This window comes from Leucoraja erinacea, chromosome 7 (assembly GCF_028641065.1).
Source record: "Leucoraja erinacea ecotype New England chromosome 7, Leri_hhj_1, whole genome shotgun sequence".
NCBI classification, from domain to species: domain Eukaryota; kingdom Metazoa; phylum Chordata; class Chondrichthyes; order Rajiformes; family Rajidae; genus Leucoraja; species Leucoraja erinaceus.
Genome location: NC_073383.1, coordinates 32337146 through 32481324, shown reverse-complemented (window position 1 = coordinate 32481324; position 144179 = coordinate 32337146). Strand labels below are relative to the sequence as shown.

The 144179-nt window shown below is 44.9% G+C and overlaps 1 protein-coding gene across 1 annotated transcript; it reads left to right on the top strand.

Moving 5' to 3' along the window:
• Nucleotides 1-25245: 25245 nt before the first annotated feature.
• Nucleotides 25246-127262, top strand: LOC129698840 (cordon-bleu protein-like 1). The gene is made up of 13 exons (XM_055638159.1): nt 25246-25832; nt 96161-96349; nt 97032-97236; nt 97909-98137; nt 100689-100730; nt 101649-101740; nt 102850-103092; nt 106262-106400; nt 111926-112003; nt 112997-113225; nt 114641-114720; nt 115171-116735; nt 126373-127262. The coding sequence occupies exons 1-13, from the start codon at nt 25786-25788 to the stop codon at nt 126598-126600; spliced, it is 3366 nt and encodes a 1121-aa protein (XP_055494134.1). The 5' UTR covers nt 25246-25785; the 3' UTR covers nt 126601-127262.
• The last annotated feature ends 16917 nt before the right edge of the window (nt 127263-144179 follow it).

Below are 144179 nucleotides of genomic sequence, written 5' to 3'. Positions count from 1 at the left end.
TTTCAATGACATTTATCAGACAATTTAAGTGAACATCTCCTGGGATGTATATTTATCCTAGAATTATGTTGGGGCTAAGATGAAACAAAATTTGTCTTTGGGGAATCTAAGCGGCCATCATGCCAGTCGGAATTTCTCTGAATTTATTAGGACGTACGCATCAATTGTCCTTTATTATCACATGTACCTAGGAGCAGGGACATTCCATTTTCTCGTGCAGTTCAGTAAAAATATTATTATAGACAGCACCTTCATACTTAAGTACAAGAACATAAAAATAGTAAATTACATTGGGACAGTACACAAGAGTCGCCATCGTTCAAGTTGCCCCATCTACACAAGTCCCATCTACTTGTGCTTGGACCATATCTCTCCAAACCAACCTTATCCATGTACCTGTCCAAATGACTTTATATGTTGTGATAGTACCTGCTACAACTACTTCCTCTGGCAACTCGTTCCATGTACCGATCACCCTTCATGTGAAAACGTTGCCCCTCAGGTTCCTATGACAATAAAGGATCTATCTATCTATCTATCTATCTATCTATCTATCTATCTATCTATCTATCTATCTATCTATCTATCTATCTATCTATCTATCTATCTATCTATCTATCTATCTATCTATCTATCTATCTATCTATCTATCTATCTATCTCTCTATCTAATCTGAAATGTAATATTTTGATTCCCCAATTTAGAGTGAAATACTCTGTATCTAATCTCATCATGATCTTATAGACTTCCAAAAGATCACCCTTGATCCTCCTGCGCTTCAACGAATAAAGTCTGCCCAACCTCTTCCTATAGCGCAGACCCATCGAGTCTTGGCAACATTCTTGTAAATCTTCTCTGCACCCTTTCTAGCTTAATGGCATCCTTCCTGGAGCAGGTTGCCCAGAACTGAACACAACACTGCAAATGTGGCCTCATGCATGCCTGTCATAACTGCAACTCGACCTCCCAACTTCTATACAACACGCTGACTGATGAAAGCCAATGTGCCAAAAGGCTTTGTGACACTTTCAACGAACTATGTACCTGCATTCCGAGATCCTGATTGCTCTGATTCTACACGTAATCTTGAAATAATTCACAGATCAATTCAATGCAATTTTAAATCCAAATCTGGTCATTTTCCACTTTAGAGAGCATTATTCATCAATGAGAATGATTTGTTAATTGCAGTTGCATAACAATGCAATAATCTGGCACAATATTGCAAATGTAATGTTACAGTAAATATATATAATAACAGACACCAGGGAGTGCGATTACAATTGTGATCTAATCAAGGGGTTCACTTGATAAGTTTACGCATGTCAACAGAATCCCGGGATGAGATTACAGTCTTGAAATCACTCCCTTTTTTATCTGTTATGATTTATGAAGCATATTCCATACCACTGTTTATATCATTAACTTTGAAAGTCTTACTGTTTCTGGCTGTCTATGTTCAGATGTAAAAGATTTATGAGGATGTTGCCCAGACCCGAGGGCTTGAGCTATAGGGAGAGGTTGAGCAGGCTAAGACTTTTATTCCTTAGAGCGCAGGAGCACAATTGTGATCTTATAGAGGTGTATATGAGGGGAATAGATAGGATAAATGCACATGAGTCTTTTGCCCAGGGGATTTCGAAGGCTATAGATTTAAGGTGAGAGGGCGGAAGATTTAATAAGTACCTGAAGGGTGATTTTTTTTCACAAAGGGTGGTGGGTATCTGGAACGAGCTGCTGGAGGAGGTAGTTAAGGCAGGTACTATCATAACATTTAAGAAACATTTGGACAGGTACATGGATAGGAAAGCTTTAGAGGGATATGGGCCAAGCATGGGCAGGTGGGACTAGTGTAGATAGGGCATGTTCGGCGGAGTGGGCAAGTTGGGCTGCATGGCCTGTTTCTGCGCTGTATGGCCCTATGGCCCTAGGACTCTATGACTAAAAGGAGGAAATTAACGTCATTAATTGCTTTAAATTATTACCAGTAGCTTTAGCATTTTTACTTTCCTTCTTTAGGGTCCCAATCCAAAATGTCACCCGTCCATTTCTTCCACAGATGCGGCATGGCCCGCTGAGTTCCCCCAGTACTTGGTGTTCAAGATTCCAGCATCTGCAGTTCCTTGTTTATATAAACCTGTGAACATGATCTGGCCAGGCGTTGAGAAGAAAATTAATTTTTCAATGGTCTCTAAACCTGATAAGAAGATGTTCCATATCCACCGATCCTTTGAAGACCAATTTATGGCCAGCCTTGATTGGTCCTGGTTTTTTCTCGCATCCAACTCTTTACCCCCCCCCCCCCCCCCCCCCCCCCTTCCCCATTCCCTAATTTCAGCCAGAAGAAAGGTCCCGATCCAAAATGTCGCCCATCCTTCTTTTCCAGATATGCTGCCTGACCCGTTGAGTTACTCCAGCACTTTGTGTCTATCTTTGGAATAAATTAGCACCTGCATTTCCTTGTTTCTACATTCTCTATAGATACAGCATTGAACACTGGCGGCTCAGGTAAAGGAATGCACCTTTTAAAGTCCATCATGAATTCTCAATCAAGTAAGATTTTGTACCAGAAAACAGGATGCTTTAAATGTAGCAAAAATGAACTGCAGATGCTGGTTTATACTAAAGATAGACACAAATGCTGGAGTAACTCAGCGGGTCAGGCAGCATCTCAGGAGAAAATGGAAAGGTGACGTTTAAGGTTGAGGCCCTTCTTCAGACCTAGGATCGTGAATCTTTTTTCAAATTTTCTTTGTCAGTGTTGAACATGATGCCAAGACTAACTCTTATCTGCCTGCACACAATCCATGTCCCTCCATTCATAGCAAATCCACGTGCCTATCTAAAATTGCTTAAACACCACTATCGTATCCGCCTCCACCACCACCAACCCTGGCAGCGCGTTTCAGCCACTTACTATCTTCTGTGTAAAATAACTGCCCTGCACATCTCCTTTAAACGTTGCCCCTTTCACCTTAAAGATATGCCCTCTTGTGTTTGATATTTCCATTCAGGGAAGAGGATTCTGACTATCTGATCTATGCCTCTCATAATTTTATATACTTCTATCAGGTCTTCTTTCAACCTCTGGCGTTCTAGAGAAAACAATCTATACAAATCTGCACAACCTTTCCCTGTAGCTAAATACCCTCTAATCCAGGCATCATTCTGGTAAACACCTCCACATCCTTTGTAAAACCTCCACATCCTTCCTGTATTGGGGCAACCAGAATTGCACTCCAAATGCGGCCTTTTCCTTTTCCTTCGCTCCACCAAGGCCTGCTGGATATCCCGGTTGCTAACCATTTTAACGTTCCATTCCCACACTGACCCTTCTGTCATGGGCCTCCTCCCTGCCACACGCAAACTGTGGGAACAGCGCCTCATATCCCGATCTGGTAGCTTACAGCCCAATGGCATATCCCTTCTTCTACTGTGCTGCTATTTTCAGGGAGTACTGATGTCTTCAATGGCGTTAAGATTTTTAACATTACATTTGAAACAAGTTATTCACTTTACAATAAAGGCAGACACTCAGAGTGATGATATCACAACATATGCCTCATTCTATCGCTGGTACTCAGGGCTGTATGCTCCTCCTTTGGTTAACGTAAATAGAATTATCAGTGGCCCAGGAAGAAAAATCAAACCAGGAGATCAGCAGTTTCCATGCCATTATTGGCAGTGACGTTCTTCAAATGAAACCATGGCAAACAGCTGATGAGCAGTATTCTGTGAGAATAATATGGTGTGGGCACTTTGCACAGTTTTATATAGCAGTTACACTTACATGCAGTTAAAATATTCAGGGGCTTACAGACAAACATGAAAGCATGCTCTCATCTGGTGCTGACTTATTTAACAAGTGATGATTAAAACTGTGATCATGTCGTGACAAAGTGAGCTAAAAGGTCTGAGACAAAATATTGCCAGGGTAAGTGATTACCAGCAACAGTCATCACTACCGAAGCCATCAGGTTCACAAACTCCTCGTGACCAAGCTACTCCTGACAGAGATGTGTCTTGTACTTCTCCAGGAACTTGTCTTTGAAACCAACGTCAACTGAAATCAGATAGTTTGGCGAGACGAGTCCATTGAATAAAATAGAATTCGTTATTTGAAATGGCAAACAAAGTGTATAACTCAACCGGGTTCTGGGTCAGCCAAATATCAGAAAGCTCCTTCTACACGGGTGGAGTTTGAATAACTCATGATACAAAAACACGCAAAAACACACCCGCGATCACGTGACGGCACCAGCCAATAGCAAGGGTTCGTTCACAGGCAATACGAAGGTGCCGCTGCAGGACCCCCCCCCCCCCCCCCCCCCCCAGAACCGGAGGTACGGAACCGAGCGGGAGGCCAGATGAGGCAACCGGACCGAGTGGAAACAAGGGGCACGAAGGACGGTACAAGTGGGACTGGCGGAACAGAGCCAGCAAACGTTAAAGGTGTAGGGGAGACAGGCACAACAGGTGTAGAGGAGTCAGGCACAACAGATGCAACTGGAACGACCAGCGGACGACCTCTACGCCGAGGTTGAGCCACCACCACCGGGCTATTGACATCCAGGTGGGTGGGCTTGAGGCGAGCGACCGAATCGATCTCCTCTCTGCCCCTGACATCCAACAGAAAACTCGTGACGCCAGGGCACAATACCCGGAAAGGACCTTCACAAATCCGCTGCAGCAGTGTCTTAATTTCTTAAGCAGCTTCTTAAACAGTTCTTAAGCTCCGGCGGCAGGTCTGAACAAATCTTTTGGTGTTTTATTGGAACATCTGGACTAGAAGACACTTGTACAGGTACACGGACAGGAAAGGTTTAGAGGGATATGGGCCAAACGCGGGCAGGTGGGACTAGCTTAGATGGGGCATATTGGTCAGCATGGACGAGTTGTGCTGAAGGGCTTGTTTCCACGCAGTAAGGATATGAATACTGGTTAAATGGGTTTCTGTTTAATCTCATGTTATTTATTGTAATTGTTTCTTGCCTCCTCAAACCAGTTATTTTAAAGCAAGGGGTTTCAATCCGTGTGTAATAATATAATGTAGTCAGGATTACCACATTAAATTAGCTACAGCTGTAACACTTTGCTGAAAACTTCAAGTCTCAAATGGTTAACAGAATTCTCAATGTTACCAACAGCAGCACCACCCAGTGGTCTGAAACGTTTGCACAATGCTTCCATTATTCAAGTAACAAGTAACAACAACAACAAGTAGCAAGTGGCCTTTATTGTCATTCAGACCTTGCGGTCTGAACAAAATTTAGTTGCCTTGCAGTCCTACATATAGTAAAAATGACAAAACACACAATAAACACAAATTAACATCCACCACAGTGAGTTCACCAGGCACCTCCTCACTGTGGTGGAAGTCAAAAGTCTTAAGTCTTTGTCTCATCCCTTCTTATTTTCCCTCTGCGCCGAGGCCACTGCCGCTGTCCCAGCCGCTGATGTCGTTCCACTGGGCCCGCGGTCGGGTCGAGTGGCCGCTGCCGCCGGAACGTGCCCCAGCTCCGAGTTCTGGTCGCCACTGTCCCAGCTCCGAGGCCAGGCTGCCGCTGCCCCCACTCCGATGCCTTGTGGCCGGTGCTGCTGCCCCCGCTCCGATGCCGTGTGGCCGCTGCCGCTGCCCCCCCTCCGAGGCCAGGTCGCCGCTGTCGTTATGGAGCAAGCCCACAGCTGACATGTGGGAGTTATTTAAAGACCCACAGATTACAGCTCAGGACTGACATGTTCCAGTCAGGACGAGGTCCGGGAGCATGGGTGACCAAAGAGGTTGTAAATTTGGTCAACAATAAAAAGGAAACATATGAAAGCTTTAGGAACTATGGGTGCTGACTGTGTGGAGTTTGCATGTTCTCCCTGTGACTGGCTGAGTTTTCTTCTTGCTCCGGTTCCCTTCCACGCTCCAAAGACATGCAGGTTTGTTGGTCAATTGTCCCTAGTGTGTAGGATAGTGCTAGTGCACATGGAACGCTGGATGACGTGTACTCGGTGGGCTGAAGGGTCTGTTTCCGTGCTGTATTTCTAAACTAAACTAAACTAAACTAAATATAAAGCAACGAGGATAGAACTCAAGTAGGCAATTAGAAGGGCCAAAAGGACCCATTCAATATCATTGGTAAATTGGATGAAAGAAAATCCCAGAGCATTTGTAGGTACATTAAAAACAACATGATCAGACAGAAGGTAGGAATGTTCAAGGAGGAAATTTATGACTTTCCTTCAGCCCGCTGATCCCATTCTGACCAGCAATCGCCCCATACACAAGCACTATGCTACATGCGAGGGACAATTTACAATTTTACCAAAGCCAATTAACCTACAAATCTGAACATCTTCGGAGGAAACTGGAGCACCAGAGAAACCCCACATGGTCACAGGGAGAACGTATGAACTCTGTACAGACAGCACCCATAATCTGGATCGAACCTGGGTCTCTGGAACTGTAAGGCAGCAACTCTAACAGCTTCATCACTGTGCTGCCCCCAGTTGTTGATTATTGTATATTTAGTTGTGTGCTGTGATGTTTAGGTGCCTATAGAGCGGCAGCAAATAGGAATTTCATTGTTCCGCTATATATGACAATTAACTCTTGACTTGTATCCTGGGCCTCCACCCTTACATGTAATTGCTGCATCAGCAATGTTCTATCACTAAATAACTCCTTCCCACTGCTTCCCCGCCCAAGTCATCCGACCCTTTCCATGCTGACCAGGTATTGATGAACTTACATTACATCCTGAGTTTCCACACACCATTGCCTGCCTCTCCTTCAATATCCCTTCTGATATCTTCCTTTTTTGGATCATCTTTTACATACATCTAATGAATAACTTTGCTGAAAACTTTTCTAATGAGCATCTAATGAAAACTTTTAGTTTTATTCCCACTTAAAGTTGGTGTGCACCAGCAAATTGCTGAGCTGTCAAATAATTGCAAGAAATTGCACAGGGTTGTGGACGTAGCCCAGCACATCACACAAACCAACCTCCCTTCTATTGACTCCATCTACATTTCACCCTGCCTCGGCAAGGCCACCATCATAATCAAGGACCTGACTCATCCTGGTCACTTGCTTTTCTCTCCTCTCCCATCAGGCAAGAGGTACAGAAGTGTGAAAATACATTCCTCTAGATTCAGGACAGTTTCTTCCCAGCAGTTATCAGGCAACTAAACCGTCCTCTCATCAGCTAGAGAGCAGTTCTGTGTACGAAGGAACTGCAGATGCTGGGTTACACCGAAGATAGATACAAAATGCTGGAATAACTCAGCGGGTTAGGCAGTATCTCTGGAGAAAAGGGACAGGTGACGTTTTGGGTCAAGGCCCTTCATCAGAGTCTGAAGAAGGGTCTCAACCCGAAATGTCACCTATTCCTTTTATCCAGGAATGCTGCCTAACCCACTGAGTTACTCCAGCATTTGTGTCTCTCTCCCAACTATCTCATTGGAGACGTTAGAACTATCTTTGTTGGACTTTATTTGACCTCAATATTGTATCTTGCACTAAATGTTATTCGCATTATCTTATATCTGTGCACTGTAGATGGCTTGATTGTATTCATGGATAGTCTTTTTTTTAACTGGATAATATGTAACTCGGTATACGTCACAATAATAAACTATAACTATGTCCAAAACTAAAAACAGGTTGCCAAAATTTTATTATGACTTAAAAATGGCCGGTAATAGCTATTTTTGTTTTTTGGACATCTGCGTTTATTGAAGAAGTTAAATAGTTAAATCCCAAAATGGGATCCAGTTTAATATTTTGTTCAAGAGGAACTGCAGATGCTGGAAAATCGAAGGTAGACAAAAGTGCTGGAGAAACTCAGTGGGTGAGGCAGCATCTATGGAGCGAAGGAAGTAGGCAACATTTTGGGCCGAAACGTTGCCTATTTCCTTCGCTCCATAGAAGCTGCCTCACCCGCTGAGTTTCTCCAGCACTTTTGTCCAGTTTAAATATTACACTGCCATCTACTGAATGCAAGTGGTATACTTGAAAAAATACACGAGGTTAAAAACAAATTCTCTGTTGATTAAGTTTAAGTTTAGTTTAGTTTAGTTTATTGTCACATGTACGGAGGTCTGTATAGTGAAAAGTTTTTGTTGCATGCTAACCAGTCAGCAGAAAGACAATACATGATTACAATTGAGCTGTCCACAGTGTACAGATTTATTATTGCCATGCATACCAACATACAGTGATTGTCTCCTAGCCACAGATCAGATAATAATGTGTAGGAAAGAACTGCAGATGCTGGTTTAAATCAAAGGTAGAATTCAGAATTCAGACTAAAGAAGGGTCTCGACCCAAAATGTCACCCATTCCTTCTCTCCAGAGATGCTGCCTGTCCCGCTGAGTTACTCCAACATTTTGTGTCTCCCTTAGGTCAGATAATAATATACATAAATACAATCAAGTCAAACTCAAGTACAATAGATAGGGCAAAAGGGAAGAACAAAATGCAGAATATAATTCTCAGTATTATAGCGCATCAGTTCCATCGTACAAAGTCCAATGTCCGCAATGGGGTAGAGGCAGTGGCGGACTGGGTCTAAAAATATTGGTTGCCAGGAGACAAAGGGGGCCCACCCACAACTACAATGCTATCAGGAGCCCACTTGCCATCACTTGCTATCACTTCATCAGGGGCCCACTTGCCATCGGGCAAGCTGACACCCTGGCCAGTCCGCTACTGGATAGAGGTGAATTCGACAGTACCCTAGCTTATGGAAGGACCATTCACAAGCCTGATAACAGAGGGGAAGAAGCTGCTCCTGAGTCTGCGCACTTTCAAGTTTCTGTACATTCTGCCAGATTGGATTGGGGAGAAGAAAGAATGACCAAAAACTAATCCCAGCTTAAATCAACAGAGGGAGCTATTTTTTTACAAAAAGCAGCAAATGAAAGAACGGTCATAATTTACAGATATTAAGAAAAAAAGTCCTGATTTGTAATACTGAAGATTATGAAATGATCATAAGATTTTAATGAAGATTTTAAAAGACAGCTAATTACAGGGATATTACAGGAATTGGATCAAAGGCAGGCCAATAGCATTAGGTCATTATGCCAATTTGATTTAAATCTTTTTATTTGAATTTCACAGCAATTTGCATACATACAATGATAACAGACAGTGACAGTCAAGGCATAAGGGGGTCACTAATAACAGTAAATAAGTAAGTAATTAAATAAATAAGTGTGGGGAGGGGGGGGGTTAAGGGGAGAGTAGCTGCAGTAGAGCAGAACAATGGTGGAGAGCACTCAGTCCCCTTCCGAGTCTGGGGACAAGCTGAGAGAGTTAACAAGTTCCAAGAAAGGAATGTCTTGGTAGAGCCTTTGAGAGAGAACCTACATTTTTCAAGCTTTAAATTGTAAAGCACCTCCTTAATCCAGCAGGTGTGTGTCGGGGGACAGGTGAGCCTCCAGTTAAGCAAGATCAGTCTCCGGGCTAACAAGATTGTAAAAGCTAGAACCCGTTTCATCGCAACAGTCTGGCCGTAGGCTCTGCTTATCAAGTCGAAAGCGCTCCTCCAAAACGCTGCTAACTTAGGGCAAGACCAATACATATGGCTATGGTTGGCAGGAGATTGATTACATCTGTTGCAGGTGTCCCTAACAGCGGGGTAAATTCTAGATAATCTTGCGTTTGTGTAGTGGACTTTGTGAAGGACTTTGCATTGGATTAGGCCATGACGGGCACATATGGAGGAAGAATGGGTCAAATCCAAGGCAGAGTCCCATTGCTGGTCTGTTAGTTTCGTATTCAGCTCACCCTCCCACACAGCTTTTAATGAGGTATGAGGTTTCAATATAACTGACCCTAACTAATTATACAAAACAGAGATGCATTTCTTCCGGTTGGGATCAAGAGCTAAGATGGTGTCGGTCAGGTTTTCAGGGGGGCAATTTGGGAAATGGGGGAATGTCTTCTTCTCAAAATCCCTAATCTGGAAAAAACGAGAAAGGTGGGAGTTTGGGAGGCTATAGTTGGACGAGAGCTCCACAAAAGACGAAAAGATGCCATCCTTGTATAGGTTTTTGATACTACTGATACCGTTGCTATGCCAGGTTTTGAATGCGTGGTCTGTACTTGAAGGTTTAAAGATGTGGTTTTTAAGCAGTGGGGTCAAGATGGAAGGGCCTTGTAAACTGAAGTTTTTCCTGAGTTGACTCCATATCTTGAGCGAGAGGGACGCAATTGGGCCAGCACCCACAGATGTTATAGAAAGGGGGAGTTGAGAGCATAGGACAGACCGCAACGGGAGATGTGAACTCGCCTTTTCCATGTGTACCCAGGTCGGTAGGTGGTCGCAATCATCATTCATTCAATACAGGAGTTTTTGCAAGTTAGCTGCCCAATAGTATCGCCTAAAGTCAGGAAGTGCCAAACCTCTGTCACTCTTAGGAGACTGCAGTATCGCCTTTCGGATTCTAGCCGGTTTGCTACCCCATAAAAATTTAGATATTGTGGCACCACAATATTGTCCTTTCTAATTTATCAAAAAAAGATTTAGTGATAAGTATAGGGACGTGCTGGAAAAGATACAGGAATTTGGGTAGGACGACCATCTTGACCAGATTTATCCGGCCCACGAGAGATAGCGGTAAAACTGACCAGCTGGACAGCTCTGACTTATGACTAAGTAACGCCATCCTGTTAGTAGTGAAGCCTTTAATCTTCTGACTGGTAACTCCCCTGAACTCGATGTTAAAAGGGAGCACGGGTCCCTATCACTTAATCACATCTTCTGTAGATCCAGACAGTGTCTGCAAGGACGTTTGTTTTTCTTTAGGTGGACAGGAAGCCTATTTTTTTACCTTCAAATTATCCGGTGGTGCTGTCATTTAAATTGACTACCGCAATCTGCAACATGCGGGTTCCCTGCAATTATGGAATGAATTATCCTTTGAACATCATCGCTACGGAATGTTTAAAGCAACTGTTAATTCAGTTGAGGTTGCTTCTTGTACTCCTGAGATTCACATGATGTGTTGTTGAGCCACCACCTTAAGGGTCTGTCCCACTGTACGAGGTAATTCAAGAGTTCTCCCGAGGTTTCCCCTGATTTTAACTCGGAGAATGTCCGTAGCAGGTCCTTAGGAGTTCGTTGATGTCTCGTAGCGGCTCGTACGAGTAACGGTAGGTACTCAGGAAATCCGGTAAGCTCGTGACTTTTTTCAACACTGAAAAATGTCCACGAGTAAATAAATACTCCTGACGAAACAAATTGGTACTTTTTACTCGTACGAGCCGCTACGAGACATCCACAAACTCCTAAGGACTCCCCTCCCTCCCCATAACCCCCCCCCCCCCCCCGCCCGCCCACACCCCCCTCTCCCCCAAAACCCCCCCCCTTCTCCAAAAACCCCCTCTCCCCCACAACACACCCTCTCGCCCACAACCCCCCCCGTCCCCCCCCACCCCCTCCCCCACCCACAATCCCCTCCTCCACAACAGCCCCTGCCCACAACCCCTCCCCGCTGCCCACAACCCCCCCTGCCCAAAAACCTCCACCCCCCACAACTCCCCTGCCCACACACACACCCCACCCCACCCTCCACACACCCCTGCCCACACACACCCCTCCCCCTAAACCACCCCCTCCCCATCCACATCCTCCCCCCCCCCACCCCCCCCCCCCCGCCCCAGCCCCTCCTCCCCCCCCCACCCCCCCCCTTCCCCACCCCCCCCCCCCCCCCCCACCACCCCCCCCCAACCCCCCCCCTCCCCCCCCCCCCCCCCCCCCCACCCCCCCCCCCCCCCCCCCCCTACCCCCCCCCCACCTCCCCCCCCCCCCCCCCCCCCCCCCCCCCCCCCCCCCCCCCCCCCCCCCCCCACTCCCCCCCCCCCCCCCACCACACATACCTCCCGTAGTGACTGGGACCCAAAGGGTCTCACTTTGTCTAGTGACTTTTAAAAGACATTTGGACAAATATATGGACAGGAAGGATTAAGATGGATATGGGGCAAACGTAGGCAAATGGGACTAGCCCAGTGTCCCAACTTGGATAGTATGGACAAGGTGGGCTGAAAGGCTTGTTTCTGTGCTGTCCATCTCCATGACTCCATGATCAACATAATTAAATTCATGTCTTGAAGTCATTGACAGTCCTTACTTAAATATTTCCAATATAAACTACAGCATACTTCTTCAAATAATTTCAAATATCTGTACTGTAATGTATAGCTGCCCATTGGGAGGAAGTAAGAAAAGAAAGAGAAATGATCAGGGGAAATGCACTGAGAAGACAATCTATTCGACCAAATTTTCACACAAAGTGACACATTTGGAAAAACCCATTGAAAGAGAGAACAAACCATCAACTGCCCCTAAACTATCTGCTCATGTGTTCTGTATTCTGCTGAAATTCAGTCAGGACAGTTCTAAAGTTACAACACTATTTGATGAGGAGGCAAAATGATTATGTGGAACTAATCTCTCTGCCACACAGGGTAGTTGAGGCCAGTTCATTGGCTATATTTAAGAGGGAGTTAGATGTGGCCCTTGTGGCTAAGGGGATCAGAGGGTATGGAGAGAAGGCAGGTACAGGATACTGAGTTGGATGATCAGCCATGATCATATTGAATGGCGGTGCAGGCTCGAAGGGCCGAATGGCCTACTCCTGCACCTAATTTCTATGTTTCTAAATTAAAAATAGATTGAAGAAAATGTGTTGATATTTTAATGATCTAATTCTAAACAAAACAGAAAAAAATCAATTTTGACATAACAACATTTTATGAGGAGGCAAAATGGTAATGTGGAACTAAATTAAAAAGAAATGTTTTAAAATATGTCAATAATTTAAGGGCAGCATAAGGGTGCAGCAGTAGAGTTGCTGTCTTACAGCGCCAGAATTCTTTGCTTTATGGTGTGCCTTCCTGTGTCTGTTAAAAGCTCTGGAGTTACTGTATTATTTGGTTAAGAGTTTATATGGAACGAGCTGACAGAGGTAGATGAGGCGGCACAGTGGCGCAGCGGTAGTGTTGCTATCTCACAGTGCCAGAGACCTGGGTTCGATCCTAACTATGGGTGATGTCTCTACCGAGTTTGTACGCTTTCCCTGTGACCGCATGGATTTTCTCCAGCTGCTCTGGTTTCCTCCCACACTCCAAAGACGCACAGGTTTGTAGGTTGATTGGCTTCTGTAAATTATCCCTAGTGTGTAGGATAAAACCAAAGATGAATGAGTGATCGGGGGTCAGCACAGACTCGGTGAGCTGATGGGCCTGTTGCCACGCTGTATCTCTAAACTAAACTAAACTACATCTTTTTCTATATAAAGTAGATTTAAAAAAAATAGTTTAATTGCCTTGCTTTTGAGTATGATTCAACAAGCTCCATTTAACCAAAGTTTTTAATTAAGAATTGCAAGTTTATGGGCAAGGTAAAATGGCCAGAGTCCCAGCCGCAAATCCTTCCGTTCAGTCATTACTGCTTATTTATTGACTGCAGTCATAGTTTCAATCATTGCAAAGAGGAATTGTGATTTTAAAGAGACCAGTTTTATTAGCTGAAAAGCCCATCTCATTCTTGTTGGTTGTTGTTCTTTGGCAAGAATTATTTTGGTCGGTAAGGTTGAAAGAATTCATTAGAGAGAGTTAGATTTAGGTCTTATGGTTAATGGAATCAATGGATATGGGGTGAAAGCAGGAACGGGCTACTGATTTTGGATGATCAGCCATGATCATATTGAATGGAGGTGCTAGCTCGAAGAGCCAAATGACCTACTCCTGCACCTATTTTCTGTGTCTATGTTTCTATGTTATAATATCAATCATTGCACATTTCATTAAAGAATGAGTTTTTTGTGTTCCTTTTCACTAAAAGCATGTTATTCCTTTTCACTAAAAGTTGTTGTTTTAGAGTTATACAGCTCGGAATCAGATTCTTCGGCCCAACGCATCCATGTACTTGACAGGTATTATAAAAGTTTAAGATATTGTTGCAAATGGTGCTGTTAGTGAACATGACACTGCAAGGCCATGTGTCACACCATGAACAGCAAGTCAGTGGTTGGCTTGTAATCACTCTGCAGAGATCTGCTGTTGAGTTCATGTTCATAAGTTCCAGCAGCAGAATTAGGCCAATCGTTACATCAAGTCTACTCTGCCATTCAATCATGGCTGATCTATCTTTCCCTGTTAAACCCATTTTCCTGCCTTCTCCCATAACCCCTGACACATTAGAGGGCATTAGCTGCAGGGAGAGTTTGGGCAGACTTGGATTGTTTTCTCTGGAACATCGATGGTTATGGGGAGACCTGGTAGAAATATATAAATTTATGAGAGGCATAGATAGGGTAGACAGTCAGAACCTATTTTTTCAGGATGGAAATGTCACATTTTAGTGGACATAGCTTTAAGGTGAGGGGAAAGTTTAAAGGAGATGTGTGGAGAGAGTTATTTTTTACAGAGGGTGGTGGGTGTCTGGACCGTGCTGCCAGAGGTGGTGGTGGAGGCAAATGCAACATTGGAATGGAAATTCCATTCTCCTTAATATCCTGTAGAGTGTTTGGACATTTTCTATACATGACTGGTATTATAAATGTTTAATATATTGTAGCAAACATTGCTATTCTGCAAGGAATGGAGGGATTATTGATTATGTGTAGGCAGGGAAGGATTGGTCTTGGCATCATGTTCAGCACAGCGGTTGTGGCCGATGTATCTTCTCTAGTATTATATACTGTGTCCTATGTTCTATCATCAATTATCTACATTCTGATCCATGTTCGATGTTCTATGATCTATGATCTATGTTCTATGAACTATGATCTATGATCTATGTTCTATGAACTATGATCTATGATCTATGATCTGTTCTATGTTGTATGATCTATGTTCTATGATCTATGTTCTGTTCTATGTTCTATGATTTATGTTCTATGTTCTATGATCTATGATTGATCTATGTTCTATGTTCTATTTTCTATAATCTATGATATTTGCTCTAGGTTCTATGATCTATGAACTATGATCTATGAACTATGTCCCATGTTCTATGGTCTAAGAGGTGGGTGGAGACACTGTCTTGCTAGGAGCCCCAGCAGAGTGGGTGAAGGCAAAGCTCCAGGGAACAGTCACTAATTTAAACTATGCAAGGGTGATTAAGAATGTAAGATGTTAGATGTCAGTGACTCCATTGAGTGGGAGGATGAGAAATGTTAATCTGTTCAAGTTTATGAGCCTGACGATCACAATAACTTTTCAGAAGGCTCGGTAGTCTTTTTCATCTTTGCATTTTCTGAATAGTATTAACAATGCAGGACATGGAGTCGCTAGTTCTGACATTTACACATTCAGCTTTGGTTTCACTCCTAGATGAAACGTGTCCAGATTACCAGAAGCCGTTCCCACTAACAGATATTATCTTTATTACAAACAAATTATAAAATATTTTATAGAAAATAATAAAACTCCAAAATTCATCTATTAGTCAACCCAGCAAACATGCTACCCAAAAGAAAATTTGCAATATGTTTCTCCCTCTTTAATTTGAGTGAAATGCAATAAATAATTGATCTTTGCTTCACAGTGTGCCTTTCTGTGTGCATATCCCCTCGTTATCACCTCCATAGCCAAAAATGGACCATTGTGGGCTCCACTTTTTCTGATTTGTTCTGTACCATTTCATATCTCTGGTCTCCCTCTCCCCTGGCTCTCAGTCTGAAGAAGGGTCTCGACACGAAACGTCACCTATTCCTTTTCTCCAGAGATGCTGCCTGAACCGCTGAGTTACTCTGGCATTTAGTGTCTATCTTCGGTGTAAACCAGCATCTGCAGTTCCTTCCTACCCTGAAATTTACTCACTGATTTAGTTCCTATTGTACAACTCCTCCTTTTGTAACAAAGACAAGAGATGTAAGAAATGTTACGTTACTTTGACCTGAAGCAATAGCTTAACATGATTTCCTTGTCATACATCAAGGGTTAAACAATGTAAATAGCTCAAATTGTACTGGGAATAGGATCGCTAGTGAAAGTCCTATTAGTTACACCCCTTTGTGTATGTTATGTGTAGGATTTTTCTTTTGCACAAGATTACTGGAAGTTTAGACTGATAATGACCATGCTGAACAAAAGGGTAGTATGTTTCCTGGAATGATTATGAAATAAACAGAAAGAGCAGAAATGTGACTCCACTCTTCAAGAAGGGAGCGTGCAAAACAAAGCTTTTCACTGTACCTCGGTACATGTGACAATAATAAAACTGAACACAAACCTAATGCAGAAACCTACCTGTACAGATCTTGCAGACGTACAACTTCTACATAGATTTAACTGTTAACCACAAAAAAAATTTCTAAGTCACACAACGTGAAAAATATACTTCTAAATGCGCTGGGATGCATCCTCAGTGATGTAATCTGGGGTCATCGAGTGTTTCGGGTCTCACAACATCAGACATCCTCGCCCAGGCGACCCAGCCGGGGTTGATCAGGCCCCGACTTGCGTCCCAGCAGCAACCGCCCACGGATCAGCCATCATAATAACTACTCTGCAGGGGTTGGGAGATTCTAGTGCGTGGAGGGACTGGGCTCTGTGGGGTGAGTCCTGGCCGAGCTCCTCCTGCGTCTCACCAGGTTCGAGGCCTGGGCGCTGCATCACTTTCTCCTTCTCCGAGCATTTCATTTTCGCCTGATGGATTTTTAGGCCATGGTAGTTCATTAGGCCTTTCCGTAGCTTTATTGGGTGACTTTCTCAGAAGAATCTGCAGACAACTGACAATTAATAGCAGTTGTGAAAGTCTGCATTTTACATTAAACTTCTATGTAACTTTTTATGTCAGGATAAACAAATGAAAATGAAACATTTGCATATATCTCGGCGGAAATGCAAAGATGAGGACCTGTTCAACAGCATTTTAAAAATAAATGTATGGTGTGCTTTTATTTAACGTCATAGTCATGCAACACAGAAACAGGCTCTTTGTCCCAACTCGTCCATGCTGATCAAAATACTCCATCTAAGCCAGTCCCATTTCCCAGCACTGTAGCCCATATCCCCCTAAACCTTTCCTATCCCTATGTATCTGTCCAAGTGACTTATTGGGGAACACAGTGATGCAGCGGGTAGAGCTTCTGCCTCACTGCCCCAGAGACCGGGTTCCATCCTGACCTCAGGTACAGTCTGTGTGCAGTTTGCATGTCCGCCTGTGACTATCTGGCTTTTCTATGGGTGCTCCGGTTTCCTCCCACATCACAAAGACATGCGGGTTTGTCGGTTAATCGGACTCTGTAAGTTGCTCATAATTGTAGGGAGTGGATGAGCAAGTGAGGTAATATAGAACTAGTGCGAATGGGTGATTGATGGTCGGCGTGGACTCGGTGACTGTTTCCAAGCTGTATCTCCAAACTAAAATTAAACTAAACTAAACTAAATGTTGTCATTGTAGCTGCCTCAACTATTTCCTCTGGCACCTCGTTCCATTCACCCACCCACAATTGCCCCTCGAGTGCCTATTAAATAGTTTCTTGTTGTTTCCACACCATATTATTTTCGCAGCTTCTATTGTTTATCCTAAGGATTGCAAATACGTTATTTATTAAAGAGAAACAAATTGAAAGTTTTCTTCACCTCTTTCCTTATCACCAACAGAGGGAGGCAGTTGATCACTCAATCCTTTAGTCCTTTAGTTTAAATTCTTGATCACTGCATTGTTTGTATCAATGTTCAAGATGGGTTTTATAAATAAAATATTGTGTAAACATTATCGTTTGATCAAGATTTTGGGCGCGGTCAATAGATCTGCCATTCAACTTTATAAACCAAGTTTATATATTGAATATAGACACAATATGCTGGAGTACCTCAGCAGGTCAGGCATATATTGAATAATTGGCCAGACTTTGTGGATGCAATGGTTTAGGTTTAGGTTTATTATTGTCACATCTACCAAGGTGCAGTGAAAAGCTTTAGTTTGTGTGCTAACCAAGTAGATGAAATAATACTATGATGTATATGTAATAAAAATGAACTGCAGTTGCTGGTTTATACCAAAGATAGACACAAAATGCTGGAGTAGCTAAGCATTTGGCCCATATCCATCTAAACCTTTCCTAGAATCTCCCAATGCTTGGACATCCCATGCTCCTTAATCTCCTGTAGAGTGTTTGGAGATTACTGTACTTGCAATCAATCCAAATACAAATATAAAAGATAGAACAAAGAAAAAGATACAGAGAGCAGCATATAGTTCTCAGCATTGTAGCGCTGTTCATAGACAAAGTCCAATATCTGCAATGGGGTAGAGGTGAATCGGACAGAACCCTAGCTAATGGAAGGATCATTCTGAAGTCTAATAACAGAGGAGAAGAAGCAGTTCCTGCGTCTGGTGGACAGGAACAGGGAGAAGAAGTAATGATGGGGTTGGAACAAGTGTTTGGTTATGTTGGCTGCTTTCCTGAGGCAGCGTGAAGTGTAGATGGTGTCGATCGTGGGGAGTCTGGTCTATCTCGTGGACTGGGCTACATCTACAACTCCATGCAATTTCTTGCAGTCTTTGGCAGAATTGTTCGCAAACCAAGCTGTGAGGCAACCCAAGAGTATGATTCCTACGGTGATGGTGAAACTGTCATGATATCATGTAACTAAGAATCATTGGGATTTCTACACATGCAAAGTTCAATGTTGAAATCTCAAAGTTGTTCTGACTGTGTTTTTGACGTATTCACCACTGCCATTAAAACGAGTCACTGAGTGGATGGAAATGTTGTTTCAGAGCTGCTCATTTCTGACGTACTCCACCCATAAACTGCTTAATTTTACACCCTTCACCTATTTCAAATTTATGTATTTTTAAATTTATTTTTTGATATACAAAAGACAATTCAGCATTGTAACATGAAGTTGGAGAAAGACAGTGCAGCATTAAAGGAGAGAGAAATAGTTAACGTATTTGTTCAAAATAATTCAACTTAGAAGATAGTACAGCACAGGAACAGGCCCATCGACCCACAATTTCTGTGCTGAACATGATGCCAAATTAAACTAATCTCCTCTGCCGGCACATGATCCATATCCCTCCATTCTCTGCATAACCAAGGACTGTAGGGTGGCACAATGGCGCAGCGGTAGAGTTGCTGCCTTACAGCGCCAGAGGCCAGGGTTCGATCCTGACTATGGGTGCTGTCTGTATGGAGTTTGTATGTTCTCCCTGTGACCGTGTGGGCTTTCTCCGGGTGCTCCGGTTTCCTCTCACATCCCAAAGACATACAGGTTTGTAGGTTAATTGGTTTTGGTAAAACTGTAAATTATCCCTATGTGTTTAGGATAGTGCTAGTTTACGGGGTGATCTCTGGTCGGCGCGGACTCAGTGGGCCGTAGGGCTTGTTTCCACTCTGTGTCTCTAACCCAGGCACCCTTCTTTTGTCCACTGTCTAATCTTGTTTGAGTGACTTTAATTTATTTTCACGTGTACTGGGGTACAGTGAAAAGCTTTTGTTGCCATCTAACCAGTAGACAATACATGATTACAATCGAACCATCTACCGTGCATAGATACAAGATCTTTTGCCTAAATTCCAGATATTTGGTGTTCTGTAAAAATCTTAAATATTAGCTGAACATTGTGCTTGTTTGTTCTCTCGGTAATAAGGCAATAATGCGATTAAGTGATTTGGCATGTTGGCCTTCATCACTAAGCGAATTAAGTATAGATGTTAGGACATTATGTAACAGTTGTACAAGACATTGGTGAGGCCACACTTGGAGTATAGTGTTCAGTTTTGGTCACCCTGCTATAGGAAAGATGCCATTCAGCTGGAGATGGTGCAGAGAAGATAAACAAGGACGTTGCCTGGTCTTGAAGGCCCAAGATCCAGGGAAAGGTTGGGCAGGCTAGAGCTTTATTCCTAGGAGTGCAGGAGGCTGAGGGGTGATCTTATAGAGGTGTATGAAATTATGAGGGGAATAGATAGGGTGAATGCACTGAGTCTTTTACCCAGAGCACAGTTTTAATATGAGAGAGGAAAAATGTAATAGTAATCTGAGGCACAACTTTTTCACTCAGAGGGTTGTGGGTGTATGGAACGAGCTGCCAGAGGAGGTAGTTGAATATGTACAATAACAGCATTTAAAAAACATTTGAACAGGTGCATGAATAGGAAAGGTTTAGAATAATAGATGTCAAATGTGGGCAAATAGGACTTAGATGGAGCATCTTGAGTGGCATGGACGTTCTTGGCTGAGGGCCCTCTTTCCATGCTGTATAACTCTCTGACTTTGTTAGGTTTAATTTATTAACAACAATTTTACTTTTCAACATTCTGCATTTCAATATTCGATTTATATCTCTCCTGACTTTAGCTCGATAACAACATATGGAAACAAAACATTAATTAAATGATTTTGTTCAATGCAATTTGACAAGTAATTGGTTTTGCATGGGGGGGATGCCTGGATCGTGCTGCCAGGGGTGGTGGTGGAGGAGGCAAATACGAAGGTGGCATTTAAAGGACTTTTGGATCGGAACATGACCGTGGGGCGGGGAATGGAAGGATATGGATTATGTGCAGGTACATTAGAGTTGGCCTTGGCATCATGTTCGGCACAGACATTATGGGCCAAAATGCCTGATGCTGTGCTGCACTACATTCTATTTGGACATGGTTAAGTCACGTATCATCTCTATATTTGTTCAGTTTTTAAGTCAAGATTTTAGTTTTGTTTATTATTTACTGACGTACAAGAATGTGCAATAGAAATGATAAGAGAATGGAAACAAAATATAAATCTGTGATGGTTTGTTCAGCTTCAGTGGTCCCAATAAATTGAGCAGTCCTAATCTCACTGCTCCACTAACTATTTTACCCAATGCGATAATGATGTCTAATAGTATTTTGGATAGATGCATGGATATGCTGGGAATGGAGGGATATGGATCACATTCAGGCTGTTGAAATAAGTTTAATTTGGTATTATGTTTAGTACGGACATTGTGGGCCGAAGGGCCTGGTGTTCTATAAAAAAAAAGACACAAAGTGCTGGAGTAATTCAGTGGTTTGGGGGTTTGGACCCTTCTTCGGACTTGAGGGGATATTTTGTGAATCAGTCTCGACCAGAAACACCTATCCATGTTCTCCAGAGATGATGCCTGACCCACTGCCAGCACTTTGTGTCATTTTTTGAAAACCAGCATCCGCAGTTCCTTGTAATAATAATAATAATAATACATTTTATTTATGGGTGCCTTTCAAGAGTCTCAAGGACACCTTACAAAAATTTAGCAGGAAAAACATGTAAGGGGAATGAAATAAATAGTAGAGACATGTCTAGTACACAAAGTAAAGACAGAATTCAATTCAAAACACAGATTATGTCTACTCCCTGCTTTTCTATGTTCTCACAAGATGCTGCCTGGCCTGCTGAGTTCTTCCATTGAGCTGTACAGCTTTATGACTCTGTTCTAGACACAAGGAACTGCAGATACCTGTGTACACAAAAAAATACATAAAATGCTGGAGTAACACAGCGGGTCAGCCAACCTCTCTGGAGACCATGGATAGGTGATGTTTTGGGTCAGGACCATTCTTCAGACTGATTGTGGTGGTGGGTGGGGGGCACAAAGCTGGAAGAGAGAAGGGAGCAGGAAAACATAGAAACATTGAAAATATGTGCAGGAGTAGGCCATTCGGCCCTCCGAGCCTGCACTGCCATTCAATACGATCATGGCTGATCATCCAACTCAGTATCCTGTACCTGCCTTCTCTCCATACCCCCTGATCCCTTTAGCCACAAGGGCCACATCTAACTCCCTCTTAAATATAACCAATGAACTGGCCTCAACTACCTTCTCTGGCAGAGAATTCCAGAGATTCACCACTCTCTGCGTGAAAAATGTTTTTCTCATCTCGGTCCTAAAAGATTTCCCCCTTATCCTTAAAATGTGACCCCTTGTTCTGGACTTACCCAACATCGGGAACAATCTTCCTGCATCTACCCTTAAGAATTTTGTAAGTTTCTATAAGATCCCCCCTCAATCTTCTAAATTCTAGCGTGTACAAGCCGAGTCTATCCAGTCTTTCTTCATATGAAAGTCCTGACATCCCAGGAATCAGTTTGGTGAACCTTCTCTGTACTCCCTCTATGGCAAGAATGGATTTTCTCAGATTAGGAGACCCAAACTGTACGCAATACTCCAGGTGTGGTCTCACCAAGACCATGTACAACTGCAGTAGAACCTCCCTGCTCCTATACTTAAATCCTTTTGCTATGAAAACAATGCTGCCTGACCTGCTGAGTTACTCCCACACTTAGTGTCTTTTTTTGGTAAACCAGCATCTGCAGCTACTTGTGTCTAGGGGATCCTTAAGCTTTTTGATTATTGACAATTCTATTCTTTGATCAAAAATAATTCTAAGAATTTCCTCCAAAATAAAACCTTAATTAAAGACAATATTAAACCCGATAAACAAATATATATTCCTGCCACAGTTAAAATATTAATGGCTTGGATAGCAACAGACAGGTTAGTTTTCCAGCAGATAAGGGTAGTAACTCCCAAACATTCCACAATACAAGAAATGTAGTGGTAGAGTTGCTGTCTTACAGCGCCAGAGACCCGGGTTTGATCCTGACTACGGGTGCTGTCTATTCGGAGTTTATACATTCTCCCCGTGACCGCATGGCTTTTTTTCCGGGTGCTCGCTTTTCCTCCCACATTCTGAAGATGTGCAGGTTTGTAGGTTTAATTAGCTTCTGTAAATTATCCCTGGTATGCAGGATAGTGCTAGTGCAGGGGGTGATCGCTGGTCAGCGCAGACTCGGTTGGCTGAAGGGCCTGTTTCCGCGCTGTATCTCTAAAGTCTAAAGTAAAGTCTGAATAAATAATCATCAGCAGCTGATGTTTTGCAACAGCCGCATATTTTGTTGCAATAAGTTAAAGCCGGCAGAGGCAGCTGAAAAGCTGTAAACAAAGCATTAAGGTCTGATTTACAGCAAAAAGATGAATGGTTTATATCACCACTGGAATTTACAGCATTTCAGGGTCACTTTTGCATGTAAACCATTATTTTGTTTACTTTAGTTTAGAGATACAGCATGGAAACAGGCCCATTGACCCACCGAGTCCACGCCGGAGGAGATAGTCGAGGCAGGTACAATAACGACATTTTTGGGGGGAGGGCGGTAGGTCTAGCATAGAATGGGCATCATTGGCAGCATGGAAGTGTTGGGCTGAAGGACCTGTTTCCACACTGTATGACTCTATGACACCAAACAAATCCCCTCACCCCCTTCCCAGACTCTGTGTTCAATAGCTCCCCACCCTGGTCCATTCCTCATTCACCCAAACATCCCCTCTGCTTTTCCCAACAACTTCCCATCCATACGCTGGAGATGTAGAATACATGGGAATCTTAGCCGGCATTGTCAAGCTGGGCTGAAGGGACTGTTTACTTGCTGTAGGACTCTTGTGACTATGTCAATGATAGCAAATGGAAAAAATCTTGCTGCACAGTAATATCAAAGCACTTTTGTGTAATAGACGCACATTAATTAATATCTGACACTAGTTACTATGCATTAGTTTTGGAAGAATAAGCCCAACTAATCGATTTTCTGGTCTATTTGCAGAACTGGCTGGCTCTGAAAGGAGAAATGTTAGAGATATATCAGGTGATCTCTGGCACATTCTTCTGATAGGAGCGGCCCCGTTAAGAAGGCTTGTAGAGTTATTTCAAGGGTGTTTGAAAGCAAGGACGTCTTGGCATTATTACAGTAAAACAGAAAAGCGTCCCTAACTTTATACAAAGTAATACCCCTAATCTTCCCTACATTTTTCACCGTGCTGGTAAACACGGATTTAAAAGAAAAAACAAGCATTTTCACTGGAGTTAAATTAAACAAAATTCTCACTTTATCCGAGTTTAGTTTAGATTAATTTAGTTTCGAGATGCAGCGTGTATCAAACTTCTCGAGATTCAGACTATGTCTGAAGAAGGGTCCCAGCCCGAAACATCACCTGTCCGTGTTTTCCAGAGATGCAGCCAAGAACAGTGAGACCCGGTGTGGAGGGGGCCGCTGAGGACAGAGGGACCCAGTGTGGGAGGGGAGGGGGAGGCCTGAAAACAAAGAGGGACCCTGTGTGGGGGTGCCACCATGAGAACAAAGGGGGGCCATTGGGACTACATTGGACACTGTAACTTTGACAGTGCCCTATACGTGGTGATTCTTTGCATATGTTGTGTGTGGTATGCAAAACAAAGAATATCACTGTGACGTGTCACATGTGATAATAAAGTATCATTTATTTATTCAAGGCTCTGAGGGTCTTAGGGTCCTTACACCATTGGACATTGGGTGGTAGGGTGTGGTGGAGACGCCCCTCACACGGGAAGGGATATCACCCCAGGGGGCCACGTGAGTAGCAAGGGTACACAAAAATGCTGGAGAAACTCAGCGGGTGCAGGAGCGAAGGAAATAGGCAACGTTTCGGGCCGAAAGTAGCAAGGGTGTTATGTTTAATGTTGAAACAAGGAACGGCAGACGCTGGTTTACAAAACAAGACACAAAGCGCTGGAGTAACTGAGTGGGTCAGGCAGCATCTCTGGCGGACATGGATAGGTGATCGTTTTGGGTCAACATCTCTCCTCAGTCCTTGGAATGTGCGAGGAAACCGGAGCACCCAGAGAAAACCCGTGGTGAGAAAACCAACGTAGTCACAGGGAAAACGTGCAAACTCCGTACAGACAGCACCCGGAGTCAGAATTGAACCTGGGTGTCTAGTGTTGTAAAGCAGCAACTCCACTGCTGCGCCACTGTGCCACCCCTTTCTTTGACTGGATAGCTGGCAACAAAAGAGATTTTCACTGTACCTCGGTACATGTGGCAATAATAAACTAAACTAAACCAGTGTCAATATTTGATCTTTGTGCAGAAAAATGTGTCTGAATAAACAAAAGCTGGGGTACAATGTGTTTATCAAAACCTTGTCTGGTTGGGCCAGTTTTCTGTTGTCACTATCGATGCCTCTGGGCGCAAATGACTTCACAATTTGAAAAGTTGGTTATTTTAAAACTTTGCGTTGAGATTTAAATCGGATGCAAGCTGAGCGTTTCGGGAAAAAGATTGTGAGCTGTCGGTGGAGATCATTTAAATTGAAAAAAAATACAACTCCCTCTCTGTGTGCTTTCTTGTGCATTTTATCCTGACAAAGGCAAGAGGGGGTGGGTGTAAGCAAAGATCATAGAGATCTTTGGGTGTAAATGCAGGTGGAGGCGGAGAGTGGCAGAGGCAGTTTGTGATCCTAGCGGTAGGAATTGGAAAACGCAATATCCTGGCAGGAACTTGAAGCAAGAAAGTAAAGGGAGTAATAAAGAAATGTATGCAAGTGCTCTGTGTTGCTGCGGTGGTTTGCAGGCAGGCTGGCTTTGTACAGTCACTGACACTCGTTTCTTGGGCCGTCCAGCAAGTCAGGGATACAGGCAGAGTGCTAAGCAGTGGTGAGGAACGAGAGGGCAGTTTGGAAAGTCTGACTCCTTGCACATGTTATGGCTTGAAAATGTTTGCAGGGGGCGGTTGAGAGGAGTTTGTGCGGAGTGCGGAAGTGGGAGAATCTGGGGCTGGCTAGAATTCATCCAAGGTGCCTGTAGGACACACACAGCACACTCTGCCACCGCTAACACCAGTCACTTTACAATTGCAAACGTCCGAAGCCTCCTAGCCCCGAATGGTGCCCTTCCTCGCCGTGTTTCCGTTTGCAGTCGTGAACAAGAGGGAGAATCCATTCTGCTGACGACGAGTTGTGGAACTGCTGCTGAGAGCGATGGAAGTTCACAGAGCTGGCTCTGGAACTGTGCCCCTTCCCCCTGGGTAAGTCCGGTTTAACACTCCCCACTTATCCGGCATCCTTACAGTTTAAACGAGTTATGTTCTTTTTGTGTGCATTGGACGTTTAGTGTGGAGCTAACAGTGCGCCCGCAGTCTGTTCATTGTTTCGTGGCCCCTCTCGCACTCTCCCACAGCCCAGGCCAATCAATGCATGTTGCAAACTAGGGATTGCAACGCTAGCCTGTGTTAAAATGTGCTATACAATGACCACGGTTGTAAAATAAAATGTTTGCGGTGCATTAAGCAACTGCACCATCCCACCAACAACTAGTGAGCAATCCTAACCTCTCATCTACATCTTTGGAAACCCTTGGATTATTTTAATCGGACTATACTGGACTTTATCTTGCACTAAACGTTATTCCTTTTATCCTGTATCTGTACACTGTGGACGGCTTGATTGTAACCATGTATTGTCTTTCCGCGGACTGGATAGCATACAACGAAAAGTTTTTCACTGTACCTCGATACATGTGCACTGAGGTACAGTGTAAAGCTTTTTTTGTTGCCTGCTATCCAGTCATTGGAAAGACAATACACGATTACAATCAAGCCGTCCACAGTGTACAGATACAGGATAAAGGGAATAATATGTAGTGCGAGATAACATCTGATTAAAGATAGTCTGAGGGTCTCCAATGAGGTAGATGGGAGGTCAGAACTGCTCTCTAGTTGGTGATAGGGTGGTTCAGTTGTTTGATAACATCTGGGAAGAAACTGTTCCTGAATCTGTAGCCAAATTTGTAGAATTGTGAAAATATATTGGAGGTGTGATTAGATTCCACACGCATAAGTGAAATGTAGAGTCATAGAGGTCGAAACAGGCCTCTCAGCCCACCTTGTCCGTGCCGACCCAAGTCGGCATACTGGGCTAGTCCCATTTGGCCCAAATCCCTCTAAACCCTTGCTATCCCCATATCTGTTCAAATGTTTTTTAAAAGTTGTAATTGCAGCCGCTTTTGTAGCTTCCCCTGGCAGCTCGTTCCAGATACGGACTTAGGCCTGCGCTCTCTAGTTTTAGAATCCTCTACCCTGAGGAAGAAGACTAAGTGTTCACATTGCCATGCCCCTCATGATCTTGTACACCTCAGTAAGGTTACCCCTCGGCCTCCTACGCTTCAAAGAAAGCCCAGCCTATCCAATCTCTCCCGATAACTCAAACACACAAATCCCAGGTTACATATAGTGAACCTCTACTGCACTCTTTCCAAATTAATAATGATCTTAATAATGGACGATTTAAAAACTACAAAACAGAAGCCACATAGTTATAAAATACTCGTAACCTTGAAAGTGGGTTGAGATCAGAACTTTAGAAAAAGTATGACAAGGTTACTCGCATATCACATTATATTGTTATGACTGTGCTGTAAAGGTACTTCAGTGGTTGTCAAAGGCTTTTGAATGTCTAAATTTGTGAATGATATAAAACTACAGGTCTTTTAATAGAAGAGTAACCTGGTGGGATAAAATTGTTCAGAAACAAATGTAGTGCAAAGATCAAAGACCCATGCCACAGTTTTGCAAAACCTGCCTGAAAACTGAAGGCTGATTATAAAAGAGAATTTATAGCTCGACTTGCTTTATTTACTTTAAATAGTTTACTTTAGACTTTCGGGATACCGTGTGGAAACAAGCCCTTTGGTCCACCAAGTCCATGCTGACCTATGATCTCCCTGTACACTAGGGCTATCCTATACACAAGGAATAATTTGCAATTTACAGAAGCCTATAAACCTGTGGGTCCTTTACGTGTGGGAGGAAACCGGAGCACCTGAAAATACTTTTTTCTTCTCTTGAAAATGTCCTTTCCTCTTTTTGACATTTTCCTGATCTCCAATATTTTTTGTACACCAGCACCTGCAGTTCCTTGTGTCTCTTGATAAAATGCCATGGGTAGATTTGTCATCAAGAATGGGTTCCGTGGAATAAAAGGGACTGTAGCAACTTGGATTTAACACTGGCTAAATGAAAAGGAAAAGGCAGGTGATATGATCGGCTGTTTTTAGACCAGAGGGAGGTGTGCTCAACCACTCCCTCTCTTTATATAAACATTGATGACTTAGACTTGAGTGTGCTTGGCATAAATTGCAAATTTTGAGATGACATAAAACGTGGAAACGCAGTGCTTGGTGGGAAGGTTAGTCATAACCACAAAGGCATCTCGGCAGGCAGAAGGAATGGAAGCAAATGGGTCGAAAGTTTATTTATGTTGAAAAATGCCAAGTATTACAGTTTGGTGTCTGTATTGGTTTATGTTTAGTTTATTGTCACGTGTACCAAGGTACAGTGAAAAGCTTTTTGTTGTGTGCTATCCAGTCAGCGGAAAGATACATGATTACCATCAAGCCATCCACAGTGTACAGATACTGGATAAAGGGAATAATGTTTAGTGCAAGATAAAAGTCTGATTAAAGATAGTCTGAGGGTCTCCAATGAGGTAGATGGGAAGTCATGACTGCTCTCTAGCTGATGAAAGGATGGTTCAGTTGCCGGATAACAGCTTGGAAGAAACTGTCCTTGAATCTGGCGGTGTGTGTTTTCACACTTCTGTGCCTCTTGCCTGATGGGTGAGGGGAGAAGAGGGAGTGACCGGGTGAGACTAGTCCTTGACTATCTTTGTGGCCTTGCCGAGGCGGTGTGAAGTGTAGATGGAGTCGATGGAAGGGAGGTTGGTTTGTGTGATGGTCTGGGCTGTGTCCAGACCATGACTGTCATGTGTACCGAGGTTTTGTTTGTGTTCTATTCAGCCAAATCATACTGCATTGAAATTTACCGAATAGTGGAGGGCCAGGATAGAGTAGATATGGAGAGTTTGTTATCCATTTGTGGGATAGTTTAGGGCCAAATGCCATAGCCTCAGAATAAAAGGATGTACATTTTAGAAAGGAGATGAGGAGAAATTTATTTCGTCCAACTGCGGTGAATCTGGAATTAATTGCCACAGGTGGCTGTGGAGACCAAGTCAATGGATATTTTTTATGCCGGAGATTGACAGATTCGTGATTAATAAGGGTGTTGAGTTATGGGGGGGAAGTCAGGAGAAAGGGGAAAGATAAATCAGCCATGATTGAAATGGCAGAGTAGAGTTTATGGGCTGAATGGCTCAATTTTGCTACTAATGAACTTATGAACTATACAGAGAAAAAAAAAAGCACCGTAGAAAATAGGTGCAAGAGTAGGCCATTCGGTCCTTTGAGCCAGCACCACCATTCAATATGATCATAGCTGATCATCCAAAATCAGTACCCCATTCTGGCTTTGTCCCCATATCCCTTCCCTTTGCCCTAAGTCTCTCTTAAACATTCAGCGAATTGGCCTCTGCTGCTTTCTGTAGCAGAGAATTCCACAGATTCACAACTCTCTGGATGAAAAAGTTTTTCCTCATATCTGTCATAAATGGCATACCCCTTATTCTCAAACTGTGACCCCCTGGTTCTGGACTCCCCCAACATCAGGGACATTTTTTCTGCATCTACCCTTTCCAATCCTTTAAGAATTTTATACGTTTCTATAAGATTCCCTCTCATCCTTCTAAATTCCAGCAAATGCAAGTCCAGTCGACCCATTCTGTCATCATATGTCAGTCCCGCCATCCCGGGAATTAACCTGGACTAACTCCGCGGGACAGGCAGCATCTCTGGAGAGAAGAAATGGGTAATGTTTTGGGTCGAGATCCTTCTTCCCGACCCGAGATCCTTCTTCTCGCCCCGGAACGTCACCCATTTCTTCTCTCCAGAGATGCTGTCCCGCTGAGTTACTCCTGCATTTTGTGTCTACCTTCGATTTAAACTACCATCTGCAGGTCTTTTCTACACACCGGGAATTAACCTGGTGAACCTACGCTGCACTCTCTCAAATTAGGAGACCAAAATTGCAGACTATACACTAGGTGCAGTCTCACCAGGGCCCTGTACAACTGCTGTAGGACCTCCTTGCGCCAAAACTAAAATCCTCTCGCAATGAAATCCATGAGTATAATCAAACCATACACAGCAGGTAGCGTGAAGAGAAAAATACCAGAGTGCGGAATATAGTGTTACATTGTTGTAGCATATCAGTTGCAGAAAAAAGGCCAGGGTCCGTGATACGGTTTGTGGTGCAGTAAAGAGGAAGCAACATAAACTCAGGGCACAAGAATAAAGAAAGAACAGACAGAGTAGGCATTGTGTGCACAGATCATTAAAAAGGAAGTGGATAAGTAACCAAAGGGAAAAATGCTCGTGACATTGGACTAAATGACCACTGCTTGCACTGGTGTTCACCTAGCATGCACCCGATGGGCTGAATGGCCACAATTTTGTAATTTTGTTTTTTCTATGAGTCCTGCAAACAAATCTCCTCTGCTGCACATGATCCATATCCCTCCATTCCCTGCATATCTGTGTGCCTACCTAAAAGCCTCTTAAATACCACTATCGTATCTGCCTTTACCACCACCCCTGGCAGTGCGTTCCAAGCACTCACCACCTTCTGTGTATGGTGGGTGTGCCGTACATCTCCTTTACTCTTTGCCTTTCTCACCTTAAAGCAATGCCCTCTGGTATTTCCATTTACATCCTGGTTAAAAGCTTCTGACTGACCCTCATAATTTTACAAAGTTCAATCAGGTCTCCCCTCAACCTCTGATGTTCCAGTTTATTTAGCCTATTTAAATCCCTGTCGATACAGTCCTATTTATTCCATGGGCTTCAACAGTGATGGCAACTTTAACTGTGGCATTTGTCTGCGTTTGGCCCATATCCCTCTGAACCTTTCGAATCCGTGTACCTGTCCAAATGTCTTTTAACTGTTGTTATGGTACATGCCTCAACTACCTCCTTCGGCAGCTTGGTCTATGGGCCCATATACCCACTACCCTCAGAGTGAAAAGGTTGCCCTTTGGGTTCCTATTAAATGTTTACTTTCTCACCTTAAACCTATGTCCTTTTAATTCATGATTCCCCCATTCTGTGTAAAATGCTTTTCATTCACCCTATCTATACCCCGCATGATTTTACACACCTCTATAAGATCACCCCTCAGCCTCCTGCGCTCAAGTCCTAGCCTGCCCAACCGCTCCCTAGAGCCAAGGCCCTCGAGTTCTGGCAAAGCCTCGTAAATCTTCTTTGCACTGTTTCAAGCATAATGGCATCCTACCAACAGCAGGGTGACCAAAACTGAACACGATACTCTGCACTTCTCCAGTTTAAAATTGCTAAAGTAGTTCGTTTTAACAGTGACTACCTTAGCAAAAGGTGCATTTGACTGGAAATTTGCGTTGAATGCCAATTCAATGTGATTTTTACTGAAGATAGACACAAGGTACTGGAGCAGGTTTGGCAGCACTTCTGAGGCAATGGAAGGGCGATGTTCTCTGAGATGCTGCCTGACTCACTGAGTTACTCCAGCACTCTATTCTTGGTATAAACTAGCATCTGCAGTTCTTTCCTACACACTATGATTTTTACTGGACCTGTTCTTACCCAAAGATCTGCATTTAATGCTTTATACTTGTGAAATATACTTTATATTTGATATTTCCATATGAAAATGTTTTGGTGTTTCCAAATTGGAGGTAGCCTGTAAGAATTCCAGCTGTTCAACAGCTGGCTGGCAGATGTGGAATATCAAAAAATCCTGCAGATTATCTTGTTAGAAGAACATTAAAAGGACACCAGTCTTTTGATGGCAGAGTTAAAATAGAATGCATGAGCCGACACTAAAGTCATTAAAGGACCAGCACACTAGGAGCGGCACAGTGGTGTCGCTGCTAGAGCTGCTGCCTCACAGCGTCAGGGTCCTGGGTTCGATCCTGACCTCGAATGCTTTCTGTGAGGAGTTTGCACATTCTCCCCGTGACCGCATGTGTTTCCTGTGGGTGGCCCAGTTTTCTCCTACATCCTAAAGACATGCAGGTTTGTAGGTTAATTGGCCCTCTGTAAATTAACCCGAGTTTGTGGGGTGTGGATAAGAAAGTGGGATAACATAGAACTAGTGTGAATGGTGATCGATGGTCAGCATGGGCTCAGTGGGCCAAAGTGCCCGTTTCCATGCCATATCTTTCATTTCAGTTCAATTCACACAGTTTAAGACGTGGAAAAGCAGTTGAAATCCATGAAATCCAAATGGCAAATCTAAATCAGGATTGTTCTGTTATCCTATCCAAACTATAAAGGCAAAAACCATGTATAGGTGCGGGTCCACCACTGATTTTCCAACTGGTGGTCCACCACTGATTTTCCAACAACTGGTGGTCCACCACTTATTTTAATCCGGAAAAAAATTACGAGCATGTGCTTGAAATTCCCCACCCCCTCCCACCCCCTAAGGAAGTCCCCAGAAAATGTGGCGCCTAGGCTGGGTGAGGGGGTTGATGCCGACCTCATCGGGACTTTGGCAGCCAATGGGTGGGTTGAATTTGCCGGCTCTGGTACTCTAGCCCGTCCAATAGCCGACTTCCACGGCCGTCTTTATGGGCGGGTATATTGATTGGATCCCTTGAGGCCGTGACCTCTGTTGATCCGACAAAGCGGATAATACGGCAAGGATATGGATCCAAGGGTGCCGGAAAGTCGGTGGTGGACCTGTATCTTGCCTGATGGTGAATTTATAGGTGCACCTTTGTGCAGGAAGATGCAGTTGAGTTGTTTGAATTCTACCAAGTATTGTCGAATTTTATTGGAGCCTCTGAGGGCAAATGATTTAGTCGTGACCTGTCAGGTTTAACCGGATTACTGGCCGATAGGAATTAAAGAGCTGGAAATATTTTCTTGGAAAATGGTTTGCATGTCAAGGATTTGCCAACAAGTTAATGAAGTCAATGCTTAAATGTTTATTTACTTTCACATGTACATGCCTCCAGTGAAATTCATTTTTTGCATACAGTCGAGTAAAGTATTGCCATACCTAAGCACAATCCTTGATTAGTTTCCTGATAATCAGCAAGCCAGCAGAAAGACAATACATGTTTATAATCGAGCCATTCACAATGTAGGAATACTTTACTATTTTCACATGTGAAAAGTGATTAGGCACAGAAAATTCTTTACTTGCATATCCGATGTATACAAATAGCAGCCACCTATGGCTCTGATACAGGTACTGTATTAATTTCATTGTACATGTATAGTGACAATAAATGGCATATCTATATCTATCTACATGATAAAGGAATAACGTTTAGTGCAAGGTAAAGCCAGTAAAGCCCGATCAAAGATAGTCTGATAGTGGTTGAGGACTGCTCTCTCCAGGATGGTTCAGTTGCTTGATTAGTACAAAGTGTACAGCAATAGTCCACTGAGACCGCATGCAGGTCGCTAGGTTTTTTGCACCATTTTTCAGTCCAGTCCAGTCCTGTGTGCTCGGTCTCCTGCAGTGGTGCCCGATCCAGGTGAGCCCCAGGCTGCTGCCGTTGCCTCCGTCCGGATCGTCCATCGATCCGACGTCCCTTCCCTCGATCCGACGTCCCTTCCCTCGCCCGATCACCTTCAGCCTTCGTGCTCCCCAGAGTGCCAGCCGACCGCAGCCAACTGCGAGGGTGCGGAAGGGAGGTAAGACTCCGGTTCGCTCTCTTCCCGGCCTTTGCTCTCCCGTCCACCGTTGCTGGCTCCCTCCATCCTTCTCTCTGGTCCTCGGGGGGATGATCGTGGGCCGGCCTAGCTGCTCACCCAACGGGCCACGGCCCTCTGCTGCTTGTGTCCGGCCACGTGGCCCTCCGGTCCTTTATTACCTTGAGAAACCTGTTTCGTAGAGATTATGATGGAAAGGTGACGCAAGCAGGAAGTTTGTAGAGATAAAGACTGCAGCGTACGATAATTTATTTGCAGGGATCGGGTGTTACTAATTTTGTAAACATTTATTGTCGATTCCTTGTTACTGGTGATAACACTATGATTGATCATCAGCAATCATGAGTGTTTATTTGCCATATGTACCAGAACAATTCTTATTTGCTGCAGCTGCAGGCTGGCATGGTGGCACAGCGGTAGAGTTATTGCCTTACTGGGCCAGAGACCTGGGTTTGATCCTGACTACAGGTGTTATCTGTACAGAGCATTATGTTCTCCCTGTGACCGCCTGGATTTCCTGCGGATGCTTTAATGATCAGTAATACTAGGTAACCAAACTGCAATGGTGTAAAACCGAATTCAGTAGTGCAATTAAAAACAAGATCCATTGAAAATCCTGGTTGTTCAATGGTTCTTTATTTTGCATTTAGATCAGTAGATTATTGTCATACATTGCGGTAATGGTTGTGCAGTGTTCAAGAGCCTGATTATTGTTGGGTAGAAGCTGTTCTTCCCAGGACCCACACCACCCTGGCCACGCTCTTATCTCGCTGCTACCATCGGGAAGAAGGTACAGGAGCCTGAAAACCCCGTCCTCCAGGTTCAGGAACAGCTTCTTCCCAGCAAGCTGGAACACTGCACAACACTAAGCTGAGCAATTGTGATCGTCCATGGACTGTGTCTTTGGTTGCATTACGGACTTCGTTTTTTGCATTATCATGGTTGCCTAGTATCACAGTTATTAATTAATTGTATGTTTTATTATTATATATTTATTTGTGTGTTATTGGGTTTACGGGCTTGTAAAACTGCGGCGAATAGGAATTTCATTGTTCGATTATCGGTATGTGACAATTAATGATGGATCTGCCATAATTGAATGGTGGAGGAGACACGATGGGCCCTTTGGCCTAATTCTGCTCCAATGACTTATAAACACTCTAGACTCTTAGTTGTGGTGGAGTGTTAATCAAATGGGTAGTGTTGAGCTTCTATTTGGAGCTGGTCTGATCCAGACTCCAGGAGAATATTTCATCACACTGTTGACTTGCATGGATGAATCAGGATATGAGTCACTCCCTGCTTCATCCCGGCCTGCCTGAGCGATCATTCCGCTGAACACCTTTGCTCAGTCTGCCTGGGCCTATGCGATCTCCCGGTTCCTTTCCATTCCCACACTGACCTTTCTGTCCTGGGCCTCCTCCATTGTCAGTGAGGCCCAGTGCAAATTGGAGGAACTGCACATCATATTTCGCTCGGGCAGCTTACAGCACAGCTGTATGAGTTTTGATTTCTCTAACTTCAGGTAACCCTTGCATTCCCTCTCTCTCTGCCCCTCCCCCACTATAGTACTCCGACCAGTTTCCCTGTCCTGATCAATTTTAGATTGAACTTTATCTTGTACTAAATGTTATTCCCTTTATCATGCAACTGTACGCTGTGGATGGCTCCATAGTAATCATGTGTATTCTTTCCACTGCATGGAAAGCACGCAACAAAAGCTTTTCACTGTACTTCGGTACATGTAACAATAATCTAAATTCAACTAATTTAGCTCCAATGCTCATAAGACATGTTCAGTTGTGTTCCAATTTAATGGTGATCCCATCATGCTGATAGTGGAGATTCAGAAGATAGTGCTGTCATTGGATATTGCCAAGTAGTTTTTGAAAGGCTCTAGTTTTGGACTTTGCGTGGTTATTTGCAAGTGTGAATGCTGCTTGAGGAACTCAGCGGGTCAAGCAGCATCTGTGGAGGGAATGGACAGATGATGTATCAGGTCGGGACCCTTCTATAGACTGATGGAGTAGGGGTGGAGAAGGTTGGAAGAGAGAGGTGTGGGCAGGAAAAATCTTTGCAAGTGATAGGCGGATACAAGTGTGGGGGGAGGGGGGGCGGTGACTGGCAGATGGGTGGACAAAGGTCAGAGTTGAAAAGGAGCCAAAATGGTGACAGAAGAGAGACAAGGAGACTTAGAGAAAAATGGTGTTGATAAGGGGAAGGGGTTTCCATGTGCTCCAGAAATACTGACTGACCCGCTGAGTTCCTCCAGCACTTTGTGTTCTATGCACGATCCCAGCCTCTACGGTTCCTTGTCGGCCAAAGCCAAAACATTGTCCAGGACCTGCTGCTTGGTTTGCTGCATTATTGTATGTAAAATAGTGAGGCTGTCTTGTGTAAAGTCAAGGAAATTAATTCCCGCTGGTAGTGTGCATTGTCGGTTTTTCAATCACTTTTCAAAGACACGCTGTACCAGGCCATTGTAGGGACCCAACCCAAATCGTCGTCTGTCCATTCCCTCCACAGATGCTGCCTGACTGCTGAGTTCCTCACAGTGGTGCAGTGGTACAGTCTCTGCCTTAAATCCCCAGAGACCCGAGTTCGATCCTGAATACGGGTGCTGTCTGCGGAGTTTGTACGTTCTCCCCATGACCGCGTGGTTTTCTCCGTGTGCTCCGGTTTTCTCCCACACTCCAAAGACATGTGGGTGGCTTTATAGGTTAATTGGCCTCAGTCAAATTGTAAATTATCTCCAGTGTGATGGATAGTGTTGGTGTGTAGGATAGTGTTGCCGATCACTGGTCGGCATGGACTCGGTGGGCCAAAGGGACTGTTTCCGTGCTGTATCTCTAAAGTCTGAAGTAAAGTCTAAAGTCTGCAGTTGGTTTGTTTCTAGTACTTGTACAATGATAATCTAAAGTGTAAAGTCTAAAGCACTTTGTGTTTTGCTCAAGATTCCAGTACCTGCAGTTCCTTGTGTCTCCAATTCTGCAATGCACTCACCATCTGCTGAATACAAGTACAGGCCATGCAATTTTATAAAATGTCTATCCCTCTTTGTTCCTAGATTAAATTGAGAGCAAATTGAAAAAAGTTAATTATAAAGTGCACAGGTGGGTGGCAGAACCGTAAGAGCATCTCTTTCATGGTACTTATTGATGGCATGTTGTAACCGGCCAAAGAAGACACAAATACTTTGTTCGTTAGTTGTACTTGCAAGAAGAAACAATCTGGCAAACTCTCACCCTCTAAGCTCGCCAACTCCTGGCCTAATTGTAGGTCAGAGAACATTGTTTCAATGAAACCAGTAGAAGGAAAAAGCCATTGTTTGCAGTAAAGTGAACGAGATGGTGCTGAGGAAGGTGTGTGTGTGTGCGTGTGTTAGTGAGTGCGTGTGCACACACCTTTCCCGTAGTATGTGCACATATCTGTCCCGCAGAGTTACTCCAGCATTTTGTGTCTATCGTTGATTTAAACCAGCATCTGCAGTTCTTTCCTACTCATTGTGTGAGTCTGTGTCTGTGTCTGTGCGTGTGGGCGGGTATGGGGGTGGAGAGCATATACAGTTAGAAACTTTCAAAATCCTTCTTGATGTGCAAGGGCTGAGAAGAGTTGAAGCAGAACCAGTGACAGTGGGGAGCTGTCAAAGGCAGGAGCAATAACCAGCGGGGAAGCAGCGTGCTAAACCTGCTGTCTCATCTAACGAGGGATTCTTGTTTAAATGATGGTAAACCTCGCTGTCTAAACACTCAGATTGAGGACAGAACCCTCATTCTCACTGCAACAGTTGGTGCTGGTCAGTGCATATGTGTGTGAAAAATGAGGGCCTTTGCAATGAGTGCTATCTTAACAGAGCGAAGGATTCGTCTAGAAATTCAGATTCTTCTAGAAATTCATGAGATAAATAGGACAGTACAGCACGGGAACAAGGCTTTTGGCCCACAATGATTCTTCTAGAAATTCTGCTTTAATATTTGGTCTGACTCATGACTTGTGGAATTCATTGCCACAGAAGGCTGTGGATTCCAAGTCAATGGGTTTTTTTTTAAGGTGGAGATTGATAGATTCTTGATTAGTATGGGTGTCAGAGGTTACAGGGAGAAGGCAGGAGAATGGGGTTAAGATGGAAAGATAGATCAGCCTTGATTGAATGGCATAGGAGATGGGCCAAATGGCCTAATTCTACTCCTGCAACTTATGAACATATCTACTTAATCAAATAAATAGAACTTCGGCCCACTATGACTAGAAATTGTGCTTTAATATCGGGTCTGACTTATAATGACTTAATCAAATAAATAAAACATTACAGCATAGGAACAGGCCCTTCGGCGACAGAGTTCGTGCTGAACATGATTAATTATCTCCTCAAGGTTAATTAATCTCCTCTGCCTGCACGTGATTAACATTCCTCCATTCCATGCATGCCCATGAAACAAATATTTGTTTCTTATAACAAATGTTCTACAGGTAGGAGGTCACCTTGAAATAGTTTTGCTTTAGGCAGCCGTAGTAATTAGCTGAAATACAATACAGCCTTAATTCAGAGTCAGCTGATGAAATTCTTCAGAGGAGATGCATGGAACTGCAGATGCTGGTTTGAGTCTGGGCTTTGTGACGTTTCATTGGAGCCATCTCATTCTTTCTGTGCCCAGATTATACCCCAACGACGTGGAATGTGATGTGAGACATCGCACGGTATTTAAAGCAAGAGAGAGTCAGTGGTTGCGGGGGGACGTGATAGAAGTACATAAAATTAATGAAGGCATAGATAAGGTAGACAGTCTGAACCTTTTTCCCCAGGGTGTAAATGTCACAGGCTAGAGGGCATAGCTTTAAGGTGAGAGGGGCAAAGTTTACAGGAGGAAGAAACGTTTTTTTAACAGAGAAGGCGGTGAGTGCCTGGAACGCGTTGCCTGTGGTGGTGGAGACAGATATGATAGTGACGAATAAGATACATTTTTGGATAGATACATGGATATGCACGGAAGGAGGGATATGGATCATGTGTGGGTGGATAAGAGATGGTCATGGCATTATGTTTAGCACGGACTTTGTGGGCCGAAGGGCTTGTTCCTGTGCGGCACTGTGTCACTTCACTAGAGAAAGCAGCAAATAGATGAGTGAAAGACCATGGATCATCTAGTTTCTGTTCTCTTTCCTGTTTGTTGTGTTATGCAGTACAGGAGTCGGATTCAACAGTTAGTGATAACGTTTTTAAAATTTGTCTTTTTTTTCCTTCTATAATAGGCTGTTCTTTAAATAACACGTTGTTTCCTGGTTGTAATTAGTGCTGTTTCTGTGGTTTGTAACAGGAGATTTACTGTTTAAAAATGAGAAGTTGCGTATCTCGTTAAGACAAGATTGAGGTTTTCAGGGACTTCTGCCTTGGCAGTTGCAAGATGGCCAGAATGTGGTGACTCTCTGCATGCTCTTCCAGAAATGTTTTACCCTGGGTAGCGGAATCAACAACCAGAGGGCATAGATTTAAGGTGAGAAGGGAAGATTTAATAGGAACCTGAGGGGTAACGAGCTGCCAGAGGAGGTAGTTGAGGCAGGTATTATGGCAATGTTTAAGAAGCATTTGGACTGAAATATGGATAGAAAATGTGTAGAGGGATATGGGCCAAACGCAGGTAGGTGGAACTCGTGACTCGTGTAGATTTGGCATTTTGGTTGGCATGGGCAAGTTGGGCCGATTGGCCTGTTTCCATGCTATATGGCTCTATGTTTGCAATCAAATATACATCCCTTAGCATTATTTGTGAAGTCAGTTCTCTGCAGACTTGTTTTACTGAGAAGTCTGAATATATCGGGTTTATAAGCGATGCTTAGTTTTTCCAGCATGTGACTGTACTTACTGGCTTGATATGGTTTATGGTTTTGGTGCACCCGCTGGCACAGACATGCAAACTTGCGTCATATTTAAGTCTGGGTAACCGCTGTAGTTTCAGCTTTGCCAGGCAGGTTCCAGTCATTTGCTTGCAAGTTTCTACCTGCAATTTATTTTTCTTCAGTCAATAATATACATCAAATCCAACGTCTAGTTCCGGCCACAGGAGCAAGGGCAACCACCAAATATAAATAAAAAGACTTGTGGAAGCTCAAGTATTTGTGTGCTAATATTTTCCAGAGAAACGGCAAACATAGGGTGTCTGGGAGGGGTGTGTAACGTTCTAAATTCATTTCAGCAACTTTGGAAGTGTAGTTGAACATTAAACAGTGCACTCGCACACTACGAGCGGTTCCAGAAAAACGGCATCCTTGAAATAAAAATGCCTCGTCATCCTTGTGTTCCGTCTAACTAATGGTTGTTCATGTTTGTAGAGTTGTGTCGTTAGACGGTTCTGGCTGGGAAAAGATCTAGTTGTTAAAGAGGAGGTGGAACAGGCTGGAAGCCAAGACTTGTGACCACTGAAGCCTGTCACATGTCGCTCTGACTAATGCAGTCTGCCAGTGGTAACCAAGGAAATATTTGCGGACTGCTGTGAACACAATTTTCAGTTTATTACGAAAACTGAAATGCAAAGATTGAGAGTATTCTATGCAATACTCTGAGTGCGGCCTCACCAACGTCTTGTACTATCGTGGCATAATGTCCCAACGTTTGCACTCAATTCCCTGAGTATTCGTCATTGTTTCAGCATCGGAGCAGGATGGTAAAACTGAAATAAATTTTTAAAAACATGGTTTAGTTTTCCATTCCTGACTTTAATAATTAATGTTAATCGGTTTTAAAACTCTGGCTAAACAAAATGTGCAAGAGATATGTGCGGTGTGTGTGTGTGATGTATGTTTATGTATAATTATATATATGGGTATGTATATACATACATGTGTATGTGTATGTGTGTCTGACTTGTTAAGCCGGCCTCCGTTCAGATGTACTGTTGAGATGAACTACAATGTACTGTTGAAATTGATCACTCGAGGGCATGAGCTATAGGGAGAGGTTCGGCAGGCTAGGACTTTACTCCTAGGAGCGCAGGAGGATTAGAGGTGATCTTACGGGAGGAGTAACATCATGAGGGATTAAATAGGGTGCGTGACTCTTACCGAGGGTGGGGGAATCTAGAACCAGAGGACCGAGGTTTAAGGTGAGAGGGGAAAGTGTATAGGAACCTGAGGGACAACTTTTTCACGCAGAGGGTAGTTGATATATGGAACAAGCTACCAGAGGAGGTAGTTAAGGCAAGCAACATTACAATATTTAAAATAAATTTAGACAGTGTATGGATAGGAAAAATTTAGAAGGGTATAGGCTAAATGCGGGAAATGGGTTTAGCTTAGATGGACTCTTGACACCCGTTTCAATCAAGAATTTGTCTATCTCAGCCTTGAAAATATACACTGATTTGGTCTCTACAGCCCTCTGTGGCAATGGGTTCCACAGATTAACTACCCTCTGACTAAAGAAATTCATCCTCGCCTCCTTTCTAAAAGACTGTCTTTTAATTCTGAGGCTATGACCTCTGGTCCTAGACTCTCCCACCAGTGGAAACATCCTTTCCACATCCACTCTATGCATTTCATTATATTGTCAGGTTTAATTTTATTTTCCAACATTTTCAGTTCTGTGTTGGATTTATATTGTTCCTGACTGTAGTTGTTTAACATTAAAATTAAACATGACTTGAAATATTTTGCTTAACACAACATGGCATGTTGGCTCTGGGTTGTTTGCATAATTACCAAGTCACAAGTTGCTTTTTTTTTTGGAAATGTTTTTCAACAAGTCCTGACATAAAAACCTCAAAGAAAATTTGTCAAACTGTCACTTCTGAATGGTGACTTTAGAGATATAGTGCCCACTGAGTCCGCGCCAACCAGCAATCACCCCGTACACTAGCACTGTCCTACCCGCCAGGGACAATTTACAATTTACAGAAGCCAAATAACCTTCAAACTCTGTAGGTCTTTGTAGTGTGGGAGGAAACCGGAGCACTCGGAGCAATGCCACACGGTCACAGGGAGAACGTATAACCCCAGTACATGCAGCACCCGAGAACAGAATTGAACGCGGGTCTCTGTCTTTGTAAGGCAGCAACTCTACCGCTGCGCCACTGTGCAGCCCTTCTGAACTAAGTCAGATGAAACATACAGCTAAAATCATTGGCGTGAAAAAGATAAAATCATCACATATAATGCAAATTCAATGGAAATTTTCGTCTTAGAGCTATACAGCATGGAAACATGCCCTTTGGCCCAACCTACACTAGTCTCACCTCCCCACTTCTGGCCCATATCCCTCTAAACCTTTACAATCCATGTACCTGTACAAATAGCAAACATAATGGCAAACCATGTTTCATTTAGTGCCAGCTTTATTATTACACTGAACTTGTAACACAACTTTTCCCCAAAGTAGAAATGTCAGACTAGAGGGCATAGCTTTAAGGTGAGAGGGGCAACGTTTAAAGGAAACTAGACTAAGTGGGACCCTTTGGGTCCCATTCTCACATGGGAGGCCTGGTCCCCCATGCAATATTCCACCACTCACCCATAGCCCCCAACTGCGCAGGCGCGGCTGATGGGTTCCCGTTGTGAAGCTCCTGATCCCCCCTCAAACCCCACCCCTCCCACTCTTCCCCTTGCCATTTCCTCTCCACGCACCCACTCCAACCATGGGGGTGTGTGGGCGGGGTTGGTGTGCCCCACCAGCGCCTGGCCCCGCCAGCACCCGACTCCCTCAATCCCCCCCACTCTCACTCCTCACTTCCTTAGGAATTCGAGGTTGCAGCAGTCGGTCTAGCTCTGGGCCACTCTGCACTCTGGGCTGCCTCTGGGCTCCCTGCGCTCTGGGCTGCCTCTGGGCTCCCTGCACTCTGGGCTGCCTCTGGGCTCCCCGCACTCCTGGCCGCCTCCAGGCTCCCCGCACTCCGGGCCGCCTCCAGGCTCCCCGCACTCCGGACTCCCGCTTCGGGTTCATTTGCTTCGGGATGGCTTCGGGCTCACTGGCTTAGCGACTCAGAGCGGCTCACGAACTCTGCTCGGCCTCTGGGGCTTTATTCTCCTTGTCCCGGCGATTGACAGCGAGTGCCGGACGGGCGTCACCGTCCCAGTGATGACAGGAGAGAAGACCAATCTGCCGATCTTACAATTTTTAAACCTTCATAAATTTTGTAATATTCCACCGATAGGAACAGAACTTGGTGCACTTGTAGCATCGGAAAACGGTGAGTAAGGTGGCGAAATATAGTAGCGCTATCGGGTGCCGTTTTTGTGCAAATTTAAATACAATGCAAACTGGAAGAGGACAAGATGAAAGACTTAGTTAAGTATAGAAGATGTGTGGGGCAATTTTTTTTGCACAGGTGGGTGCCTTAAATATGCAGGGGTGGTGGTGGAGACAGATACTATCGTGGTATTAAAGAGGCTTTTAGACAAGGAATGGGAGGGGGGGGGGGGGATATTGATTGTGTGGATAGAAGTGATTATTTTAGAAACAAAGACCTGCAGATGCCGGTTTATAAAGACCGCAGGAGTAACTCAGCGGATCAGGCAGCATCTCTGGAGGACATGGATAGGTGACGTTTCGGATTGGGACCATTCTCCAGCCAGATTGTGGGGGTGGCAGGACACAGCCTGGTGAGTGGTAGGTGGATACAGGTGAGGGAGATTTTGACAGATGGGTGGTTGGGCAAATGCCAGAGATGATAAGGCCGAAGGTGTGAGATAAAAGGATTGGAGGAAATTAGTTTGAATTTTCATAATGTTCAGTACAGACATTGTGGACTGAAGGGCCTGTTCCTGTGCTGTACTATGTTCTAAAGACCTAAAGGAAAATGGTTAAATGTCATAAAAGATCAGAAAGGATTTCATAGCAACTTGTGACAGATATGCATTTTAGGCTGATTTGAAAAGTTATATTCTGGTGGTAATTGTGTTACTTTTACTCACTGATGTTACAAGACCTGCACAGACCATCCTGTGCTACAGTCTGATTCATCTGTGTCAAGAAAAATTACCTTTGAACTGTCAACTCTACCATTTAAAAGATTTACTTAAACATTATGACCTAATAATGTAATTAAATGTTTTATTCCCAATTAAGGGTGAGCAATCAACATAGGGGAGATATTGTACTTCCGTATCTAGTTTTAGAATGCTTGTGTATAAGTTATAGTCTGGCTGTCGATCAAATTATCTCATAACTAGTATTCCACGAGTACTAAATTCCTACTTTGGGTTGAATTCATTAATTTATTTTTTCAAAGAAGAATAAAGCGTAGATTGCATTAGGATTTCTAAATATTTCGGGCTAAAATTGAATGCCTTAATAACACTGTAGGATGGTTTAAAATTCCACATTAAAGAAAAGTAGTTTTCTCAAAATTGAAGCAAGAAACCATAGAATAAAAGTTGGACATCACAAGCTATTAAAATGCTTCTCTGCTTGTTCAATTCATCATTCATAATTTAATCGCTATGCATAATTACTACATACCAAAATGTTGAATTCGCAATGGAGTTTGAAGACTTCACACTATGCACTTTATCTACTATTAAGCGATCTCTGTTCCAAATTGTTTTGCTAAAACTATAAGCAAGAGTCCAGTTTTTTTCATTGTTAATACGTGGACACAAGGAACTGCAGATGCTGGTTTACAAAAAAGTCTGTTCTCTCTCGTGACCGTGTGGGTTTTCCACAGGTGCTCTGGTTTCCTCCTACATCCCAAACATCCCACAGCATCTTTTGAGTGGCTGGCATTGGGCAGGTGCGTGGCATGAACTGCCCAAAATGTTTTGGAAAATACACAGCCCTACCGCGGTGCCACTCAAACTTGTCCACTTTCTTATTACAACAATTTTGTCTTGAGATGTTATCCACCTCTTCCACCATGTGTTGTTATCAGTTGCCCTACCTGTTGCATTGGTGACCGCATTGAGTTACTCACCTTCTCCTTTGCTGGCTGCTTGTCCCATACTGCCTGTCCTCGCCCTACCCAACCCGACACACGCTTCCTGCTGCCTGCCCAACCTTGCCCTTGAGATTCTGCATGCCAGGTCACGTTTCCTGGACTGTGTTTCTCTCTGGTTAATTTAGTATGTGACGGAAGCAACTGCAGATGCTGGTTTATACCAAAGATAGACACAAAGTGCTGGATAACCTTGTGAGAAGGGAGCATCTGTGGAGAAAAGGATGGTGACATTTACGCCTTATGGAAATGTCACCTATCCATGTTCTCCAGAGATGTTGCGTGACCCAATGAGTTATCCAGCACTTTGCATCCTTTCCTGGAAGGCAATAGGTGGATATTGGTGAAGGAGTGGTACATAGGCAGATGGAGGACAAATGCTAGAGATGAAAAGACAGAGTGCAGTCTGAAGAAGGGTCTCGACCTGAAACATCACCCATTCCTTCTCTCCAGAGATGCTGCCTGACCCACTGACCTACTCCAGTATTTTGTGTCTTATCTTTGATTTAAACCAGCATCTGCAGTTCCTTCCTACACATGAAGACAGAAGCCTGTTTCCATGCTGTTTAATTCTACAGTGGCACAGATCGTAGAACTACTGCCCACAGTGTCAAAGACTCTGGTTCGTTCTTGTCCTCGGGTCCTGTCTGTGTGGAGTTTGTACGTTTTCACTGTGACCATGTGGGTTTCCTCTGGGAGCTCCGGTTTCTTCCCATGTCCCAAAGTCTTGTGTAAAACGCTAAGTGTGGAAGTAATTCAGTGGGTCAGGCAGCATCTGTGAAAGGACTGGACACATGACGTTTCTGGTTGGGTCCTTGAGTTCCTCCAGCACTTTGCGTTTTATGCAACGTCCCAGCATCTGCAGTTCCTCGTGTCAGCATATCACTGCTCCAATGTGAAATCTCCTCAAAGTGTGCCAACTTTGAAGAAGTTCTCCTCCTCCTCTCCTGCCAAGATCCTCCAGTACTTAGTGTTTCACGTAATTCCAGCATCTACACATACTTGTGTCTCCAAAGGAATTTGATTTGGTAGGTTTATTGTCCACTGTCAATTGCCTCTATTATAGGGGTCAGTGGTAGCATCTGGAGGAGTTGATGAGGGGTTGGAGAGAATTCAAAATTGTATTCACGTAGGATTTGGGGGGGGGGAGATAGGTTGTTGATGGTTGGCACGGACTTGGTGGGCCGAAGGGCATGGTAACGTGCTGCGTGATTCGTGCCTCTGATTCTTTGGTCTTTTGACTACTTTACTAAGTAAGTATATTATCCACCTGCAAGGAAGGAGGAATGTTAAAGAACTAGGCTAAGGATTGTGACAGAATTCCAGGAAATGTAAATTGTTTATTCCAAAAGAAATAGGTCAGAATGTGTGTTTAGGGGCAAGACAATATCACACGAATGGCTACATACACTTTGAATAACTTGGTCATGGTAGTTAGAGCAATAACTACATGTTGGAACTCGGAGACAATTTCTCCTAAAATATTTGAAATAAACATTTCAGAAGAACAAGGGCAACTGCAGTTACAAATGTATCTGCTTTTTCCATGTTATTAATATTGCATAGTGTGTACATGTTGAAAATGATTTGTCTAATTACAGAATTTATTTCCACAACAAAATGTTCTTCCAACTCGTCAAGTTTATTGTCTGACGAAGGGTCCAGACCCGAAACGTCACCTGTCCATGTCCCCTAGAGATGCTGCCTGACCTGCTGAGTTACTCCAGCACTCTGTGTCTTTCCTTGGTAAACCAGCACCTGCAGTTCCTTATTTCTACATTCTAAGATAATTGCCATGTGCATGATTATGGTGAGGTACCTTTCGAGATGTAAAAGGAATTCTTTGCCCACTGAGTCCAAGCCGACCATTGATCACCCGTTCACACTGGCCTCAACTACCTCTCTGCCACAGAATGTAGTTGAGGCCAGTTCATTGGCTATATTTAAGAGGGAGTTAGATGTGGCCCTTGTGGCGAAAGGGATCAGGGGGTATGGAGAGAAGGCAGGCACAGGATACTGAGTTGGATGATCAGCCATGATCATGTTGAATGGCGGTGCAGGCTCGAAGGGCCGAATGGCCTACTCCTGCACCTATTTTCTATGTTTCTATGCAACTTTCTCATCCACTCCCTGCACACTAGGGGAAATTTACAGAAGGTCAATTAACATACAAACCAGCACGCCATTGGGATGTGGGAGGAAACCAGAACACCTGGAGGAAACCCACGTGGTCACAGAGAGAACATACAAACTACACACACACAGACAGCACCTGAGGTCAGATTTGAACCTGGTCTTTGGCGCAATGACCTCAACTACTTGTATCTGAAGAAGGGTCCCAACCCAAAACATCGTTTGTTCATCTCCCTCCACAGATGCTGCCTGACCTGCTGAGTTCCTCCAGCACTTTGTGATTTGCTCAAGATTCCAGCATCTGCAGTTCTTTGTTTCACTCCTTGTATCTCCTTCCGTTCTTTTAACGATCATCCTGTTCAATTTTGACAGCCGTTTCTCCTTTAACATTAATGCTGTGCAGAATTCACTGACCATTAGAAACTATCATATGATTCGATCTACAAGTGAAGTTGGGCCGAAGGGCCTGTTTCCACGCTGTACGCCCCAGTGACTTTAAAATGTCACGGATAGTGCAAACCGCTGCCTCACAGTGCCAGAGACAAGGGTTCAATCCCGACCTCGGGTGCTGTCTGTCTGTGTGGAGTTTGCACGTTCTCCCTGTGAAGGCGCGGGTTCCAGCAATGCTTATTCTGAATGGACCACACAGAGCAACAGGAATGAGTAGATCTCTGTTGGCTTTGAGATCTTTATTTGGCCTTCAATTCTTGACCTGTATGGTATTCACCCTTTCACTCTCCCATGACTCATCTATCATGGCGTGTGCTTTCACAGTGCGCTGTCTGTCCGGACACAACCACACAGTTGTTTTGCTCTCTGAAACTTTCCAGAAAATAACTTTGGTTGATAGTAATGTTGAGCGTTAAGTTTGAGTTTGGGTTTATTGTAGCGGGAACAAGTACAGAGGGAAACGGGTACAATGAAAATCTTGCTAGCTGCAGCATCACCGGCACATTCCAACAAACACACAATATTGTACATATTTTACATGTAAAATTCTAAAAGGAAGAAGAGTGTACAAAAAAACAAGACATTAGTTTAGAGTTTAATAAAGACACAAAGTGCCGCAGTAACTCAGCGGGTCAGGCAGCATCTCTGGAGAACGTGGATAGGCGACATTTCAGGTCGGGACCCTTCTTCAGACCAGAAACATTGCCCTATCCCATGTTCTCCGGAGATGCTGCCTGACCCGCTGAGTTACTACAGCACTTTGTGTCCTGCTGGTTTTGTAAACCAGCATCTACAGTTCCTTGTTCAGTTTAGTTTATTGTCATGTGTATCGAGGTACAGCGAAAAGCCTTTTGTTGTGTGCTAACCAGTCAGATAAAAGACAATACATGATTACAACCAAACCATCCACAGTGTACAGATATATGATAAAGGGAATGTTTAGTGCAAGATAAAGTCCACTTAAAGATAGTCTGAGACTGTCCTCTTTTCAGACTGTCCCCGAATCTGGAGGTATGCGTTTTCACACTTCTGAGGGGAGGAGGGAGTGACTGGGGTGAGACTGGTCCTTGATTATGTTGGTGGCCTTGCCGAGGCAGCGTAAAGTGTGCAGCAAATGGGTGGAGAAAACGGGTAGATACAGAATGCAAAAATATGTTCTCAGCATTGAAAGAATCGTCTGAGAGACTGAATGGAGGGGGTTTAGTGTGCGTGGAACATGTCTCACTGTCTTTTGTTGCACTACGGACCTTCAATGGACAAGAGAATCAGCATCTTTGTTTAATTGTCATATGTACCAAAAACGGAACAATTACATTCTTAAGGGCCTGTCCCACTTGGGCGACATTTTCGGCGACAGCTTGAAAAGAGGTTTCCCTTCGTGGTTGGGTCGTGACGCGTGGTGACGCATCTAGTGGCGCGCGGTGTCTCCGTGTTGCCCCTGGGTGAGACACCCAGGGGCGACATCTGGGTGTCTCATTGTGTCGTGCGCACTGTCACACGTATGCTGTCCTGCGGGTGATGCCTGGTTAGGGTTAGGGACCACAGATGGGCTGTAAAATATTCTCCCTTCAAAGCATGGATTTTAAACATTAATATATTAAAATTAATACAATAAAATCAATTGTGTGAATGAAAAATTGTCTGAGTCATTCAGTTTTATTTACAGATGTTTTGGTCCGCTTCTAGATTCGTCTATTAACTTTTCACAGGGATGGATTCAGTGAGTGTAGACTGAACTCCCCTCTCCCTTCCACCCCCCTCTTCCCCCATCCCTCCTTCTCCATTCCCTCCCCTACCGTTCTCCCCTCCCCTTCTTCCCACCCCACCCCCCTTCTTCCTTTCCCCCCCCCCCCCCTTCTCCCCGCTCCACTTTTCTCCCCCCTTCTCCACTTCCCATCACATCCCCTTTTCCCCTCTCTCTTCTCCCATTCTCTAACCCCCCCACTTTCCCCAACAATCCCCATTTGTGCACCCGGCCTGTGATCGCTAGATCCCACTAATAGTACTGCACAAAGGCCACATCATCTGTTTTAGTAACATTGACTATGGGATAATTGCATACTTTGGGTACAACGCGCCGCCCCCCCCCCCCCCCACCCCCTCGTCTTGTTTCAAAATGGGTGGTGGGTATTTAGAGTCAGTGGCCGGAGCAGGTGGGTGGCACTGGTACATTGACAATATTGCCTGTACCCAGTTGAAAAGCCCGCTGCCTCTGCGGGGTTGGAGAGACCATTGGAAGAGAGATCTGCCTCTGGGCCAATTCGTGACCAACAGTTTAGTTCCCATGAGGAGCAGGCAGAAGATTGGGGGTTCGAGTCCAACCCCTGGGGCCCATGTGTCACATTTAGTTCAGAGATACAGTGCCCTTCGGCCCATCGAGTCCACACCGCCCAGCGGCCTTCCCCCCCACACTATCCCACACATGCTAGGGTCAATTTATACTTGTACCAAGCCTATCAACCTAGGGCGAGGGCTAGGGTTAGGACTAGGGCTAGGGTTAGGGTTTCCTTCAGCACTCCAAAGGCGCACAGGTTTGTATAAATTGTTCCTAGCGTGTGTGGGATAGTGTGCAGGGGATCGCTGGTCGCAGGCTGGGTCCACAAATGGGGGGCATCGGGGAAATTTGGGGGGGGGGGGAGGTGTTTGGAGAAGGGGAGAAAGGAGGAGGGAGGGGAGGGGAGGATGTGAGGGGAGTGAGTGGGAAAGGGAAGAAGGGGGGAGAGCGCGAGGGAAGAAGGGTGGGGGGGGGGTGGAGAAGGAGGGATGGGGGCGGGAGGGGGGAAGATGGGGGGTGGAGGGGAGAGGGGAGTTCAGTCTACACTCACTGAATCCATCCTTGTGCAAAGTTAGAGATGGTGATTGGATCTGGAAGCGGACCAATACATCTGTAAATAAAACTGAACGACTCAGACATCCTTTCATTTGCACAATTGATTTTATTGTATTAATTTAATATATTAATGTTTAAAATCCATGCATTGAAGGAAGAATATTTTACAGCCCATCTGTGGTCCCTAGCCCTAACCCTCACCCGCAGGACAGCGTACACCAGCATGTATGTCGTACAATTTGACGGTTTTACGGACGTCAGTCACTGATGCTCGCAGTCACCGATAAAAATCGCAGTGGGACAGGCCCTTTACTTGCAGCAGCACAACAGGCCTGTAAACACAATCGTCAATAGATAAACAAACAAAAAAAAGTTCAATAAATAAAATAAAACCAAAATAATGCAAAAATTAATATTTTTGTATTAGTTATTGATTTATTGTATTATTGATTATTATATATTATCTGTGTGTTGTTGTGCTTACAGGCCTGTTAAGCTGCAGCAGGTAAGAATTGAATTGTTCTGTTTGCAGAACTTATGACAGTTAAATGCTCTTGACTCCTGCCTCATTTATCTTTTACTTTTTAATTTAAGAGGATCAGTGTAATTTGAATACCAAGCCCATTTGCGCAGCAATAGAGTTGCTGCCTCACAGCACCAGAGACCTGGGTTTGAACCTGACCTTGAATGCAGTCTGTGTGGAGTTTCTACATTCTCCCTGTGACTACGTGGGTTTCCTCGGGGTACTCCGATTTCTTCCCACATCCTATAGAGACGTGCGGGTTTGTAGGTTAATTGGCCCTCTGTAATTTACCCCTAGTTTGTCGGTAGTGGATGGGAAAGTGGGTTAACAAAGAACTTGTGTGAACTGATGGTCAGTGCGGACTCGGTGGGCCGTAGGGCCTGATTCCACGCTGTTCACTAAATCTAAAGACTAAAAGCAATGAGCTGGGAACAATGGAGCATGGGCTAGTTAGCATAGCTGGTGTGCTGTAGTCTGGAATTGAGATTGAAATCGCCACCCTCCTTCCTCCATTTACCCATGCGGAGAGGATGGAGATTTGTCGAGGGGAACAGGACTGTCGTCAGGTGGAACAGAAGTTACTGAAGTGCGTAGAAAGGAACTGCAGATACTGGTTTAGACCGGAGTGAGATACAACTGGAGAAGAAGGATGGGTGATGTTTCGGGTCGGGACCCATCTTCAGATGGAGCGTTGGGTCGCTTCACACTGGGAAATCAGGAGCAGGATGTTAACGTTTATCGGCCTCAGCACAGATGTATCTGTACAGGGAAGTGGAGACAGGCAGAAGAACCACAAACTGGGGGAGATACCACGTACTGAGACCAGGATTATGTGTCGGGAGGGTGGAGGGAGTCGGTGATGGCGGCTGATGCTGGACGAAGGGCCGGTGAGACGAACCGGGGGTCTTGCCTTCCGAGCCCTCAAGGTTGGCTGCAGGAGGCGTGTCCGAGGCACGATGGCTGAAGGTGGCCGAGTGAGTAGAGGGACAACAGATCGCGGGACGATCGGATGGAGCGACGGCTGCAACAGGCTTTTATGGGACTGCGAAATGCAACCAAAATCTGGTGACTCTTGCATATGGTCTCAGTGGGCTGTTTCTATACACTTTGTACTTAATCTTGCATTGTAAAAATAATTTCCCTTGGTACATGTGATAATTGAACCTATGTAAAAAGAATTTCTCTTGGTACATGTGATAATAAAGAACCATTGAACCATAGGTGAGACAGTCAGAACCTTTTCCCCAGGATGGATATATGAAATGCAACAGGGCCTCACCATGCCGCCCAAAGTTCTCGCCTTTCATTCCATCAGCCGTCGCAAACAGCACTTCATCCTCTGACATTTTTGCCACCTCCCAACGGGATCCCACCACTAGCCACAGCTTCCCATCTCCACCACTTTCCGCTTTCCGGAGAGACTGTTCCCTCCGCAACTCTCAGGTTAACTCGTACCTTCCCCTGCAACCGCAGAAAATGCAACACCTATCCCTATACCTCCGCCAGCGACTCTGTCCAAGGACCTCGACAGTCCTTTCAGGTGAGGCAGAGGTTCACGTGCACCTCCTCCAACCTCCTCCACTGTCTCCGCTGTTCGAGGTGTGGACTCGTATATATCGGCAGGACCCTTCGCAGGCTCGGCAGTTGTTTCGCTGAACACCTCTGCTTCGTCTGCATAAACCCACCTGACCTCCCGGTTGTTAAACACTTTAACTCCCCCTCCCATTCCCATATTGTCCTTTCTGTCTGAGCCTCCTCCACTGTCAAGAGTGAGGCCCAGCACAAATTGGAGGAACAGCACCTTACATTTCGTTTGGGTAACTTACACCCCAGTGGTGTGAACATTGACTTCTCCAACTTTAAGTAACCCTTGATTTCCCTCTCCCTTTCCATCCCTCCCCCTTCCCAGTTCTCCAACCAGTCTGACTGTTCCCCTGATTAAATTTTATCTCTGTATGCTTCGTTATTAACTTCTCCTAGCTAACAATAATCTATTCTACATTTTCTTTGATATCTATCTTCTTTGATGTCTCCTTTTCACACCTTATACTTGTATATCTCTGTGTCTCCCTCTCCCTTGACTCTCAGTCTGAAGAAGGGTCTCGACCTGAAACGTCACCTATTCCTTCTATCTAGAGATGCTGTCTGTCCCGCTGAGTTACTCCAGCATTTTACGTCTATCTAGGGTGTCAAAGGTTATAGGGAATAGGTAGGAGAATGGGGTTGAGAGGGAAAGATAGAGCAGTCATGATTGAATGGCAGTGGACTCGATGGGCTAAATGGCCTAATTCTGCTCCCATCACTTATGGACATGAACTTATGACTTTAATGTGAGTTAAATGCATGCAGACTGTTTGTTCCCACTTGTACAAAGGTGACGATGTTGATCCCCAGTCACAAGTGTTACGACTTGCAGACCTCGTATCTGATCATACAAAATCCTAGATCGAAAGATGCTGAATATGCAGCGATTGAAGCATTGCAATTTGTTTTTATTTCACCCTCCCACACTCAAGTCAAGTCAAGTTTATTCTTCACATACACATACGAGATGTGCAGTGAAATGAAAAGTGGCAATGCTCGCGGACTTTGTGCAAAAAGACAAACAGACAAACAACCAAACAAACTATAAACACAATCATAAACACACACATATTCTTTTACATATTAAATATTGGAAGGAAAAACTTTCAGTAAAGTTAGTCCCTGGTGAGATTTACTCCCCACCAAGAACATTGAGTGGAGTGCTGCCAGGCAGTGTTCAGATTTAGCTTGGAATAAATAAGTAGAAGAACTGGTTGGACGAGCTCGGAGTAACCTTGAAAATGAACCCATGTCCCACTGTCCTGCCTCGTTCATCACAAACCGACAAACAGGTCACCGGAAAATCACCAGGCATTCATTGCAAAGGACAAGCTGGAAAGGGCTCAGAGAAGATTTCGCAGGATGTTGGTAGGCCTCGAGGGCCTGAGTTACAGGGAGAGGTTGAGCAGGCTAGGACTCTATTCCTTGGAGAGCAGGAGGATGTGGGGTGATCTTAAAGATGATGAGAGGAATAGATTGAGTAAATGCAGAGTTGTTCAGAGTAGGGGAATCGAAAACCAGGGGGGAAAGATTTAATAGGAACCTGAGGGGTAACCTTTTCACACAGAATGGTATGTTTATGGAACAAGCTGCTGAAGGAGGTAGTTGAGGCAGGTGATATCACAACATATAAGAAACATTTAGGTAGGTACATGGATATGATGGGTTTAGAGGGATATGGGCCAAACGCAGGCAGGTGTGATGACTGTAGATGGGACATGTTGGTCGGTGTGGGGAAGTTTGGCCAAAGGACCTGTTTCCAAGATCTATAATTCTATGAAATTTGGATTGATATACAAGGATAGGAAGGGTTTGGAGGGCTATGAGACTAGCCCAGTATGCCAACTTGGTCAGCATGGACAAGGTGGGGGCCAAAGGGCCTGTTTACATGCTGTGTACAGCTCTGTGACTAGGGTATGAAATCAACATTGGCAAGACATGGTGTACAAAAGTTAAACGACGGCACAAGAAATGTAGAGACGAAGACCTGCAGATTGCTGGATAATACACAAAAGGACACCAAGTCCTGGAGTACCTCCACAGGCGAGGCAGCATCTTTGGAGAACATGGCCAGATAACGTTTCAGGTAATAACCAAAGTTTTGTAAACGTACAATATGTTTGGTCCTCACCAACCTGATTCTGGACATATTTCTAACTCTTTATTTCCTGGTGTGCAAACTGCCAAAAGACTCTGATTGAACTAACTGTTGCCATAGCACCTGTGAAGACATCTGTCAGATTCAAGTTTGTAGCACCATATTTAATATTAGTTCTGGAGACACAGCATGAAAATAGGCCCTTTTGCCCACTGAGTTAGTGCCAACCAGCGACCACCCCGTACACTAGTTCAGTCCTACACAGTAGGGTCAATTTACAGAAGCCAATTAACCTACAAACCTGCACGACTTTGGGATGTGGGAGCACCCGGAGAAAAACCCACGCAGTCACAGGGAGAGCGTACAAACTCCTTACAGACAACACACGTAGTCAGGATTGAACCTGGGCCTCTGGCACTGTAAGACTATGGGTGCAATCTATACGGAGTTTGTATGCTCTCCCTGTGACCGCATGGGATTTTTCCTGGTGCTCTGGTTTCCTCCCACATTCCAAAGACGTACAGGTATGTAGGTTACTTGGTTTCTGTAAAATTGTAAAATGTCCCTTGTGTGCAGGATAGTGTTTGTGTGTGGGATGATCGCTGGTTGGTGCAGACTTATTTGGCCGAAATGCCTGTTTCCACGCTGTATCTCAAGTCTAAAGCAGGGTTGTAATTAAAATGGAAGCTTGCCTCTGCCTGCGGCAGGACTGCACACGAACTGGAGCTTATTTCCTTCCTGGCCTTCTGCTGTGAATATGCTCAGCTTAGGGCTGATGCCAGGAAATCTCCCAGGGCTGGCTGCACCCATGTTCAGCCGAGTCACGGAGCTGTACAGCATGGAAACAGGCCCTTTGGCCCACCTCCTTTATGCAGGTTTGCTAACTGGGCTAGTTCCATTTGGCTGCATTTGGCCCACAACCCTCTAAACCCTTCCTGCCCATTTCTCTGGCCAAATGCCTTTTCAAAACCATAATTGTATCCGTTTCTATAGCTTCCTCTGGCAGCACGTTCCAGATACCGACTACCCTCTGGGTGAAAAAGTTGCCCCCGCTTAACTCTCTTCCTTCTCACCTTAACCCTAGAATCATAGAGTGTGGAAATAGGCCCTTTGCCCCAACTTGCTCACACCGACCAGCATGTCCCATCTACCCTAGTCCCACCTGCCCGCATTTGGCCCATATCCTTCCAAACATGTCCTATGCCCTCGAGTTGTAGAATCCACTACCCTGGGAGAAAGACTAAGTGTTCAATGTATCCATGCCAATCATGATCTTATACACCTCAATAAGATCACCCCTCAGCCTCCTCCGCTCCAAAGAAAAAAGTCCCAGCCTATCCAACCTCTCCGTATAACTCAATCCTGCAAGCCCAAGTGGGTAGATGCACAGAGCCTTTTGCCCAGAGTAGATGAATCGAGCACCAGAGGACATACATTTAAGGTGAAGGGGAAAAGATTTAATAGGAATCTCAGGGGTAATTTTTTCACACAAAGGATGGTTGGTGTATGGAACAAGCTACCAGAGGAGGTAGTTGAGCCGGGGACTATCCCAACATTTAAGAAACAGACAGGTACATGGATAGGACAGGTTTGGAAGGCTATGGACCAAGCGCGGGGCAGGTGGAACTAGTGTAGCTGGGACATGTTGGCGGGTGTGGGCAAGTTGGGCGGAACAGCCTGTTTCCACACTGTATCTCTCTATGACTCTATAAAAACCTGGTGAATCGCTTCTGCACCCTTTCCAACGTAACACGTCCTTCCTGTAGCTGTGTGCCCAGTAATTCGAATATCTTTGATTCATTGTTCAGTGGGTGAATATTCTCTTGGACTTACTTACCCCAGAGTTAAAATACTTTACACAGCGAAGGTTAAGACCAACTTGTTAATAGTTAACTGTTTATTCTCGGTCAAACAGTGAAACTTCTATCAACTGAAGATAAATGCATTAATATTTAACAGGAAACAAAGTTCATGAAAGATAAGGACAAAATGATAAGCATTTTTATCTAAGCATCTCCCATTTTTTGCAAAGGGTTGGTAAGGTGACGAAGTTACTGATCATCAGTTGAATGGTGCAATATGTGCATTTTAATAGGAGCAGAGAGGTTCTACTGCAGTTGTACAGGGTCTTGGTGAGACCACACCTGGAGTATTGCGTACAGTTTTGGTCTCCAAATCTGAGGAAGGACATTATTGCCATAGAGGGAGTGCAGAGACGGTTCACCAGACTGATTCCTGGGATGTCAGGACTGTCTTATGAAGAAAGACTGGATAGACTTGGTTTATACTCTCTAGAATTTAGAAGATTGAGAGGGGATCTTATAGAAAACTTACAAAATTCTTAAGGGGTTGGACAGGCTAGATGCAGGAAGATTGTTCCCGATGTTAGGGAAGTCCAGGACAAGGGGTCACAGCTTAAGGATAAAGGGGAAATCCTTTAAAAATGAGATGAGAAGAACTTTTTTCACGCAGAGAGTGGTGAATCTCTGGAACTCTCTGCCACAGAGGGTAGTTGAGGCCAGTTCATTGGCTATATTTAAGAGGGAGTTAGATGTGGCCCTTGTGGCTAAGGGGATCAGGGGGTATGGAGAGAAGGCAGGTACGGGATACTGAGTTGGATGATCAGCCATGATCATATTGAATGGCGGTGCAGGCTCGAAGGGCCGAATGGCCTACTACTCCTGCACCTAATTTCTATGTTTCTATGTTAAGCATTGCATAAGCAAGAAATTTTAACAGGGCAGCATGATGGTGTAGTGGTAGACCTGCTGCCTTACAGCGCCAGAGACCTGGGCTCGATGCTGACCATGGGTGCTGTCTGTACAGAGTTAGTACCTTCTCCATGTGAGTCCGTGGGTTTTCTCCAGGTGCTCCGGTTTCCTCCCATCTCCAAAGACGCGCAGGCTTGTAGGTTAATTGGCTTTGATAAAATTATAAATTGTCCCTAATGTGTAGTATAGTGCTGGTGTATAGGTGTGATAGATGGTCGGCATGGACTTGTTGGGCCGAAGGGCCTGTTTCCACACTGTACAGCTAAAATTTTAAAAACTAAAAAGCATGGAAATAGGCCTTGTCCATGCAGACCATCAAACTTGTCCATGCAGACCCACATGCCCATCTATGCTCGTCCCACCCGCCCACGTTTAACCCATACCCCTCTAAACCTTTCCTATCCATGTACCTGTCCAAGTGTCTTTTAAACATTGTTATAGTACCTGCCTCAACTACCTGCTCTGGCAACCCGTTCCATATAGCAACCATCGTCTTTGTGAAAAAGTAACCCGTTAGGTTTGTTTAAAAAATTGCCTCTCTCGACCTTAAACTCATGTCCTCTATTTTTTTTATTCCCTTACTCGTAGTAATAAACTGTGATGTGTTCTTTTTCTTCTGGTAACAGACTGTCTTTGTTTTCTGCTTCTTACACTTGTTTCCCTTCATTTCCTATCCCCCCCCCCATGTTGCTGATTCAATAGAAACCTTGAAGTGCGCACCACCAGATTCAGGAACAGCTTCTTCCCCTTGGTTATCAGGCTTCTGAATGGTTCTTCCATACGCTCGGGTATAGAAAATGTAGTTCTATATCCGTGGAAATTTTGATAAATTTGTGAAGCAGGATTGTAATAAAGGGTAGAAATCTGCAAAACACCAAGTGCTGGAAGAACTCGGCGAGTCAGATTGCATCCGTGGAGGAATGGACAGGCGACGTTTCGGGTCAGGACCCTTCTTAATACGGGTTGGAGTAGGGGAGGGGGGTGGGGGGGGGTGAAAACTAAACATCTATTGCTCTCTTGCTCAAAATCTATTTATAAGAATTTGTGTATTTGGCTATTCAGACGGGTAAACAGAGTCACATTGTATCTCATCAACACTTAATCGTATCAGAAACTAATCTGCTGTTCATTTGAAATCTTGCAAGGCCATAAACTGTATCATAAGATAGGAAGAACAAGTCCCTTGGTTTAAGCTATCTGCTCCCTCTGCTGATCAAAAATAAAAGCTTTGTTAATGTTTTGCAATGTAATTGAATTTTAGGTTTGACTTCACGGGGCAAAAACATAATTCCAAGGTGCTATAGTAACTCAGCGGGTCAGACAGCATCACTGGAGAACATGGATAGGGGATGTTTCGGGTCGGGACCCTTCTGCTGTACTCGAAACGGCACCTATCCGTGTTCTCCAGTGATGCTGCCTGACCTGCTGAGTTACTCCAGCACTTTGTGTCTTTTTGCGTAAATCAGCATCTGCAGTTCTTTGCTTCCACTCTATGATTGCATCGGAAATGTTGCCAGTCCATTCCCTCCACCAATGCTGGCCCACCCGTGGAGTTCCTCCAGCATACGTTTACGTTGAGAGGGGCAGAGTTTAAAGGAGATATGCAGGGCAACCTTTTTGCACAGATGGTGGTGAGTGTCTGGAACGTGCTGCCGGAGGTGGTGGTGGAGGCAGATATGATAGTGGTGTTTAAAGTGGCTTTTGAAAAAGCACATGGATATGCAGGGAATGGAGAGATATGTATCATGTGCACGCAGTTAGGTGGCCTTGGCATCATGTTCGGCGCAGACATTGTGGGCGAAGGGCCCATTCTTGTTATGTACTGCTCTTTGTTCACATTGTGGTTTGCTCAATAAATAATCCTATCCTTGATGTTGGGTTTGATTTTTTTTAATGAATCATTTTTCAGCTTCATGGTCCTGTCCCACAGGCGATTTTTCAGGTGACTGCTGGTGACTGTCAAGTTGCCTGCAGTCGCCTGAAAAACCGGCAACTGGAACGGCGACTGTCAGAGCGACACACACAGGCGCAGACAAGCACAGACACACACAGACACACACACCCCCCTTCACCAGTCCGTTATGCTGGGGGGAGCACTGGCTGAGTGAAATTCACACGGTGCAAGGCCAAGGTGATACCGCCAACAACAGGAAGGTTGGCGCGGTAATTAAGACGTCTGAAGCACAGTGTAGGGTAAGTCCTTTCAGAGAGAGGAGGGGGGGGGAGAAGGAGTGGAGACAACTTTTAAGAAGCCAGAGATACACGGCTGTGAAGCTCGGCGGACATTTAACATTACCGGTCGATTATCCTTGGTTCTCAAAACTACTGCTTACGTTTATTTTCCCAATGAGCCAATGAAATTTGTGGCGACCATAATGAGGCCGCGACTAGTACCCGGAATGCGGGAACTCCTCACATCCATGAAGGCGACTCCCCGGCAACCACCCGCGAACATGTGGCGACCGCATAGTCTCCTGCAGTCGCCTAAAAAGTCACCTAAGTGGGACAGAGGTTTATTGATTCAGATTGTGAACTGATGCGGTGTAGTTTAGAGTTGCCGCCTCACAGTGCCACGGGCTTGAGTTCTATCATGACTAAGGGGGCTGTCTGTACGGAATTTGTACGTTCTCCCTGTGATCACGTGGGTTTTCTGCGGGTGATCCGGTTTCCTAGCACATTCCAAAGAGGTGCGGTTTTGTAGGTTAATTGGCTTTCTGCAAATTTCCCTTGTATGTGTAGGATAGTGCTAGTGTGCGGGGTGATCGCTGGTCTGAGCGGACTCAGTGGGCCTAATTCCCGCTGTATCTCTAAACTAAACTAAACTAATGCAGAAACTATGGGGCAGTGAATTAGAGGGATTGTGCAAGGCCAATAGAAAACTGATATTGGGGTTTTTCTGCTGATCCATAGTTGGATAGTTAATGTAGAAGTAAAGTAATTCAGGAACGAAAAGCAGGAGAGGAAAATGCAAAGAGCTGGAGGAACTCATCAGTCCAGGCTGCACTTGGACAGACAAAGTTTTGAGTTGGGACCCTTCTTCATCAGATCCAGTCATAAGAACTCCTTCAGCATTCCAGCATCTGCAGTTCCTTGTGTATCCCAGGAGTAGAAAGTTTGTTGGTCATATTTTAAGGTGAAGTACCTACAGTACAATGTAAATATATAGTCCAAAGCACTATGCAGCCTGATTATCTATCCTTGCCACAGTTGAAGTATCTGGGGTTCAGAGAAAGCTGAGGAAGGAAATGAAGTGGAGGAATGGAGAAATGGAGGGCAAGAGGATGAGTGGTGATGTTTTGGAGGTGAACAAAATCATGAGGGGAATAGATAGGCTGAATGCACAGAGTCTTTTACGCAGGGTAGGGGGACCAAGAACCAGAGGAAAAAGTTTAAGCTGAGGGGAACGAATTAATAGGAACCTGAGGGCAACTTTTTCAACGGAGGGTGGTGGGTATATGGAACGAGCTGTCAGAGGGGGTAGTTGAGGCAGATACTATAACAGCATTTAGAAGACCCTTGGACAGGTACATGTTTAGGAAAGGTTTAGAGGGATATGGGCTAAACACGGGCAAATGGGACTAGCTTAGATGTGGAATCCTGGTCAGCATGGACGACTTGGGCCGAAGGGCTTGTTTCCATGCTGTATGATTCTACGTACATTCAGGATATAATCTTGAGACACAAATTGTGCAATATCCAGTTTTTACGACTCGTGAGGCAGAGCAAATGACTTGTCCTCCAAGCCTCAAAGCTGACTTGTTCTCACTGCTGTTTACATTGTACATTCACAGTGAGAGAGCTGTCTGTTTGTGCAGCGGAACAGGCCCAAACATATATAGATGCGGCATGCAAATCCCTGTAAAATTCCATCCCAATTGTTTCCAGAGCCGGAGGGGCAGCTTTGGTGAGGTGATTATAGTCACATCCATTAAATCAATGTAAATCCTTAGGTTCGTCAACAGCAGGGAAGTGACAATAGACAATAGGTACAGGAGTAGGCCATTCGGCCCTTCGAGCCAGTACTGCCATTCATTGTGACCATGACTGATCATCCACAATCAATACCCCGTTCCTGCCGTTTCCCCATATTCCCTGACTCCGCTATATTTAAGAGCTCTATCTATCTTGAAAGCATCCAGAGAATCGGCCTACACTGCCTTCTGAGGCAGAGAATTCCACAGATTCACAACTCTCTGGGTGAAAAAGTTTTTCCTCATCTCGATTCTAAATGGCCTACTCCTTATTCTTACTGTGGCACCTGGTTCTGGACTCCCCCATCATCGGGAACATGTTTCCTGCCTCTTATCGTGTCCAATCCCTTAATAATCTTAAATGTTTTAATAAGATCTCCTCTCATCCGTTTAAATTCCAGTGTATACAAGCCCAGTCGCTCCATTCTTTCAACATATGACAGTCCCGTCATCCCAGGAATTAACCTCGTGACCACACTGAACTATCTGACAATGGCAGGAGTAGGGGAATCTAGAACCAGAGGGTTTAGACTTATTTTTGTTACATGCATCAAGGTACAGTGAAAAACTTTGTTTTGCATGCTAGTAAACGGATAATGCCATACGTACATACAATCAGTTCAAACTCAAGTACAAGAGGTGGAGCAAAGCAGAAGATACAGAGGGCAGAATATAGTTCTCAGCATTGTAGTGCATTAGTTCATCGACAAAGTCCAATGTCTGCAATGAGATAGAGGTGAATCGGACAGTATCCTAACTTATGGAAGGCCCCTTCAGAAACCTAAATACAGAGGGGAGAAAGCTGTTCCTGAGACTTTGGAAGTCAATTCCCTGCCCCAAATCTCACCATGACTCTTCAAATTTGTCAATAACAAATAATCCTCACTGCTACATAAGAGGTATTTGCAGAGCATTTAAAAAAAAAATCAATTCACACTATGAATACATTTACAGCAGCAAGCTGAAACAAACTGAAGATAAAACTCCCTCGGAGTAATTTGGACGGCTGAGAACTTTACTTTAGACTTTAGAGTTACAGCGCAGAAACAGGAGCTCTGGCCCACTGAGTCCACACTGACCAGCGATCACCCTACACTAACCTACACACTATGGACAATTTACAATTTACAGAAGACAATTAACCTACAAACCTGTATGTCTTTGGAGTGTGGGAAGAAACCGGAGCACCCGGAGAAAACCCACGTGGTCATAGGGAGAAGGTATAAACATCGTAAAGATAGCACCTGTAGTCAGGATTAAATTAGGGTCTGGCGTTGTAACGCAGTAACTCTACCACGATACCACTGTGCCACCTCTTATGCTCTCATCTGTAGAGGGAATGGATTGTCCCACCTCCACCTCTCCTTTCAGCTTTCTCACCCCTCCTCCATCAGTCTGAAAAAAATGACCCGACTCGAAATGTCTGTCCATTCCCTCCACAGACTCTGCCTGACCCTCTGAGTTTCTCCAGCACTTTGAGTTTTGCTCAAGATCTTATATCACCAGTTGGGATCAGATGATTCAATGCAGACTCTGATTACATAGGTCACCTTTTCACATATTAAAACCTGTTTTGTTTGAAAGATCGTTCAAGTGATAAGCTTTATTTATACTAAACCTTTTGAAGGGTAAGTGTATCGTGCATAGCACTGTAGGTGGTATAGCAAGATTCTTGATTAAGAAGACGCCTAAACATATTTTAATGCAAGTATGTACTACTTAAAGTAAACAATAAAGGCACGAAAAACACAGCAGCATTTTAGTCCTTCTTATGCAGATATTAGAGGTGCGCAAATATTACATCCCTGCCGAAAAATTTGAAACGAGTAAACATTGTTGGGAAACGTGTCGAAAGAAACTGCAGATGCTCGTTTATATCTCAGGAGAAAAGGAATAGGTAACGCTTTGGGTTGGAACCCTTCTTCAGAAGAAGGACACGAAACATTGCTTATTCCTTTTCTCCAAAGATGTTGCCTGACCTGCCGAGTTACTCCAGCTTTTTGTGCCTGTCATTGGAAACAGGCCCTTCGGCCCACTGAGACTGTGCCAACCAGTGATCACCCGCAGTCTAGCTTTGTCCTTCACGCTAGGGATAATTTACAGAAGCCAATAAACCTATAAACCCCGCATGTCTTTGGGATGTGAGAGGAAACCGGAGCACCCGGAGAAAACCCGTGCGGTTACAGGGAGAATGTACAAACTCCGTACAGACAGCACCTGAGGTCGGGATCAAATCCGGGTCTCTGGTGCTGTGAGGCAGCAACTCTACCACTGCGCCACAATGCTGTTAAAGGTAAGTTGTACAGTCAGTCAAGGTTAATGCGGATAATTCTGTTGGTTATAGGGAAAGTCATTGAAAGGACATCTTGCAATGTGCAGCATTCGAGAATTAAGCCTAAATTGTAGTGCATGGTGTCAGTGTTAACAGGGGTGACATAAGTGCCTAAGAGGATGGTGTGGGAAGACATTTCGACAGGTACATGAATGAGAAAAATGTCCTTGCACATTTCAAAGACGTGCAGGTTTGTAGGTTAATTGACTTCTTAGCGTATCTGCCTACACCACCACATGTGGCAGCGTGTTTCAGGCACCCACCACCATCTGTGCGTTAAAAACAATGACCTGCACATCTTAAAACTTTGCACTTCTTACCTTAAAGCTCTGCCCTCTTTTCTTGACATTTTCACCCTGGGAAAAATGGTCCTGACTGTCTACCCGGTCTCTACCTGTCATAATGTTTGTACTTGTATTCACCTGGACGTTGCCTGGGCTTGAGTTCTAGGGAGAGGTTGGATAGGCTAGGAAGGTGTTCTTTTATAAAACAGCTCTATGACTCTAATGTAGACACACGGAACTGCAGATGCCGGTTTACAAAAAAGAGACACACAGCGCTGGAGTAAGTCAGCGGGTTAGGCAACATCTGTGGAGAAAATAGGTAGATGACGTTTTGGTGCGGGACCCTTCTTCAAATGCCCCATCTAAGCTAGTTTTGTTTGCCTGCATTTGACCCATATCCCTCTAAATCTTTTCTATCATGCACCTGTTCAAATGTCTTTAAATGTTGTTATAGGACCCGCTTCAACTATCTCCTGTGGCAGCTCATTCCATACACCCACCACCTTCTGAGTTAAAACTGTTGCCCCTCAGGTTCCTATCAAATCTTGGACAACTCACCTTAAACGTATGTCCGTTTGTAAAAAAGGACCCAGTGTTGGAGTAACATCCAGAGATGCTGCCTGACCCGCTGAGTTACTCCAACGCTTTGCATCCTTTCATGTATTAACACTGCATCTGCACTTCTTTGTTTCTGTATGTCCTCTTGTTTTAGATTATACACATACTCTGAGTAAAGGACTCTGTGCATTCACTTTTCCATTCCCCTCATGATCTTGAAGATCATGAGAAACAATGGCTTTAAAATAACCAGGCCACGGCGTTTAATTCTGTGACCGGGATTGTGGAGGGCTTCTCCTCAGGAGATTAAACAGTTTTGGTCAAACTCCTTGAGTACAGAATTTTTAACAGTTCATAGAAAGGACACTCAACATGCACAACTAAACATGGTCAACATACTGTTTAGAGCATTCACAACTTGGTAGAATTCTTTGCTATTTCTCACAGTGCACCCCAGCCAATCCAAGCAGCAATCAACCCCGGGGTTTCAGTTCATTGTGTTTATAGTTCGTGTGAGACACAACTTTTTTTCAGTGTAACATGTGATGTTGGGTCATGTACACACACACACAGCAATGTTGCTTATTAAAACAGAGTGCTTTCATAAGCAAAGGATATGTAGTTGGAGATGAAAGGTTAACGTCTGAACAGGGAAGTCATTCTTTGCATTGCGTTTTTAAATAGCAAATCTGATTTTGAGGAAAGAGCGTTACTTTGTTCTGCTGTCGGGCAGGTCTCCAGAAGATCATGTGGGTCATACTGTCCTCTTGTGGAGCCTGGACATGCTAATCAGGAAATAGCATTTCAGAGCCATGGATGGGAACCATATTACTGCAGTTATTGTTTCACATTCTTTTTCTTTTGGAGTCATAGGATCATACAGCCCAGGGAAATACACTTTAGCGGCACATAGGTGCAGCTGGTAGTGCCACTGCCCCACGACTCTAGAAATCTGGGTTTGATCCTGACCTTGGGTGCTGTCTGTGCGGAGTTCAATGATGGTTCAGTGAAGCTTTATTTGTCACGGGTGCAACTGCCCCGTGAAATTCTTTTTGCACCTTTACACATGCAGGTGCTGCCATATTTTGGCGCCAATTCCACAAGTCCAAAGTCCGGTCCACCCTCTTGTTTGGGAGCTGTTCCCGATACAGGAAATCCCCAGGCTCATGCAGGGCCTCACTCCGACCCCTTCAACCTGATTAGCCCGCAAACCGATGTCCCTCTCCACGTTTGCAAGTTCTCCCTCTGTTCCCTCTGGGTGCTACGCTTTCCTCCCACATCCCAAAGGCCTACGGGTTTGTAGCTTAATTGGCCTCTAAATTGTTCCAAGTGTGCAGGTAGTGGATGTAAACGTGGGATAACATAGAACTGGTGTAAACAAGTGATCGATGGTCGGCATAGGAAGGGCCCATTACCATGCTGTATCTTTAAACTAAACAAATATAAACTACAAAGGTGCTTTGGACCAACTCTTCCATGCTGATCAAGATGCCCCATCAAAGCTACTCCAATTTGGCCCATATCCCTCTAACCCTTCTTACTTTTACTTTTACTTTGGAGATAAAGTATGAAAACAGGCCCTTCGGCCCATCGAGTTTGCGCCGGCCAGCAATCACCCAGTACATTAGCACTATCCAACACATTAGGAACGATTTACCATTTACAGAAGCCAATTAACCTTCAAACCCATATGTCTATGGAGTGTGGGAGGAAACTGGAGCACGCTGAGGAAACCCATTCGGTCATAGGGAGAAGATACAAATTCCACACACAGACAGCACTTGAGGCCAGAATTGAAGGCACCAGGCTGAGGCACCAGCTCTACTATTGTGCCATTATATATTTTATTTGCCATTATATATTTTGCAATGGGAACTAGAATAACAGGTATACACTGGAACAGAGCACAATGTAAGGAAAGCACAAAATGTTCCTTTGTTTTTTAAGCATTGCTGTTTCATGCGGAAGAGGAAGCTAGTGTTCATGACAAGGTTAAACCAAACTTTCAAAGGGAAAACAAGCTGTTGCACTTTGGACTAGGTGAAGTGATAGGTAGAGGTGCCTGCAAGAAAGATGAGGTTCATTACATCTTTTATAGCTTTTGTTTAAAAATATTCAGAGCTATTGTATAATTAGTGCGCAGTGGTAGAGTTGCTGCCTTACAGCGTCAGAGATCCAGGTTCGATCCCGACTAGGGGTGCTGTCTGTGTGGAGTTTGCACGTTCTCCCTGTGACCGCGTGGGTTTCCTCCGGGTGTTCCAGTTTCCTCCTACATTCGAAAGACAAGCAGCTTTGTAGGTTAATTGGATACTGTAAATTATCCCTAGTGTGTAGGATATAAATAGTGTATGGTTGATTGTTGGTTGACGTGGACTCGGTGGGCTAAAGGACTGTTCCACGCTGTAATTCTAAACTAATCAATATTCTCCATTCTGATCCCACTGTCCTTAATCATGTGTTTCTCAGTCAGGGTATGAAAAGTAAATTTAGCCCTAACATTGTATGTGGCTAGGAAAGGTTTGGAGGAATATGAAACAAACATGTGGGCAAATGGGACCAGCATCTGGGTCAGCATGAACGAGTTAGGCCGAAGGGTCGTTTCCGTACAGTATGACTTAAGTAATGAAGATAGTACTGGTGGATTACTTGACCTTATTGGTCAAAGGCGTCTTTGTTACTCCAGATTAGTTTGTTGTTTTAATTCGCGGGTGACCTCTTTAATTGAAATTGCAGGCTTTTCCTTATTGTGAGATTTGTTTGTTGCATTGTGTTTTTTTGGAAAAGAAGTAGGTATGACATAAATGTATAAATTTACTCACAACCTTCTTTAAGCATTGACTATTGATAGCTATTCCATTAGAGTAATACGAGTCTGAAGAAGAGTCCCGTCCCGAAACATCGCCTATCCGTGTTCTCCAGAAATACTGCCCATCCCGCTGAGTTACTCCAGCACTTTGTCTTCTTTTCACAAACAATAACCTGCCATTCATTGAGCCTGCATTTGATTAATTGTGCTTTTGGAAGAAGCATTAAAAGTTAGTGAGGATGTATTGGGCCAGATATCCTATGGTGATTATATTCTATGATTCCGCATGATGCTTCCTAGTTCAGTGGTTGCCGTAGCAGTGTCGGAAGTTATGAGGAGAAGGCAACAGAATGGGGTTTGGAGATAGATCAGCCATGATAGAATGGCAGAGTAGAATTGATGGGCCGAATGGCCTAATTCTACTCCTACTTTCCTGAGGAAAGACATTCTTGCCATAGAGGGAGTACAGAGAAGGTTCACCAGACTGATTCCTGGGATGTCAGGACTTACATATGAAGAAAGACTGGATAGACTTGGCTTGTACTCGCTAGAATTTAGTAGATTGAGGGGGGATCTTATAGAAACGTACAAAATTCTTAAGGGGGTGGACAGGCTAGATGCAGGAAGATTGTTCCCGATGTTGGGGAAGTCAACACAGTGAATCTCTGGAATTCTCTGCCACAGAGGGTAGTTGAGGCCAGTTCATTGGCTATATTTAAGAGGGAGTTAGATGTGGCCCTTGTGGCTAAGGGGATCAGGGGGTATGGAGAGAAGGCAGGTACGGGATACTGAGTTGGATAATCAGCCATGATCATATTGAATGGCGGTGCAGGCTCGAAGGGCCGAATGGCCTACTCCTGCACCTATTTTCTATGTTTCTATGTTTCTATACCTTATGACCTTCAGTGGACAACTAAGTGCTGCCACAAAGATCTGTTGGATAGGGTCCAACTTTTAGGTCGGTATGAGCAAGTTAGGTCGAAGGATCTGTTTCCGTGCTGGATGCCTCTCTAAGTAACTTAATCAATTGATTGACATTATTTACTTGCTCATTACTCACGTAATGGCATGTTTTATGGGTGTCAGGACATCATGTTCTCCACTTTGGTCAGACTTTGTATAATAAGTATCCACAATGCAAATTCTATGCCATTATTGCTGATCCCCCTGGCGTTTTATATTGCAGAGGCAAAGCAGAGTTTATGGGTTGTCAAAGTGCCATCCTGTACCTTTATGCTTATCCAGTATGATTCAGGGGCGGCCCAGTTGCACAGCTGGTAGAGTCGCTGCCTCACAGTGCCAGATAACCGGGTTCGATCCTGACCTCGGGTGTTGTCTGTGTGGTGTTTGCACGTTCTCCCTATGGCCGCGTGGGCTTTCTCCGTGTGCTCCGGTTTCCTCCCACATCCCAGATGTGCGGGTTTGTAGAGAGTGGATGAGAATGTGGGAAGATACAAGATACAAGATAAATTTAATTGTCACGTGTGCCAGATGGCATGGTGAAATGAATTCCCATACAGCCATACAATAAAAATAAACAGGACTCAACACACTATAGAATTCAACACAAAACATCCCCACACAGCAGAATCAAAGTTTCCCACTGTGTGGGAAGGTACCAAAGTCAGTCTCTTCCTCCACTGTTCCCCGTGGTCAGGGCCTCCCCGTGCCCTCTGCAGTTGCAGCTACGGGCGGCCCGATGTCCAGGACCGCTCGCCGGGATGATACCAGTCCGACGTCGGGGCTGCAGGACGTCCTCAGCGGCGTGGACACCAGAGTCGGCCCCCTCCTACCGGAGTCGGCGGCTTCCAAAGTCCGCAGGCCGCGCCGGGTGGAGATTGCTGCTGTAGGCCCTCTGCAAGGCGCCCCAGGACTCCTCGGTGTTGTTCAGCGCCGCCCGCGTTGGAAGCTCTCCGCACCAGAGCTCCACGATGTTGGAGCAACAGCCCAATGCTCCGGAGGTCCAAACGGCGACCCGGGTAGGCATCGCCCGCTCCGCGTTGACTCCAGCGCTGCGCCGCCACTGTAGCAGCCCTGGTCCGGATCCCAGTCCCTGGCAGGAAAGGCCGCTCCGATCCAGCTGGTAGGCCGCGAGGTGGGGGGCGAGGACGCGACTCGGAGAAATAGTCGCGTCCCCGCCAGGAAGAGGCTGAGAAACGGTTTTCCCCTTACCCTGCCCCCCTCCCCCACATAGAAAAGTAAAAGTTTCCCACTAAAACAGACTTTAGACTAACTAAAAATAATAAAAAAGATAGAAATTACATACAGGCTGTAGGTAGAGGCTAACATAGAACTACTAGTGTGAATGGGTGATCGATGGTCAGTGTGAACTCGGTGGGTCGTAGTGCCTGTTTGCATGCTCTATCGCGAAACTAAGGTAAATATCCCACAGTTTACTATGTTCTGTATGGTATACTGAGTGTCTCTGTTGTTATTGATTATTATGTGTTGATTTGTGATTTATTGTGATGATAGTCCTGTTAAGCTGCAGCAAATATGAATTTCATTATTTTGGCCTCCGTACATATGACAATTAAATACATAGCATCGCCTTCCAGGATAAATAATTGCAACTACAGGTGGACACAAGGAACTGCAGCAGGTTTATCAAAAAAATAGACGCAAAGTGCTGTAGAAACTCAGCGGGTCCGGCAGCATATCTGGCGAACATGGGTAGGTGATGTTTTGGGTCGGAACTGGAGAATGTGGACCAGCAACTTTAACACGAGGAAAAAATGCACCTTGACATTAACTAGTCACTGCATAGCAGTTTGCTCTCTGTGTGTGAGATATTTTTTAAAGACTCAAACAGCTTCCCCTACCCTGGGAAAAAAACAGTGCATTCACCTCATCTATCCCCCTTGTGATTTAATGCACCTCTGAAAGATCGCCCCTCATCCTCCTGCCCTCCAAGGAATAAAGTCCTAGCCTACCCAACCTCTCCCTATAGACCAGTTCCTCGAGTCTTGGAAACATCCTTGTAAATCTTCTCTGCATACTTTCTAACTTAATGGCATCTTTTTTTCACTGCCCCATAGCCTCCGGCGCTCATACAGAATCTATCATGCTGAAACTAAACCAGAAAGTGCGCTAAACTGGGGGGAAATAAAGGCATATTGACTAGAGTGGTTGAAACCGTGGGGAAATAAATGGCCAGCAATCATTATCCTGGAGGAATGAGACTTCACTTTGTTTACAAAGGATCATTTACTTTTGAAGCTTGTAGGCAGTACAGAAAGCCTTCCCCTGACTACAATGCAGAAGGTCATGGTGGCTTATTAACTTGTGTCGTGGTGGTTTTCCTGTTGAAGGTACACACGCAACGTTGTTGGATAGAGAGTTCCTGGTTAAGGTTTAGATTTATTATTGTCACGTGTACCAAGACACAGTGAAGAACTTTTGTTTTGCATGCTATCCAAATGGAACAGACAATACTATGCATAAATACATTCCTCCAGCACACCAGTTTAGTTTAATTTGTTGTTATCACATATACCGAGGTACAGTGAAATGCTTATTGTTGCGAGAAATGACTAAAAAAGATTCCAATTAAGCCGTCCACAGTGTACAGGTACAGGATAAAGGGTATAATGTTTAGTGCAAGGTAAAGTCCGATTAAAGATAGTGCAGGAAAGAACTGCAGATGCTGGTTTAGATCGAAGGTAGACATTAAATGCTGGAGTAACTCAGCGGGACAGGCAGCATCTCTGGAGAGAAGGAATGGGTGACGTTTTGAAACGTCACCCATTCCTTCTCTCCGATTAAAGATAGTCTCCAATAAGGTAGATGGTAGGTCAGGACCGCTCTCTAGATGGTGAGAGGACGGTTCAGTTGCCTGATAACAGCTCTGCGTTTTCACACTTCACACCTCTGTATTTCTTACCTGAGCGGAGAGGGGAGAAGAAGGAATGACCGGGGTGAGACTGGTCCTTGATTACGCTGGTGGCCTTGTCGAGGCAGCGTGAAGTGTAGAGCAAAGGGGAAGATACAGAGTGCGGAATACAGTTCTCAGCATTGTAGCGCACCAGTTCCACAGACAATGATTAGATGTTAGATGTAGTATGAATTAAATAATATGTCTGGGGGAATAAATTCCGACATCTGCAGTTCCTTGTGTTTTCAATGTAACTTGTGGCATTAAGCATTCTTTCCATGTGATCTCGTCACAGTTATAGACTGTAACCAAGTAGGAGATGTGTGTTCGCTGCTCGGCTAGATCATTCACACAATGCTTAACAACATGGGGTTCTGTTTGTAGTGATATTGTGTGTGAACATAACGGTCTTATGTAATTATACATCGGAGGAGGAAAGAATGTAAATTAATAATGCGAATATGGTTCAATGGGACTTTAATGTCATGCCCAAGTACAGCGAAAGTTTTTTTCATACAGTTCAGTGACAATCTGATATATTAGTACAGTGTGGCACGGTGGTGCAACAGTAGAGCCGCTGCCTCACTGCGTCAGAGACCCGGGTTCGATTTTGACTGCCAGTGCTGTCTCTGTTGAGTTTGCACGTTCTCCCCGTGACCGCCTGGGTTTTCTCCGGGTTCTCAGGGTGTTCTGGTTTCCTCCCAGACTCCAAAGATGTGCTGGTTTGTAGGTTATTTGGTTTCTGTAAATTGCCTCTAGTGTGTAGGATAGAACGAGTGTATGTGTGATTGCTGATCTGCACAGATTCATTGGGCCGAAGGGCCTACTTTCACTGTATCTCTAAACTAAATGAGGCACAATCAAACTAATTATAAGAGGTGAGACGGGAGACCACACTGAGGCAGTTCACAAGAGTCACCTTGTTTCAGGTGAGTTTTAGGATTGATTTGTTGCCCCAGTGGTGTGGGAGCACTGGTCTCACAATCCCTGTCTCTACAACATTGAGACCACACAATCCCATCCACAAACACTTCCAGATCCAGCCTCATCAAGCCTTAAGACCTGCCATGAAGGGGACAAGGGAACAAGGAACTCCAGATGCTGCAATCTTGTGCAGAACACAAAGAGTTGGAGTAACTCGGCAGGTCACGCAGTGTCTGGAGGACAAGGCTCACAGACGTTTCAGGTCCATACGACCAGAGGATATAGGAACAGAATTAGGCCATTCAGCTCATTGAGTCAACTCCACCATTCACTCATGGCTGATCTATCTGACCCTCTCAACCCCATTCCCCTGCCTCTCCCCGTAACCTTTGACAATCTTACTAATCAGGAACCTATCAATCTCTGCTTTAAAAATATCCATTGACTTGGCCTCCACAGCCGTCTATGGCAATGAATTCCACATGTTCACCACCCTCTGGCTAAAGAAATTCCTCCTTGAGAAGGTCTGGACCCGAAAGGTCACATTCTTTTCTCAGAGTGATAATATACTTAGTCATAGTCATACAGCGCAGAAACTGGCCCTTCATCCCAACTCGACCATGCTGACCAATGTTGATCATCTTATCTTATCCCATTTGCTTGTGTTTGGCCCATATCTCTCTAAACCTGTAAACTGTCTGTGTACCTTTCCTATCCACGTATCTGTCTTTTAAATGTTGTTGTTGCACCTGTCTCAACTACCTCCTCTGTTCTAATTTCTACTACTTACAACTACTTTTGTTCTCTGTTCCTCTAGTCTACTATTTATACGAGAGAGAGAGAGTAATAGCTCTACGACCTTTCATTAATTCTAATTAAATAAATTCAGTTTGATCCCCCAAATACATCATCCATCCTCAACACTACAACAGGTTCTTTGATCAACAGTGCTCCCTCCCCCACTCCCTTTTCTTTCTACTTCCCATTTTCTCCAAAATACCTGTGAATATTGGGTTACGAGCCCTGCACTTTGATCCCAGCCTCTCAACTGCTGCATGGTTCACCTGCCTAATATACCATGCCGATTCTGTTTGTTCACGTGCACTTAGTTTCTGTTTCTTTCTGTTGATTTACTCATCAGGAAACAAGGCGTGAATATTTCGGTCATGTGCCCATTGGATAAGGTTAAAGAAGATGCTGGAATAACTGCGGGTCAAGCAGCTTTTTGCTTTTGCTCCCATTTGCTTTTAGGGCGCCATGGTGGCGCAGCAGTAGAGTTGCTGCCTTACAGCGCTTGCAGCTCCGGAGACACGGGTTCGATCTTGACTACGGGTGCTGCCTGTACGGAGTTTGTACGTTCTCCCCGTAACCGCCTGGATTTTCTCCGAGATCTTCGGTTTCATCCCCCACTCCAAAGTCGTACAGGTTTGTAGGTTAATTGGCTTGGTAAATGTAAAAAAAAATTGTTCCTAGTATGTAGGATGGTGTTAATGTGCGGGAATCACTGGTCGGCGTGGACTGGGTGCGTCGAAGGGCCTGTTTCTCTGCTGTATCTCTAAACAAAACTAAACTATAACTGTGAGAGGTCAAGGTGGATTTAAACTATTTGTCTGAAGCTGATAAGGTTTACTTTGTAATAAACAGACAACTCACAAAAACGTTAGGTAGACCAACTTAAACTTTACTGATCATCGGCCGATGGAAGTGACGAGGATACTCCAGTCAAGTAAGCAACACAGACACTTGACTTTCCTCGTGTCACCACTTCAATGAACAAAGAATTCCATGATATTTTATACTGTGTTTTTGTCACTTGGTCACATTCCAAAGATGTTAGTCATGGTCAGAGATACAGTCAATACACATTACCACAGGATGCGTCTGAGCTTGTCTCTTGTCAATTAGTAGACACATTTCAAAAGCATCTTATCAGTTGGTACTTTCAAGACAAGACATTTCAAAAGCATCGGTCATTGTCTCATTATACATCACTGAGACAAGCCTGGGCTTCTCTCTTTCATCAATTGGTAGACTCATTTCAATGGCATCGGTCATTGTCTCAATTCACAGCAACCTGAGGCAAGCCCGGGCTTGTCCCTCTCTCTTATCAATTCACTGAAAAAGGCCTGCTTGAGTCAAAATATAAGAATATAGAATAGTTTCTTTATTGTCATTGTAACATGGACCATGTACAACGAAATTTAAAATGTTAGCCAGTCAGTGCAGCATTCAAACATTTCTAAAAGCTAACGATACATACACGGTAAAATAATAAAGATAAACAACTAAATAAATATCACGAACACAGCACGCATGCACACCCAACCCTCCATCCTTCTGTCGATTTCACAGTTACCACAGTCCCTTAGTCTGTATCGCCCCTGCGTTCCTTGGCGGCTACATTTAGTGCCTTTATAGCAGTGGGGTAAAAACTGTTTTTGAGTCTGTTTGTCCTTGTCCTTGTAGATCTGTACCGTCTGCCTGACGGCAACAGTTCAAACAGGGAGTGTCCGGGGTGGGAAATGTCCTTTATGATATTCTGGTTTTTTTTGGTGCAGCGGGAACTGTGTAAGTCCTCCAAGGTAAGGAGAGGGCAGCCGACAATCCTCTGGGCGTTGTCAATGGCCCTCTGGAGCGCTTTCCTCTGAGCCGCTGTGCAGCTGGTGTACCACACGCATACACAGTATGTTAGTATGCTCTCAATGGAGCACCGATAAAAGGACAGCAGCAGTCTCTGAGTGATGTTGTTCTTCCTGAGCACCCTCAGGAAGTGCAGTCTCTGCTGGACCTTTTTCAGCAGCGCAGTGGTGTTCACGCTCCACGTCAGGTCCTCCTCAATATGGATTCCCAGGAAGCGGAAATCCGCCACCCTCTCTACACAGTCCCCTCTGATAGTCAATGGTACCATGTCCGTTTTGTTCTTCCTGAAGTCTATTATTACTTCCTTTGTCTTTAAGGTGTTGAGGAGCAGGTTATTTTCTTCGCACCACACTGTCAGCTGCTCCACCTCATCCCGGTAGGCGTACTCGTCCCCCCCCCCGGAGATGAGTCCCCACCACTGTAGTGTCATCCGCAAATTTGACAATGGTGTTGCTGTGGTGGGCGGGGGTGCAGTCATGTGTGTAGATGGTGTAGAGCAGGGGGCTCAGTACGCAGCCCTGTGGAGAGCCGGTACTGAGGCTGAGGGCCGTGGATGTGTGATGGCCCACTCTGACTCTCTGGCTGCGACCCGACAGGAAGCTATTTATCCACGTACAGGTGGAATATGGAAGTCCCAAGTCCCCCAGTTTGTCCACCAGTTTGTGGGGAAGGATGGTATTAAAAGCAGAGCTGTAGTCCACAAAGAGCATCCGCACGTAGCTCCCCTGCTGCTCCAGGTGAGACAGTGCAGCATGGAGAGCTGTCGCTACAGCGTCCTCTGTGGATCTATTTGCTCTGTACGCAAACTGGTGGGGGTCAAAGCTTCGGGGCAGAAGTGATGTGATATGACCCCGGACCAGTTTTTCAAAACACTTCATCACCACTGGTGTGAGTGCGACTGGCCGGTAGTCGTTGAGGCTGGAGATGTTGGTTTTTTTGGGCAAGGGGACTATGGTGGAGAACTTCAGGCAGGGTGGGACAGTGGACTGGGCCAGAGACTGGTTAAAAATCCTTGTAAAGACTCCAGCCAGCTGGTCTGCGCAGTCCTTCAACACGCGTCCAGAGACGCCGTCAGGACCAGTAGCCTTCCTTGGATTGATGGCCCGCAGAGTGCGCCTCACCTCATGCTCCTCTATCTTGAGGGTTAGGCTGCTGTGGACCATGTGCTGTGATGTGGCTGTCTCGGGTGGCTCCACTTCAAAGCGAGCAAAGAAGTGGTTCAGCTCCTCTGCCAGCGAGGCGTCACCTTCAACAGCTCCAAGGTTGGTCTTATAGTTGGTGAGATACTGGATCCCCTGCCACACCTGCCTGCTGTTATTACTGTCCAGGTGGTCCTCTATCTTCCTCCTGTAGTTCGATTTGGCCTCTCTGATGCCTCTCTTAGGTTAGCTCGGGCCGTGCTGTATAAAGTCCTATCGCCAGACCTAAAAGCGGTGTTCCTCTCTTTCAACAGCCGCTGGACCTCCCGGGTCATCCAGGGCTTCTGGTTGGGGTAGACCCGGATGCGTTTCTCCACTGTGACCGTGTCCATGCAGTTTTTAATGTAACACAGTACACTGTCTGTGAACACCTCCAGGTCCCGGTGTTCAAACACCTCCCAGTTGGTCCTGTCGAAACAGTCCTGCAGCTGCTGAGAAGCACCATCAGGCCAGGTTGTGATGGTCTTTGTAATAGTAGGAGCGGTTTTCCTGAGGGGGGCATATGCAGGAATTAAGAGCAGGGACATATGGTCAGACTGGCCCAGGTGTGGTAGTGGTCTAGCCCTGTAGCCCAGCTTGATGTTGGAGTAGACCTTGTCCAGGGTGTTAGCTCCTCTTGTAGCACATTTAACATGCTGGTAGAATTTGGGCAGCATTTTCTTCAAGTCCGCGTGGTTAAAGTCCCCTGCTATGATGTGAAAAGCTTTAGAAACATAGAAAATAGGTGCAGGAGGAGGCCATGCAGCCCTTCGAGCCAGCACCGGCATTCATTGTGATCATGGCTGATCGTCCCCAATCAATAACCCGTGCCTGCCTTCTCCCCATATCCCTTGGTTCCACTAGCCCCCAGAGCTGTATCTAACTCTCTCTTAAATCCATCCAGTGATTTGGCCTCCACTGCAGGGAATTCCATAAATTCACAACTCTGGATGAAAACGTTTTTTCTCATCTCAGTCTTAAATGGCCTCCCCTTTATTCTAAGACTGTGGCCCCTGGTTCTGGATTCGCCCAACATTGGGAACATTTTTCCAGCATCTAGCCCGTCCAGTCCTTTTATAATTTTATATGTTCCTATAAGATATCCCCTCATCCTTCTAAACTCCTGTGAATACAAGCCTAGTCTTTTCATTCTTTCCTCATATGACAGTCCCGCCATCCCAGGGATCAATCTCGTGAACCTACGCTGCACTGCCTCAATTACAAGGATGTCCTTCCTCAAATTAGGAGACCAAAACTGTACACAATACTCCAGATGTGGTCTTACCAGAGCCCTGTACAACCTGGTCCAGGATTCCATTATATATATTTTATATATTTAAGAGCATCTAACCTTTTCAAAGACCCGAACCGTCACTTATTCCTTTTTTCCAGAGATGTTGAGTAACTCCAACACTTTGGGTATATTTTGTGTATTTGCAGTTTTCCTTCCTCCAAGATATGGTTTAAGTTTAGGTCTAAGTTTATTATTGTTACATGTACTGAGGTACAGTGAAAAGCTTTGTTCTGCATGCTATCCAATCTGATCAGATTATACTGTACATAAATACAATCAAGTCAAGCTCAAGTACAATAGGTAGAGCAAAGGGGAAGAAACAGAGTGCAGAATATAGTTCTCAGCATTGTAACTCATCGGCTCATAGACAAAGTCCAATGTCCGCATTGGGGTAGAGGTGAATCGGACAGTGCCCTAGCTTATGGAAGGGACTACTCAGAAGCCTGATAACAGGGAGGAAGAAGCTGATCCTGAGTCGGAGATGCCTTCAAGCATCTGTATCTTCTGCCGCAAGAAAAGAAGGAATGCGGGGTGGGACAAGTCTTTGACTTTGATTATGTTGGCTGCTTTCCAGAGGCAGCATGAAGTGTTGATGGAATCAATGGGTTTTCTCCGGGTGCTCTAGTTTCCTCCCACACTCCAATGGCGTGCTAGTTTGTAGGCTAATTGGTTTAGTAAAATTGGCTTTGTAAATAAGAATTGAAAGTTGTCCCTAGTGTGTAGGATAGTGTTGTTGCGTGGGGATCGCGGGTCGGCGCAGACTCGGTGGTCCGAAGGGCCTGTTTCCGTGCTGTATCCCTAAACTAAACTTTAAAAAAAAAAAAAGATGTCCAACGAGAAGGAAGTACTGTTGTCAGCGTGACATCTTGATGAGGGAGGAGTTTACACAATGTGTCAGCTGGACTGGCGGCTCTGTAATCATTTCCTCTTTGCCGCTGTGCACTGAGACAGACTCAAAGCTTTAACAAAGGAGGTTCTGGTTTAAAAGTAAAGAAGCTCAAAGGTAAACATTACTAACACTTGGTTTCTTTATAAGGGCAACTTGCTAATTAAGATTGTTACTTCAGAATGTTAAAACGTTTTAAAACAAAGGTAAAACTGAATTTACTTCTATGTGCATCAATAACTTTAAGCTAGCTGGTACATTTATTAAGCAAACATCGATATATAATCGTAGCTTCTCCAGTCACTAATTGTAGTATACATTACCCTGGCCGCCCTCTCATCTTGCTGCTTCCATCAGGAACAAGGTGCAGGAGCCTGAAAACCGTGACCTCCAGGATCAAAAATAGCTTCTTCCCAACAACCATCATGCTCTTGAACACTGCACAACAGTAACCTCAGTAACTATTAACTTCACAAGACTGTCTTTGATTGTGCGCAGGACTTTAGTTTTTGCACTTATTAAATTTGAAAAAATATTGTATATTTATCTGTGAGTTTACGGGTTTACGTGTGTTTACGGGTCTGTTAAGCTGCTGCATGTAAGAATTTCATTGTTCCGTTGCCGGTATATATGACAATTAAACCCTCTTGACATTGTCAGTGCAGTAATTCCGTCTTGCCTTGTGTGAAAGCTTTCACACAAAGAAAGTTTTGTATAAAGAATCTGAACTATCTGTATGTATTTATTTAAACTTCCTTTGGTGAGTTGCTGTGGGCGGGTTGGGCAGAGCAGAGGTGGTGAAGGCAGAGTTAGAAGAGTTGGATTGCTAAATATGACTGAGAAAGATTTTAAATGTGCAAATAACGAGAAATGGTTTTCAAAAATGTTTTTAAATTTGCAGATGGCCTGAAATTAATTATTGTCGCTTGAAGTTGGTCTTTAGACCTGCCGTTAATTGATCTCTCGGCTTTGTGCAGATTCATAAATCATTCTGTATTGCTATTCCCTTTATCTCAACCACTATGGTGAGCTTAAGAAATTTAGTCGAATTCTTACGGCCAAGTGAATCATAGATATTGTTATCTTTTCAAGCCAGCTTACTTTATTTTAAGTCAATTTGGGTGTGACCGTGCTGGGTGATGTCTCTGTTCAGCGATGTATTTGCGTTTTGAGATTGCTGGATTCCCCCAAGACTGGGACTGTTCTGACAGGGCAGCTTTGAGACTTGCTGGTTCCCTACTGAGACACAGAGTCTGTTTGTCGTGCTGCCGTTTAACAGGCATGTATGATGTGCGGTCAAGGTAGAAAGCGTTGAGATTGAAACTGTTGGACTGGTTTGGTCGTAAGCTGCACTGATTAGGAAGGAAGGGTCGTAGTTAGTGAAAGATTACATGAAAGGTATGCATCGAAGTGTGTTGTTTCTCCATTTTGGTTATTGTTGAAACCAGATGGCACACCTGGGCCGTGTTGTTCACGCAGACATGAACTATATATAGAGGCAGGAAATATATTATAACTGCAGAACAGGGCGGCACGGTGGCGCAACAGTAGAGTTGCCGCCTTACAGCGCTAGAGACCATGGTTCGATCCTGACTACGTGTGTTGTCTGTACAGAGTTTGTACATTCTCCTCCTGACCTGCATGGGTTTTCTTCGTGTGCTCCAGTTTCCTCCCACACTCCAAAGGCAAACGGGTTTGTAGGCTAATTGGCTTTGGTAAATTTGTAAATTGTCCCTAATGTGTGTGTAGGATAGTGTTAATGTGCTGGGATCGCTGGTCAGCATGGACTCGGTGGTCCGAAGGGGCTGTTTCCACACTGTATCTCTAATCTAAACCGAACCAGAACAGTATTATTGGGCGGCACAGTAACGCAACTGTTAGAGCTGCTGCCTCACGAGGTCAGAGACACAGGTTCAACCCTGAGCCTGGCTGCTGCTTCAGCATGAGAGGCATGGATAGGGTAGACAGTCAGAACCTTTATCCCAGAATAGAAATATCAAATACTAGAAGGCATTAATGGTTCAATGGTTCTTTATTGTCACGAATGCACAGCAGAGTGAAATTATTTTGCACGACCAGAAACGCAGTCGTCACAATATGGCGCCGTTCATAATTTTAAAAAAAGCAGAAAACACACACAGTCCAAAGTCCTGATCACATGTTGGAAGTCCCAGAATGCCCGTGATCCAGGAAGCCTGCAGGCCCGTGACCCGACGTCCCTCTCCTCGCCCGACCACCCCTGTGCCCCGGGGGGGGCACCTCCTACAGCTGACCTTTAAGGTGCTGGAGATAATATCCCAATGGGAGGGGCAAGGTTTAAAGGAGATGTGCGGGACAAGTTTCCTGTACGGAGTTTGTACGTTCTCTCATTGGCAACGTGGGTTTTCTCCGGGTGCTCCTGTTTACCCCCAGACTCCAAAGACGTACAAGTTTGTAGGTTAATTGTAAATTGTCCCTAGTGTGTAGGGCATTTCTAGCTTACGGGGTGATCGCTGGTCGGCGCAGACTAGATGGGCTATAGGGCCTGTTTCCACACTCTATCTCTAAACTAAACAAAAGTAAACTAAACTAATTACAGGGTAGAAACAATGTTCTGCAGTTGCTGGTTTACAAATAAAAGTATCTTTAACATGAGCGCGTATTGATAGTCATAATGCTATTCAATATCTTTGCCTATGTGCAAAATTAGCAGATTATTAAAGTATTGTAAGAGTGAATAAAACGAGAAATAAATGGCCAGTGTTAATTAATACAGATAAGGAACTGCAGATACAAGTTTACACAAAAAGACACAAAGTGCTAGAGTAACAGCGGGTCAGGCAGCATTTCTTGAGAACGTGGATAGGTGATGTTCCTGGTCGGGACCCTTCTTCTGACTTAATTACAGGATGTGGGTTTTTCAACGATGGTGATAACCATCTTGCATGCACTTATTAAAAAAACACATTTGTGTTTTGTTACTGTATCTGATTGCTATATGACTAATCCTGACATAACAAACATATATTTAATAAAAAACATATCTGCTTTTAAAAGTGCTGGAGTAACTCAGCAGGTCAGGCAGCATGTCTGGAGAACATGGATGGGTGACGTTTCTTCAGACTTCCAAACCTTCTTGAATCTGAAGAAGGGTCTCCACCCAAAACGTCACGTGTCCATGTTCTCCAGAGATGCTGCCTGACCCGTTGAGTCACTCCAGCACTTTGTGTCCTTTTGCAGTCCCTTTTTGCAGTAAATTTGCATTTAGTAACTACTTGATTGCTATATGACTAATCTTGACATAACCTAAGTTTCCTCCAGGTGCTCCTGTTCCCTCCCACGTCCCAAAGATATACTCATTAAGCTAATTCATCCAGCAGTTTTCAAGAGATCGGTGGCACAGTAGAGCAGCGGTAGAGTTTCTGCCTCGCAGCGCCAAAGAGCCGGATTCAATCCTGACTATGGGTGCTGGCTGTATAGCGTTTGCATGTACTCCCTGTGACCCCATGGGTTTCTTCCGGGTGGGCTCCGGTTTCCTCCCACATCTCAAAGATGTGCGGGTTTGTAAGTTAATTGCCCTCTGTAAATGTCCCCTAGTGTGCAGAGAATGGATGAGAAAGTGGGATAACATGGAACTAGTGCGAACTGGTGATCGATTTCCATGCTGCATCTCTAACCTAAACTAAACAAACTTGTATGTTTAATAAAAAAAAGTACATTTGTGTTTAGTCACTGTCTAATTGCTGTAAGACTAATCCTGACATTGCATACGTTAGACTTTCGACTTTAGATAAAGCACGGAAACAGGCCCTTTAGCCCATTGAGTCTGCCTTATCCAGTGATCATCCCGTACACTAGCACTGTCCTATACACTAGGGACATTTTACAATTTGACCAAAGCCAATTAACCTACAAACCTGTATGTCTTTGGAGTGTGTGACGAAACCGGAGCACTTGGAGAAAACCCACGTGGTCACAGGGAGAACGTGCAAACTCCATACAGGCGCAGCACCCATCATCAGGGTCGAACCCGGGTCTTTGGCGCTGTGAGGCAGCAACACTACCGCTGCGCCTCTGTGCCGCTATTTGTATACGTTTAACAAAAGAAGGTACCATTTATATTTAGTTACTGAATCTCAGCAGGTGAGGCAGCATCTCTGGAAGACATAGAGAGGTGACATTTCAGGTCGGCACCCTTCTTCAGATCTGAGTCCGAATTTGAAGAAGTTTCTTCCTTGAGTCTGAAGTAGGATCCCGACCCGAAACGTCACCCATCCTTGTTCTCCAGAGATGCTGCTTGACCCGCTGAGTTATTCTAGCACTTTTGTGCCCTTTTGTGTAAACCAGCATCTGCAGCACCTTGTTTCTACATAGTTATTGTAGCTGATCTGCTGCGCATGATGTACATACTACATGCTAAAGCTAATCAATATGTGATTAAAACATGTTTGAAGGACCATGTCATGTCTTGCTTGTGGCAGTTAATGTCATTTACTTGGTTGTCTGCATTTTCATCCTTTAAGCATTTGAAAATGTCATGGGCACAAAGTACTGACGTTACATATAAACGGGGTATGTACAAAAGGGTTTTCACTCAAAGGGTGGTGGGTGTATGGAACGAGCTGCCAGAGGAGGTTGTTGAGGCAGGTACTATCACAATGTTTAAAGAACCTTTGCACAAATACATGAAATGGATAGGTTTAGAGGGATATGGACCAAATGCAGGCAGGTGGGACTAGTGTAGATGGGGCACATTGGTTGGTGTGGGCAAGTTGGGCCGAAGGACCTGCTTCCACGCTGTCTGACTCCATGGCTCCATTGAAGGTGACGTTTATACTTGCGGGCAATCTTCATGGTTTTCTCAATGTGATGAATGTGTCTTATTTTTTGAACATAGCGAAGACATTTCTCAAGTGAAAACCTTTCCCACTTTATGTTTTGTGTTTTAGTCCAGATGATTTACGAGGATGTTGCCAGGACTTGAGGACTGCAAATCAACTATTGCATCAAATGTAAATTAATTTTCAGTCTCGCATATCAATAGGCAAAACATAGCATTAATTTACATGAAGGTGAAAGATCCATTATGAGGGTGAAAACAAGAGGATGTTTTTCTCCTAAGTTCCTGTCAACGTCTTCGGCTAAAGGGTCCATGACACACAAGCACAATGTTGCAAGTAGGGGCAGTACTGGGGGAAAAGGGCTGATATTTAGATGTGAGAGAGAGCGAGAGTGTCTGAAGAAGGGTCCTGACCCAAAACGTCACCTAGCTATGTTCTCCAGAGATGCTGCCTGACCCGCTGAGTTACTCCAGCATTTTGTCTTTTTTGTAAACCAGCATCAGCGGTTCTTTGTTTCTATATCCCACACGCTACTTCATTCTGTCCTTTTCACTGGATCAGCACAAAGCAAGCTGCCGTTGATCAGTTTATTTAATAAATAATTTCATAAATAATCTATAATTAAGAAGAAGTTTGAAAAGAAAAATATCACCGTGGCCTTTATTCAAAACAAAAGCTTTCTTTGTTCTCAATGAAGTACAGAATAACCGAATGCTCCAACATAAATTTCCACTGCCTTTATTTAAAACTATAAATAAACAGATAAGAGATGCAAGAGGGTGGGAGGTGAAATATTATTCTAACTAATGATTAGTTGAGCGAGATAGAGAGAAGGGGAGAGAGAGAGTGTGTGTCTAAAGAAAGGTCCCAACCCAAAATGTCAGCTATCCATGTTTTCCAGAGTTGCTGCCTGACCTGCTGAGTTACTCCAGTACTCTGAAAGCTGGAAAAGAGAGGTGGGGGTTGCACAAAGCCTGGCAAGTGATAGGTGGATAGACACAAAATGCTGGAGTAACTCAGTGGGTCAGGCAGCACCTCTGGACAAAAAGAATCGGGTCGGAACCCTTCTTCAGACTGCCAGTCTGAACAAGGGTTCCGACGCAAAACGTCACCTGTTCGTTTTCTCCAGAGATGCTGCCTGACCCACTGAGCTTTCTCCATAGATGCTCTCCTTATTTTCTCCAGAGATGCTGCCTGACCCACTGAGCTACTCCAGCATTTTGTGTCTACCTTTGGAATAAACCAGTATCTACAAATTCTTCCTACACAAGTGATAGGTGGATACAGGTGAGGGGGAAGGGTGATTGGCAGATGGGTGGAATAAGTGACAAAGGCTGGAGGTGAAAAGTAGACAAATGGGTGTCAGATAAGGAGAGGGGGAGTGAAATGTAAAGCCGGAGGGAGGGATATCGGTGGAAGGGGACAGAGGGTGGAAGAAGGGGGGGGGGGGGGGGGATAGTGGGAGAACTGGCTGTGTCTAGGTGGGGGTCAGGGTAGAGAAGGGTGGGGGGGAGGGGGGGGGTGGTGGTTGCTGAGTATGCAACTGTAGTAAGAATGAACAGGATAACGCAATCAGCCATATTTTGTGGGAAGTGCAGATATTCTCTTACATCGGAGTCAGGGTGTCCAGACCTCGTAGAAATGTGTAAACATAGAGCTTCTGAACTGGCTAACTGATGTTCACAGGCTGTTGAATTTAGTTTAGTTTATTTATTGTTACGTGTACTGAGGTACAGTGAAAAGCTTTTGTTGCATGCCATCCAGTCAGCAGAAAGACTATACATGATTACAATCAAGTCATTCACAGCATACAGATACGTGATAGAGGGAATAACATGAATAGAATGGTTAAAATAAGAATTGTTGCAGCAGGAGTAGAGATTTAAAAGAGTGGAGCGATTATAATGCGTCATTGCTGTTACACTTTTATGACCAGCACACAAACAGTCGCCTGGGTTGGGCGCCATCTTGGAATTAAATTGGAAGTAATCCCAGTTAAAATGTTATCCCACTTTCTCATCCACTCCCTACACACTAGTCCAATGACGTCAATGGGGTAGAGGTGAATCAGACTGTACCCAAGCTTATGGAAGGCCATTCACAAATCCAACAACAGAGGGGATGGAGCTGTTCTGTTTCACCAGGTTCAGAAACAGCCGCTTGCCCAAGGCCACTTCCTCACTGAACCCTCCCACCACAAGCTAACGACGTACTCCCTCACAATCTTCTAACCTATCACACGGTCATTTTTTTGACCTTTCATGTCTAAATTCATTGATGGAATAGAGTTGCAGAGCTGTGCAGCACCAAAACAAGTGTTTTTTTTTTAACGCAGTGGATGGTAGGTAACTGGAATGTGCTGCCAGGGGTGGTGGTGGAGGCAGATACAACAGAGGCTTTTAAGTGGGTTAAAACCCTCTGATATGCCACTGTTGTATCTACCTCCACCCTACACCCTTAACAGCATTAATGTACAGAGCCGGATCTTGGGGTCCAAGTCCATAACTCCTTGAAAGTGGCAACACAAGTAGACAGAGTGTGGTGAAGAAGGCAGATGATATGGTTACTTTCATAGGTCAGGGCATTGAGTATAAGAGTCAGGAAGTGATGCTACAGCATAGATAGGTGCATGGATATACAGAGAATGGAGGGGTATGGACATAGGTGTAGTTTAAAATACAAAATCTATTACATATATTTCACAAACTACTGTGAATTGGTGCTATTTAAAATATATCATGTTGAATTCATGAACTCCGCAGTTTTGTTTTAAGTTTTAATTTAAACGTTCTTTTCTCAAGTGACTTTGAACACACAATAAACAGTATACCTGGCAGAAGCAGTCCACGGAAGTCTCCATCTGCCTCAGATCTGTACACTATTTATAAATGCTTGTGGGATTTGACATGTTGCTACTGGTCTTCCCACCAGCTTTGGCAATCCAGCTGCTTCAAGCTGAGTAATAATGAATGTTTGAATGAATTTCTGTAGAATCCAAATACCCCCCACCCCTGCCAACAATCCGTCTGAAGAAAGGTCCCGATCTGAAATGTTGCCTGTCCATGTTTTCAGTCTGCACTTTGTGTCTATCTTTGGTTTCAACCAGCATCTGCTGTTCCGTTTTATTACATTCGGAGAATTCAATGTTTATACCGTTAGGTTGTAAGCCAACCAAGTGGAATTTGAGATGCTGTTCCTCCAGCTTGTGTGTGGCCTCACTCTGACAGTGGAGGAGGCCCAGGACAGAAATGTCAGTGTGGGAAGGGGAGGTAAAATGGTTAGCAACCAGGAGATCCCATAGGCCTAGGCAGACCAACTGAGACAGAAAGAAAGGTCATGATTTTGTACATCTCCATCGGATCACACTTGATTAATGTATAATACTCCCATTGTTATTAGACAATGGCCGACTTTAACTAAGATTTAAGTTTGACTTGTTCCAGATTAATGGCATGAACAAGCAATGTTCCCACTGCGGGACATGTCCTGACTTGGTATGAAAGTCGTTGATCCAGTTATTGATGTGTAAGCCCGCACAGCTCACTGTATCAATCGGTCTGTTGCCAATTGGCCCCAGTTGAAAAGGAGGCTAATTTGTTGCATTGTGAAACACTAACAACATTTCAGAGCTTTTTCTTTTAACTCCTCAAAGTTTGATAAAGTCGATGTGCATTCTTGATTTTAGTTTATTGCGACTTCATAAACACACAAGCAAAATTCAGTACAAAGCCATGCTTAATTAGTTCTGGTGCTACAGGACAATTTGCATCAGTTGCTAGAAATTGAGGGTGACTGTGTTGGTTTTCTCCAGGCCCTCCCACATCCCAAAGACTTGTGGGTTGTAGGTTAATTGGCGCTCTGTAAATTGCACCTAGCGTGTAGGGAGTAGATGAGAAAGTTGGATCACATAGAACTAGTGTGAATGGGTGATTGATGGTCAGTGTGGACTTGTGAGGCCAAAGGGCCGCTTTCCATGCTGTATCTTTAAAGAAACAGTAGAAAGGACAGAAAGATTCAGAAGCTTTAAATGGGTGTGATGCCATTAATAATTTTTACCCTTTAATTATTGAAGCTGTTCGTATTTTGTAACTAATGACATTTCCTGTCTGCAGAAAAAACAATTTATAGGGAGGCGCTAATCGCCGACCAGTGATCCCTGTACACTAGCACTATCCTACACACGAGGGACAATTTACAAGCTTTACCATATCCAATTAATCCACAAACCCGTATGTTTTTGGAGTGTGGGAGGAAACCGGAGCACCCGGGGAAGACCCACGTGGACACGGGAAGAACGTAGTAACTCCGTACGGACAGCACCTGAGATCAAGATTGAACCTGGGTCTCTGGCGCTGTGGGACAGTAAGTCCACCACTGTGCCTGTTCTTGACAAGGTTCTGACATCAGGCACTTCAAGGAATCCAGAGGCCGAGAAAGGCATCGGAGAAAAAAACCCACGCCTTGTGCTTTGGGACCTGTTGCAGTACAAACAGGAAAGATGCAGAGAAGATTTACAGGGATATTGCGAGGACTCGAGGGCTTGAGCAATCGGGAGAGGTTGGGCAGGCTAGGATTCTTTTCCTTGGTGCAGGAGGTTGAGGGTGATATTATAGAGGTGTATAAAAACATGAGGGGGATTGATAGGGTAAATGCATGGAGTCCATTTATCCCCAGGGCAAGTTTTAACGGAGAGGTGCGGGGCAAGTTTTTTTCACATAAAGAATAGCCTGAAACGCTCTGCCAGGGGTGGCGATGGAGGCAGATACAATAGTGGTGTTTAAGAGGCTTTTAGGTAGGCACATGGATATGCAGGGAATGGAGGGATAAGGACCAGGTGTCGGCAAATGAGAATTTACTTTGGCATCGTGTTTGGGACAAACTTTGTGGGCCAGAGTGCCTGTTACTGTCATCGTGTCATACAGTTCTTGGGCCCAACTTGCCCATACTGACCAACATGCCCAGCCTACACTAATCCCACCTGCCTGCGTTTGTCCCATATCCCTCTAAATCTATCCTATCCATGTACTTGACCAAATACCTCTTAAACATTACAACAGTTCCTGCCTCAACGACCTACCTCCCCTGTACTGTTCTATACTCTACCTTCTGGTCCAAAAAATTAAATTGCAGAAGTCAAGGAAGTTGAGGATGAATGCTGATTGTGTTATATTCTATTTTTAATACTTCATTGATCTGCTTCCATGAGAGGGAGATTTGTCAGGACAATGTTCGGAGTTGCATTGTTTGCCGTTTGGCATTCTGTAATGGGCTATTGTTTTCCCTCTTAGGGAAAAGGGTGTGGTGAGCGCTGCACTATTGTAATTCCAGAATCTTTGTTTTCCATGCAAAATAGGATAACTTAAAAATACTTGTGTAAGCTGTAAGGACAGGTATAAGGGACAGTTTCTTCTCAGCTGTATCAGGCAACTGGACTACCCTGCCAACTATTAGCGAACCTCCCATCCTGACCTACTATCTACTTCACGTTATTCCCTATATCATGTATCTGTACCGTGGGTGGCTTAATGCTAATCATGTATTGTCTTTCCACTGAGTGGTTAGCATGCAACAAAAGGTGTACATCGGAACACAGGACCATAAACTAAACTCAAACTTTAGAAATGCTCAGATGTGGAGGTGCTGAATGGCACACTGACTTGTTCGTTCAACTGCCTACCTTCCTCGCACGCACACATCCGTATACAGATGTACCACTGGTTTTCTGGCAACTGGTGGTCTGGCACCTCCTCTAATCGGGACAATATTAGGAGGGCACTTGAAATCACTCCCAAAACCCCCCCCCAAAAATAAGACGCCTAGTCCGGGTGAGGCGGCCAATCTCAACCTCATTGAGACTTCCATAGCCGATCGGTGGGTTGGATTTGCCACCCTGAGGCAGAGGCTCTGGAACTGCGGTCCGGCCAGAGCTGGAAGATTCGTTCCCATAGCTGACTTCCGAGGCCAACTTGGTGGGTTGCGTTCTCGGCCCCTCGGCAGCCTAGGTGCACCGTTCCGGTACCGTTGGACTCCTTCGTCAGCAGGTAGTTGAGGCAGGTACTATAACAAAGACACTGGACGGGTACATGGATTGGAAAGATTTTGAAAGATATGGGTCAACAGTGGGTGGATGAGGCTAATGCAGATGGGACATCCTGGTTGACATGGGCAAGTTGGGCAGAAGGGCCTTTTTCTGTGCTGTTGAGGCAAACACAGGCAAATGCTACTAACCTAGATGGGGCATTTTGGTTGGCATGGACAAACTGGGCCAAAGGGACTGCTGCATAGATGGGAACATTCATAATATCGCTAATAATAACAAGCATTCCCAGTGGTAAAGTCAACAAATGAATAAAAAGTATGTGGGAAATTCCTCCTTTCCTGTCCTTGCGTACTGGTTCTAACAATTTGAATAAGAAATGACCTTGCGACTTTTTAGAGCTCTGAATATTAGCTGTTCCGATGCCCAGTGGAATTATGTTGTGATTGCATATGCATATGGGAGTTTCAAACAATGTCTTTCCAGAAAGGAACAATCCAATGTCATGACTAAGACATTGCCATGTGCTGGAGTAATATTTCTTGGTTTAACTCATGCTGTTCGCAGAGGTTGCAATGCCCAGTATGTATGGGAGTACATAATGCTCTCTTTGTTTTGACATGCATATAATAGTCTTCAGTTATGGTTATGAATATGAATAATCACACTGTTTCCATGCCTACATTCCAGATGCCTCACACTGGCAATACTTTGAAATCACATGGCCAACTCAAAGGATATATTTTAAAAAAAAAGTAATATTACAAGTAATCATAACTTGATAATGCCAGGTAGTTGGCAAAACACTCAATAAGAACATAAAACAGTGCAGTACAGAAACAGCCGGTGATAGGATGGTTCAGTCGTCTGATAAGAGCTAGAAAAAAACTGTTCCGGAATCTGGAGGTGTGTATTTTACCTCTTCTGTACCTCTTGCCTGATGGGAGAGGGGAGATGAGGAAGTGACTGGGATGAGACTTGTCATTGATGGCCATGATGCCTTGCCGGGGCAGCGTGAAGTGTAGATCATCTTCCTCTGTGCGGAGATACCTCTGTGTTTATTTGCTAATTATTCCAAAGACGTGCAGGATTGTAGGTTGATTGGCTTCTGTAAATTGCCCCTAGTGTGGGATGCAAACTGGGATAACATAGAACTAGTGATTGATGGTTGGTATTGACTCAGTGGGCCAAAGGGCCTATTTCCACGTTGTATTTCTAAACTCTTACAAAATAATATCTTCTGCTTTGTATAAAGGTTAAAGCAATCTGAGTGCTGTAAAATTGCAGTGATGATTCCCACAAGGGGCAGCACAGTGGTGAGCGGTAGATATGCTGCATCACAACGCCAGAGTCCCGGGTTCAATCCTGACTAGGGGTGCTGTCATTATGGAGTTTTTTTATGTTCTCGTTGTGACTGTATGGATTTTTTCCTGGGTGGTCCGGTTTCATTCCACACTCTAAAGAAGTACAGGTTTGTAGGCTAATGGACTTCGGTGTGTTGTAAATTGTCCCTAACGTGTACGATAATGCTAGTGTATGGGGTGATCGCTGGTAGGCGCAGACTCTGTGTGCCGAAGGGATAGTTTCCGTGCTGTATCTTTAAAGTCTAAACATGGCTTCAAGGAAAGAGAGGGTGTTTCAAGGTCAATTTATTGTCACGTACCAATTAAGGTGCAGTGCAATTTGAGTTCTTGTTCTTGTGGTGGAAGGCATGCCTTGCCTTGCAACACTAATAATACCAATTGTGCATCAAAGGGTGGCTTGTAGATCATGTGATAACATCTGGCAAGGCAAAAGATCATACTTTAATAGATATGAAAATAATACTGATTTTAGCTTTCCTCACTGATTGGATGTGGGGTTTGTTTGTTTGAAGTTCTGTGGAATGTTCTATATTGCTATCCTGGTGCAAAGGTTGAGATTGCAACTTACCGTGCCTAGTTTTCAGTAGCATTTCCTGTAACCATTGAAGTGATGTGCCTTTTATCGTCTGGAAGAAGGCACAGGAGCCTGAAAACCATGACCACCTAGTTCAGGAACAGCTTCTTCCCAACAACCATCAGGCTGATATCAGCCTATCAATAACTAGAGAGCGGTCCTGAGCTACTATCTACCTCATTGGAAGTCCTTGGACTATCTTTAATCGGACTTTACTTAACTTTATATTGCACTAAACATTATTCCTTTTATCACGCATCTGCACACTGTGGGCGGCTCGAATGGTATCATGTGTTGTCTTTCTGCTCACTGGTTCGCACGCTTTTCACTCGGTGCACATGACAATAAGCTTAACTAAACTAAAGTTCTTGAAAACTGCACATTAGCCTCAGCTATGAAATCTATGGCCCTCATAAATGTCATTAAATGCACTAGGGGCTATGACTTTGTGCGCTCCTGTTGTGATTATTCACTTATTGATATTTTTTGAATTGTTTATTATGTATTGCCTGTGTGTGTTGTGTTTAGGGGCCTGTTAAGCTGATGCAAGTAAGATCCTCTCACTTCTGTCGTGTTGTTGGGGCGAGTGCAGTATTGAGTGGGATGAGATAGAGTCATACAGCATGGAAACGGGCTCTTCGGCCCAACTTGTCCATGTCAACCAAGATGTCCCATCTAAACTAGTCCCGTTTGGCCCAAGGTTATTGGATGTGGAGTGAACTCCCAGCAAATACAAGCACAGGTCTCTACAATGTACATTGTGTCAACCCTTCCAGCTCGAAGTTCAATGGTTCTTTGTTATCACATGTACCGAGGTATAGTGAAAATCCTACTTACTGCATCTTTACAGGCCCATTAACAAAATAACACACAAATAAATAATCAACAGTACAATAAATTAATATTCAGTAATACCAGGTAACCACATTTCTGAAAGTCGATAGAGAGGTAAAGAAAGTATGCTTGTTTTCATTGTTCTGGCCATTCAGTAGTGGAGTCAGGAAGTCGTAATGCAGCTTTAGAATTGAATTGAATTGAATACTTTATTGTCACATGTGACAAATCACAGTGCGATTCTTTGCTTTCATGCCTTACCAAGGTCTGCGAATGGTCACCCATAAAGGGCGCTTACAAAGTTACAAATCCTCCCCCCCCCCCACGCCGGTTCCTCCTTTGTTCCTTCCTTTAGCAGTGACGTCCACTCTCCACGTGTCAGGCCTCGTCCATCGGTTGGCGCCAACATCAGCCGCCGCACCGACCCCTCCACTGTCGCTACCGAGTCCTCTCCGGACGCCTCTGTAGCGCCGACCCAGGCCCTAGCCGCGGCCTAAGACTTTGGGTCAAAGAAAACAGAACAAAACAAAACTTCCCCCGCACATCTTCTTTAAAGTTCATCCCTCTCACCTTAAAGCTAAGTCCTCTAGTTCCTGACATTTCCACCCTAGAGAAAAGATTCTATGCCTTCTAATTTTATAAACTTCTATCAAGTCTCTCCGCAACCTCCAACGTTCCAGAGAAAACAATCCAAGTCTGTCCAATGTCCAATGTCCTTATAACTAATACCCCCTAATCCAGGCATTTGGAGGGGGTTTCAGATTTGCCAACAGTGCACCATACATTGTTTTACAATAAACATGGGGTTTAATTTGTGGATGAGGCATAGAGGCATTGAGTCATAGACTCATAGTCATAGAGACATAGACTCATAGAGTCATAGACTCATACAGTCATAGAGACATAGACTCATAGTCATAGTCATTCAGTGACATTTTGGGTGGAACCTTTGACTGATCAATGCGAAGAAGGGTCTCGACCTAAAAGGTCGCCCATCTATAGAGTCATGCAACACAGAAACAGGGCATTGAGCCCAACTTATCCATTCCAACCAAGATGCCCCTTCTACACTGATCCCACATGCTCGTATTTGGCCCATGTCCCTCTAAACCTTTCCCATCCATGTACATGTTCGAATGTCTTTTAAATGCTGTTATGGTACCTGCCTCAATTGCTTCCTCTGGCAGCTCGTTCCACTTACCTGCCACCCTCCATGTGAAAGGGAGTGAGGCATATTTTGGCTGTAGCAGGTTTGGAGGCCAGGATCACAGTGAGTAGGCATCCAGTTTAGTTTAGTCTTGTCACGTATGCCGAGGTACAGTGAAAAGCTTTTGTTCATGTGCTGTCAAGTCAAACAAAAGACTATACATGATTGCAACCAAGCCGTCCACTGTGTACAGTTACAGGATAAGGAGTACAACACTTAGTGTAAAGCAAAATGCAATGAAAGATAGATCAAAGCTCTCCAGTGAGGTGGGTGGGAGGTCATGACCACACTCTAGCTGATGAGAGGACAGTTCATCCCATGGGTTTGTTGAAACCTTGCCTACCTATCTCTGGCAAATCCTTTTTAAGATCCTTTCCAGCCGGCTTTGATTATCCGATTATTCCGATCTCACCTGGTCTACTCCGGTTACTAAATAAGGAAGGTAAGCTGCACAAAGAACCACCTGGGAATATGTTGTTGTGGCACACACACAAACCTTTGCTCGCAAAAGGACAATGTTAGGTGCCGAATATACCTGGAACTGAGCAGTTCGTGAAAGATAAGGAGCTGCAGGAAGCTGGAAAGGCAACTGCATTGACAAAGCTGTATTAAACGCAGTGGCGCAGCTGGTAGAGCTGCTGCCTCATGGCACCAGAGGCTCGGGTTCGATCCTGACCTCGGGTGCTGTCTATCTGTGGAGTTGGCACCTTCTCACTGTGACCACCGGTTTCCTCCCACATCCCAAAGTCTCTGTAAATTACCCCCAATGTATACGATGTGTGGGGTAACATAGATCCTAGTACGAAAGGGTGGTTGGTGGTCGGCATGGACTTGGTGGGCTGAAGGGTGCATGCTGTATCTCTACACTAAACTAATCTGAATATATCTGAAGACACATGGAACTGCAGATGCTGGCTTTACAAAAAAAGACAAAGAGTAACTCCGTGGGTCAGGCAGCATCTCTGGAGAACATGGGTAGATAATGTTTCCGGTCGGGATCCTTCTTCAGACTGATTGTGGAGAGGGGAGAGAAAGCTGGAAGAGACGAGGGGCAGGACAAAGCCTGGGTAGTGTTGGGTGGATACAGTTGAGCAAACCATTAGGATGTGGTGAGAAGTTCTGGTGATGACACTTCAAACCCTGGTCTCTGGTGCAGTGAGGCAGCAGTTCTACCAATGACCCTTTTGTTCTGGAATCCATTTTGTTCCTGAAAGGCTTTGAGTGGATTAGGACAGCAAAGGGCATGTTGACCGCTGTGGGATTTGTGCCGGGGGCATTCCATATGAGCCTCTGATGGAATGATGCAAGGACTGCTGGTCCTTGGCTGGCCTCTGGTTGTCCCATTGCCCGGGTCAGGGTAAGCCAAGTGTTTGCGTCTGGTTCCCATCATTATCCACACCTTCAGTCTGGATTCGGCCACTTCTTTGAAGGGTAGAGCTGTTGTGTGGAGTTTGCAGGTTCTCTCTGTGACCGCGTGGGTTTTCTCTGAGTGCTTTGGTTTCCTCCCACACTGCAAAGACATACAAGTTTGTAGGTTCATTGTAATTTGTAAATTGCCACTAGTGTGTAGGATAATACCCGTTGGATTGCAACCTTGTCGTGGTCGGGGAGCTTGTGTGTCTCAGTGACCCCTAGAGCTATGCCAGCGGGAGATTCGTCTCCTGTTAGGGTCTCCCATGCTAGAGAGGTCGAAGGGTAGAGGCGAGACAAAGAGCGATCCACTGGTCCTCCAGGTTGGGGGTTGAGCACAGGGCTAACAACCCTGTCTCGTAAAACAAATATGTTACGGAAACAGCAACTGAAGGAATCAACACTACTGGGTGCGATGGACTTCCAGGGCTATCGACAGATACTAGGAACCAGACACCATCCCAAGAATAGCCATGCACTGGACACCGGAAGGGAAAAGGAAAACAGTGGACCTGACCTGGGATAGTGTCCAGAAGCTAGCACAGAACAGACAGAAGTGGATGATCTTCGTTGCTGCTGTACATGCCAGGAGGCACAATAGGCAGTACAGAAGACGAGGAGTGTGTGATAGTGTTAGTGTACGGGGTGATCGCTGGTTAGCGTGGACTCGGTGGGCCGAAAAGCCTGTTTCCGCGCTGTATCTCTAAAGTCTACGCGGGAGGGATTCTGGTGCAGCTGTGTGACGCCTTCTGCAGAGTGAGCCCAACTCCTGAGAACATTTCGTGAGCCCTGGGAGCGAGGGAAATTGTGTTGCAATGATTCATTACGAGGAGAGCAAGTGGTACACAGGCTGGCAATGTACTCAAAGGTCATTGTCAATTCTATTGTTTAGCTCTACTGCCAGGAAAATTAATCTATTTTAATGTAGGCATTGTTCCCAGGACCAAGAGAGGGAACTGCACATTAGTTTAGAGATACAACATGGAAACAGGCCCTTCGGCCCACTGAGTCCAGGCCGACCATCGATCACCCGTTCACACTAGTTCCATGTTATCCCACTTTCTCACCCACTCCCTACACACCAGGTTCAATTTACAGAGGGCCAATTAACCTACAAACCCGCAGGTCTTTTGAGATGTGGGAGGATTGAACAATTTGTATAGCCTCCGAAAATGTCGGATTAATTTTTCGCACGGTTCACGTGTTGTATATATTTATTACCTGAATCAAGTCTATTTTGAAATTAAAACAAAAAAGCTTGTTCCAGATAAGCACTACCCTCAGAGTGAATAAGTTGCTCCTGTGGTCCCTCCTAAATCTCTTTATTCTCCCCTTAAATGCCATCTACCCTCGCAAAAAAATAATGCTCACTTCATCATTTAAGAAGAGCTTGCCATCGGTAGGTGAACCACATGTAACCCAAATGCGAATTTTGTGAATTTTTTTCTTGCTGAAAAATATGTCTGTGTAAGAGTTCCTTGACTCAAGTTTGTTCTCTGTGTCACCATTGGAGCTGCTGCAGTTATTTAGAATAATATTTCACCTCCCACTTCCATTAACCTCTTATCTGTTTAATTATAGTGTTAAATGAAGGCACTGACAATATATGTCGGTCCACTCGCCAATTCTGTACTTGAATAAAAGCTATGGTGATTTTTTTTTTTGCAAATTTATTTTTATTTATAGTTTATTTATTAAATAAATGGATTAATTGTGGTTGCTCTATGCTGATCCAGTGTAAACAGCACGGTGGCATTGCTGCCTTACAGTGCCAGAGACCCGGGTTCAATCCTCACCTCTGATGCTGTCTGTGTGTGGAGTTTGTATGTTCTCCCTGTGACTGCGCGGGTTTTCTCCGGGTTCTTCAGTGTCCTCCCACATCCCAGGGATGTGCAGGCTTGTAGGCTACTTGACCCACTGTAAATTGTCCCTGTTGTGTGGGATTGAAGGAGTATATGGGTGATTATTGATCGGCACAGTCTCTGTGCTCCTCTTTCCATCTTTCCACGATGTACCTCAAAACTAAAAAGACAATGAAGCAGAATGTAGAATATAGAAAAAAAAGAACGGCAGGTGTTGGTTTGCAAAAGAAGACACCAAGTGCTGGAGTAACTCAGCAGGTCGGGCAACATCTCTGGAGAACATGGATGGGTGATGTTTTGAGTTGGGATCTTTCTTCAGCCTGATAGTAAAGGGGGAGGAGGAAGCTGGAAGAGAGGAGGGGGCAGGACAAATCCAGGTAGGTAATAGGTAAACACAGGTGAAGGGGGGGGGGGGGGTTGGGTTGAATGGTGGATGTTTTTAATAGCTAGGTTCAAAAATATAATGAACACCCATGGGCTTTTAGACCTGAACAGTAAACTTGACCAAGAGTTCATCAAAGAGCTGAAAGTTATTTTTAAGGAATTCTTTTTGTAGAGGGCAGTATCGCTGATGTGTATTCTCTTTTTCACCAACAGTAAGAGGTCCAAAGCCAAGGCCCCAGCGCCACCCACACTCTCCAAACATGGTGTCAGCTCGTCAGTAGCCAAGAACCAAGAAGGTGAACGTCTCACCATGGAGCAGAAGGACCCTGCCCTCAATGCCCATGTTGAGTTGAACGTTGTCCTCCCCGGAGGCTCGGAGCATTCCACCAGTGTTGATGGAAGGTGAGAGTCTTTGTACCTCTCGGCCACTTTGTATGGCGGAACAGTGGCGCAGCGGTAGAGTTGCTGCCTTACAGCGCTGGAGACCCAGGTTTGATTCCGGCTATGGGTGCTGTCTCTATGGAGTTTGCACATTCTCCCGATGACTGTGTGGGTTTTCTCCGAGTTCTTCAGTTTCCTCCCATACTCCAAAGACGTACATGTTTTTAGGTTAATTGGCTTGGTGTATGTGTAAATTGTCCCTAGTGGGTGTAGGATAATGTTAATGCGCTGGGATTGCTGGTCGGTGCGGACTCAGTGGGTCAAAGGGCCTGTTTCCACGCTGTATCTCTAAACTAAACTAAACTACTGCTTACCCTGGCACTTTCTGAAACAAAGAGAGACACAAAAGTGCTCGAGTAACTCAGCGGGCCAGACAGCATCTCTGGATAACATGGATAGGTGACGTTTCGTTTCTTTGGACTATATTTCCATTGTCTGCTCCAACACTTTGTGTTTTGCTCCAAGATTCCAAACACCTGCAGTATCTTGTGTCTCTATATTGATAATCATCCTGTAATCTGGTAAATCCAATCATCAGATGCAATTACACTTGTACAATCGGCTGTTTCATCTTTTGTTTTGTGGTTTATTTATAACAATGATTTATTAACCTATAAAATACCGGGGTTTTTTTTTTCTCTAGCAAACCCATGATGGATTTGTTGGTTTTTCTCTGTGGCAAGTATCGTTTGAATCCGTCGAGCCATACACTCGATCTGGTAGGAGGAGGGAAAAACCAAATCCGCTTCAAACCCAACACCCTGATTGGGACCTTGGAAGTAGAGAAAGTTATTCTAAAGGAGAAAAATGTGGATGAGAAAAAGAAGCCCCCATCAGTGGTGCCTGAGGTTAGTTGGACCAGTTACCATGTAAAATTCATGCCTGTCATAATTTTAACAAAAAGTAAAGCTATTTAGAGTCATACTTCAGGGAAACGGGTCCTTAGGCCCGACATCCATGCCAACCAAAACGGCCCATCTCAGCTTGTCCCATTGCCCGCATTTGGTTCATATCTACATTTGGTTATTAATTTATTGAATTTGAGTTTATTATACATAATCTGTGTTTGTGTTGCGTTTATGGGCCTGTTATACTGTTGCAAGTACGAGTTTAATTGTTCTGTTGTCGGTACATTCTTGTCTTGTGTCCTATCCCTCAAAATTAGTTAAATATCTGGTATTCATAGAACGTAGAGTCATGCAGCATGGAACTAGGTCCGAAGCCCCAACATGCTCATGCTGACCAAGTGCTCCATCTAGTCCCACCATCCTGCATTTGGCCCATATCCCTCTAAATAGTTCTATCCATGCATCTGTCCAAATGTGTTTTATACATAACACAATACCAGGCCCTTCAGCCCACAATGCCTGTGGCGAACATGATGACGAGACCATCTCTTATCTGCCTGTACGTGATCTACATCCCCTGCATGTCCATGTGCCCATCCAAAAGCCTCATTATTTCAGCCACTTGTTTCAGGCAATCCCTTGTATATTCTGAACTTCTTGTTATTCTTTCAGCAAACAGTGCGTGTGGTGGTAAACTACAAGAAAACGCAGAAAACCATTGTCCGCGTTAGTCCCCTCGTTCCTCTTCAAGAACTGATTCCAGTGATCAGCAATAAGTGTGAATTTGATCCAGGCAGCACAATTCTTGTCAAAGACTTTGAATATCTGGAACCATTTGATTTGACAAAGTCTCTTAACGAGCTGGGTTTGCGAGAGGTGTGTGCGGTGGATACCAGTGCAGGTATGTACCTGGCTGTGGCCAGCGAAGAAACGTACGACCACTTCATCGTGTACAATTTTCTGGAACTTCCGGTTGCCAACCATTTTAACTCCCCTGCCCATTCCTACGCTGACCTTTCGGTCCTGGGCCTCCTAGAGGAAATCTTACTAACACAATAATAACTTAAGGGCCTGTCCCACTTGCATGTCCTTGACACGCAAATTACACAACCTCGTGGTCGCGTTGAGGCGTACGGGCATCGTATGGCCGCGCGGGGCTGGTCCCACTTAGAAGCGAGGAGGGGTATGTAGTTGTGCGCGACATCGCGCAGGGCTCCGAAATTTTTGTTGTGAACGAAATCTTTGCGCGCCAATGGCCTGTCGCGGAACTGACGGCCAAAGTGGGACAGGCCCAAGACCCTGGCGCGACGCAACGTCTCACCTTCAACAGCAGCAGAAGCAGGCAAACGATCGCCGAACTCAGCCTGGGGCTCACGGCCGTTGCGGTCCGGATCCGCCCCCACTTCTACTCCCAGAGCAGGGCCAAGAAAATTGAAGATAAACACAAAATGCAGGAGTAACTCAGCGGGACTGGCAGCATCTCTGGAGAGAAGCAATGGGTGATGTTTCGGGTCAAGATCCTACTTTTCAGACTGAAGAAGAGTCTCGATACGAAACGTCACCCATTGCTTCTCTCCAGAGATGCTGTCGATCCCGCTGAGTTGCTCTAGCTTTGTGTCCATCTTCAAATTACGTCACATGCTCCAGACGGCTGTGCATACGCATGTAATCGCACCCGACCTTCGCAGGACCGTCGCGGCTCAATGCGACCATGAGGTCGTGTAATTTGAGTGCCAAGGACACGTAAGTGGGACTGGGGCTTTACTAACACAACCAGTGGCATGAAGGTTGAATTTTCTAGCTTCAGGTAACAAACAAGCAAACAACCCCCCTTTTATTCCTCCTCTCTTCCTTGTATCCCATTTAGATAGACACCCATTTCTCCCACAATCTTGCTCTCCCTATCATTCTCCCTTTTCCCCTCCCCATTCCCTTCCACCCATAATCCATCCTCATCTTCACATTTCACCTCTTCTCCCTATATCCCACCTTTTTGTCCTTTCATCTCTGGCCTTTGTAACTTGCTCCACCTACCTGACAAATAACCGCCTTTCCCCCCTGAAATAGAGAAAACTGTATGCTGTGAAAGAGAATGCTAAATTATGATTTGACAATAATGTTCGATTATTATTATCTCCCTCCTCCCCCTTTCCAATTAATATCATGTGATAGTAGAATTAGGCCATTTGGCCCATCAAGTCTACTCCTCCATTCAATCATGGCTGATCTATCTCTCCCTCCTAACCCCATTCTCCTAACTCCCGCTTATAACCTATGACACCCGCACTAATCAAAAGTCTATCTATCGTTGCCTTAAATATATCCACTGACTGCCTCCACAGCCTTCTGTGGCATAGAATTCCACAGATTCACCACCCCTGACTAAAGAAATTCCTCCTCATCTCCTTCCTAAAAGAACTTCCTTTAATTCTGAGGCTATGACCTCTGGTCCTAGACTCTCCCCTAGAGGACACATCCTCGCCATATCCACTCTATCCAAACCTTTCACTATTCTGCAGGAAAAATGTTTCCCATGTTGCTGATGTTGGGGGAAGTCCAGAATCAGGGGTCACAGTTTAAGAATAAGGGGTAGGCCTTTTAGGACTGAGATGAGGAAAACCTTTTCACCCAGAGTTGTGAAACGGTGGAATTCTCTACCACAGAGGGCAGTGGAGGCCAATTCACTGGATGTATTCAAGAACAAGTTAGATATAGCTCTTGGGGCTCACGGAATCAAAGGATATGGGGAGAAAGCAGGAAAAGGTTACTGATTCTGGATGATCAGCCATGATCAAATTGAATGGCAGTAACGCCTGAATGGCCTACTCCTGCACCTATTTTTTATGTTTATTCTGTATGTTTTAATGAGGACCCACATGACCTCATCAATTCACGTTCCACGGGGTGAGTAAGGGTCGGGCTTGCTGGCTCTTCCCTCTCCGGGCGAGTTCTCGGTTCTGCGGTGGGTAGGCCAGACCTGCGGTTGGGGTACAGGTCAAAGATCAAGTCCGGTCAAAGATACAGGTCAAGTTCGGTCAAAGATGGTCTGAGGGTCATCAATGAGGTAAATAATAGTTCAGGACTGCTCTCTGGTTGCGGTAAGATGGTTCTGTTGTCTGATAACAGCAGAGAAAAAATTCCCTGAATCTGTTGGTGTGCGTTTTCACACTTCTATATCTTTTGCCCGATGAGAGAGGGGAGAAGAGGAATTGGCCAGGGTGCGACTCATCCTTGATTATGCTGCTGGCCTTGCTGACACTAACCGGCCAGCGGTCCCACTCCCTCCTCTCCGGTCCACGAGGTGAGCAGAGGCCGGGGGTTGGCGGCAACCTCTCTGGGTTGGTTTTCGTTACCACGGCAGCGAGCCAGGCCCGCAGCCCTGGCACGGTCTTCTACATTCTATGATAAAACCTGGATTGTTAAAATCGTGCCTTCAAATTTATTTTTTTTAGGATTTTTCCAGCATGATATTCCAGGTGAATCCATCCAACAAGGTAAATAACATTTTGGAAATTTGATCTATAAAATAGTGCAGATCATATATTTTGTTCTGGTTTTTGGATTTTCTTTAGTATGAATTTGTGCCTTATGTATGAGTATTTCATACTAGTACCTCTATTTTGTTTTTTCTCTTTCTACATCTTTAGTTTGTCCTATTTTCCCCTGCCCCCACATTCCCCCTTTTCTCACACTCCAGCTTTTAGCATTTGTGCATCTGTCACTGTAATCAGGAAAATCAACTGTAAAATTAGACAATATGTGAGGGTCCTATTTAAGTTAGGTTTATCTTCAGTGTAACTGTATTCCATTTTTGTGTATTCCATCTTATAGAGTCATGTTGCATGGATTTAGACACTTCGGCCAAACCTGTCCATGCCAACCAACATACCGCATCCAATCTAAGCTGCTCCCATTTGGCCGATATCCCTCTAACCTTCTCCTATCCATATCTTTCTAAACCTTTCCTATCCATAGAGTTATATAATACAAAAGCTGGCTCTTCGGCCCAAGTCGCCATTCCGACCAATAGCTAGTCCCATTTGCCTACATTTGGCACATATCCTTCTAAACCTTTCCTATCCATATATTTTTAAGCATTTTCTACCCACTGAATCATGGAGCCATACAGCGTGGAAACAAGCCCTTCAGCCCAACTCGTCCATGTTGACCAAGATGCCCCAGCTGAGCTGGTCTCACCTGTCTGGGTTTGGCCCATATCCCTCTAAACTCCTAGCAATATCTTTCTGAACCTTTCTTCTCCATCGTCTCAAGCTTTCAGTCTTTTTGAAACACTTGTTTGATTTAAAATGTGGAGAATGCTCATGAATGAAAAGATCCCTTTAGAAAATGGACCCAATGATGTGAAAGATGCAGTCAATGTTTAACTTCATTTCCAACGTATTACATTTCAGACCAGGCGCATGCTTCAGGGAATTTAAATCTGGATAAGGAAAACAAAGGATTCTTCAACATTTTTCGACTGAGTAAGAAAAAACGGGAAAAAGTAAGCATTTTATATGAACGTTAATTGTATTACATCTGCCAAAGCTGGCAGTGTAGTTAGTCTGAACTGAACTTCATCAGTTCTCTGCACTTGTGAAATTATCTGTTTAAATAATTGTGCTTAATTGCACATTTGTTTAAGAGCAAAAAGATGCCGTCCTGTACAAATGCTGGTGGAGCGGGTATAGCCGCTGCCTCACAGAGTCAGAGCTCTGGATTCGATCCTGACCTTGGGGTGCAATCTATGTGGAGTTTGCACGTCTCCCAGTGACCACGTGGGTTTCCTGCGGGTGTTCCGGTTTCCTCTCACATCCCAAAGACGTGCGGGTTTATAGGTTAATTGGTCCTCTGTAAATTGCCCCTAAAGTGTAGGATGAGAAAATGGGAAAACATAGAACTAGTGTGAACGGGTGATCGATGGTCGGCGTGGACTCGGTGGGCCCAAGGGCCTATTTCCATGCTGGATCTCTAAAGATAAGGAATCTGACGGGCAACTTCTTTTACATATGGAACGAGCTGCCGAAGGAGGTAGTTGAAGCAGGTAATATACCAATATTTAAAAGACACTTGGACAGATTCATGGATAGGAAAGGGTTTGGAGAGATATGGTCCATCCGTGGGGAGATGGGATTAGTGTAGATGGTGCATGGATAGGAAAGACTCTATGCCACAGATGGCTGTCATCTGGTATTTTTAAAGCAGAGATTTATCAGGTTCTTGTGCAGGAGGGAACTGCAGATGCTGGTTTAAACCGAAGATAAACACAAAATGCTGGAGTAACACAGCACGACAGGCATCATCTCTGGAGAGAAGGAATGGGTGACATTTAGGGTCGAGACCCTTCTTCAGACTGGTTAGGGATAAGGGAAACGAGAAATATAGATGGTAGTGTGGAGAGATATAGAACAATAAATAAAAGATCAGGTTCTTGTTTAGTAAGGGTGTCGGAGAGGTTACGGAGAGAAGGCAGGAGAATGGGGTTGTGAGGGGAAGATAGATCAGCCTTGACTGAATGGCACAGTAGACACGACCTGGACTAGACCTGTAATTACATTTGAATGGACGTGGCAATGTTAGACAGTGAGTTTCATTTTTCCTATGTCTTTTTAGCCAACAAGTGCCCCAGCGACGCCATTAATCAGCCCCCAGAGACCGCTGGGCATGAGCAGCTCCAGTGCCTACTGTCCAACGTATGAATCTAACACCTTGCCCTCGGACCTGCCGAAGAAACGTCAGGCTCCCGCGCCACCCCCGCACATTCCGCAGAGTCCGCAGAAGGAAGCGAGTCAGCAAGCAGCAGTGCGGCCCGTCTCCTGTGTCTTCTCCGATGTCGCTCCGAATGAGTCTGCACAGGTTTGTGATTGAGATGGTTCAATGGTACAATGGTTCAATGGTACAGGTCCGCCACCAATTTCCCATCACCCTTGCTTCCAGAGCCTTTCTGGATTATCTCTTTTGCCGGACCAACAAAGGCCACGGCCTCGAAGAGTAGTCCAACAATACCGGAACAGTCCACCTAGGCTGCTGGGGAGCCGAGACACCGGCCCGCAAAGTGGCCCTCTGAAGTCGGCCATGGGAACGGACCTGCCGGCTCTGGCCAGGCCGGAGTTCCAGAGCCCCGGCCACCATATGGCAAATTGCACCTGCTGATCGGCCACGGATGTCCCGATGAGGTTGGGATCGGCCGCCTCACCCAGCCTGGGCTCCACATTTTCGGGGGGACTTCCAGTGGGGGATATAAAATGTGCTCGTAATTTTGTCTGAATTAAAGGAGATGCCAGACCACCAGTTGCTGGAAAATCAGTGGTGGACCTGTAGTTTATTGTCACATGTACTGAGGCACAGTGGAATTCATTGTTGCATACAGTTCAGTCCAAGTATCACTATTCATAAGCACTTGGGTGCATCTTAGATAAGCATCTCAGATACAGTACAAGTGTATTGTAGTCGTACACTTGGACAGTATACAGAGGCGCCAGGTTAAGAAACATTTTGACCGGTACATGGATAGGGCAAGTTTAGAGGGATATGGGCCAAATGCAGGCAGGTGGGACTAGTGTAGATCGTGGGCAAGTTGGTCGGTGTGGGCAAGTTGGCGAAGGACCTGTTTTCACACTGAATGACTAGTTAGCAAGGAGAATAAAAAAAACACATGAAATGCTTGTGTCTGTCTCTGGAGGATTGGAATTGGATGTAGGGATGTTATGGCCAATCTTGATGTCATTTTGATCAGAGTGTAGCCATACAAAAAAAGACTGTAGGGTCAGTGATGTGGGTGCAGGGAAGAGAATGTAGGGGTGAAAAGGTAGTCAGTCACAACCTTCTCCCCACGGTGGAACCATCCACCAGTAGAGGGTATAACCATAAGGTGAGAGGGAGGAAAGTTTAAAGAAGATGTGCGTGGTAAGTTTTCTTTAGAGAGAGTGGTGGGGCCTGGTACGCGATGCCACGGGGTGGTGGTAGAGACAGCTGCGATAGTGACGTTTAAGCGGCTTTTAGATAGGTACATGGGTATGCAGGGAATGGGGAGTAGACACAAAATGCTGGAGCAACTGACTGGGTCAGGCAGCATCTCTGGAGAGAAGGAATGGGTGATGTTTCGTGTCTTCAGTCTGAGGAAGGGTCTCAACCCGAAACGTCACCCATTCCTTCTCTCAAGAGATGCTGCCTGACCCAGTCAGTTGCTCCAGCATTTTGCATCTACCTTCGATTTAAACCAGCATCTGCAGTTCTTTCCTGCACAGGGAATGTGGGGGGGGGGGGGGGATCATGTGCAGGCAGAGGAAATCAATTTAACTCATCATCATGTTCGGCATGGACATTGTGGGCTGAAGGGCCCGTTCCTGTACTGTTCTGTTCTATGTTCTAAGATACCAGTTAAGCTAATGTGAACACAACATAACTGAAAGAGGAAATGCTGGAAATACTCAGCAGGTCAGGTCACAGCTGTGTGACTTGCAGAATCATTCCAACATTTCCAGCCTCTGCATTTTTATACTTGAAGTCTTTTTAACATGTGGGTCAATCTATGTCTGTGTTATTGTGCGGCCATTCACTATAATGCCATTACTTACTGATAGCACTTTGTTTTTTTGCCCAGGATTGCTGCAGCATTCTTGTGCCTTCATTTGGCAGACTTGGATTGTTTTCTCTGGAGCGTTGAGGAGAGAGACCTGATAGAAGTATCTAAAATTATGAGAGGCGTAGATAGGGTAGACAGTCAGAACCTTTTTAATTTGGTCATAAGGTCATAAATTATAGGAGCAGAATTGGGCCATTCGGCCCATCAAGTCTACTCTGCCATTCAATCATGGCTGCTCTACCTCTCCATCCTAACCCCATTCCCCTGCCGTCTCCCCATAACCTCTAACACCTGTATTAATCAAGAATCTATCTATCTGCGTAAAAATATCCATTGACTTGGCCTCCACAGCCTTCTGTGACAAAGAGTTCACAGATTCCCCACCCTCTGACTAAAGAAATTCCTCCTCATCTTCCTAAAGGAACTTCCTTTAGTTCTGAGGCTATGACCTCTGGTCCTAGCCTCTCCCACTAGTGGAAACATCCTCTCCACATCCACTCTATCCAAGCCTTTCATTATTCAGTAAGTTTCAATGAGGTTCCCCATCATCCTTCTAAACTCCAGTGAATACAGGCCCAGTGCCGTTAGACACTCATCATCATATGTTTGGTTTAGTTTAGAGCTACCACGAGGAAATAGGCCGTTCGACCCACCAAGTCCGCGACCACTAGCACAATCATACACGCTAGGGCCAATTTAAAATTTCCCAAACTTACCTACAAATCTGTACATCTGTTCCTCCAGTAGGAGGGAGGAACTTGAGTGGGAGGAACCTGAGCACCTGGATGAAACCCACCTGCTCACAGGGAGAACGTGCAAACTCCATCCAGACAGCACCTGTAGTCAGGATCAAGCAGGGGCACTGTAAAGCAGCAGGTCTACTGCTGTGCCAGTGTGCCACACCTTTTTCCCAGGGTGGATATGTCAAAGACTAGAGGGCATAGCTTTATGGTGAAAGCGGCAAAGTTTAAAGGAGATGTGTGTTTACACAGGATGCTTGGTGCTCGCAACGCAATGACTGGGGAGGTGTTGGAGGCAGTTACAATAATGGCATCTAAGAGGCAGTTGGACAGGCACATGGATATGCAGGCATTGGAGGGATATGGATCACGTGGAGGCAGAGATTAGTTTAGCATGGACATTGTGGGCCGAAGGGGCTGTACTGTTCTCCGCTCCAGTGTGTCCAGCGCTGACATACTCCTAATATTGGTTTATTTCTTTACAGATAATAGACTTTGTCTTACTCTGGACTTGTCCATGTTCTCCAGAGATCCCGCATGATCCGCTGAGTTTCTCCAGCACCCTGTGTCTTATTTTTGTAAACCGACACCTGCAGTTCCTTGTTTCTACATCTTTGCTTTAGTCTCTCGTGCTAGTGAAGATTGTACACGATGCCTCTCATTCCTGATGTTAATCTTGTCTTCTTTTAATCTGCTTCAGAGCGGGGCGGGACCAGGCAGACCCAGGGCAGGGTCTCTGCCGCACGATGACGCTGCCTCTTCCATGAAGAAGAAACGAAAGGCACCTCTTCCTCCCGGTAAAGCTGCAGACGTCCAGAGGGCTCCTGACCAGGCCAAAGGTTTATCATTGTCTTTATTCTGTGGCTCTGATTCAGATCGGTTTATTATCAATGGTTCAATGGAGCATTTATTGTCGCATGAGCTGCACAATAGGAATGTGAGAGGTAACCTATTCACACAGAGGGTGGTGAGTGCATGGAACAAGCTGCCAGACGAAGTGATTGAGGCAGGACTATTGCGACCTTTAAGAAACATATTGGCAAGTACATGGATATGACGGGTTTAGAGGGATATGGTTCAGATGGGGACATCTTCATAGATGGGACATGTTTGTCGGTGTGGGCAAGTAGGGCCTGTTTCCATGTTGTCTGACTCTATGTGTGAAGTGAAATTTTTAATATTATAAATTGTCCCGTAGAGTACTGGCATACGCTCGAATTCCAATTATCAAGTGTACAGAAATAGTCTACAGAACCCGCATGCACGAGGCGCCATGTTTTGGCTCCATTTTCAAAGTCCCCGCTCTAGTTCTTATGAGCGGTGCCTGTTGCAGGCAAGTCCCAGACTGTTGCAGGCAAGTCCCAGGATGTTGAGGGCCTCCAGGCGTCGCCTTCCTTGGACGCCACGTCCCTCCCCTCGCCCGTCCATCGTCTGTGCCGACCAGCGAACACCCGTACAGCAGTTCTACTCAACACAATAGGGACAAATTACAGAAGCCAATTAACCTACAAACCTATTCATTTTTTGGGATGAGGGAGGAAACCGGAGCACCTGGGGAAAACCCACACGGTCGCCGGGAGAACGTAGAAACTCTGCAAAGATGGCACCTGTTGTCAGGACGACACCTGGGTTTCTGGCACCCTTAATTGTGACATTGACCAGAGCATCTTTGGCATGTAGGAGTTCAAACTGTTGACTTTGACCTAAAGATGAGTTCCATGTTGAAGCATATTTCTGAATACAGATAAAATAACTGCACGTATAATTTATATATTATAAATTGCACGTAAAAATGCAAATCACACACAGGGAGGTTAGAATTTGACTCGGGGGGGGGGGGGGGATCAATGAGCAGCAACGCCTACTTTATGATAGATTGTGACGTGATTGTGGGAAATTGCCATGGGAACCACTTAATGGTAAATTATACGTGCAGTTATTTTATCTGTATTCAGAAATATGCTTCAACATGGAACTGCTAGGAGACTGCAAGGTGACTTGGATAGGCTGGGTGAGTGGGCAAATGTTTGGCAGATGCAGTTTAATGTGGATAAATGTGAGGTTATCCATTTTGGTGGCAAAAACGGGAAAGCAGATTATTATCTAAACGGTGGCCGATTGGGAAAGGGGGAGATGCAGCGAGACCTGGGTGTCATGGTACACCAGTCATTGAAGGTAGGCATGCAGGTGCAGCAGGCAGTAAAGAAAGCGAATGGCATGTTGGCTTTCATAGCAAGAGGATTTGAGTATAGGAGCAGGGAGGTTCTACTGCAGTTGTATAGGGTCTTGGTGAGACCACACCTGGAGTATTGCGTGCAGTTTTGGTCTCCAAATCTGAGGAAGGACATTATTGCCATAGAGGGAGTGCAGAGAAGGTTCACCAGACTGATTCCTGGGATGTCAGGACTGTCTTATGAAGAAAGACTGGATAGACTTGGTTTATACTCTCTAGAGTTTAGGAGATTGAGAGGGGATCTTATAGAAACTTACAAAATTCTTAAGGGGTTGGACAGGCTAGATGCAGGAAGATTGTTTCCGATGTTGGGGAAGTCCAGGACAAGGGGTCACAGCTTAAGGATAAGGGGGAAATCCTTTAAAACAGAGATGAGGAGAACTTTTTTCACACAGAGAGTGGTGAATCTCTGGAACTCTCTGCCACAGAGGGTAGTTGAGGCCAGTTCATTGGCTATATTTAAGAGGGAGTTAGATGTGGCCCTTGTGGCCAAGGGGATCAGAGGGTATAGAGAAAAGGCAGGTACGGGATACTGAGTTGGATGATCAGCCATGATCATATTAAATGGCGGTGCAGGCTCGAAGGGCCGAATGGCCTACTCCTGCACCTAATTTCTATGTTTCTATGTTTCTAACTCATCTTTAGGTCAAAGTCAACAGTTTGAACTCAGTCGTGCTTGGCCACCTGACAGCATCTCATTGGCCATCTGTCTTGTCACGTGCTTCCGATTATTAGCAAACAGGGAGTTATCTTTTGCACGCTGACCTTAAGAATGGGAACGTAAGGGAACAAGGACCTTATGATACATGTTTAATTTGGTTTAGTTTATCGTCATATGTACCGGGATACAGTTGTTGTGTGCTATCCAGTCAGCGGAAAGACTACATATACATCATTACAATCTAGCTGGCCACAGTGCACAGATACAGAATAAAGGGAATTACGTTTAATGCAAGATAAAGTCCAGTAAAGTCTGATTAAAGTTAATCGGAGGGTCTAATGAGGTAGAAAGTAGCTCGGGACCGCTCTCTAGTTGTTGATCGGATGGCTCAGTTTCAGTTGATAGGATGGTTACAGCGTGGAAGAAACTGTCCATGAATCTGGAGGTGTGCGTTTTCATACTTCTGTACCTCTTGCCTGATTGAATGGGGGGAGTGACTGGGGTGAGACTGGTCTCTGATTATGCTGGTGACCTTGCCGAGGCAGTGTAAAGTGTAGATGGAGTCAATGGAAGGGAGGTTACTTTCACATCCCAGAAGATAGCAGGAGAGGTTGGCATGTAGGTTGGCAGGAGAAGATGTATGAGACACTGGATTAGTTGAGAATAACACATGAGAGTACAGAGGTTGTATATAAGTACTAAAAAAAGTACTGCTTTAGTTTAGAGATACAGCATTGAAAACAGGCCCTTCGGCCACCGAGTCCACACTGATCATTGATCACCTTTTCACCCATTCTATATTACCTGACTCTCATCCACTCCCTACACACAAAGGGCAATTTACAGAGGCCAATTAAACTACAAACTTGCATATCTTTGGAATGGGGAGGAAACCAGAGCACCCAGAGGAAACCCACTTGGTCACAGGGAGAATGTGAAAACTCCACACACATACTGCACCCGTAGGCAGGATTGAAACCAGGTCTCTGGCACTGTGAGGCAGCTGCTCTACCAGCTGTGCCATTGTGCTGCCCTATTTTATTTTTGCCCTATTTAGATTTATTATGGTCATTTGGCGAGACGGGCAGGTTGAGTAAAATGATTTTTATTGTGAAACAACAAACAAGTTAGAGTACTCGAGAATCGCATGCTGGGTCAGCCAACTGTATAATAGCTCCTGCTACTCGAGAGGAGCGCTGTCGACTGATCACGTGATGGCGCCGGCCAATAACGAGGGTACGCACTTCCCCAAGCCACCACTAGGTGCCACTACAGTCACATGTACAGAGATACAGTGAAAAGCTTAGCTTTGCATGCAATCCAAACAGATCAGATAATACCATACATAAATAGAATCGTCAAACTCAAATATAATACAGATATTCTGCCCCGCATATCTTCCAGCTCTCTCTCCCATCCCCCCAAACATTAGTCCCTGAGGAGATACCCTACCCTCCGCTCTCTCAGGTTTCAGGCTTCCGATCCGAAACATCACTGATCCATATTCTCCAGAGATGCTGCCTGACCTGCTGAGTTACTGCAGATTTCAAGTGCACTCTTGTAATTTTGACCAGATTAAAGGAGGTGCCAGACCATCAGATGCTTGCAGGTAGATAAAAATGCTGGAGAAACTCAGCGGGTGAGGCAGCATCTAGTCGAGCCAAAAGTCACCTATTCCTTCGCTCCATAGATGCTGCCTCACCCGCTGAGTTTCTCCAGCATTTTAGCAGTTTACCTCCAAATAAAAGAGTTGTTGCCTTTACTATCTGCAATGGCTCTCAACTTATCTACCTTCGATTTTTCCAGCATCTGCAGTTCCTTCTTAAATATCAGTTGCTAAAAAATCAGTGGTGGACCTGTATACAGATTTCCTTGTGTTGTAATTCCAAGATTGCGCCACCTGCTGGCAGTTAGGATACCTGCAAGAACTTGGCAGAAATCTCCTGCCTCAGTCCACTGTACTGGTTCAAAATACACAGGACAAATGAAAGGGGACAGAGAGAGAAGAGCAGGTGATTTGTTAAGTCGAACCATTATGTGCAGTGCCTCACAGCGTCAGAGACCCGGGCTCGATCCTGACTACGGGTGCTGTCTGTATGGAGTTTATACGTTTTCCCTGTGACTGCGTGGGTTTTCTCCTGGTGCTTCGGTTTCTTCCCACACTCCAAAGACATCCGAGTTTGTAGGTTACTTGGCTTTGGTAAAATTGTTAATTGTCCCTAGTGCGTAGGATAGTGCTAGTGTATGGGGTGATCGCGGGGCAGCGTGGAACCGGTGGGCCAAAGGGCCAGTTTCCGCCTTGTATCTCTGAAGTCTAAATTGTGATTTGAATTTCCAGCGTGACATAAAAACGATATTGTCATTTTGGTAAATGGTGCTTTATTGTCATAGGTTCAAACGCACAGTGAAATTCTTTTTTTGCCTCCAGTTCAGTGAAGTATTGCTATACCCAAGTACAATCCCCGATTAGCAATGTGTACAGAAATAGTCCACTGAGCCCGCATGCAAGAGGTGCCAGGTTTTTGTGCAATTTTCACAGACCAGTCCCGATCAGCGTGCCCAATCCAGGCAAGCCCTAGGCTGCCGTAGGGCCTCCAGCCGTCGCCTTCCTTGCACATCTGGATTGTTCAGCGAGCCAACGTCTGTCCCTCTCCTTACCCGTCCACCTTTGTCCCCAGGGTCGCCTCCCACAGCTGACCATGATGGGGTCAGGCCACACCCCGGTTCCCTCTCCTCTCCTACCGGCCTCGCTCCTCGTGTCCGCCGGTGCTGGCTCCCTCCTCTCCAGTCTCCGGACTTCGGGGGACGAACTGGGTCCGGATTATCAGCTTTTCCCTACACATCGGGACCCACCAGGTGAACTCAGAGAATATACCACAGCAACAAGGAACTGCAGGTGCTGGTTTACAAAAAAAGACACAAAGTGCTGGAGTAGCTCAGCGGGTCAGGCAGCATCTCTGGAGAACATAGTTTCGCTTTCTCCCCCTCCACAATCAGTTTGAGGAAGGGCTAGTTTTGATAAGGAATTTGCAACAGGGTATAGAGAGTGCAGGATAGTGTTGCAGCATTTTATGTTGCAGTTACAGAGGAAAAAGTGCAAGAGTTGCAATGAGGTAGGTTGGCAAATTGGGACTAAGCCATAGCTTATGGGTGGGCCGTTCAGTCGTCTGATAACAGAGGGGCAGAAGCTGTTCCTGAGTCTGGTGGTGCACGCTTCTGTATGTTCTACGAATGGGAGTGGGGAGAAGAGAGAACAAACAGAGTGAAAAAGATTACGTTGGCTGCTTTCCTGAATCTAGTTAACTGACTTGTAAACTGTACACTGTTCTGGTTGAATGATTTGTGTTGAGATTTCAATTATGGTATTGTTCCTTAATTAATTAAGCAATTAAATAATTAAATTAAGTAATTATGTGATTAAATAAATTAAATTCCAGTCTGAACCAAAATGTCACTTATTTCTTTGACAGATTCTGATCTGGGATCCTGTCCAACGCCTGACACTGAAGATAAGGCTTTTGCTGCTAAAATGTCATCCAGCGATCAAGGTAAAAGGCTTCTAATTTATTGGCAACGTACACTCTTCACCAAGAACTAGCCGTGTTCGGGTTCCTTGGGATTCTGAGCAACGTACCCATTTTCAAAATGTAGTTTTAGTTGGGTTTTAATAATTTAAATCAATTTCAAGTTCAATCAATCCTTTTTTTAGAGATGCAATGTGGAAACAGGGTCCACGCTGACCAGCGATCACCCCGTACAATAGTTCCATGTTATTCCAGTTTCACATCCTGCACACTAGGGGTAATTTAGAAGCAAATAGAAGCCAATTACCTACAAACCTGTACGTCTTTAAAATGTGGGAGGAAACCGGAGCACCCAGAGAAAATCCAGGGAGCTGCAGGGAGAACATACAAACCACCCTGTCAACTCATGCCGTCACTTTTAGTGAGCTATAGACTTTCTGACCATGGATACATTTCACATGCCAACAAAATTAATTTCAGAGTTAGTTCACATCTTCTAGCAGGCCCAAACAAAACTAGTGGTATACACCTCGTACCTTACCTTGTGTGTGAAAATGTTGCCCCTCAGGTTCCTGTTAAAGCTTTCCCCTCTCACCTCCAACCTTTGTCCTCTGCTTCTTGATTCCCCTCCCGTGGTCAAAAAGACCCTGCACATTCATTTTTCCAAATGTCATTTAGTTTAGTGTGGTTTAGAGACACAGTGCGGAAACTGGCCCTTCGGCCCACCGATCCTCGTCGATCAGTGATCCAGCACTATCCTACACACTAGGGACAATTTACGATTTTTACCAAAGTCAATTAACCTACAAACCTGTACCTCTTTGGAGTGTGGGAGTAAACAGGAGCACCCGGAGAAAACCCACGGGGAGAACATACAAGAACGGGGAGAACAAATTCCAAAATTCAAATCAGAAGGGTGCACGTTCGGTTGTAGAAGCTTTCCACTTTGAGAAATGTTGGGACATTTGGTTCATTAGTGTTGATGCTGATACATGGCCCTGGTTTCTCTGTGTCCAGCTGGCATTGGATCTGAAAATAACCTTGAGGAGATTGTGGAAATGGAAGAGTCGAGGGCTCCAGACGTTGGTGCAGGAGATGGCCGTGTTCAGAAGGAGGAGACAACAAACCCTCATCGAACCGAAGGTCAACCATCAAAACGTGCACGGATATCAGCATCTGACCACGTGAATCTTCCTGATGTATCTACAATAGCCAATATAGACACTGAGATTAAATTGGACAGCAGGTGAGAACTAATGGAGACAGGTTTATGTGGCCTCGTTGATTCCTGCAAATCCGTTTAACCATCTACTCTCTCCGAAGGCCACAGTGCTCTGTCCACTTGTATGCAGCTCCACAGTCAACCTCCAGTCAGTATGCTCAATATTTCCCCCACTTCCACACCTGTACAAGGTCTTTAAGGGCCTGTCCCACCGGCATGCGATTGCATGCATCTAGCGTGACCAAACATGGTCGCTTGAGGCATACGGCCTCGCGGGGCCAGTCCCACTTCGACTGAGGCGTAGGCTTATGGAGTTGTGCGGGGCTCTGTTTGAAAATCCCGCGTGTCAACGGCCTGTCGGCCCGCAGCCGCATTGAGGCCAAACGCAACGTCTCTACGGGCGTACGCAGCATCTCGACGCCGTACGCAGCGTCTTGACGTCGTACGCAGCGTCTTGACGGCGTACGCCTAGCGCGTGGCATAGCGCGATGACGTCACCGCCCGACGCCGTGCAACATCCAAATTCAGTAGGCCCGGCTCCTGCCCAGCTGATTGGTGAGTTTGACGTAAATTACGTCACGCGCGAACTTTGTGTGTACTTAGCGCATACTCAGTGCGAGCTCTGCTTCCATTTGGTCGCGCTAGACGCATGCAATCGCATGCTGGTGGGACAGGCCCTTTAGGCTTAGGTTCAGTTTTACTATCGGCGTAGAATGGAAAGCTTACTTTTACATGGTGTCAAATCAAATCGAATAATACTGTACATTAATACAATCAAGCCAAAATCAGAGGGTAGTCCATATCTGAAACGAGCTGTCAGAGGAAGCTCTAGAAGTTTAGTTCATTAATGTCACGTGTACTGAGGTGGGTGAAATACTTTGTTTGCATGCTATCCAGTCAAAGCAAAGACTATACATGATTACAGTCAAGCCATCCACAGTGCACATGTAGGGTCCAACATTTAGTGCAAAATAAAGTTCAATTAATGATAGTTAGGTCTCCAACGAGGTGGATGGGAGGTTAGGACCGCTATCTGGTTGTTGATGGATAGTTCAATCGCCTGATAACAGCTGGGAAGAAACTGTCCCTGAATCTGTAGGTGTGTGTGTTCACACTTCTGTACCTCTTGCCTGATGGGAGAGGGGAGAAGAGGGAGTGACCGGGATGAGACTGGGCCTGGATTACGCGGATACAATTACGACAATTGTAGGAATATGGGACCAGCTAACTTGGTCAGCATGGGCAAGGTGAGCCGAAGGGCCTGTTTCTGCGCTGTACACTCAGATCACCATGGTGCTTTGCTTTTTGACCTCGTCCCTCTCACTATTGTTTTGTTTGAAATTGTTCAAGTATTCAGCAAAATAATTGGTATATTAACAGATTAACAGGATAAGCCTATATTTATACTTTATGTTCCCAATTTGTTTGTGTATCTTCAGTGGAGGTGGAGCTGAACAGAACTCCAGTCAAGTCGCTGTGGAGCATGAGGATAAAGACCTTTCACCGGGTAACAGTTCTGGTAAGTGCCTCGTAAACCAGGGAATCTGGAACTGTACACTTTCAAATTCCTACTTGTGTAGAATTAGCGCGAGGTTGGGCAAGCTAGGACCATTTCTCTCCCCTCTACTTTCAGTCTGAAGAAGGATCCCAACCCGAAATGTCACCCATCCTTTTTCTCCAGAGATGCTGCCTGACCTGCTGAGTTACTCCTGCACTTTGTGTCTATCTACAGTATAAATCAGCATCTGCAGTTCCTTTCTACACAACTTTATTTTAAGTTTAGTTTATTGTCACGTGTACCAAGGTACAGTGAAAAGCTTTAGTTGCGTGCTAACCAGTCAGGGGAAAGACAATACATGCCCGCAGTGTGCAGATAGTACTCATCACCTTGTACATTGCACATGAATCGCTAATATTTCTGGAAGTATTTTATCGTGCAAGTAAATAGATTTTATTTTTTCCGTTTCAGTCGATGAGCAACCAATTGCAGAAAATGTAAGTGAGGAAGTACATCCGAGAAGTTCTGAAGAAACATCAGGGTTGATTCCATCGGGTAATGGCGGAACAGGAGACGCAGCAACAAGTCTTCTGCCGAAAGATTCTACGGAAAGATTTGAAGGTTTTCAGTCGACCAATGTAGCCTTCCAAGACCAGCAAGTGAGGTCTGAGACAACGGAGGTAAATGAGGTGAAAGTTGCAGAGGTTAGATCCGAAGAAGTTAACAAAACACTGGACTTCCAGCCTGCTCATGGTACCAAGACTGTAAATGATACTGTTAACCCGTCACGTGGGCAAAGTGTGAAAAACGTTGCTGAAAACACGGGTGACTCAGGAAGCAATAATTTCAGAGTGCCTCGGTCTTCTCAGCAGCACAACCGTGTGTCTGTCTCAACCGCCACGTCAACAGAGCCAACCGCACACAACCTCTCTGACAAGGAAAATTTGCACGTTGCTAATGAGCGAGTTACCGAGCCTTCAACGTTACCTCGCTCTGAGGCGCAGTTGACTGATGATACAGTTGTAATGCCAAAAAGTCCAACAAAGACTCCAATGATCTACAGGTCTGAATCTGAGCCCAAACCCAAGCCATCTAATGAAATTACAAGAGACTATATACCCAAGATTGGAATGACCACCTATAAAATTGTCCCTCCAAAATCATTGGAAAAGAGTTCATTCGGACCCATGCCAGAAGTTCAAAGAGTGGATCAACAAACTCCTGCCCACGATAATGTCCCAGAGTCTAATATTACAAAACAGTCGTCAAACCACTCTAGACCGCTGGCGCCTCTTGCACAGGAGGTGACGGACATTCGACAAGAAGCTCAGGGTAACGTGTTGAGAACCGTCCCCATCGACTCTGCAACCCCTTCCCCTGGCACTGAATCAACGGTTTCTAAGTCGGTTGTTGACAATGAGTCTGAACCTCTCAGGGAAACAGTTACCAAAAGATCACAGAGTACTTCAGAGAAGAAAATGAGGCCTGGATCTGTCTTCCTCCAGCTCCATAAGAGAACCACGGGTCAGTACGTTACATCTGCGCTCGCCAGAAGTTCCAGTTTACCTTCTCAGTCCAGCTTGGATGGAGCACAGGAAGAAAATGGAGTGTCCTTTCAGGATTTTAGCCCGACAAAAACCATCGATGGGGAGATCATAATCCCTCCACCACCAGAATTCGCTGGTGCAGCTGAAGAGAAGGTCCAAAGAGAGTTGTCCAAAGCTGGTGGGACTTCAGCATCCCGACCTCCCCAGCCTCCCAAAGTAGCAAAGAAGCCATCCATACGACTCAACCCAGCAACTCTTCGAACTACTGCTGCTTCCAAAACGTACACTCCTACCTCCCCGTCGCCCTTTGCCCTAGCCGTGTCCTCGGCGGTCAGGAAAACTCAAACAAATGCACCGTGTTCGATTAAACCGAAGCACCTTGAAGCCAACTCGTCAAGCCAGTCTTCTCCCACAGACTTTGGAAACAAAGAATTGCATCAAGCTTCTACAGTTCATCAGGAGTCCAACAACAGCAACATACCAAAGCAGGTAACTCAGCAAGGATCGCTAGTTGGAGACACAAGGAACTGCAGATGCTGGAATCTTGAGCAAAGCGCAAAGCTGGAGGACGTCAGTGGGTCAGGCAGCATCTGTGGACTGATTGGACAGACCATGTTTTGGGTGGAACCCTTCTTAAGGCTGACAATAATGTTTTGGGTCGGAAGACACTGAAGAAAGGTTCCATTGTCTGTCTATTCCTTCCATCGAAGTCAAACTATGGCAGGACTTGGACAGTGAATGGTAGGATCCTGAGGAGTGTTGTGGAACATAGGGCTCTAGGAGTGCAAGCACATAGTTCCTGAAAGTGGTGCCACGAGTAGATAGGATGGACATGAATGCTTTTGTTACATCAGCCTTCATCAATCAGAATATTGAGTATAGAAGTTGGGATGTTGTGTTGCAGTTGTACAATATGTTAGTGATGTTGGAGTAATATGTTCAGTTTTGGTCAGCCGGCTATAGGAAGGATGACTGTAAGCTGGAGAGGAAGAGAAGGTTCATGAAGATGTTGCGTGGATTTGAGGGCTTGAGCTAAAGGGAGAGGTTGAGCAGGTTAGGGCTTTTTGAAGTGATCTTATGGAGATGTATAAAATCACGAGGGGACAGTTAGGGTGAACGCAGTCTTTTGCCCAGAGTAAGGGAATCAAAAAAACAGAGGGAATAGGTTTAAGGTAAGAGGGGGGGGGGGGGGGGGGGAAATGTTTCAAGGGATATGGACCAAATGCAGGCAGGTGGGACTAGTGTAGATGGGGCACCTTGGTTGGCATTGGCAAGTTGGTAGAGAAGCCTGTTTCCGTGCTGCCTGATGCTGAATTCATCCAGCACTTTGTGTTTGCATAGGATTACTTAATAGTGGTTGTTTCAGAGTAGTAAACTTGATACACAAATGTCATTTCAGGAGTTTCTATTTTTTCCTTGCAAAGTAACACACATAATTTGAGTCTGATGAAGGGTCTCCAGCCAAAACATCAACTATTCCTTCTCTCCAGAGATGCTGCCTGACCCGCTGAGTTACTCTAGGATTTTGAGTCTATCTTCGTGTAAACCAACATCTGCAGTTCCTTGTGAGACATACAATTAAAATTCCAAATGCAAGTCCTAGTCATTGTGTTGTACTTAATTCGTTATTTTCAAGTACAGGTGCACAACCTTTTATCCGAAAGCCTTGGGACCAGACACTTTTCGTAATTCAGAATTTGTCGGTCTTCGGAATGGAAATTTTTTAGCGTAGATTTTAATGGCTGGCTCAGTGGTAGAGTGTTCGGCTCATATCCGCAAGGTCGCGAGTTTGCGCCTTGATCCCGGCAGTTACTCGGTCGCGAGTTTGAGTCTTCAATGTCGTTTTTTTCTTGCAGAATAAATGTTTGTATGAAATGCAGTGTAGGAGAGGTGTACTGACTGTGTGGGCAGAACTTTGGAAGTGATTGCCCACCAGTCTAAAAAGCCGCTGTGTCTCCCTGTCCCTGGGATAGCAGGGGGCGATCAAACAGCACAATACCCCCCTCCCCCTCCAACTCCAGAGAAATCCGCTCCCCGATGGGCCGCTACGGCGACAAGTGGCAGTTTGCCCACAGCCCGAGCTGCGCCACCCCAAGAACACCTTGCACACCATCAGCTTCTGCCCCTACGTGTTCCTCTGGAGTTGGAGCGGGGCTGGGCTGGAGTTGCTGCTGGCTGTGGGTCTCTGGGATCTCCGTGCTTGCAGTGGGCCTGGGGGTCGCTGTCCCGTTGGTCCTGACGTCTCCGGCCACCCCCCTGGACTGGAACTGAGACTGGGAACTGTACCGCCCTTGCCCCCTCCCTCTGCAACTGAGGTTCCTCTGTAGTTGGAGCGGGGCTGGGCTGCTGTTGGCTGTGGGTCTCTGGGATCTCCGTGCTTGTGGTGGGCCTGGTGGTCGACGACCAATTGGTCCTGACGTCTCCGGTGACTGCACTGGCCTGCAGCCATCGCCGACGTGAAAACAGTACAAAGCCCCCGCGCCGGTGCAATGAGCGGGGTGCTGGAGAGGGGAGGGATGGGGTCACACACATGGCCGGGGAGCAGAGGGGTGTAGGTGGGGTGAAACTGAAGGGAGCGACAATCTGCTGCTGCCTGCACGCTGAGTTAAAAAGTTCCCACGCAAGACCCACGATACACTGTGTATCGTGTCTACCGTGGGAACTTTTTAACTCAGCGGGCAGGTAGCAGCATATTGTCAATTATTAACCCTCCCGCGCAATATACTCTCATCTTCTCATTTATGAATGGGGATTTAGTTCCCCTTTCTTCGAGGACCGACCGGAGGTTCCGCTGTCACCTCTGCGGGCCGCCCTCGGTGAACGTCCTGTCTCCCTGTCCCAGGGAGAGCAGGGGGCGATCAAACAGCACAATACCCCCCTCCCCCTCCAACTCCAGAGGAATCCGCTCCCCGATGGGCCGCTATGGTGACAAGTGGCAGTTCGCCCACAGCCCGAGCTGCGCGACCCCAAGAACAAGACGTACCCCTTGCACACCATCAGCTTCTGCCCATACGGGGAGCGTGTTCCTCTGGAGTTGGAACGGGGCTGGGCTGGAGTTGCTGATCTGGGATCTCCGTGCTTGCAGTGGGCCTGGGGGTCGGTGTTCCGTTGGTCCTGACGTCTCCGGTGACTGGCACTGTGCTGCTAACATCGCAACGTGAAGACAGTACAAAGCCCCCGCGCCGGTGCAATGAGCTGGAGAGGGGAGGGAAGGGGTCACACACATGGCCGGGAAGCAGAGGGGTGTAGGTGGGGTGAAACTGAAGGGAGCGACAATCTACTGCTGCCTGCACGCTGAGTTAAAAAGTTCCCACGCAAGACTCACGATACAATGTGTATCGTGAGTCTACCGTGGGAACTTTTTAACTCAGCTGGCAGGTAGCAGCATATTGTCAATTATTAACCCTCCCGCGCAATATACCCTCACCTTCTCTTTTATGAATGGGGATTTAGTTCCCCTTTCTTCGAGGACCGACCGGAGGTTCCGCTGTCACCTCTGCGGGCCGCCCTCGGTGAACGTTTTCAAGGACCTTTCTTCAAGGACCGAAAAAATGTCGCTATTCAGAGGTTTTCGTTATTTGGATCTTCGGATAAAAGGTTGTGCACCTGTATAATTGTTCATCGTCTGTCTGGAGAATTTAATTTGAATCCGATATTTTGACCTTATCAGAAATTTGGGTAAACGTGTAACACGACTTAAAAAAAAAAGCCCTCCGTGACATTTCTCGTGTTAAACTATATACACTGATATATCATATGAAGGAAGGGAAATATTTACTCGGAGACACAAGGAACTGCAGATACTGGGATCTCAAAGTGCAAAACTCAAAGTGCTTGAAGAACTCAGTGGAGGGATCTGTGGAGGGAATGGAAAGGTGATGTTTCAGGTTGGGACCCTTCTTTCCTCTCCATTGTACACTCGACTGCCATTCCTGAGTCCCCCATTTCCCCTCTTTCTCCTCCCCCTGACCCCTTCCGCCCATATCCCTCCCTCAGGTTTTATATTTCACTCCTCCTCTTCTCTCCTTATCTGACACCTTTTGTCTCCTTTTCACCACCAACTTCTGTCACTTACTTCCCCCATCTGTGAATTACCCTCCTCACCTGTATCCACCAACCACTCGCCAGGTTTTGTCCCACCCCCACCTCGCTTTTCCAACTCCCCCCCCCATCACATCAGTCTGAAGAATGGACAACACAGTGGTACAACTGGTTGAGCTGATGCCTCGCAGCGACAGAGACCCGGGTTCGATTCTGACCTCGGCTGCTCTCTGTGGAGTTTTCATGTTCTCCCCGCGACCACGTGGATTTCCTCTGGGTGCTCCGGTTTCCTCACACAACCCAAAGATATGTGATGGTTTGTAGGTTGATTGGCCGTAATGTAATGTGTAGGGAGTGGATGTGAAAGTGGGATAACATAGAAATAGTGTGAATCGGTGATTGATGGTCGGAGGGCTGTTTCCCTGCTGTATCTCTAAACTAAACTAAAGGTTGCAGATTTGAAACATCATCTGTCCATTCCCCCCGCAGATGTTGCCTGACCCGCTGAGTTCCTCCAGCACTTTGTGTTTTGCTGAAATATTTAGTCAGGTTGTATACAAACCATTATTTCCCAGGTAGCAGCTGTACTAAATCAGATAGACAAGACACAAAAGACAAAAGGTACAGGAGTATGTCATTCGGCCCTTCGAGCCAGCACTGCCATTCAATGTGATCATGGCTGATCATCCCCAATCAGTACCCCGTTCCTGCCTTCTCCCCATATCCCCTGATTCCGCTATCTTTAAGAGCCCTATCTGGCTCTCTCGTGAAAGTATCCAGAGAATTGGCCTCCACCGCCCTCTGAGGTAGAGAATTCCACAGACTCACAACCCTCTGTGAGAAAAAGTGTTTCCTCGTCTCCGTTCTAAAATGGCTTACCCCTTATTCTTAAACTGTGGCCCCTGGTTCTGGACTCCCCCAACATCGGGAACACGTTTCCTGCCTCTAGCGTGTCCAAACCCTTAATAATCTTATATGTCTCAATAAGATATCCTCTCATCCTTCTAAATTCCAGAGTGTACAAGCCCAGCTGCTCCATTCTATCAACATCTGACAGTCCCGCCATCCCGGGAATTAACCTTGCAAACCTACACTGCACTCCCTCAATAGCAAGAATGTCCTTCCTCAAAGTTGGAGACCAAAACTGCACACAATACTCCAGGTGTGGTCTCACTAGGGCCCTGTACTAATCCTGCCGTAAGAATATACGCAAAAGTATTCTGAACTGAACCATGTGCTAATTCCTTCCCCTGGCAGAATTTAGCAGATGTGAAATTGCTAGTAACGTTCTTGGTCCATTTCCCAGGGACCTTTTCTCCACGGTCTGCCAGTTTTTACTATGAACGTTTCAAAGCATATATCTAAAATGCTTGGTTCGCAGCAGGATCTCGATAGAAATGCTGCCTCACAACACCAAAACCTGGGTTCGATGCCTGACCGACGTTGATCTCTGTACAGAGACATGACGTTTCCCCCAGCCCCGAAGTGGGCTTTCTATAATGGAGCCTCCCACATCCCAAGCCCTCAGCAGGTTTTGAGGTTGACCCCTGTAGAGGGGAAGAGTGTAGGAATGAACTAGAGTTCCTCTTGGGTTTCAAGAAGAACTTTCGCCATTGCATTTGTTTAAAGCTCACATGAGATTTTTTGCCACATGTATGGATGAGCTAAAGATATGGAGGAACAAAATGTTGGATATGGGCCTGGTTCACACTATGGTCCATGTACGAGGCACTACGGTGGCGCAGCGATAGAGTGACCTGATAAACACCATAAACTTGAGTTACGATCCTGACTAGGGTGCAACACTGTACTAGAGTTTGTACGTTCTCCCCGCACTGCGTGGGTTTTCTCATGGTTTCCTCAAACATCCCAAAGACGTGCAGGTTTTGAGGTTAATTGGCTTCTGTAAATTGTCCCTAGAGTGTAGGAATGAACTAGTGTATGGGTGAGGTTTCAAGAAGAACTTTTCGCCATTGCATTTGTTTAAAGCTCACATGAGATTTTTTGCCACATGTATGGATGAGCTAAAGATAAGGAGGAACAAAATGATGGAATTTAAGGGTGTGGTTTCTCACTCTGTATTGTAGAGCGGAAACAAAATATCCCCATCTACATCTGTGACCTGATACCTGGGGGATCTTGATATCACTCTAAACTAGATAGCGATCCATGTACCTGTAGAATATGTATTTTAAACATTGTGATAGTACCGCCTGCCTCATAGGTCCTCGCAGCTGATTATAAGAGTCAGGAAGTCCATATAACAATTACAGGGCTTCGGAAAACAGGACAAGGGACCCTTCTAGTCCGAATACATAATCTGGCTAGTGCATATACCTGCGCTCAGACCTTGAGATTTCCATTCCCTTCCCATGGATGAGAAGTATCCAATGATTTTTAAATGATGATACAATTTAACCTGTTCATTCCACAGACCTTCACTGGAGAGCTCATTCATGCCCATCTACCACTCTCCCAACTACCTGAAGTTTGGCCCATATCACCCTAAACTTCAGATCCCTTACCTTCCATATGTATGTCCCCATTTTGAATCGTACCTACTCTCAACCACCTCCTTTGGCCACGTCAACTCTGACATCAACCACCCATTGTGTAAAAAAAGTGACCCCTGAGGTTCCTATTACATTCTTCCCCTCTCACTGTAAACCCACGTCCTCTGGATCTTGATTCCCCTACCCAGGACAAAAGACTCTGTGCATTTACTGATTTATTCCTCTCATGATTTTGTACACCTCTTTCAGATCACCCTTCATCCTCCTGCGCTCCAAGGAATAGAGTCCTAGCCTGCTCGACCTCTCCCTGTAGCTCAGGCTCTTGAATCCTGGCAATATCGTTGTATATCTTCTATGCACCCTTTCCAACTTGACAACATTTTTCCTATATCATGGTGGCCAAAACTGAACACAATACTATAAATGTGGCCTCGCCATTCTTCTGGAAGAAGCAAAAACATATGCGTTAGTAATAAGGAACAGTGCAGTCAGAGGCTTAGATAAAGTTCTGTGCCGTTTGGACTTCAGACTTTAGAGGTACTGTGCGGTAACAGGCCCTTTGGCCCACCGAGTCCCGGCCAACAAGGGGTCACCCGGTATACTAACTCTATCTTATACACTCGGGACAGTGTACAATTAACTACAAATCTATTAATCTTTGGAGTGTGGGAGGAAACTGGAGCACCCGGAGAAAACCCACGTGGTCACAGGGAGCAACCATGGTCAGGATCAAACCTGGGTCTCTGGCGCTGTAAGGCAGCAACTCTACTGCTACTCCACTGTGCCACCCCAATATTGCGACCATGATTTTCAATGAATTGGTTGTCTACCAAATTCCCTGCCGAGGGAAATCGTCTCACAGTCGGAGAAGGATTTAAATGTGAAGACTCATCAAGCCATCTCAGGAGCAGCTTCTTCCCCTCTGTTAACAGGTTTCTGAACGGTCCTTCCATAATCTAGGGTACTGTCCGATTCACCTCTACCCCATTGCGGACAGTAGACTTTGCCTGTAGGACTGATGCGCTACAATGCTGAGAACTATATTCTGCACTCTGTATCTTCCCCTTTGCTCTATCTAATTCATAAGTCATAGGAACAGAAGTAGGCCATTCGGCCCATCAAATCCATTCCTCCATTCAATCAATGCTGATCTATCTTTCCCTCTCAACCGCATTCCCCTGCCTTCTCCCTTGATACCCGTAAGGGCCTGTCCCACTTTTTTGGTGACTGCCGGCGTCATATCAGTGTCGCCAAAAGATTTAGAACATTTAAAAATCCAAGGGCGACAATAAAAATGTTGCGACATTTGAAAAAACACCATGCGTTAATACTGCGTCATGTCGCAGCACGCCGCAAACCTTTCGGTGACCTGATATGTCAGTCAATGATACCAGCAATTGCCGAAAAAATGGCCGTGGGACAGGCCCTTTACTAATCAAGGATCTGTCAATATCTGCCTTAAAAATAGCCTTGTCTTGGCCTCCACCATCTTCTGTATCAATGAATTCCACAGATTCACCACCCTCTGGCTAAAGAAATTCCTCCTTTCTAAAGGTGCATCCGATCTATTATACTTGAGATTGAGTTGATTGTATTTATGCATGGTGCTATCTGGATGGTATGCAAAACAAAGCTTTTCACTGTCCTGCGTTACAATCTTTTGGCGACACTGATATGACGTGGCAATAATAAGCCTAAACCTGCACCATAGTCCATGTGAGCACCAGTGACATTGGTTCTGCTGAGAGAGTGGGAAGAGCTGGACTGCAAATTCAACATGCCAAACATCAAAGGGAATGATCTTAATCTGAGCACTAATTGTTATCCAGATGGACAACCTGGAAAGTTGAATGCATGTGTGGAAGAGAAATGTTAGAAGATGGTATTTTGATGCTTGAGACTATGGCATGATATCTGGAGGCAGGAGCAAGTTGCAATGGGACTGACTCTGTGTGAAGTAGCAGTGTTCTGGCAAATCAAACTAAATAGGGTAATTATTGGACTTTTTAAATATGGTGGTGGAATGAGAGGGGTTGGGAAAGGTTCAGAAGCAGAAAAAGATTAAAGGCTTGGATTAAACTAAGAAGTGTGGTCGAGAGATGTTATCAAGCATAAAGATAATAGGACATTAGTAATAGGGTGATGTAATGGCAAATGTCCTGCAAGTTTAGATTTATTATTTACCATAAGGTATTGGAGCAGAATTAGGTCATTCAGTCCACAAGACTGTTCTGCCATTCAATCATGGCTGATCTTTCTATTCCTCTCAACTCCATTCTCCTGCCTTCCCCCCCACACCTTTGACGCCCTTATTAATCAAGAACTTATCAATCTCCGCTTTAAAACTACGCAATAACTTGCCCTCCACTGTCCTCTGTGGCAATAAATTCTACAGATTCACCAATTTCTGGCTAAATAAATTCCTCCCCATCTCCTTTTAATCCTCCTACGTCCTTTTATTCTGAGGCTGTGCCCTCTGGTCCTGGACTCTCCCACTAGTGGAAACATTTTCTTCGCATCCACTCTATCCAGGCCATTCATTATTCGGTGAGTTTCAATGAGATCCCCCTCGAACTTCTGCCCTCTGAGTTGTACAGGCCCAGAGCTGTCAAATGCACAAAGTAATATATATATTTTTAATTCAATAATTTTGTCAGAAAAGGCCATGATGTCAAAATCTTTGTTTTGGAGTCTTGGAGCTTCTTTGACAGCTTGGAAAAAAAAGTGTAGACATTTTTTTTGAACACCAACAGAACTCAGAAATAAACAAAAATATATACTTGCCTCATTGAGAGCCATTGCAGATAGTAAAGGCAACAACTCTTTTATTTGGAGGTAGACATAAAATGCTGGAGAAACTCAGCGGGGGAGGCAGCATCTATGGAGAGAAGGATCGGGCGACGTTTCGGGTCGAGATCCTTTCTTAAACAACTCTTTTATTTGGACTTTACTTTAGCGATACAGGCCCTTCGGCCCACCGAGTCCATGCCGACCAATGATCACCCCGTACACTAACACTACCATAGAGCCAATTTACAGTTCACAGAAGCCAATTAACCTACAAACCCATGTCTTTGGGATGTGGGGGAAACCGGAGCACCCAGAGAAAACCCATGCAGTCACAGGGAGCGGTCTTGGGGAGGGGGATTTTAATTTAGATTATTATTATTGTCACGTGTACCAAGGTTCGGTGAAAAGATTTTTGTGCGTGCTACCTTGACAAAGAAAAAGCAATATATGAATACAATCAAACCAAGCGCAGTGCTCAGCTAAAGGATGAAAGGTATAACATTATGTGCAAGATATAATATTAAAGATAGTTCAAATGTTTCCAATGATGTAGATGCAAGCTCAGGACTGCTCTCTAGTTGGTGAGAGGATGGTTCAGTTGCCCAATATCAGCTGGGAAGAAACTGTTGCTGAATCTGGATGTGGCCGTTTTCACTTCTGCACCTCAACTGATGGGAGAGGGGAGAGGATGGGGAAAAGTAAAATCTGAAGTCACTTCCCATACTTTAAGAAAAGAGGTGTTTTTTTTTCATCAATTGCTGTTGTCTTGTAATCTTTTACAGGTAAGCGTTGCTGAAAAGGACATAAAAGGGGATTGGCACCGCGCAGTGCCAGCAACGCTTCCAAAACCATTCCGTCCACAGGTGCCATCTCCATCGGGAATCCCAAAGCCTCCTTTACCTTCTCCGATCAGCAACCCGGGAGAGATTCATCAAGCAGTACTGGATGCGATTCTCTCGGGAGATGGGGCTGCTAAACTTCGAAAAGCGCAAACATTCACCACCATCTAATGCACTAACCCTTTACTAAATTTGACTTGGCATTTCGATACATATCCAAATTCAACTTTGAAATTTGACGAGTGTTCGTTAAGCTCACAGGTCACCAGTATCTTCTCTCTTGCACTACAAAAGGCATTTCACTGGATTAGGTGAGGTTGTGTCTCGGTATTGAATGGATGTGGTGCATCAAGTAATTATGAGGACACAAATATTGTACGCCCTGTGTGAAAGTTGTACGCACTTAAAACTCTCGTTCACACTTTCAGATGAGAATTTACACTTCTACGCAAAATCTTTATGCTGTGCATGCACAGCTGCAGTAATCGTGAATGCGTTATTGTAACAAGGATGATAATGTTTTAAATTCAATTGAAGATATAACTGCCATGTTTTTTAAATCAGAATTATCTTCAAGCTTAGCTAGTTTAGAATGTGATTTCCAACTTTTTCTCATATGTACTGTAAAATAAAAGCCATGAAATATTTTGATTTCTCTGATGAACATTCAGCAATGTTGCGTTTGCACAATGTATATTTTCAGGCCAGCCTTGGTTCCCAAAACTGTTGCCTCTAAATTGGAAGCCAATTAATTTTTTCTGTCTCTGTCTCTGTCGAGGAAAAGCATTGATGTGTTTCACTGGAATCTCAAAGCCAAATCAAGAAATGTGTTACACAGAAAATATATAAATGGTGAAAATTCTGTCTGGATAAAAACAACTTTTTCTTTAACTTAGCTGTTATCTCCATTTTGTATGTAATGCCAAGGATGTTACTTTTTTTCCATCTTTAATGACCAAAAGTCGATGAATTGGTTAAAGGAATATTGGTTCAGGTAAATACTTCTTGTTTAGCTTCTAATATGAAGGCTTATGAAATAGCTCAAAATCGTCTCTTAATCACTTGTTGGAATGGTTTGTTGTATATGTATTCAAAGTTTCATTCAAACTTTGTCAAGCAATTATTTTGGGGGAGAAAGGAATTCTAATGTATGGTGTAGTTTAATTTTGCTGATTTTCAAAAGTTGCGGAATATTTATGTTAGAGTAAAAACACTGTCGATATCCACTTGCAGATTTCCAATTTTTATATGTATAAATGTTCTGATTTACCTTTGTATTTAAAATTAACAACTCCATAAAGTCCTGATATTTACAATGTTTCCATTTTCTGTACACTAAGAATATATAAAACATATTTGAAACTTTAAAAATTTGAATTCTATTTTTTTACATACAGATCCACCAGCGATTTTTCCGACAACCAGTGATCCGGCACCTCCTTTAATCCGGACAAAATTACTAGATCACACTTGAAATCTGCGGATAATCTAGCAAGGCTCTAGAACCAATGGTGCCAGGAAAATCGTTGGCGGGCATGTATTTATTTTACATTATAAAATGGTACGCACAGGAAAGGCACGCGATATCCGAGCCAAACATAATGCCAAGATAAGCTTATCTCCTCTGCCTGCATGTGATCTAGATCCCTCCATTTCATGCATGTCCATGTGCCTATTTAAAAGCATCCAAAATGCGTCTATTGAATCTGTTTCCACCCCACCACCACCACAGCAGTGCGTTCCAGGCTCCCACCACTCTCTGTGTAACAAAGTTGCCCTGTACATCTCCTTTAAACTCACCTTAAAACCTTACCCTCTATTCGTTGGTAGTCCCACCCTCGGGGGAAATAAGATTCTGACTGTCGACTCTATCTATGACTGTCATTATTTTATATACTTCAGTCAGGTCTCCCCTCAACCTCAGGCGAGTCTGAAGAAGGGTTTCGGCCCTAAACGTTGGCTATTTCCTTCGCTCCATAGATGCTGCTGCACCCGCTGAGTTTCTCCAGCATTTTTGTCTACCACGGAGGAAAACTATCCAAGTTTGTCCAACCTCTCTCTGTAGCCGAAACCCTCTAATCCTGGCAGTATTCAGGTAAACCTTCTCTGCACCCTCTCCAAAGGCACCACATTCTTCCTATAATGGGGCGACCAGAACTGCACACAATACTCCAAATGCAGCCTTGCCAGTCCAGTAGAGCTGCAACATTAACATTTATACTTAAATACTAGTCAACAATAAATTATGTCAACAATATCTCCTGAAAGTTACTGTGTTTTAAACACTTTATTCTATACCACATACGTGATCAATCATTTATTTATTTTTTATTTCTAACACAAAAGATTGTAAACGTACTCAACTCTTGACTTCCAATACCCCTCCTGAACTTTCTCTTCACTTTCCTCTGACCCCACACCCCCCCTCCCCCCATAGTCCTATCCTTGCACTCTTCACAGTGTTGATGGGTGGGAGGCACAGCCACTAGAAGTCCTGTCTCGCAGCACCAGAGACCTAGGTTCGATCCTGACCACAGGGGCTGTCTGTGTGGTTTTAGTTTACGAGATAAGGCGTAGAAGCAGGCCCTTTGGCCGACCACGATCACCCGTACATTAGTTTTATCCTGCACTGTAGGGACAATTTACAGAGTGCAAATTAACCTACAAACCTGTATGTCTTTGGGATGTGAGACGAAACAGGAGCTCCCGGAGAAAACCCACGCAGTCACAGGAAAAACGTACAAACAGCACCCGTAGTCTGGATCAAATCCGGGTCTCTGCGCTCTTCTTCTTGCGAATGAAACATAAACCAAAGGAATAGTTAGATCTCAAACCGGGTGTTGATCAGCTAGGTTGTTGTCTCTGCCAGGCCCTGAGCTCCATTTTGTGGGTGGTAGAGCGGGCACCCAGAGATGACATGGTTGGCTGTCTGTTGTTCTGCTCCACATTCACAGGCTGGGCTCTGATGGAGCCCCCATCTCCACAAGCTGGCATTGAAACGCCCAACTCCAGTACAAAGTCTGTTGAGCTTCACCCATGCTCCTCTGGGGAAGTCAGACCCAGGACAACTTTTATCTGGACTCTGCACTGTAAGGCGGCAAGTCTACCACTGCGTCACCGTCACCCTTACACGTAGGATACAAACGGAGTTTGTGCGTTCTCTCTGTGACCGCGTGGGTTTTCTTTGGGTGCTCCGGATTCCTCCCACATCCCAATGACATGCGGGTTTGAAGGTTAATTTACCTCTGTAAATTATCCCTGGTGGATAGAGAGTGGATGAGAAAACGGGATAACACAGAACTAGTGTGACAGGGTCGCGATGGATGGTCGCGAGGACTTGGTGGGTCAAAGCGCCTGTTTCTAAACCAAGGTATAAACTAAACCAAAGTATAAACTCAACACCAAACTCCACAAAACCTCCCAGCTTGGCTGGGCAGTGTTGGTTATGCTAACACAGAGATAAACATATACAGAGATATATTACACTTTCAGCAACTCTCTCCAAGAGAGGACATAGCTTTAAGATGAGAGGGACATAGTTCAAAGCAGGTGCATAGAGCAAGTATCTTTAAGGTGAGTGCCTGTAACACTCAGCCGGGGGTGGTGGTGGCGGCATAAAAGAGTACGGCACAAGAACAGGCCTTTCAGGCCACAACGTCTGTGCCGAACATGATGACAATCTCCTCTGCCTGCACGATATCCATACCCCTCCATTCCTTGTGTATCCCCCTCCATTCCCTGTTTAACCATGTGCCTGGCTAAAAGCCTCTTAAACGCAACTATCGCATCTGTCTCCACCACCGCCCCTGGCAGCGATTTCTCTGATACGATAATGGCGTTTAAGAGACCTTCAGATAGGCACATGGATGGATATGCAGGGAATGGAGGGATAAAGGTTACATTCAGGCAGAGGAGATTAGTTTATCGGTATCACATTTGACATGGACATTGTGGGCCAAAGGGCCTGTTCCTGTGCTGTACTGTAGCAACGTTACAAAATTTTGAGATTTAAAAAATCAAGTCTGTAATTTATCCCATCAGATAAAGCATAAAAAGAAGTTTAATTTGACACCTAATTCACTTTCATATCTCAAGTATTTAAAAAGTTATGGCCATTTTCATACTCGGAAATTAGCATCTTGTTCCCTATTGATTTTCTATGGACATAACAACAAAGCTGTGATCGTGGACAGTCAAAAGTCCATAACCTTCTTAAAAATTAAGAGAACTGAATGAAATTTTCAGTTATCGTAGATTGAACCATTCTGAAACAAATATAAAATAATCTTACTTGGATGACCTGAAATTAAAACATATAATTAGTTAGTTACCCAAGTGTAGCTAATTTCAAACTTCAATTACTAGATCTAAACATCTATCCATTTCTTAATAAATGATTAACATTTTTAAATAGCCCAAGTGTCCAAATAATATTTATAAATAATTCACAATAAAACATGATTTTGAAATCTCATTTACATTAATTTATAGGCCAAATGGAAGGAATTTAGTGTTCAATTGCTGTAAATTAAAGTCCATTTTAAATCAGCTTTCCAGTGGGTTCCTGTGGAACGCGCTGGTTTAGAACGTTCACATTGCGGTGGATTTGTACCCTCAAATGCCCAGAAAAATACTGCGGGATATAAAGAGCCCAAAATTAGCTACTCGCAACATTAAACTTTGTATAAAGGGTTCTTAAGAAGCCCTTTTTAATGTAAAAATAAGCTACATACCTTCTGTATACAGCTCCATGCGGCCCTGTGGTTGCGTGAGGTCGCGGGTTTAGAGAGTGATTTTTAAACTATTATAACTATTATACAAGGCCATAAAAACTAATAATACCTTTTGCGACGGGGTCTTTCAGCGATTTTTCGTTAATGATTTACTAGGCTGAACATCTTCGATTGGAACAGCCTAGTGAAAATCGCGTTTTAAACCCGCCCCCCTCTAAACGGCGCCAAAATCGCGCACACCCGCAGTGCCAGATTTTCAGCGACGCTTCAGGTAGGCTTTGCAACATACCTACTGTACTGTGCTACGAAAGGAGCTACTTTAGCTATTAAGAGAAAACTACATTTAAAAAAAAAGTTTCAATAGTTTTAATTAGTGTCACTTTGAGTTAATGATGCAAATAACACTTTTTGGACATTACAAAATAACAAGGAAAATATGGTAGGTAGACAAAAATGCTGGAGAAACTCAGCGGGTGAGGCAGCATCTATGGAGCGAAGGAATAGGCAAGGTTTTGGGTCGAGACCCTTCATTGATTCTGGGTGAGTGAAGATCTTCCTCAAGATACCCAGTGAGTGGTCTCAAGACACAGTGGGGCAGTGGTAGAGTTGCAGCTTTCAGCACCAGAGACCCAGATTTGATCTTGACTACGGGTTCTGTCTGTATGGAGTTTCTACACTCTCTCTGTAACCGTGTGGGATTTCTCTAGTCCTCCCACACTCCAAAGATGTAGGGCTATGGCTACACGTGTGGGTTTAAACTAAATAGTGGGGGGGGGGGGATTGACATATTGGGAGTATAAAGATGAAGTTGGAAGGGGAAATGCGTACAGGAAAAGTTACAAAAGACTCCCGAATTAATGGGAAGGAAAGTTCGAGAAGGGATAAGAGAGTAAGGTCAGGGTCAATTGCGAGCGGTGTGAGAGGGGAGGTCAATACCGAGGTCAAAGTGTTGTATATGAATGCGCGAAGTATAAGAAATAAAGTGGACGAGCTTGAGGCTCAGTTAGAAATTGGCAAGTACGATGTTGTGGGAATTACTGAGACATGGCTGCAAGAGGGCCAGGGATGGGAGGGAGACGAGGCAGCCTACAGAGAGGAAGTCTAGAAGTTGACAACCTGGTGCTCAGAAAACAATCTGGCTCTGAACACCAGGAAAACAAAAGAGCTCATTGTCGACTTCAGGAGGCACAGCACCGACTTAGCCCCCCTACACATCAACGGCGAGTGTGTGGAGAGGGTCAACACCTTCCGGTTTCTCGGCGTCCATATCGCTGCTGACATCTCCTGGACGGACAACACGACAGCGGTCATCAAGAAGGCTCAGCAGCGGCTGCACTTCCTGAGGGTCCTCAAGAAGCACAACCTGGACTCTAACCTGCTGCTGACCTTCTACCGCTCGTCCATCGAGAGCCTGCTGACATACTGCATTACAGCATGGTATGGCAGCTGCACCATGGCAGACAGGGAGAGGCTTCAGAGGGTAACCAGGACAGCGCAGAGGATCATTGGCTGCCCTCTCCCCTCCCTGATGGACATCTACACCTCCCGCTGCCTTAGCAGGGCAAAGAAGATCATCAAAGACAGCTCGCATCCTGCGTTTGGACTGTTCGACCTGCTGCCCTCTGGAAGGCGCTATAGGTGCATCAAATCCAGGACAAACAGACTCAGGAATAGTTGCTTTCCGAGAATTATAACTACTATAAATTCAAATTCACACATGCACTGACTACACCACCCAACACGGACTTCCATCTGTATATCTGTATATATGTATGTAGCGCCGCAGAATTTGTGCACCTATTCCCACCCCCATCTCCCTTCGGTTTTTTGTTTTTTCTGTTTCTTGTTTTTTGTGCTAAATTGTATGTATGCACTGAGTACGAGCAGCTTTCAGTTTCACTGTACATGTATAGTGACAATAAATGGCATATATATATATATATGGGAACTGAATATTCAAGGGTATACCTCCTATTGAAAAGACAGACAGGTGGGCAGAGGGGGTGGGGTAGCTCTGTTGGTGAGGAATGAAATTTAGTCCCATGCAAGGGGTGACATTGAAACCGGAGATGTGGAATCAGTATGGATAGAACTAAGGAATTGTAAGGGTAAAAATACCCTAATGGGACTTATCTACAGGCCCCCAAACAGTAGCCTGGACATAGGGTGCAAGTTGAGTCATGAGTTAAAATTGGCATGTAGTAAAAGTAATGCTACTGTTGTTATGTGAGATTTCAACATGCAGGTAGACTGGGAAAATCAGGTTGGTACTGGACGCCAAGAAAGGGAGTTTGTGGACTGCCTCCTTGATGGATTCTTAGAGCAGCTTGTATTGGAGCCTACCAGGGAGAAGACAATTCTGGATTTAGTGTTATGTAATGAACCGGATTTGATAAAGGAATTTGAGGTTAAGGAGCCATTAGGAGGCAGTGACCATAATATGGTCAGGTTTAATCTACAATTGGGGAGGGAGAATGGTAAATCGACGATGTCAGTGTTACAGTTGAATAAAGGGAACATCGAGTCATGAGGGAGGAGCTGGTCCAAGTTGACTGGAAAGATACACTAGCAGGGATGACAGTGGAACAACAATGGCAGGTATTTCTGGGAATAATACAGAAGGTGCAGGATCAGTTCATTCCAAAGAGGAAGAAAGATTCCAAGGGGAGTAAGGGGTGACCTTGGCTGAAAAGGAATGTCAGAGACAGTATAAAAATAAAAGAGAAGTACAACGTACCAAAGATGAGCGGGATTGGGTAATGTTTAAGGAGCAACAGAAGATAACTGAAAAGGCAATATGTGGAGAAAAGATGAGGTACAAAGGTAAGCTAGCCAAAAATATAAAGGAGGATAGTAAAAGCTTTAGATATATGAAGAAAAAAAAAGTTAAGACCAAAGTTGGACCCTTCAAGACTGAAAAAGGTGAATTTATTATGGGGAACAGGGAAATGGCAGATGATTTGAACAGGTACTTTGGATCCATCTTCACTAGGGCGGACATATACAATCTTCCTGATGTACTAGTGGCCAGAGGATCTGGGGTGACGGAGGAACTGAAGGAAATCCACATTAGACAGGAAATGGTGTTGTGTAGACTGATGGCACTGAAGGTTGATACATCCCCAGGGCCTGATGGTCTGTATCCTAGAGTACTTAAGGAAGTGGCTCTAGAAATTGTGGACGCATTGGTGATAATTTTCCAATGTTCTATAGATTCAGGATCAGTTCCTGTGGATTGGAGGGTAGCTAATGTTATCCCACTTTTTAATAAAGGCGGGAGAGAGAAAACAGGGAATTATAGACCAGTTAGTCTGACATCGGTGGTGGGGAAGATGCTGGAGTCAATTATAAAAGATGAAATAGCGGCACATTTGGATAGCAGTAACAGGATTTACGAAGGGGATTTACGAAGGGGAAATCATGCTAATCTTCTGGAATCTTTTGAGGATGTAACTAGGAAACTGGACAAGAGAGAGCCAGTGGATGTAGTGCACCTGGACTTTCAGAAAGCATTTGATAAGGTCACACATAGGAGATTAATGGGCAAAATTAGGGCACATGGTATTGGGGGTACAGTGCTGACATGGATAGAAAATTGGTTGGCAGAGAGGAAACAAAGAGTAGGGATTAACAGGTCCCTTTCAGAATGGCAGGCAGTGACTAGTGGGGTACCACAAGTCTCGGTGCTGGGACCACAGCCATTTACAATATACAATGATTTAGATGAAATCACCCAGAGGGGGCATTTATTGTTGCGGGTGATTTCAACCACTCCAACCTTAAAACTGTACTCCCCAGGTTCCATCAGCATGTTTCCTGCCCAACCAGAGGAAACAATATTCTGGACTTAGTATATACTAATATTACTGAAGCCTACAAAGCCCTCCCCCTCCCCCACCTTGGACAGTCTGACCACCTCTCTCTGTTCCTGCTCCCCAAATACACACCTCTGATCAGACGTGTGAAACCTACCGTGAGGACAGTGAAAGTTTGGCCTGAGGGGGCTGTCTCTGTTTTACGGGAACAGTTTCAGCAAACAGACTGGAGTCTGTTTGCCACCCAGGCCACCTTTAACTCCCAAGTGGACATCAACTCATACACCTCAACAGTTTTGGACTATATAAAATTCTGCACTGATAACGTCACTACCCACAAAGAGATAAAGACCTTCCCTAACCAGAAGCCGTGGATGAGCAGGGAGGTCAGACTCCAGCTGAAGGCTCGCGATGCCGCTTTCAGATCTGGCAACGCTGAGGGATACAGCTCATCCAGGGCCAATCTGAAAAAGGGAATTAGGAATGCGAAACTCAATTACAAACGGCGGATTGAGGAGCATTTCCAAAACAACTCTGACCCCAGGCGCATGTGGCAAGGAATCAAATCCATTGCCGATTACCAGAAAGTTAACACCTCTCCCCCAGACAACGCCTCCCTTCCTGACGAGCTAAACCATTTCTATGCTCGCTTTGACCGGGACAACAAAACTCCAGCCATCAAAGTTGCTCCACCCCCGAATGAACAACCCCTCAGTCTCTCCACCTCTGCTGTACAAGATGCACTGAGCAAGGTGAATGAGCACAAAGCTGCCGGCCCCGATGGCATCCCCGGGCGGGTGCTCAGGGCATGTGCTGGACAACTATCCCTGGTCTTCACTGACATTTTCAATCTGTCACTGGCCCAGGGTGTTGTCCCCACTTGCCTCAAGACATCAACCATTGTGCCAGTGCCCAAACAATCAGCTACAGGGAGTCTCAACGATTTCCGCCCAGTGGCACTCACCCCTGTCATTGCAAAGTGCTTTGAGCGGCTGATCTTGGCTCACCTCAAAGCCAGCCTCCCCCCCACACTGGACCCCCATCAGTTTGCCTACCGGACCAACAGGTCTACAGAGGACGCCATATCGGCGGCCCTACACTCTGCCCTGACCCACCTGGACAGCAATAACACCTACATCAGGATGCTGTTCATTGATTTCAGCTCTGCCTTTAACACTGTCATCCCCGCCAGCTTGATCACCAAACTCAGCGGACTTGGCATCTCCACCTCCCTCTGCAATTGGACACTGGATTTCCTCACCAACAGACCACAGTCTGTTAGGGTCAACAACCTCACCTCCTCCACTATAACACTGAACACCGGCGTGCCACAGGGCTGTGTGCTCAGCCCTCTCCTCTACTGCCTCTTCACCCATGACTGCATCCCTAAGAATGGCTCCAACGCCATCATTAAATTTGCTGACGACACCACGGTGTTAGGACTGATCAGCGACAACGATGAGTCAGCCTACAGGGATGAGGTCCAGCACCTGACAACCTGGTGTGCCAACAATAACCTCCGTCCTCAACTCCAAGAAGACAAAGGAAATTATTGTTGACTTCAGGAAGATCAGAGGGGGCAGACATACCCCCATCCATATAAACGAGACTGAGGTGGAGCGTGTCTCCAACTACAAATTCCTCGGGGTACACATCTCGGAGGATCTGTCCTGTTCCCTCAACACCTCCAAGCTGATCAAAAAGGCACAGCAGCGCCTTTACTTCCTGAGGAGGCTCAAGAAAACTCACCTGTCTCCCCAGATCCTGACCAACTTTTACCGCTGTACCATCGAAAGCATCCTGACCACCTGCTTCACGGTATGGTACAGCAGTTGCACCGTAGTGGACAGGAAGGCACTACAACGGGTGGTGAAAACCGCTCAGTACATCATCGGTGCCCCGCTCCCTGCCATGGATGCCCTCCACCGAAAACGGTGTCTGAGACGGGCCGGGAAGATCATCAAGGACCCCTCCCACCCCAACCATGGACTGTTTGCCCTCCTCCCATCGGGGAGGCGGTACAGGAGCCTCAGGTCTCGTACTAGTAGGATGAGGAACAGCTTCTACAACAACACTATCACATTGCTGAACTCGGAGTCCCGCCGATAGATTTCTCCAGTCTCTCCGTCCACATTGTTTGTTTATTCTGTATTTTTATTTCTATATTGCACTATTACTACGGACTTACGCTAAACTGCATTTCGTTGTACGCATACTTGTATTTGTGCAATGACATTAAAGTTGAATTGAATTGAATTGAAAAAATGAAGGGATTCAAAGTAACATTAGCAAATTTGCAGATGACACAATGCTGGGTGGCAGTGCGAACTGAGGAGGATGCTATGAGAATGCAGGGTGACTTGGACAGGTTGGGTGAGTGGGCAGATGCAGTTTAATGTGGATAAATGTGAGGTTATCCATTTTGGTAGCAAAAACAGGAAGGCAGATTATTATCTAAATGGTGTCAAGTTGGCAAAAGGGGAAGTACAACGGGATCTGGAGATCCTTGTTCATAAGTCAATGAAAGTAAGCATGCAGGTACAGCAGGCAGTGAAGAAAGCGAATGGCATGCTGGCCTTCATACCAAGAGGAGTTGAGTATAGGAGCAAAGAGGTCCTTCTGCAGTTGTATAGGGTCCTAGTGAGACCACACCTGGAGTATTGTGTGCAGTTTTGGTCCCCTAATTTGAGGAAGGACATTCTTGCTATTGAGGGAGTGCAGCGTAGGTTTACAAGGTAAATTCCCGGGATGGCGGGACTGTCATATGCTGAGAGAATGGAGCGGCTGGACTTGTATTCTGGAGTTTAGAAGGATGAGAGGGTATCATATTGAAACATATAAGATTAATAAGGCTTTGGACATGCTAGAGGCAGGAAACATGTGCCCGATGTTGGGGGAGTCCAGAACCAGGGGCCACAGTTTAAGAATAAGGAGTAAGCCATTTAGAACGGAGACGAAGAAACACTTCTTCACACAGAGAATTGTAAGTGTGGAATTCTCTGCCTCATAGGGTGGTGGAGGGCGGTTCTTTGGATACTTTCAAGAGAGAGCTAGATAGGGCTCTTAAAGATAGTAGAGTCAGGGGATATTGGGGAGAAGGCAGTAATGGGGTACTGATTAGGGATGATCAGCCATAATCACAGTGAATGGCAGTGCTGGCTTGAAGGCCCGAATGGCCTATTCCTGCACCTATTGTCTATTGTACAGGCTTGTAGGTTAATTGGCTTCTAGAAATTGTAAATTGTCCCCAACGTGTAAGATAGGGCTTATATTGGGGTGATTGTTGGACTATGTGGAATGGGTGGGCCGAAGGGCCTGTATCCATGCTGTGTCTCTAAAGTCTGAAAAAGTCTGGTCTAATTGTCAGACATGACCTCCAGAGCCCTCTAGTGTCCAAAGCTTGGAACTGTTGCATTTTTCACCAGGATTGTACTGAGATTAATGGTTCAATGTCCTTTTATTTGCACAAGCGCAAATGCACAATAAAATTATTTTCTTACACACAGTCTAGTACAGTATTGTCAAACCTAAGCATATCCCCGATTAGCAAAAGTACAGAAATAGTCCACTGAGACTGAATGCTGAGGCGCCAGGTTTTGGCACAATTTTCAAAAGTCTAGTCCGCACTCTAGGTCTTATGAGCAGCTCCCGATCCAGGCGAGCCCCAGGCTGCTCTAGGGCCTCCAGCCGTCACCTTCCTTGGAAGCGTGGATCGTCCAGCGAACCGACGTCCCTTTCCTTGCCCGCCCACCTTTGTGCCCCGGGGGGCACTTCCTGCAGCCAACCTCAAGGGCGTGGAAGCCCGGACTCCTGTTCATTCTCCTACCAGCCCTACTCCACGTTTAGTTTATTATTGTTACGTGTACTGAGGTGCAGTGGAAAGCTTTTTATTACGTGCTATCCAATCAGAGAAAATACAACATGAATACTGTCGGGCCGTTCACAGTTTACAGATACAGGATAAGGGGATTAACGCTTGGTCCAAGATAAAGTCCAGTGTAAGAAATGTTCTCAGAAAATCAGGTTGAAGTGAAGTCTCCAACATTAAAGGACCACCAAGGAAAAGCATAACAAAGTAGAGTCACAAGGAACTGGAGGTGCTGGCATCTTGAGCAAACACAAAGTGCCGGTGGAACTCAACCGAGAGTCTACAGCATCTCCGGAGGGAATGGACAGGCAATGTTCTGCGTCAGGATCCTTCTTCAGAATATTAAAGTGGGAATTTTTGAGGATAATGACTTTCGGGTCTGGTTGACCATTTCTGTATCTATTTGTTGAAGCTACATGTTGACACTATTTGTATAACATTGCGATTTTCATTGTCAATGTAGGGGCTAACAAGAAGAAGCAGAAACCGTGGCTCTATGCATTCAAATCCTTTCCTTGAGCTATCTAGTTGCCCCTGAATGCTTGAAAAGTGTTTTTTGTCCAGAACTATGATGAGTACAATAACGCTTTTAAAGTTTGCACATGGCCTTTTATATTTTGTATCTGAACTAAATTCATAAACAGTTAGTAAAATAGAGGCAGCCTCCCCTGCTTTGGGGTTTAGGTTATTATTGCCACGTGTGCTGAGGTACAGTGAAAAGCTTTCGTTTGCATGCTATCTGATCAAATCCGATATAACTATACATGAGTACAACCAAGCCAAACTCATGTACAACAAGTAGATTGAAGAGAAAGATACCAAAGTGCAGAATATAGTTGTTTTTTTTAGCATTTTAACATAACAGTTCCAGAGAAAAAGTAAAAAGTCCAAATGAGGTAGGCGGGAAGATCAGGACCACATTCCGACTTGAAATTCACTGAAATTCACCCTTGCATGATTTATTATTGTCACTTGTACCATGGTACAGTGAAAAGCTTTTTTGTCATGTACTATTCAATCAGTGAAAAGACTATACATGATTAAAATTAAGCAGTCCACAGCATACAGATACAGGATAAAGGGAGTACCTTTAGTGCTAGTTAAAGTACAGTGAATTCAATTAAAGAAAAGTTTGAAGGTCTCCAATGAAGACTGAGGATCTCCAATGAATTCACAAGTTATTACCCAGCAATTTGAGATATGGAAAAAATTAACTCGGCATTTTTGTGAGGCAAATGGGTAGATGAATGGAGGACAATTCTGTTCAAGCCTCTCATACTGTACAGACAGCTGTATTTTGTCAGGTTTTCAAGTTTAAAGAAAATTGTCGTTGTTTTGCCTTGGGTTAGGATGTTCTTGTGAAACTACTTAAGGCTTGGCATGTGATTATAAATGAAATCATGTAAATATATGAAAGTATTTAGAAGAAGTTGTGTGTATAACAGCCGGTCTATGTATTGGTGACTGTTGACCAAGATGTTGGTGAAGCCGCATTTGGAGTATTGTGATTGGTTTTGGTCACCCTGCTTTAGGAAGCAGAGCACAGAATATTTACAAGGATGTTGCCTGGGCCTGAGCTATAAGGAGAGATAGGAGCAACTTTTTTACACAGAGAGTGGAAGTTATATGGAACAAACTGCCAGAGGAAGTAGTTGACGCAGGTACAATTACAGCATTTAAAATACATTTGAACAGGTACATGGGTAGGATAGAGAGAAAAGTAGCAAACGCAGACAAGTAGGACTAGTGTAGAGTAGGGGCATCTTGAATGGACAAGTTGGGCCGAAGGGCCTGTTTCCATGCTGTGTGACTCTATGACCATGTTCAATATTTGCCCCTTATTTGTGTTTTAAAATGTTCTCGGAAAAATTATAATCCAATTTTAATTGTCTACCCTATCTAAAACTCTCATAATTCTTATTGCCCAAGAATCAAGCACAGAGTAGGGAAACGGAGATCACATCACCTGTTGTTATATATATCCATATATCCCTTTGTTGTCAGCATCCATATATCCTTTCATTATCATCTCTTCCACAGCCAACAATGGACCATTGTGGGCTCCACTTTTCCTTGGTCATTGGTGCTGGCTCTGATTTGTTCTGAACCTTTTCCCATGTGGTGATGTATTCATGTGGTGATATATTCAAGAGAGAGTTAGATTTATCTCTTAGGGCTAAGGGAATCAAGCGATATGGGAAGAAAGCAGGAACGGGGTACTAATTTTGGATGACCAGCCATGATCATATTGAATGGCGGTGCTGGCTCGAAGGGCCGAATGGCCTACTCCTGCACCTATTTTTTATGTTTCTATACCTCTAGTTTTCCTCCCCCCACTATGAGTTTGAAGAAGGGTTTTAACCCGAAATGTCGTCTATTTCTTTTCTCCAGAGATGCTGCTTGAGCCGCTGAGTTACTCCAGCACTTTGTGTTTATCCCCTATTGATCCGTATAATTGTAGTGAGCGCAGATCCTTGCTAAAGCAGTTGATATGCGTCATACATGGAGGAATTTCTTTAGCCAGAGGGTGATGAATCTGTAGACTTCATTGTCACAGACGGCAGTGGAGTCCAAGTCAATTGGTATTTTTAAAGCGGAGATTAATAGGTTTTTGATTAGTAAGGGCATCAAAGGTTATGGGTGGAATAGGAGGAGAATGGGTTGAGAGGGAAATATAGATCAGCCATGATCGAATGGCAGAGTCGACTCGATGAACCGAATGGCCTAATTCTGCTCCTATGTCTTATGGCCTTATAACGAGCCCTACCTTAGCAACCCTACGCCGGGCTTTGTTTTGGTTGCACTAAGGACTTCGGTTTTGCACTATTATGGTCCGATTACCTGGTATTATTATTTATTAATTTATTATATCATTGATTATTGTACTTTTATCTATGTGTTAGTGCTAATGGGCCTGTTAAGCTGCTGCAAGTAAGAACTTCATTGTTCTGTTGCCAGGCCATATGACAATTAAACACTCTTGATTCTTGAACTTTATTTTAGAATTACAGCATGGGAACTGGCCCTTCAGCCCACCAATTGCATGCCGACCAGTGATCACCTAGCTCTATGCTACACACTGGGGACAATTTACAATTTACAGAAGCCAATTAACCTACAAACCTGCACATCATTGGAGTGTGGGAGGACCCAGAGAAAACCCATGCGGTCACAGGGAGAATGTACAAATTCCATTCAGTCAGCGCCCATAGTCAGGATTGAACCCCGGTCTCTGGTGCTGTAAGTCAGCAACTCTACTGCTGTGTCACTGTGCTGCCCTTGAGCAATTAGTTTGAAAAGTTAGACACAAAATGCTGGCGTAACTCAGCGGGACAGGCAGCATCTCTGGAGAGAAGGAATGGGTGACGTTTCGGGACGAGATGTCTCAACCCAAAACGTCATTCATTCCTTCTCTCCAGAGATGCTACCAGTCCCGCTGAGTTACTCCAGCATTTTGTGTCTATCATTGGTTTAAACTAGCATCTGCAGATCCTGCCAACATGGTTTAAAAAGTTAATTATTTAACTTTCAAAATGTTTTGTCAACCTCTATAGTTAGCTGCAGTGTCAAAATGTGTAATATTCAACTTATAAATGTGTAATGGAGTCACATGGAAATTGGTTTTGGAGATCAGCTTTATTCCCCACATAGGGAGCTGAACCTATTTGAGATGATGAATTTTACTGTGAGAATGTTGCTGCTTCTCAAACTGAGCCACTAGATGGAGCATTACCTTGTGTGGAAGAATAGAAAAGAACTAAATACACAAGGAACTGCAGATGCTGGAAACTTGAGCAATACTCAAAGTGCTGGAGTAACTCAGCGAGCCAGGCTGCACCACTGGAAAACGTGGACAGGTGACGTTTCGTGTCACGGCCCTTCTGATTGTAGTAGGGGGGAAGACAGCTAGAATGGTTAATGGTGCTATATTGCCACATGTGCAAACTCACAGTGAAATTCTTTATTTGCATACAGTTCAGTAAAGTATTGCCATAATGAAGCACAATCCCCGATTAGCAAAGTGTACAGAGTGTCCGCTGAGACCGCATGCAAGAGGAGACAGTTTTTGGCGCCATTTTCAAAGTCCAGTCCGTGCTCTAGGAGAGTTAGATTTCAAGAGAGAGTTAGATTTAGCTCTTAGTGCTACCGGAATCAAGGGATGGGGGAAATAGCAAGAAGGAGGTACTGATTTTGAATGATCAACCATGATCATATTGAATGGCCTACTCCACCTATTTTCTTTATTTCTGCAGGCGAACCCCAGGCTGCTGCAGGGCCTCCAGCTGTTGCCCACCTTGGACGTCTAGATGGTTCAACGAACCAACGTCTTTCTCCTCGCCTGTTCACCTTTGAGAAAACCCACGCAGTCACAGGGAGACCCATACAGATGGCACACGAGGTCAGGATCGAACCCGGGTTTCTGGCATGTTAAGGCAGCAACTCTACCATTACACCCCTATGCTGCCCAATCTAGTTTATGCTAAGGTCTCGGATTCCTGCATGATGTCAGAAGTGACATTTAACAAGTAAGTTGATGTGCAAATGTTGATTGGTGTCACAGAAAGAAGTGCTTTGCTGCATTAAAGGACATTTAGCTTGAAACACAGTTTTACTTTATTTTAGAATTTAGAGATACAGTGAGGATACAGGCCCTTCAGCCCACCAAGTCCGCGCCGACCAGCGATCACCCCGTACACTAGCGCTATCCTACGTACTAGGGACAATTTACTATTTTTTGCCTCAGCCAATTAACCAGATGATTAAGATGTTTTCGTAAAAGTGAAAGAGTTTCTTTGAATTTGTATTTTAATATGCTTTTTGCTTTAGAAAAAAAAATTTAATGAGTTATTATTAACCTAACCTATATAACAGGAAATTGCGCAGATTGGTTTGGGTATAATTGTCTATAATGTTCGTTGGGTGTGGCGTGTCTTGGTCGGTTTGATTCATTTACTTGCTGGGCGGGTTTGTTAAAGTTATCTTTTGTTTCATGCAGAACAGTGAAGTATTGAATGCAGAGTTTAAAAAAAAAAATTGTATCCCATATTTGTGCTGAATTCCATAAGATCAACTTAGGTCGTATCAGGGCCTGGTTCAGCAACTCGAACCGCCCAGCGACGAATAAGATTTGCAAAAAGTAGACTCTACCCAGTCCATCACGGGTACTGTCCTCCCCATCATCGAAGGGATCTACAGGAGTCGCTGCCTCAAATAGGCAGACAGCACCATCAGAGACTCACACCACCCTGGTCACGCTCTCATTTAACTGAAAACTGTAACGTCCAGGTTGAGGAAAAGCTTTGTCACTACGGCCTTCAGGCTATTGAACACTTC

Excerpts from the sequence above, each read along its gene's own strand:
- LOC129698840 (XM_055638159.1), top strand. The coding sequence starts at position 25,786 with ATGGAAGTTCACAGAGCTGGCTCTGGAACTGTGCCCCTTCCCCCTGG. Across the intron at positions 98,138-100,688 it reads TGCGGTGGATACCAGTGCAG|GATTTTTCCAGCATGATATT; the intron begins GTATGTACCTGG and ends TATTTTTTTTAG. Across the intron at positions 112,004-112,996 it reads AATGTCATCCAGCGATCAAG|CTGGCATTGGATCTGAAAAT; the intron begins GTAAAAGGCTTC and ends CTCTGTGTCCAG.